We start from the raw sequence: 144,179 nt of genomic DNA, 5'->3' as shown, positions 1-144,179 counted from the left end.
CTTTTGAATAATTATTACTGTATAAATCATCTTCATATCAGTGCACTCGCTGCATTATTTAACCGGAAACCATCCAGTAAAAGAACCATGACCCCGTGGCAACCTCTCCTACCTGACACCTGCGCGTCCTAAATCTTTATCATTTTTTCCGGTTCCTCGTTACATGCTTGCTGCACGGTTGTTTTTTTTTGGAGAAGGAACAAGTTTTCTGGGAAACCAACTTCTTTATTTTAATATATAGATATTCAAATTCATATTTTTGTTTAATTAAAATTGTATTTACTAATTATATTTGGATAAACTTATTCATTTTATATGACTATGGATAAAATTCAAGCTTTGGTGACGCAAGGACAAGAGGGAAGTGACAGTCATACACACATAATTTCCATTAGTAGTTTGTTGCCCCCTTGGCGTTTGGCCACTCATTCCAATGAAGTTTGAGGTCGGAATTTGGATTTTATCCCAAGTTTTTCGGGTGTTGTTCTGGAACAGGACCCATGACTAGGTGGCCCACGAATGTTACTTACCCTCCACTGCCTACTGGTATGCCAAACTTGACGCCTTATCCCGAGCCATTTGATCCTTATTCGGCTCAATCAGTTTGATCTGGTCAGTGTTTTGGTGGTAGAACCTCTTTGGAGTCACCCCTTTCAAGGATGAGACGAGGAGTCGTGCCACCTTCAAACATGAGGTTCAAGCTACAGTTAATGTTAAAAGTTCTAAGAGTTTGATAACAGGCTTGACCTTATTGAGTGTAGGTGTCTGTCTCATGATCCTTCACATGACCCTCCCAGACCCCCTAAACAGTTGGTGTGAGATGACTCTGTTTCTTTGGCTTCTAGAAGCCAAGATGGTAACTTCTTGGATGATCAAGGTGTTTCTTCAGATGTTCGCAATGAATTAAGCGCAGAGGAAGATAATTTCATTCATGAGGAGCCTAATTCAGGCATGAACTCTTCTGATTGCCTGAGGAGTCTGGTCTACTCTATTCGCAGGGATATGTCAGATATTCCCATGTCGTCTCCACCTAGGATTTCTGCTACTTCTTAGGATTTTAGGGCTTGCTCAGGTTTAGTTAAGCCAGATTCCAAGTGGTATCATTCTTTACCAGAGTAGGGTCATTTAAGAACCGCGTTGTCTTTTGTAAATTCTTCTTTGGCTGAGAATCTTGCTAACAATAGCAAAACTGCTGGTAGTAAGTTCTCTGGTTTCAGACCTGCCTCTCACCAAGGGAAATGCACATCAAAGGACTTTGAGATCCATGGATCTTCCTTTGGTATGTCGGCTCCTGCCTGTGACAAGGCCTACTCTGGTTTACTTGGTTCGAAACCCTTGGATGGCATCAGACTTTCTCAGTCGTTATATATAAAGTCAGGGAATAGTCTGAGATGTCTGACTTTTGTCCTGAAAGCGGCTGAAAACTTTTTGTCGACAGCTTGGTCTCTTTTAAAGGATAAATGGTAGAATTTTTTAAACTTGCTGTCTATGCTGCTTCCGGTAGACAAGAGTCTTGAAATGTCTCACTTCCTCCTTCTTTGTACTGTTACCAACTTTACTCTTGCTAAGAGACAGAAGATTCTTGATAAATCAACTGTCTCTGAAGCTCTTCGGCAGAGACTTGTCAGTTCTCCTTTGTCTATGGACAAGTTGTTTCTCTATTTCCTTAGATCAGTTACAGGAGGAGGTGAATAAGGCCCTTCCTGTGGTCAAGGTGAAAGGTCACTGATGGGAAAATATTTGTCAAGACTTCGCAGGTTAACAATCCTTCATCCTCTCATCAACCAAAGGCTTTTTCCTCTTCTTCTCCGTCACAGCCTTTACGAGATCAGCTTTTTCTCGTCCCAACTATTCATGTGGGAAGAAAAATAAAATTGTTAAAGGAAAGAAGCAGGGTAAGTGATGTGTTGTTCCCTCTGTTGAATCGTTCCCCATTGGAAGATTTTACGTAAAGGATTGGAGCTTCAGTTTCTGAATATCACTGTTCCTAATCAGTATCTGGTGGTCCCATATTTCATAATGGAGACCAACAGGTCTATCTGGTCGACTTTTCATCTAGGAATTCAGGAATTTGGACAACCTCTCTAGATTTGATGGACGCCTATTTTCACATCCAAATTTCTCACAAGTTTCATCATTCTCTGAGACTGGTTTGGGCAGACCGGGTTTACAGTTTCAAGGCTTTGCCTTTCAGCCGGGCTATTGCACCGCTAGTTTTGACCAGGATTTTCCTTTTCAGACGGTGGTGTCTTATCTTCATACTCAGACAGTACTCATTCACTCCTACCTAGACATTCTTTTATCAAGAATCATTGCCCATTTCTTTTGGAGGAACACACCAATTCGGCTATCCTTTTACTCCTGAAACTGGGTTTTTGTTTTATTTCATGAGAAAAATCAAAGATAATTCCCAGTCAAAGTTTCAATTTCCTGGGAGAACATTTTCGGGCATAGTTGGGTCTTGTGCTTCCTCCAGAAGAGAAGGTAATCAAGGTATGTCAGTAAGTCAGTGCTCTGATTCAGTTTTCATCTGTCCCATCTCGTCCATTGCTTTAGCTGGTAGGCTCCTTGATTTTGATTATGGACGTCATTCCACTAGGACGTCTACACGCTCGTCCAATCCAGTGGTGTCTGTCGGAGTTGGCACCCCATCTCTCAGTTGTGGGAGGCACATGTTCCAATTCTTCCTCATTTATGATCTTATCTTCAGTGATGGCTTCAGGAAAACATCTTCTGAAGGGAGTTTTGTTGGATCCCTCAGACTCCAGCCTAACTTTGTTTACAGATGCGAGTCTGATTGGTTGGGTAGAGCTTATCTGGAGGACAAGCCAGCATTATGTGTTTGGTTAGGTGCAGAGTTGGAGGAACAAATCAATCTTCTAGAGATGAGAGCTGTGGTTTTTTTTCTCTCCTTCAGTTTCAGACTGCGATTCAGGGGCAGTCACCACTGGTTGCCACGGACAACTCCACATTTGTGCCTTATCTCAGAATCAAGGAAAACTCGTTCCGTTTCTCTGTAATATCTGAGTACGGAAATTCTTCTTCTGTGTCACAGTCTCGATTTGATTCTGTCAGTGATACATGGTCCAGGCAGTCAAAATTTATGCCGGATGCTCTCTCCCGTTCGCGTGTTCCAGTAAACGCAGAATGGTAAATTCATCCATCAGTGTTTCAGGAGATCGTTCTTCGTTGCGATCGTCCTCATAAAGATTTTTTTTGTCACCAGTCTGAATCACGAGAATGCTTGGGCAGTAGATGCTGTGACCCTATCTCGGAAGGAAATGTTCAGTTGTGTGTCCCTCCTTTTCGTGTTCTTCCAATGATCTTGCACAAAATTCAGATGGATTTTTTCAAGACCATGTTTATTGCTCCGGCTTAGCTAAGACAGTCTTGGCTCCCGGAACTACTTCTTCTGTGTTGTGCGAAGTCTCTTCATCTTCCTTTAAGAGACAACCTACTGTCTCAATTCAAAGGAAGAAAACTTCATAAGAGTCTAGATTGCACGCTTGGTTACTGTCAGGAATTTACTCAGAAAGGGAGGCTTTTCTGATGGAGCAACCAAGCGATCTCAGGATTAGTAAAAAAAATCAACAGGAGCAGTTTAATGTAATAGAATAAAAATTTTAAAATCAAAATTTAGTTTGTAAATTAAATACTCACCTTCATAAATCAGATGTCCCTCTCCCCTTCCTTTCATCCCCCTTAGTGTCTGGCAGTTGAAAACGCGCATGTGTCAGGTGGGAGAGGTTGTCACAGGGTCATGGTTCTTTTTCTGGCTGGTTTCTGGTTGAATAATTCAGCGCGTTGAATGATATCTCAATTTATGAAGGTCAGTATTAAATGTAAAAAACTAAATTTTAATTCTAAAAAAATGATTTTAAAGGATTTCAATAAATTAATTATAAACATAACTAGTTTAGCATAGTTTAAGCTTGATACCTGTGGTTATTTTTCTTGTTTATTGATATAGATAAATAAAAAATATTAAATTCACTGTGATTGTTGATGGTTAATGTCTGTCATATATTCCTATTTCATTTATTGTTATTTCTTATAAATAATTAGGTCGTTTGTTTTCTTGTTTAAATTGTATTATATTTTATCATGTGGGAGCTTTTTATATCCATATACTATGCATTGTTATTTTTGAAGGCATTACGTTGACCCACAGATGTGTTTCATTTGATCTCAAATTAGAAATTGCCTCATTTGCAATGACACGATAATATTTTCAATTTAAAGCACTTCTTTTTCGTAAATGTTATAGGGTAATAACCTACTACGACAAAATTGAAGATTCTATTCTTTCCAACTATTCCATTTGCAGCAGAAGACCTCGGGATGTATAAATACCCGGTCACGTCCACTTGTATTTTTTGTCTATCTGATGAGTTAAGTCTTTTTTAACAGATTTTTATAGTTCGTTCTTTTGTTGTACTGTTATACCACTGTCCCAGGTTAAGGGATGGGATCCCGCTAACATGTTTGACCCCGCCACATTATTTATGTATGTGCCTGTCCCAAGCCAGGAGCCTGTTATTCAGTGGTTGTCGTTTGCTTATGTGTTACATATTTGTTCTTCGTTCATTTTTTTTTACAGAAATAAGGCCGTTAGCTTTCTCGTTTGAATTGTTTTACATTGTCTCATAGGGGCCTTTTATAGCTGACTAGGCAGTATGGGATTTGCTCATTGTTGAAATCCGTACGGTGACCTATAGTTGTTGATGTTTGTGTCATTTTGGTCTTTTGTGGATAGTTGCCTCATTGGCAATCATACCACATGTTCTTTTTTATATCGTGTAAGTAAACTTTGTGCTGGGTTTCAATGGAAATAACGATATACTAGTACGTGAATTTTAAAGTTTAAACTTTAAGAATTGGCTCAGAATTTAAACTGATTTAAAAAATCAGAACTTTGTTATTTGTTGTACTGTTACGTACTGTTACAAAACTGTCATTGCTGAAAGCCTTTCGGTTGCCGAGAATTGTTGATGGATAGATCTCTCAATTACTCATATCACATCTCCTTATTCACTAATAAAAAAGATTGTAAATTATTTACCTGTCCACGGGCTTGAGACTTCGGATAACGACACGCTGCATCTTTCTCTTTCAAAAAGGTTATGGTAGGTAAAGTGTCCGGCTAGGATCGTAGTTTTTTAAGTGAATCTGTCCATTTATTTTCGAGTGTAGATCGGGCTTTTTTCAAGCGATAAAACATGCGATCAGGTCAATTAACTGTTAATTCGTTTTTGAAATAGTTATTTACATGACTACCTATCTTATTGTGAACACAATACATGTTTTGAGCAACAAAGAGGCATACTTACTTTGTACTTAACTATAGTTCAGTGTTTGTTATGGCCCTGTTTTTTTTATAGAAGAACTGTGAAATCGTACAAAAGTATTCTTGACTTTAAAAAAAATACTTTTATAGTTTATTAATGTACCTTAATGAATGAACAAATCATATATTCTCAATAAATCCCAACAACATATTACTTAGTTGATAAATATTAACCATTTTCAATTTAGTGCATTTTTTTGTACGGAAAACGATCTACCACAACTTTCCAGTATTACATTAGATTCTCTAAGGGGGACTCAGAATCTGTTTAACTTCATTGTATGGTACTTTTTGTTGTCAAAGTTAATACTATTTTCGAGATGAAAACCGTTGTTTCTATACGTGACGTATTATGGTATACCGTTGTTCGTCCGTCCGTTCGTCCGACCGTCGTCAGCATGTCAGACAATAGCTCAAGATCGCGGTAACTAATGTACTTGTATTTTGGTGAAATGTTTATATCTATTAAGGTATCCTCCCTTTCGATCACAGTTGTAAAGTGTACGTTTCCGAGTTATGGGATTTTATCAAACAAACTAAAAGCTCTAAAGAGCCCGTGTCACTCAACTTGGTCTATGTGCTGCAGTAAATATTCAACAAAGAACGCTCTTCTACATTAAATATAAAAATAGAATTCATGACAAAATTCTGTGAGTTTTTTATATGACATTGAGTAATTATTTATTACAAGTGAGAATGGATATCGATTGATAACAACTCAGTTATTTAACTCAATATAATGATAAATTGGCCTCCTTCGAGATTATTATTACTATTTGAAGTCTCGGTTATGTATAGAAGTCTCGGTTATTGAATAGAAAGGTATGTACTATGAAAATTAGAGCGCGGGGCTATGCCCTCAGCTCTTATTTTTCATAGTATATACCTTTCTATACAATATCCAATTTAGCACATATTTACAAATTGAGTAATACTGTAATTAGCCTATTGATATGTTTTGGCTGACTGGAAGTAGCTCATTTACATAGTTTTGTAAATCTACTCACTATGATATCATTGTGAAACTGGGATCTCAAAAGTTTCATGACTTTAGAATGTAAAGAAGGTAGCTGCTGGTGTAAGTATATTTATTGATATAAAGCGTTGTTTTACTATACATGTACTTATTTACATGAAAAGATGACAAAATGAATTGACCAAGCGCAAACAATTCTTAAATTGCAATGAAAGCTTTACATTCTTGAAAACATTTTTTTAATTTCACATACACCCTAAAACTATCTTGAAAATGCGTTTGAATAAGTACAAACAGTTGTACCCCCTCCCACATCTTTGAATGAAACACCTTTAAAAAATGGCTGGATCTGCCCCTGGTATGTACCCATATGTAATCTAGTGAATAGTGTATATGCATGAAATATTTGTCACTGGACATTAGGCAACCAATTATCGACCAATTTATGACTAAATATATCAAATTGCTTCATTAATAATTTCCCTTCAAAAGATTCATGGTTGACTTTTTATGTGTACAAAGTACTTGCATGGAGGATCAAGATTACAAATTTTAGATTGAGTTGTACTTTAATCAAGGTATAAAACACCATATAGTTATTACTCTTTATTTAAATGAAAGGAACTTTTTTAATTGTCAAAACAAAATTTATATGAAAAGATTGGTTAGTAGGATGTTAAAAATCTGTTTAAAAAACTAATTACAAACTATTTAGTTAAATTTGGAACACAGAATTTATTTCAAAATAGCCAGTAGCAATTTTGTTCTTTTATCTTGATTTCAATACAATGAAATCTTACCCTTGTGGTCATTCATGCGTAGTTACATAGTACACTAAAAAGTATGTACTATGAAAATTAGAAGACAAATTAAAGCAATTTCATTGGACGAAAAGTTGTAAGTATGTGCTTATAAAATAAAATGAGAAAATTACTTACTTACGTACTTGAATTGAATAACAAGAGTTGATATAAAGTGTTAAACCATTGTGGTGACGTCAGCCTATTTATTTACCGTGGATTCTTTTTCTAGAATCAACGCTTCCTTAATTCGTTGCTGAAATGGACTCACCATTTTATATTCTTTTGTTTCCTTTGTGTGCCTAATTGCATTAAGGTTGAATTGGCCAATTTACTGATTTCTGTTCAGTAATGGAATTAATTTTAAAACTTACCATTATTTTATATATGCCTGCACTGGGAGTCGAACCAGTCCGTGAATTCTTTAAGTGTCAGTAACATCAACATATCGACGAAACCTCTCGGCTACCAATTGGTTACGATTAACTTGTCTAATTCATATATATAAATGAATACTTGATATACATCGGTACAACGGACACATAAGGGTTGTATCTTTATATATACTATAATAGGCAGTCATTTAGTATGAGTTGGTAGCCTCGAGGTTTCATGCACATACTCAATGAGTCTGAACTTGTCGGCTTGGGTTCGAATCCTGGTATTTTTTTGTTGTTGTCCCTATTCTCTAGTTTTCATGTTTTGTTTCTTGTTTTTAAGGTATTTTGGATATTTTGTTTTAATAAAAGCGAGTTTGTGCGTGTATTATCAGATCATTGTTAGCTATTCTAAATGTTTGAAACGAAAATGTTAGCATTATTTGTGTTTGTTTTATAAATCAATATAGTATGATTTCATCTGTTTATTCGCAAATTCCTATGCAAGAAAATCGTGATGTGCCAAGAATAAGACTTCTTGTTAGAAATTATGGACACATGCTTTATATATAGATGCTATTATATATATGTTGTTTGACAAGTTGTTGTCCCCGGCTTTGACACATTTCCCATTTTCATTCTCAATTTCATTGGAAATAAGATCAAATATGTCTCATTTTGTCAAAACATATAATGTTCAGATGCCTGATAAATGAAAATCTTTAAGGGCAGATGTGTTGTGTAAAACATGCATTTGTATTGTTTTAACCATTTTAATGTAATGTATTATTTTTATTGTAATGCATCGTTTGTCACGATAACATGGTTATTTAAACTCACTTACAATACCTTATAAATAAGAATATGCGTTAATTTTGAAAAGACATTAACACAATAGTTTAAGTTATAGATACAATGGATAAACGTTGATTCATGAAAAACAAACCATTCGCCCTGCGGGCTCATGGTTTCTTTTTCAAAAATCAACGCTTATCCATTGTATCCATATCACTTATCTCATTCCCAAAACCCTATTTGTCTCAAGGTTTATCGTTAACACTCTGTTTGTGTTAAACATTTCGCGAATTGTTTGTCTAATATTTTGCATATAAAATGTAAATCGAAGTATCCTATGATGTCATTAATAACCTAATGAATAGCCAATGGAAATGTAGTATCCTCTCAAGATGTTGGATAAGCAAATCACAATGACACAGATATCACTTTTTCATATGACACTCCGTGCGGTGATTTAAGTATAAGTATTTCAACATTTTTGAAAAAAAATATCATTTTCCTGTAATTGACACATTTTCATTAGTAGCAAAATTTTACAAATGAAAACCAAACTCTTTTAAAGAATTTACAGACTTTGATACGAAGAGATTTTTGTCATAAAATTTTAAATCTATTACTCACTTGATTGTTTATGATGTGTTAGGGTTTATTGTTTACAAAACGTCCTGCATAACTTTGCATTCCAAAAAACCTCATGCCGATTCACTAATTAAAAGGCGATTGCATCCTAGTATTTTCTTAATTTATAAACTTGCTCTACCACAATTATTGCCAACCCTGCATGCAATAATCCTCTATTTATCAAGCACCGCATTGTCAAGTATTAGAGTATGAGTACAAAGGATATTTTTATATCAAATTATCATACTTTTAGCATTAAAACAAACGACAAGAGTAAACGATCCTTAAAAACCAAAATAGGGCATATCGAGTCTATGTTAGGATCTTAAATGATGCTTAAGACATAAACATCCCATGGTGTTAACGATAACAAAAATATACAATGCTCTTGCCATAAAACATACACCAGGCGGCACGGTTCAGCAGTTATTTCAAAGCTGAATCGGCAATAGGTTTGTCCGAGAATACCACTGAGGTATTAAACATATATTTGACAAGCATGTATGTTCAATTTATCTGCCATATTCAAATTGTAATGTTAGGATTTTGTCTCTATACTTTTAAACATCGGACATAGAAATAACCTCAATTGTCCTAATCAGAATCGAAATAATTGATTTTTTTTCTTTTAAATATTTTCATTCTGTCAAAGTTCAAAGTAATTTACATTGCCTATGTAAAATTTAAAATTGTTTATAATCCAGGTACTTTTGATAACTATTGTATGCACATTGAACGACAAATTTATGTGACGTATATAATTTTTCTGACGTCAGACACTCAAATCAATCCATGTGTTCGTAGATAGTAGATGTTGTTGTGTCCTGTTAAATTGTTATACGATGATGACTGATGTTCCCATATTTTGACTATTTTATTGATTGTGACTGTTTATTTAACGCATCATGTAAATGTAACGGAATTTGATGAGACTGTTATTAAAGTGAGAGGGTTAGCGCTATAGAACCAGGTTTAATCCACCATTTTCTACATTTGAAAATGCCTGTACCAAGTCAGGAATATGACAGTTCTTGTCCATTCGTTTTTGATGCGTTTTGTTTTTTGATTTTGCCATGTGATTATGGACTTTCCAAATTGATTTTCCTCTGAGTTCAGTATTTTTGTGATTTTACTTTTCACATTAAGTTCTAACCAGGCTTAATTATTGATTTCAAAACCCTGCGCCTTTCCCCCTTCGTTAACAAACTGCCGTCACCCTACTACACACTAATAAAAGAACGTCATCAATAGTCTGAGAAATTATGATCATAAACAACACCACTACCGTGAATTAATATATATATATATAACTCGTCTAAACATCAACCCAACAATGTTAGATCTGTAAATTTGCTTTCGCAAATTGTTGGTTCTTCCCTCGCCCGGAATCGAACGTATGCTACTGTGATATCGTGACACCAAATCGCCTGCACTGCAGCCGTCCCGCTAGACCACACGACCACCCGGGCTCTCAAAAAAGAGTTTTCGCTGGCCATGTGTGACCTTTCCACGTCAGTTTTAATCTAGAGGCGTACTACAGTACATTATATATAAGGCATGAAGATGTTATTGTTACAGATCAGCTAAATTAGCTATAGTAAAGGATCCTACAAATTAATGTAAGATGCAGTCACAGAAAATAATTATATTTATAAGTACGTCTGAGTCAGTGACAACTCTTCAACAGATGTATCCATCGGATCGCCATCAATGATGGTGATACAAGGCTGTGTACATAATGTATATACAACTCGTCTAAACATCAACCCAACAATGTAAGATCTGTAAATTTGCTTTCGCAAATTTTTGGTTTTTCCCTCGCCGGGATTCGAACATATGCTTCTGTGATATCGTGACATCAAATTGCCTGCACTGCAGCCGTCCCGCTAGACCATACGACCACCTGGGCTCTCAAAAAAGAGCTTTCGCTGGCCATTTGTTACCTTTCCGCGTCAGTTTTAATCTAGCGGCGTACTTCAGTACATGATATATAAGGCATGAAGATGTTATTGTTACAGATCAGCTAAATTATCCTTAGTAAAGGATCCTACAAGTTAATGTAAGATACAGTCACAGAAAATAATTATATTCATAAGTACGTCTTAGTCAGTGACAACACTTCAACAGATGTATCCATCGGATCGCCATCAATGATGGTGATACATGGCTGTGTACATAACGTATATACAACTCGTCTAAACATCAACCCAACAATGTTAGATCTGTAAATTTGCTTTCGCAAATTTTTGGTTCTTCCCTCGCCGGGATTCGAACCCATGCTTCTGTGATATCGTGACACCAAATCGCCTGCACTGCAGCCGTCCCGCTAGACCACACGACCACCTGGGCTCTCAAAAAAGAGCTTTTGCTGGCCATGTGTTACCTTTCCGCGTCAGTTTTAATCTAGCGGCGTACTTCAGTACATGATATATAAGGCATGAAGATATATATATATATATAAAAGTCTATAAAAAGGACCATCCAGCAAATTTACTATATACTGGATCGTCTAGAATAGGCGATATTATAATAGTGGTACCTTTGATAACTATTATTAAACGAAAATGTTGTTATTAAATTGTGTTGACAAATATTTCGGCTCAACAAATGGCCTTCTCCTTGTGTCACAAGTTTTAACAATACTGATACATAATGTATAAGGAGTGAAAATAGATCAGTAATAATACAGGTCAGTTTTGGTCGATTGATTTTGATCCTGAATATCATAATTTAAACAAAACACTATAATTCAATATACGTGACTGTGTATATTAACAATAAAAATGAGTGAAAAACAAAACTGTTAGTATTTCTTTTTGATTCCGTTTGGGTGATGAACATTAAGTTCCTTTATCCAAAAGCTTTCCTTAACCTGTCGCTGTGCATCACTCCAGTATATGTTCTGTTCAATTATTAGAATTTTCATGCGGTTAAAGTCATCAAGTTTGTGATCCGACTGTCTGAAGTGCTGAGAGACTGGAAAAAGTGGCTTCTTAGAGATATCACTCCTATGGCCATTGAGGCGTTTGTGGAAAGGCTGCTTTGACTCACCAACATATTGGAGGCAACAAACTGAACATTCTAGTATGTAAATAACATTCATACTTTTGCAGGTAACATTGCAAAATATCTTATAGTTATTTTCGGTTGCCTTACTGTGAAATTTTGATGAATGCTGCATCTGTAGGCAGCAGTTCAGCGTTTTTCTCCACACGAACGACATTCTCCAGAAGTACTTCTATTATCAGACACTTCAGCCCGCACTAGTAGGTTCCGCAGACTACTAGGTTGCCTAAAAGCTATCATTGGAGGCTCAGGAAAAATCTTGGACAGTTTGGAATTCTTTTCAACTGGTTTCCAATGCTCACGAATGACACCAAAGCTGTTTTTGAGAGATGGGTGATAAGTAAGAACACATGGAGTCCTTTTATTTTTATCTTTTAACTTTGTATTCCAATAGTTCACTCCTCGGAATTGACTCCGCTTTCTGAAAGCTTTTTTTGATATTTCTGTGTTTGTAGCCCCTTTTCTTCAAGCGAGTTTCAAGTTTACGCAGTTGTCTTTTAGTTGTTTCTGTGTTGGAGCATATTCGCTTAACTCTAAGTGCCTGACTGTATGGAATGCTCTTGGTAAGGTGAGCAGGATGGCAAATTTTAGGGGACAAATATTGATGAGTGTCAGTAGGTTTAGAATATAAATCTGTAGATATGATGCCCTCTGTGAGCGAACTTGAAGTATCGAGGAAGACAATTTTAGATTTAGACTTCTCATGAGTAAATTTGATCCTTGGATGTATGTTGTTGACATGAGTGATAAAAGTATATAAATCCTCGTCGCTTTTATTCCATTTCATATCCACATCATCTATAAATCTAAACCAGGAAAGCTGTTTTTCGTTGGAAGTTTCAAGGAGTTTTTTCTCTAATTTGCCCATAAATATGTTGGCATATGACGGAGCCATTTTGGTGCCCATGGCAGTTCCATTTACTTGCAAATAATGATCTCCATCAAAAGTGAAGTTGTTTTTCTTAAGAGCCAGCGTGAGCAGTGAAATATCCATCTACTGAATGCCTGGTCAAAATGCTCACGCTGGTTCCTAAGAAAAACAACTTCACTTTTGATGGAGTATCATATTTACTCATGAGAAGTCTAAATCTGACCATAAAGCTTATATATGTATGGTTCAGGATATTTGAATGGTCATGCCATAGTTTAAGGTGAACCTGGCTCTCCATGGTCATTAATCGGTTAATTTCTGAAGTGCTGTCTGTTTCAGTGGACTTTGTTGATGATGAAATTTGTTTTACCTATTATTGACGGCCTCCTTTGATAATGATTTGTAGTGCTCGTCACTCTTGGATATTAAGACGCCAGATTGTGTAAGCCTTTGAATTTCTTTCAGTATTATATCTAAGGGGAATTTTCCGGCCATATACTTGAATTGATGTTTCTTGAATATTACCTGAAGAATCAATGGTGTTCTTTCGGATTTCCTTAGGGTCAATTTTTAGGCCAATGTCGTAAATTTTTGATTCCAATTTGTGCTGAATGATAGATTTGAAATTTTTAGCTGTTCTTTTATTTGGAATAGCAAGTTTTCCCCCTGAAGACTCGCTTTTTTTTCCCTCTAATTCGTTGAAGATGGTCCTTTCCACTAATCCTTAAATGTGGATTAAATTGGTTGACGTCAATATTGTTGTCCTGTGCAAATTGCTTAAGGATTTGCCCCCCCCCCCCAATTGCCAGCAAGCTTTCCGTCTAACATGACGTTGTATTTGATAGCCATTCTGGTCCAATTCATGATGGTAGATTTACAATTTTTTACTTCCTCAAGAAATTTTTGTCCATTACAATTATAATTGGTGTATTTGCCTATGTGTGTCTTTGGCTTTTTACCTGAGGCAAGTTTGGTCTGTAGGTCATCAGCTTGTCTTTCAGCTTGGTCGGTTGTAACATAACAGGTTTGAAGTCGCTCCCTTTCATACTGTAGAAAAGACTTCCCACTGGCAAGCAAATTTTGAATGTCACCATCATTTTCAGTCATTGATTCCGCTATTTGTTGTGTTGTCTCTCGAATTGATGTCAAAATTTTGTTGGTTTTTTTCAACAGCCGATTCTCTAGGTGACATGTTCATAACATCTGCCAACGTTTTTTTTTAAATTAATGTTATATTGGGTTTCAATAATTGGTTCTAAAACTTTAATAACATTTTGAACTGTTTTTTTTTTCAATTGATGAAGAAGGTGACACAATAATCTCATTGATGTTGTTTACAAGGTCTTTACATGGCTTTACTAATGATGAAGCATGAGAATATGACTTGTGCAGAGATGATATGCTGCCATGGGTGGTCAAACAGGTGGAACAATCTTGCAATTTGTGGCTTTGCTTTTTATTTTCTGGAAGTTTACGCCAATAAAATAGAGAGAAGTTATCAGTGAACCTCATTTTTTCACCATCTTTGCCATTATGCACAAAATATTTGCTGTTTGTTACATAATTTTGAAGTTAAGGGAGCTGGTTTTTGAATATGTCATATGATGGCATCTGTAGATTTCTGTATTTTGTCATAAAAATGTTGTAGTTTTCATGTCTCTGCTGAATTGATATACTATTTATATACTTTGCTTTTACAAAATTTGATGTAGTTTTGGAATTATCATAATTATTAAAAAATCAATTGCTGCACTGTCTTTTGTTGATCTGGCCAAAATAACCTTTGAAAAGTTGCAGTAGGTTTGTGATTGATGGAAATAAAATGTAGAAGAGTGAAATACACCTTAACTGTTATTGTGGTACATTAGGACATAATTTATCCAAATTTGACTCCTGTAATCAGTATGTCCTTGAATGATCCCTAATTAGTGCAAAGGCCCCTTCCTACACAGAAATATATATATATCCCCAAAAATGGCAAAAGATGCAGGGAAAACGGGTGAAAAAAATATACTAAATCAATATAAAATACAAGTGAAATTTACATCATTTTATTGCAATGATAAATGGAGAGGATATGTTTTCCTCAACTGTATATGGGACATTATACATGTACATGTATGCCAATTTGTTAATTCATACACATTAACACCCTTCAGAAGAGCAAAATAGTATTTCAACAATATTTCACTCATAAGCACCCAAAAAAAAAATGTTGTCTCTTGTATGCGAGGGTTTATGTTAGTGTTTTTCAGATGATTATAGGGACATCAGATTGGCTTATTTTCAGTTAGGTTTACTCTAGATAGATCTATATTTATAGTAAAGTTATATCATTAATGGTTTATATATGCATACATAATTTTATTCTTAACACCTATGAAGTTTAAATATAGACGTTTTAGAATCTTTTCAAATTAATGGTCAACTTTTTTAGATTTCTCATTCCTTGAAAATTGTTGTCAGAATGTTGACAATTCCAACTCTTCTCCAAGAACAAACTAGAGCTAATTATTTGTATTATTACTAGCTTATAGCCTGTAAAAGGGAAGATAACGGATATTCTCCTCAGGTTGGTCTTTTCCTCAGTTGTCCGAGATAAAACATTTAGATTGTATATTCTTTCCAGATATCATGAGTACTAAACGTAAAATACGTCTGTAAAAACTGTTCCAATCACTTGAAGGAATTGCCAGGGAATACTTAAAAGTATATAAATCAACATAAAGGTTATTTATTTTAATGAATGCAAGCAATAATGCAAGAAATGGTGAATACAATCGCGAGTCATATCGATTTGAGGTTTCGTTTTTACATTTCCCGCATCTTTACAGAGTAGCGTCCCTTTGTGTTTTGTTGACGTCTCTTGAACGTTTGACGGCAAGCGATGAAATGTTTACCTTTGTTGACAAACATAAAGAATCCCAAAGTACAAGTTGTTCTATATGTTATTATAACGGGATGTCTATATCATTTTATTCAGAATTTCTTTCTGCTTTTAAAAATTGCTACTTGCATTTTAAGAGATTACGATTAATGTACAAAATTGATCTTTTTTCACGCATTTTAACAACAACGGACCTACAGAAAACATTTTTTATTTCAAATAATACTTGAGGTAGCGGGGTCTGCGAGTATCATTTTTTTCTAAAGTGTGTTAATTTCTGAAGTGATGTGTAAAAAAAAATCCCAATTTAATGGTGAGGAACAACTTGTGCTTTTCCGATTTGTAAATGTCACTAGACATACCACAAAAATCACGTGATATGAAATTACAGGTGTGCGTAAACATGAACCGGTGTTCTCATTTGTTTTATTACATCAGTATGAACATTTTTCATTATAATTGAGGTAACAAAATATGGCAAGATAAAATACAAAAATCTGATTAAAAGATTATGGCCGATTTAATGGAAAACAACACCCATAAGTGCCTTAACCTACCTGCGTAGATTTTTAATATATAACATTAATAGGCTGTCTTCCCAATTCATTCCTTGTAGCCTCGGTCACACGAACGGACGTCTAACGGATGAAAACAAAAGTTGTCCGCTGACAAAACTGTTATCCGTTGGATGTCCGTTGATGTACTGACCGAATGAAACGGACGTGTAAAGGATGCATAACGGACACACAACGGATATGCAACGTACGAGAAAGGGGAAACGTACCGGACAGAACGGGTGTCGAACGTACATCCAACGGACGAGTACCGCATAAAACGGACAGCTAACGGAAGCGTACCGGATAAAACGGATGAACAAGATATACGGAAAAGGCGACAACAATAATACATGTAAATCGCATAAATATTCAAAATGTTTCTGTGTAAATGTTTTGTTTTAGTCTTCAAAATTCCTCCAATGGGCAGTGTCTGGCCTGAATAAGAGCTGTTTGATTGTGAAGACGTGCCTATACTCTAATATCGATAATGAATAATAAGAATTCATGAACATTAAGAAATCTGACATACTGGCATTTCTGACGCGAAATTTTCAATTGGAATTTCTCCGTTTCAGATCCGTTCATCGTCCGTTTTATCCGTTATACGTCCGGTATGAGTCCGTTTCTCATCCGTTCAACATCCGTTTTATCTGTTAAACGTCCGGTAGAAGTCCGTTGGTGAATTTATCTTCCAGACCTTCGGCGGATGTATAACGGACACGTTACGGATACAAAACGGAATATAAACGGACGAGTAAAAGCGTTGACCGTGCGTACATTTTTAGATGTATTTCGGTCAACGTTTTTACACCCCTATAAATTTACAAAAAACTATTTCTGTACTTAAAATATGTAGTACTGGAAATTTACTTGTAATATTTAGTGCTTTTTCTTTACTTTGTAATATTCAGGTACTTGTATTTTCCAGTACTTGATTTGTACTTAAAATATTGGTACAAAAATAATACCATATTAGAACATAATAACTTTATAAGATTTGAAAAAAGACAATCCTTTAAAATGCTAAAAACGTAACCGTGCAACCCAAAATCTGTGGTACTTAAATTTCAAGTACAAATCAAACTGTGTAAAGCATAGGTATCTAAATATTACAATAATTATTAAGTAACAAAATAGTACTAAATATTAAAAGTAGATTTTCAGTACTACATATTTTTGGTACAGAAATAGACTTCATGCAAAAGTAGCAGTGTAAAAGGGCTGTCTTCAATACATAGTCAAATGGTTTTGTGATAAACTGATTTTGTTTCAAGTGGTGTACGCTTTTTTTCGGTCAAGTCTTTTAGTATGACATACGTGATAAAGTTTATTATCTATATCTTCTCGTCCTTTACAGGTTTCATCTTGTATGCCAAACCTATAAGCTGCAATATTTTCAATATTTCAGACCCTTTTGTTGTAATGGTTTCCTAACCCCAAGGGTGACTGGGGTATAGAAATGTGGTCACTTGGTCTTCTCCCGACCGGCAGTAAAACGCTTGCCGAAGAGGGGCGTCCGTTTGGCTGTGCGGGATGTATCAAGTTCGCAGTCACGTCCGGTCAGAAGGGGGACGCCAAATCCGGTGTCTCGTGTACAGAGAGTGCCACGTTAAGAACCCTTGCAACAACTCTTTGAGGGGTCCGTAGGTGGCCTGTTGCAAGGCTAAATTTCTATCCTCATTTAATATACCCTCATTTTCCAGTGGCAGTCCAAATTTCCCCGACCATCATCCCAGATGGCCTCTATTGTATCAACCTACCTATTGTATTTATTGTGAACTTGTTCTCGTCCTGAATATGCATGAAATATTTGCCACTGGACGTTAAGCAACCAACAATCAATCAATGTAATGGTTTCCTTAGTACTATGAAAAGCTACAGTAACTCTCGGTATTTGCATTGAATACCTTCAATTTGTAAGTGACTTAAAACACCCTAGAAATGAGTTCTCGCTAAAAACACAACGTATACGAAAAAACACTAGTCTTTAAAAACGATGATCAACGATCAAGTATAACACGAAATCAATATTTTCAAAATATCGTATTTGCTTCGCGTCACGGTGTGGAGATATTAGTTTCAGTTAAAATACACGCCCTCTTGAATAAACTTATCACGTATAGATACTGATTGGCTGCATTATAATGAGGCTGAGATACAGCAATAGCTATTGGCTTAAATGAGATAAAGAATTACAGACTTTTCTCTTCCAGGATAAGACATCAAATGCCGGATAATTAACTATGTGTATTTCCGATCAACTGTCAATGTCGTTTTTTATGCATACATTTCACAGATAAATTCAATATTCAAATATCAATACTAATATGATGTCCTTATTACGCTTTGTAAACAAAGCCGTGTTCTAATGAGCACAAAATATGTTTGACACATGCGCTGCCGCGCGAACTTACTGTGTATATTAACGTTATTTCTATCGTTCTCCTTTAAAATATATACATTTAAGCAGCTTACATAAAATTGTATTATATATTTTTATAAAACAACATATATTTACCCTGCTCGTAGTTTTTAAACTTATCAAATATGAAATGTATAGCACAGACTCCTCGGGAAGGAGACGGGAAAAGCCAAACATTTTTACAGTAATTTCGTACGCTTCGACCTATAAAAATACTCTATTTGTCCTCTTAGAATCGAAATAATTACTTCATATCATGCTCTATGCTCATTTTAAATTGGGTAGGCATTATATTTGACTACATTTAAACCTCGCTAACGCTCAGTGTAAAATATCGACAAATCTAATGCCCACCCATGTTAAAATGAGCATAGAGCATCACATGAAGGAATTATTTCTTAATTATTAATACGTATTCAATTGCTTTGTTACTCTGCAATTTGCACGATTTGTTTCATACAATGTTTACAAAAATGCATAAACCGTTTTTTACAACTTCTGACAATATAGGCACACCTCCAGAAAGGCACACATCAAGAGTCGTGTTTAAATTTATTTAATTGTTTTAATTTCAAACAAGAAATTTGAAGTATGGGTGAATAACGCACATTCTTTAAATAGGTCCATTTTATATCAATCAATATCTAAAAATGCCACATTTCCAATACTAAGTTAACAATCACATGCACACATATGACCTTAGATTAGTAAAGTCAGCGAAGCAGTCCATTGCTTTTTAGAAAGCTAAAACTTATAAAGGATTATTTTAATATATTCTCAACTTTTCCCTGGGAAAGGCATTTCGGATTTATTGGTAAGTGATATAGTTGTTCGTTTATTTCACTCTGCTACCGATGCCTTTTTAAAATAAGAAGATGTGGTATGATTACCAATTACATGTAACAAACGCTATGTCTTGATTATTTAACCAAAAATGCCCATCTATCAGGACTTGACTCACGCAAAATTGAAAAAAACATATTTTTAGACATACATTTATTGATTTAAAAAAATAAATATATTATGTTACGACTCCTATCACAATAATAGATCACCATACGAACTTCAAAAATAAGGAAATATTAACACCTCATAGTCAGCATAGGATTCAAAAGATTTCTATGATAAGTTAAATCACAAAACAATTAAGGTGTACTGTAGACTAATTATTGTCGAAAACTAGACAATTCTTCATAAAGAACAAACAATAAAAATATAAACAAATTTATAAAAAAATCACATAACGACTTTCCACAATGACCAACACCTATTATTACAGAAACTGTGCGTGGCTTAAAAGCCCTGGTGTAATAAAATGTTAAAAATTTGAAGAAAAAAACTTGGTCATAACTTGAAATAAGTAACCTATAATAATCAATACCTAAGAGTGTTCCCATTTCAACAAGAGAAGTACAAAAGGTTGATTTTTAGGCTTTATTCTTGACCGTATTATAACAATCAAGAACAATTGATACTCTAAAAGATAAAGGATATGTGAGGGTCTCGGTAGGGTAAGATTAATGATTTAGATAATAATGAATAAATGTAAACAAAATTATTCTATTATAATAAATAGATTTTTATGAGATGCTTTATTCAAGAATTATTTGCAAAACAACAAACAAACAAAAAAATGCAGAAAATGGAATTGAAGTAAATGGTCTGAAACAGTTTGTATACAGAAATGAGTACATCAATTATCGAGATCCTCAAGTGTCATCAGACATAACTAGCTTACTGTGTAAATACAAATTACCAACTGATATGAGGACCAAAGTACGGCTTTCATGATACAACATGATATATGTTGATTTTGAAAACCTAGCAACCATTGATAATTTGATACGGTAAAATGTAATTATACCCATGTTACTTTACCCTTTCAAGAATGACGTCAGCTTATACTATTCACCGGTTTTCAATTGTATAACTATGATTCAAATGACATCATTTTAAAAGCATTCCTTCATTCAAAACATATATTAATTCACATTTTACCACTATAATGATTATACAAAGAAATAATTTGATACATTGAACACTCACTCAATATAGTGAACAGGCAAATAAAGTCGCCTACTAAAAGCTGAAATTAATTACTTTTCGCTAGACATGAAAGAAATAATCGAATACCCGATACTTATTATGTTTAAATCACTTGCCGTATTGAATGATAGGTTGTTCGATCTGTTAGTCAAATGTGTTATGTTGAAATATACTTTTTAACTTTTTGGTGTTTTGAAATATGTGGTTTGTGCTTCGTTGATACACTACTACAACAGAATTCTTTTTACATGCACACGTGTTAAAATTGCGGTTTTTATCCAACGCAATCATAGGTTTGAACGTAGTTTTCAATTTAGACTTGTTCATTTTTTTTCGTTTGGGCTTGTATCTTATTTGCGCTGCGGTTTATATGATCCGTCCATCCTATTTTATTTCTTTCAATTCAAGAGTTTATCATAAATTGCTGTAAATTATATGGCCTTCCAAATACCGTTTCGATTCCTAACATCACTAAAGAAACATTTATTGTCGAAATCCGGGTCTGGTGTACAAACTTGTTTGCACCTCATATTTGTGGTATAACATCATTGCCGCAAGTTTATTGTTTTCCATTTTGTATCAAATTTATATTATGATCCATTTTGTTACATCTTGTGATCAATTTATTTGGCAATCACCAATGGAAGTCAGCAGGGTTTAAGAAGGTTTTGCATGCCACGAAACCAAGTTCAACCCACCATTTCTATCTTAAAATGTCTTGTTCCAAGTCAGGGAAATGGCCATTGTTATATTATAGTTCGTTTTTGTGTGTGTTGCATTTTAATGTTATGTTTCTGTTGTGTCGTAGTTTCCCTCTTATATTTTAATGCATTTCCTTCAGTTTTCTGTATCCTCATTGTACTATAAAAGTTCAGGTACTGTTCAACTTTCAGATATTTTAGATTTCAATGACAACCACTAATATTGCTCTATTACCTAATGTCACCGTATAAAATGTAAAACCTGTACATGTGATATACTAATACCCACTTTCACAGTAATTTAACCACCAAAAGTTACAATACATGAGGATTTGAATTGCACTGCTTCCAATATTGTGTACGGTATCGAATGTACTCTTTGAGAATTGGTCTACATTGTGGAAACTCGACAAAGACTCAATTTCAGAATGAATGATCATCAGTCTAATGTAAATGATCCTAGTAACAACAAATTTCTCTATAAACATTTCAAATAGCACGACCATTCTTGTGTTTCAATAAAAGTCCAGATTAAAGAAAAAATATATTATTCAACAAATAATCCCATATTGAATACACCATATCGTTTACAAAGAGACGAATTTTGGATAAGAGAGTTGGGAACATCCATTTTCTATGGATGCAATGACAAAGTTTATGGTGGATGTATTTTGTCTAGTCCCAGGTGAAGTACAGTCATTACATTACAATTGTTTAATATTTCTGCTCGACGAAATTGAAGTCGTGTTCAAAGAAAATATATACCGCCTACTGCGCACATCGTGACAATGGATAGTCTGTTACCGTCTGTTCAAAAACCTTAAGACATTCATCATATCAGACCTAAATTATATTCCATTCTATTGTCAAAACTTTTTTTATTAATTCAAGAGGCCTAAAATACTTCCGTTACTGATTTTCGTTCTGTTTTCAGATTGATAGATTAATCATAAACATTGCTAACCATAGACTATTCAAATCTGTATCGGCTGCATAAAAAATTTATTTAAAACGTATTTTTAAGGTAGAATTCGCCAATAAAGTTTTAGATGCGATAACTATTAGCAATATTTTCCATCAAAAAATTGTTCAAAAAACTATACCTGATTATTTCCAAATTAAAGCTACACCTGTTATTTCTCAAACTTACACAAAGTCTTTTGAAACTGAGATTATCAACCACAAGAAGGTTTTAGAGGCCCTCAAAAATGTGCAATCCAAGCCCTGGATTGCTCATGTACATCGTCACAATACAATTATAGTCCAGCTGGTCATACTACCACTGGTGACCTTGGCATTGTTACCAATGAACAGCTACGAGAGTTGTTAGCCAAGGGAACAAAATATAGAATTCCCCAGCCCATCAACTGGAAAAAGAACTTCAAGCTACCGATGGATGCAGTTGAGGACTATGCAAGAAAATGGGTAAAGCGCGAACCAGACGCACCAGATAATGCATTAAGAAGCGCATTCAAAAACTGTGCTGTACTATTACCAGAAGAGTAACTGACCCTTTCCAGAATCCGGATGTTGTTGCTTTGTCCTCTTTGCATGACAAGTATGTTTATTCGCAAATTCCTATGCAAGAAAATCGTGATGTGCCAAGAATAAGACTTCTTGTTAGAAATTATGGACACATGCTTTATATATATGCTATTATCTATATGTTGTTTGTCAAGTTGTTGTCCCCGGCTTTGACACATTTCCCATTTTCATTCTCAATTTCATTGGAAATAAGATCAAATATGTCTCATTTTGTCAAAACATATAATGTTCAGATGCCTGATAAATGAAAATCTTTAAGGGCAGATGTGTTGTGTAAAACATGCATTTGTATTGTTTTAACTATTTTAATGTAATTTATTATTTTTATTGTAATGCATCGTTTGTCACGATAACATGGTTATTTAAACTCACTTACATCAATTTGACCTACCGAATTAGACTATTTACCAGATTTGTAATCACATAAGCAATGTGGAGCAGGATCTGCTTACCCTTTCGGAGCACCTGAGATCGTGTTGTTTATTCTTTAGTTTTCTATGTTGTGTCATGTGTACTATTTTTTTCTGTTTGTCTTTTTCAATTTTAGCCATGGCGTTGTCAGTTTGTTTTAGATTTACGAGGTTGACTGTCCCTTTGGTATCTTTCGTCCCTCTTTTACAATACCTTATAATTAAGAATATGCGTTAATTTTGAAAAGACATTAACATAATAGTTTAAGTTATAGATACAATGAATAAACGTTGATTCATGAAAAACAAACCATTCGCCCTGCGGGCTCATGGTTTCTTTTTCAAGAATCAACGCTTATCCATTGTATCTATATCACTGATCTCATTCCCAAAACCCTATTTGTCTTAAGGTTTATCGTTAACACTCTGTTTGTATTAAAAATTTCGCGATTTTTTTGTCTAATATTTTGCATATGAAATGTAAATCGTAGTATTCTATGATGGTCATTAATAACCTTATGAATAGCCAATGAAAATGTCGTAGTATCCTCTCATTATGTTGGATAAGCAAATCAAAATGACACAGATATCACTTTTTCAAATGACACTCCGTGCAGTGATTTTAGTATAAGTATTTTAACATTTTTGAAAAAAATATCATTTTCCCGTAATTGACAAATTTTCATTAGAAGCAAAACTTTTACAAATGAAATCTAACTCATTTAAAGAATTCACAGACTTTTATAAGAAGAGATTTTTGTCATAAAATTTTAAATCTATTACTCACTTGGTTGTTTATGATGTGTTAGGGTTTATTGTTTACAAAACGTCCTGCACAACTTTGCATTCCAAAAAACCTCATGCCGATTCACTAAAGGCGATTGCATCCTAGGATTATCTTAATTTATAAACTTGCTTTACCACAATTATTTCCAGCACTGCATGCAATAATCCTCTATTTATCAATCACCGCATTGTCATGTATTAGAGTATGAGTACAAAGGATTTTTTTATATCAAATTATCATACTTTTAGCATTAAAACAAACGACAAGAGTAAACGATCCTTAAAAACCAAAATAGGGCATATCTAGTCTATGTTAGGGTCTAAAATTATGCTTAAGACATAAATATCCCATGGTGTTAACGATAACAAAAATATACAATGCTCTTGCCATAAAGCATACACCAGGCGACACGGTTCAGCAGTTTTTTCAAAGCTGAATCGGCAATAGGTTTGTCCGAGAATACCACTGAGGCATTAAACATATATTTGACAAGCATGTATGTTCAATCTTTCTGCCATATTCAAATTGTAATGTTAGGATTTTTTCTCTATACTTTTAAACATCGAACATAGAAATTACCTCAATTGTCCTTATCAGAATCGAAATACTTGATTTTTTTTAACATTTTTTTTTTCATTCTGTCAAAGTTTAAAGTAATTTATATTAAGTTCTAACCAGGCTTAGTTATTGATTTCAAAACCCTGCGCCTTTCCACCTTTGTTAACAAACTGCCGTCACCTTACTTCACACTAATAAAAGAACGTCATCAATAGTCTGAGAAATTATGATCATAAACACCGCCATTACCGTGAATTAATATATATATAATATATATAATAATGAGGCGGCGAAGGAAATTGATTCTATAACATACGGTTACTTCGTAAAAGAATTGATCAGTATACAAAGTATTAATCATCCAATCCTTATACCTTCTGAAACATAATGATGCGTGCACACGAAATTCGAATTCGATGAATTAGTTAAATTCGCGTTCGAAACCTTTGATGGCCAAACCTATATTCCAATTCGAAATGCAATGCGCGTTAAATTCACTTTACTGTCCGAGCGACGATAACTTTCAATTCGTATTAACAAAAACGCATTTTTAATTCGAATTGGATAATGCGATTTAGCTAATTCGAATCAAATCGTAATAAAAAAGAAGAGAGTGTGAACGCAATTAGCGAATTCGATTCGCATACGATTCGAATTCAATTCGAATTAAATGTACGAGTGAACGAGGCATAAAGCTATACAATGAAACATAATAGCTACTTCCAGCTTCGTCAATATTTCATTTATTTCCATTCGATTTAAATTTCAATCTATATATATTAACTCGCAAGCTCGTATAATAAATAAGCACCTGTTACGTAATAAAATGTCTACATTTTAATTAAACTAACATTGTTTAAAGGTGTTTGCAGACTACATCAATACTGTGCATAAGCTTTTTTGGTAGATAATCTTTATCTTCATGTCAAATGTAGGCCAATATATACTCAACAAGCCATAAAACTATGTAAGATGGAGTGATTGTCATTTTTTCATCACTTTAACATACAACCCTCCCCATTTTCTCCGTTTGTAGTATTTCTTATCGTGATAAAGCAAAGCTATACTGAGACTTGCTAATTCAATATGCTGCATTCTTATAGTTATCAAAGGTTCCAGGATTATAATTTAATACGCCAGACGCGCGTTTCGTCTACATAAGACTCATCAGTGACATATTATTCCAGTTTTTGAAACTAGAAACCTTTTGATGCGCTTCCACAAATACCAAAGGAAAACGCATATTTACCCGTAATATCTTTACGAACACCTACTATCAAGAGATGGATAAATCAAAAGTTTGGTAGGCAACTAACAAATCTTTATATCTTATAAACATCTCTAGAGATCATGTGTATATAATCTTACGCATGTTATGTAAAAGTTCCAAATTTAAGATAATCGTGAACACTGCAGATACATGTAACGACGACACCAATATTTCGATAAGGCTTGTTCTCCTCTTAAAAAGATATGAATATACAGCCGTATGTTATTCCGATAACCAGAATGAACAAAATTTACTGACTTGGTGACCTACTACATGTCTTCTTTTTTATATTCTTCACAATTTACACATTTGATAGCAAAGATGATTTTTAGCTGACCTACTGTACTGTCTTCCTTAAAGCTTTTTTTCATTGTAATGGATATGATATGTTTCATTGCTTCAATTATCAACCAATTCAGAGCCATAACTGCATATTTGAGTCTTTCAGCAAAGCGACTTTCCTTTGAGAGAAGTTCAGCATAAGAACATTTTTATTTGTTTTCATTGAGTTACAATGTATGTATTATGGGAAAAGCTTTCTTTATGAAAATTGTTATATTTTGGCTACAACTCATTTTGGATTGTAAGTGGCGGCCAAGGTGTTTCTAAAGCTTTTAGGCCTGAAAATTGCACAAAATCATCATATTTTTACAAAATGTCCGAAATGAATAGACCCATTTACGAACCAAATTGTGACTCTTTTGGTGTTTAATGATAAATTTGATATTTAAGGCCATTTTTTCACATAATCCACAGGAAAATTTCATTCACATCAATTTCACATGAATTTAAATTCATGTCAATTTAACCTCAAACGAGCTTCTACATAAAACTCACATGAAATCAGTTTATGTGAGTTTCACATGAAAATCACATAAATTTTTATTCACATGAAATTTACATGAAATTTTAAAATACAGTAATTCAAACAACATCTGAATTTTCAAATTGAGGTACAGGCATGAAAAATCCCCTTTTTTCTTTTGGAAAATGAAACATTCATGTGAAATTCATATGAAATTTTTCACATGAGTATCATGTGAATCTCAATTCACGTCAAATTCACATGCAAGTTTTCAGGTGAATTTCATATAAAAATTCGTTTGAGGTGAATCTCACGTGAAATTTTTCACCCGAATTTCAGGTGAAATTCACAATAGCAAATTTGCCTGTGTACATCACCCTGTTCTCATGCACGCACACTATTGATATGCGTTCACAAATTTCCGGATTACATGTCAATGAATCCGGAGTCAAAACAATTGAGGTAGGTAGTTTGACTTCAGAATTCAACTATTGATTAATACATGTGATGATGCAAATGCGTATTCTTATCGAGAGTATCGGTGCGTAGGCTTTTATTTGCAATTTCTTGTACAAAAATACCACGTTCATGTATAAATATTAATTGCTCACTAGAACGCGAATTTTTGCTTTTCTTATTTTAATTCAGGACACTGCAGTAAGATATTAAGCAGGATCGTTAATGCTTACGGTACATTGACCTCTAGCGGTTTCACTTTTTTAAAGACACTGTCCTTTTACATTTTTTGACCTTTTCGAAATGCCAAGGATTTTTTTCTTAGAAATAGATTACTGAATTTTGTAATGATTTTTGATTTTTTTAACTATATTTATTTGAGCGTTACTGATGATTATTTGTAGACTTTTAAAACTCGCGTTTGGCTTACAACATGTTCATCCCGGTATCTTTTTATGAGACCAAAATAATTCTCTATAAAAGAGGTCCTAAAGAAGCTGGTGTATTACTCTCAAGAAATATATACGAAACCTTCTTATAAGTTGCATGCCCCAGGGTTTCATTTCTAAATATATCTTAAGGATGTATTCTTCTGACTTTTCAGTCTCGTTCAGTCTCGTTGAAATCTCGTTCTTAAATTATTTCCAAAACATATGATAGAAGTGGAAAATATCAATGAATTTTAAAAATATTATAATCAAACATAACTCTGTGAAAAAATTGTGTATTTACCATGAACGGTTTTTGAATAATCCAGTTTTCAAATTTAACGACCATTCAAGTCAGTATTTTTAGTCCAAATTTTGAGAAAATGGGTGAGGGATACAAAAAATGAGTTTACAAGATTAATATACATCCCATCTCATTTTGGTCTTTTCAAATTTCTTAGATATGTATTTTTTCAATCATTTATAACAAAAAAGTTGAATTAATATGCATTTTGTTCTTTAAAATGAGAAAAATCATAAAAATACAAAATTGGCAGTATGGTAAATTTTACACAAAAAAGCATCAAAATATGATAAAACTTTCTTATATTAACACCTACCTATAGTTTTTGTAAGTTAAATTTATTCAGATTGGTCCACTTCATCTTTATGGAAAGTATGAAAAAAAGTTTAATTGTGGAACTGTGATTTTTTTCGCGATAATAGCCCAAAAATAGGTAAAAATCGATTAAAAGTGAGAAAATCATCAAAATTGGGCATTTTCAAAGGGCTGTAGCAAAAAAAGAAGCACACCACCATATGATTTTTTCTTCACCAATTGTTTTGTTACAGTCTTATAAACCTAAAAATCAGGTTAAGAAAAAAAGTTTAATTCTAGAAATTTTTGGCTCCTCAGAGGTGTACATCCTTAACACCTTCTACAAATAATATATACAACTTCAATAAATAGCTAAGAATATAAAGGCATCTAGATGATAAAGCAAACTGAGTGCTTTAATTTATTTCGCAATTGATTTGTGCAATTTGCTTTGGTTATCAGTCAGCAGTGTCAGGTTCACGTATTGCTTTTCTTTTTCTGAAGAAAGCAGCTTGTTTTTTTGTTGTCTTCTATGTTAATGCAATTAAAATATGTGAGAACAATTTATCAAGAAATGATTCTCATCATCTAGTAATTTTATAAAGTCTCTCTATGCGAGGAATTTTAAAATGCCTTCCTTTTTCGATTAATAATGAATGATCGCTGATTCTGTGTTTTGTAATTAATTTTCTAATTCAAAGTTTGAGTTAAAGAGGTAAGGTTTTACCAATATATTTGGATTAAGTCCTTTATAAAAAAAGAATTACTTGTATCATCAATAGATCTCAACTTATCTATCAACAGGTTGTTGTAGTATGAGTTTATTTGGGGTTTAATATAGCTTTTAATATTTTTTAACTGTTTTAAATTATCACAGGTTTTTAGTCTAAGACTATCTATATCAATGTTGGATTCATGACAAGGACCCACTAAAATCCAAAGTTTAGGTTGATTGAAAAAAAACATGTAATAAGGGATTCAAATTTTAGGTGAAAAGCCTTGCTAAATACTAATAGTTACGGTTTTTAATATATAACATTAAATATGCTGTCTTCCCATTTCATTCCATGTAGCCTCGGTCACACGAACGGACGTCTAACGGATGAAAATAAAAGTTGTCCGTTGACAAAACTGTTATCCGTTGGGAGTCCGTTGATGTACTGACCAAATGAATCGACGTGTAACGGATGCATAACGTACACACAACGGATATGCAACGTACGAAAAACGGAAACGTACTAGACAGAACGGATGTCGAACGTACATCAAACGGACACCTAACGGAAGCGTACCGGATAAAACGGATGAACAAGATATACGGAAAAATCAATGGCGACAATAATAATACATGTAAATCGTATAAATATTCAAAATGTTTCTGTGTAAATGTTTTGGTTTAGTCTTCAAAATTCCACCAATGGGCAGTGTCTGGCCTGAATAAGAGCTGTTTGAGTGTGAAGACGTGCCTATACTCTAATATCGATTATGAATAATAAGAATTCATGAACCTTAAGAAATCTGACATACCTATAATTGGCATTTCTGACGCGAAATTTTCAATTGGAATTTCTCCGTTTCAGATCCGTTCATCGTCCGTTTTATCCGTTATACGTCCGGTATGAGTCAGTTTCTCATTCGTTCAACATCCGTTTTATCTGTTAAACGTCCGGTAGAAGTCCGTTGGTGAATTTATCTTCTAGACCTTCAACGGATGTATAACGGACACGTTACGGATACAAAACGGAAACGAAACGGACGAGTAAAAGCGTTGACCGTGCGTACATTTTTAGATGTATTTCGGTCAACGTTTTTACACCCCAATAAATTTACAAAAAGAAGCATTCAATTCATAAGTAAAAAGACTTTTCTACTTTCATTTTGCATAATTTATATACACAGCTACTTTTGCATAGGTACTATTTCTGTACTTAAAATGTGTAGTACTGGAAATTTACTTGTAATATTTAGTACAATTTCTTTACTTTGTAATATTTAGGTACTTGTATTTTCCATTACTTGATTTGTACTTAAAATATTGGTACAAAAAAATTGCCATATTAGAACATAATAACTTTATAAGATTTGAAAAAAGACAATCCTTTAAAATGCTAAAAACGTAACCGTGCAACTCAAAATCTGTGGTACTTAAATTTCAAGTACAAATCAAGTACTGTAAAGCATAGGTACCTAAATATTACAATAATTATGAAGTTACAAAATAGTACTAAATATTAAAAGTAGATTTTCAGTACTACATTTTTTTGATACAGAAATAGACCTCATGCAAATGTAGCTGTGTAAAAGGGCGGTCTTCAATACAGAGTCAAATGGTTTTGTAATAAACTGATTTTGTTACAAGTGGTGTACGCTTTGTTTCGGTCAAGTCTTTTAGTATGACATACGTGATAAAGTTGATTATCTGTATCTTCTCGTCCTTTAAAGGTTTCATCTTGTATGCCAAATCTATAAGCTGCAATATTTTCAATATTTCAGACCCTTTTGTTGTAATGGTTTCCTTAGTACTATGAAAAGCTACAGTAACTCTCGGTATTTAAATACCTTCAATATGTAAATGACTTAAAATCTCGCTTAAAACACACTAGAAGTGAGTTCTCGCTAATAACACACAGTATACGAAAAAACACTAGTCTTTAAAAACGATGATCAACGATCAAGTATAACACGAAATCGATATTTTCAAAATATCGTATTTGCTTCGCATCGATCACAGTGGGGAGCTATTAGCTTCAGTTGAAATACACGCCCTATACTTATCACGTATAGATTCTGATTGGTTGCATTATAGTGAGGCTGAGATACAGCAATAGCTATTGGCTTAAATGAGATAAAGAATTACAGACGTTTCTCTTCCAGGATAAGACATCAAATGCCGGAAAATTAACTATGTGTATTTCAGTTCCGATCAACTGTCAATGTCGTTTTTATGCATACATTTCACAGATAAATTCAATATTCACATATCAATTCTAATATGACGTCCTTATTACGCTTTGTAAACAAAGCCGTGTTCTAATGAGCACAAAATATGTTTGACACATGCGCTGCCGCGCGAACTTACTGTGTATATTAACGTTATTTCTATCGTTCCCCTTTAAATATATACATTTAAGCAGCTTACATAAAATTGTATTATATATTTTTATAAAACAACATTTATTTACCCTGCTCGTAGTTTACAACAAAATTGGTACCGTTGATTTTTATTACTACCACTGGGTCGATGCCTCTGCTGGTGGACTATTAGTCCCCGAGGGTATCACCAGCCCAGTAGTACTGGCATGAAAATACGGATTTTTTGTGTTATTTAAATTTGCTGTTACAAAATATTAGAAATTATTATAAATTAAGGAATGTATCTCCCTCACGCAAAGCTCTGATTCCTTTCACGAATTTGACTATACTTTTTGGACCTTTAGGATTATAGCTCTTCCATCTTTTATATAAGCTTTGGATTTCAAATATTTTGGACACGAGCATCACTGAAGAGACATGTTTTGTCGAAATGCGCATCTGGTGCAACAAAATTGGTACCGTTGATTTTTATTTTAAACTTATCAAATATGAAATGTAAAGCACAGACCCCTCGGGGAGGAAACGGGAAAAGCCAAACATTTTTACAGTATTTTCGTACGCTTCGACCTATAAAAATACTGTATTTGTCCTATTAGAATCGAAATAATTCCTTCATGTCATGCTCTATGCTCATTTTAACATGGGTAGGCATTATATTTGACTACATTTTACACCTCGCTAACGCTCAGTGTAAAATTATTGACAAATCTAATACCCACCCATGTTAAATTGAGCATAGAGCATGACATGAAGGAATTATTTCTTAATTATTAATACGTATTTAATTGCTTTGTTACTCTGCAATTTGCACGATTTGTTTCATACAATGTTTATAAAAATGCATAAACCGTTTTTTACAACTTCTGACAATATAGGCACACCTCCAGAAAGGCACACATCGAGAGTCGTGTTTAAATTTATCTAATTGTTTTAATTTTCAACTAGAAATTTAGAAGTATGGGTGAATAACGCACACTCTTAAGTAGGTCCATTTTATATCAATCAATATCTAAAAATGCCACATTTCCAATACTAATTTAACAATCACATGCACACATATGACCTTAGATTATTGTAGTCAGCGTAGCAGTCCATAGCTTTTTAGAAAGCTAAAACTTATAAAGAATTATTTTAATGTATTCTCAACTTTTCCCTGGGAAAGGCATTTCGGATTTATTGGTAAGTGATATAGTTGTTCGTTTATTTCACTCTGCTATCGATGCCTTTTGAAAATAAGAAGATGTGGTATGATTATTAATTAGATGTAACAAACACTATGTCTTGATTATTTGACCTAAAAATGCCAATTTACCAGGACTTGACTCAAGCAAAATTTAAAAAAAACACATATTTTTAGACATATATTTATTGATTTCAAAAATAAATATATTATGTTATGACCCCTATCACAATAATAGATCACCATAAAAACTTCAGAAATAAGGAAATATTAACACCTCATAGTCAGCATAGGATTCCAAGAATTTCTATGATTAGTTAAATCACAAAACAATTAAGGTGTACTGTAGACTAATTATTGTCGAAAACTAAACAATTCTTCATGAAGAACAAACAATAAAAATGTAAACAAATTTATAACAAAATCACATAACGACTTTCCACAATGACCATACCTATTATTACAGAAACTGTGCGTGGCTTATAAGCCCTGGTGTAATAAAATGTTAAAAATTTGAAAAAAACTTGGTCATAACTTGAAATAAGTAACCTATATTAATAATAATCAATACCTAAGAATGTTCCCATTTCAACGAGAGAAGTACAAAAGGTTGATTTTTTAGGCTTTATTCTTGACCGTATTATCAGTCAAGAACAATTGATACTCAAAAAGATAAAGGATATGTGAGGGTCTCGGTAGGGTAAGATTAATGAATTAGATAATAATGAATAAATGTAAACAAAATTATTCTATTATAATAACATTTTTATGAGATGCTTTATTCAAGAATTATTTGCAAAACAACAAAAAATATATGCAGAAAATGGAATTGAAGTAAATGGTCTGAAACAATTATCTAGATCATCATGTGTCATCAGACATAACTAGCTAACTGATATGAGGACCAAAGTACGGCTATCATGATACAACATGATATATGTTGATTTTGAAAACCTAGCAACCATTGATAATTTAATACGGTAAGGGGTAATTATACGCAGGTTACTTTACCCTTTCAAGAATGACGTCAGCTTATACTATTCACCGATTTTCAATGGTATAACTTTGATTCAAATGAAATCATTTTAAAAGCATTCCGTCATTCAAAACATATATTAATTCACATTTTACCACTATAATGATTATACAAAGAAATAATTTGATACATTGAACACTCACTCAATATAGTGAACAGACAAATAAAGTCGCCTACTAAAAGCTGAAATTAATAACTATTCGCTAGACATCCAAGTTTATCCAACGCAATCATAGGTTTGAACGTAGTTGTCAATTTAGACTTGTTTATATTTTTTCGTTTGGGCTTGTATCTTATTTGCGCTGCGGTTTATATGATCCGTTCATCCTACTTTATTTCTGCCAATTCAAGAGTATATCCTAAATTATGGTAAATTATATGGCCTTCCAAATACCGTTTCGATTCCTAACATCACGAAATAACCATTTATTGTCGAAATCCGGGTCTGGTGTACAAATTTGTTTGCACTTCATATTTGTGGTTTAACATCATTGCCGCAAGTTTATTGTTTTCCATTTTGTATCAAATTTATATTATGATCCATTTTGTTACATCTTGTGATCAATTTATTTGGCAATCGCCAATGGAAGTTAGCAGGGTTTAAGAAGGTTTTGCATGTCACGAAACCAAGCTCAACCCACCATTTCTATCTTAAAGTGTCTTGTTCCAAGTCAGGGAAATTGCCATTGTTATATTATAGTTCGTTTTTGTGTGTGTTGCATTTTAATGTTATGTTTCTGTTGTGTCGTAGTTTCCCTCTTATATTTGATGCATTTCCTTCAGTTTTCTGTATCCTCATTGTACTATAAAAGTTCAGGTACTGTTCAACTTTCAGATATTTTAGATTGCAATGACAACCACTAATATTGCTCTATTACTTAATGTCACCGTATAAAATTTAAAACCTGTATGTGATATACTAATACCCACTTTCACAGTAATTTAACCACCAAAAGTTACAATACATGAGGATTTGAATTGCACTGCTTCCAATAGTGTGTACGGTATTGAATATACTCTTTGAGAATTGGTCTACGTTGTGGAAACTCGACAAAGACTCAATTTCAGAATGAATGATCATCAGTCTAATTTTAATTATCCTAGTAACAACAAATTTCTCTGTAAACATTTCAAATAGCACGACCATTCTATTGTTTCAATGAAAGTCCAGATTAAAGAAAAAATATCTTATTCAACAAATAATCCATCATATCGTTTACAAAGAGACGAATTTTGGATAAGAGAGTTGGGAACATCCATTTTCTATGGATGCAATGACAAAGTTTATGGTGGATGTATTTGGTCTAGTCCCAGGTGAAGTACACTCATTACATTACAATTGTTAAATATTTCTGCTCGACGAAATTGAAGTCGTGTTCAAAGAAAATATATACCGCCTACTGCGCACATCGTGACAATGGGTAGTCTGTTACCGTCTGTTCAAAAACCTTAAGACATTCATCATATCAGACCTAAATTATATTCCATTCTATTGTCAAAACTTTTTTTTATTAATTCAAGAGGCCTAAAATACTTCCGTTACTGATTTTCGTTCTGTTTTCAGATTGATAGATTAATCATAAACATTGCTAACCATAGACTATTCAAATCTGTATCGGCTGCATAAAAAATGATTTAAAGCGTATTTTTAAGGTAGAATTCGCCAATAAAGTTTTAGATGCGATAACTATTAGCAATATTTTCCATAAAAAAAATTGTACAAAAAAACTATACCTGATTATTTCCAAATTAAAGCTACACCTGTTATTTCTCATACTTACACAAAGTTTTTTGAAACCAAGATTTTCAACCACAAGAAGGTTTTAGAGGCCTTTAAACTCAAAAATGTGCAATCCAAGCCTCTGGATTGCTCATGTACATCGTCACAATACAATTATAGTCCAGTTGGTCATACTACCACTGGTGACCTTGGCATTGTTACCAATGAACAGCTACGAGAGTTGTTAGCCAAGGGACCAAAATATAGAATTCCCCAGCCCATCAACTGGAAAAGAACTTCAAGCTACCGATGGATGCAGTTGAGGACTATGCAAGAAAATGTGTAAAGCGCGAACCAGACGCACTAGAACTGAACACTTTGTATGAATGGATCAAAGCTATTCGAAAATGCATTAAGAAGCGCATTCAAAAACTGTGCTGTACTATTAGCAGAAGAGTTACTGACCCTTTCGAGAATCCGGATGTTGTTGATGCTTTGTCCTCTTTGTCGTTGTTCAAGCAGATAAAGCCTCTAAAAACCATTATTTGCAATGGCTCACACACTCAGAGCTTGGAATAAATAGCGTGAAGAAAATTGACCATCGTTACTACACAAAACTCCATATAAAGAACGATATGTAGCTGGATCATAAAATGTTCGACTAAACAAATTTCAAAAATACTGACTATAATTCTTTCTAAAGTTAAAGATGGGCTTCAAAAATATTTTGATGAGATATATTCTACCAGTGGTATTTACCGGATGTGGATTCTCAAAAATTCGAAAGATATACTGCACAATCTTTGCAATTTGCACTAACATATAGACTTCTGATTTTTCTACGCTTTACACTACTATTCCCCAATGCTCACTTGAAAGCGCGACGTCATCATCTCATCAAACAGAGCTTTTTCTATAAAAAAAAAATTGTACTCGTAGATACAAATTTCTTGTTTTGAGTTACAATAATTCATAAGTTGTGAAAAAACACATGAATGTTTGATGTTATCAAAATGACGAACTGTTTGATCGATAATATGTTTGTTCAGCTTGGAGGATTCTTATTTCAACAGACAGTCTGTATTCATATGGATACTAATATGTACTAAAGTGCATCCTTACTGGCCGATTTGTTATTGTCCTCGTATAAAGTAGAGTTCATTCAAAACCTTCTAAAAGACAAAGAGGGAATTTCAAAGCACCTTACGCAATTCTTTAAACATTGAACAAGCCATATATCAGCCAATACTTTCATCTCATATATATCCCAGTGAACTTGAAATTAAAGATACTACAGATACCAGAAGGACTGTTTCATACCTTTATATTTTCCTTAATATTGACACAGATGGACGACTTCACATGACAATTTATGATAAACAGGACAATTTCAACTTCCTAATTATCAATTTCCTACTTATTAGTTTTAACATACCCTCTGTCCTTTCGTGTGGTGTTTACATATCTTAATTGATACGTTATTCTTAAGCATGTTCACACTCTATGCTCCTAACGCAGAAACTGCTCCTACAAAGTTATGAAGAGCACAGTTAAAAATGACACTCCTGAATTTTACGGACACCATCACGAATTGGTTGATCCATATTATGTGTCCTTGTCCAAACTTACTATGGACATTTTTTCCACGTATTAGATTATGGTTTGTCATTACGTCGTCTGATCTTTTAATTACCGAACGTAAATAATTCCTGATTGTGACTGTTTTGCTGAGTGTGAAATCGCATTGCTATAAGACGTGCGACAGTACTTTTTCCATCCCAAATTCATGTATTCAGTTTTGATGTTATATTATTTATTCTCATCGGATTTTGTCAAATGTCTTAACGTTTGTAGTTATAAATCTTATTTTTTTCTGTTGTATTTGTGTGTTATGGTAAATATAATAACTAGTAATCATTTAGTTCATTTATCAATATTAGATGATATATTTAATTATCTAATAACTACCACAATTTGATATAAATAAGTATTGTAATTTTAGTTATTGATAAATAGTTATTCAGTCTTAAAAATCTAATCTTGAATTCTATCCTTATTCTATCTTATTTTTGGGAAATCTTTTTAGAAATTCAAATGTGACGTCACCAAGTTCGTTGATGACCTTGGCTAACTTTATGTGCTAGTTTAAGTTGTTTCATGTAATGTATTCGTTTTTATTCTGCAGTTAGTCACCACTTCGGTTTTATCAAGTGCATCTATCATATAGTCATTTTAAAAAAAATGTTTTAAAAAAAGATGAATTATTTCAGGCAAAAAGTCTTAGCCGTATTGGTCACACAATTTTTGGAAACTTTCGATCTTCAGTGCTCTTCAACTTTGAAGTTGTTTTGGCTTTCGAATCTTTTTATCTGAGCGTAACTGGTAAGTCTTGTGTGCACGAAACGCACATCTGGTGTATTAAATTATAACCAGGTTACCTTTTGTTAGCTGTTATTCCTATGTTATTCTGTCCTATATATTTTTCCTATGTATTTGTATTGTAATCCTGTCATGTAATGTTGTCATGTTATTGTTATATATAACATTGCCATTAAAGCGGGAGGTTTGGCATGTCACAAAACCAGGTCCAACCCAGCATTGGTTTTTTTTCAAATGTCTTGTACAAGTCAGGAAAATGGCCATTGTTATATTATAGTTCGTTTCTGTTTGTGTTACATTTTAATGTTTTGTTTCTGTTGTGTAGTTATTTTCCTCTTATATTTGATGCATTTCCCTCAGTTTCATTTCGTAATCCTGATTTGTTTTATTTTTCCTCAATCGATTTATGAATTTTGAAACCGAGGTATAGTACTGTTGCCTTTATATTTCGACCTAATAGTCAAATACGTTTTGTTAAATTATACTTTTACCCTTTTTCAATGTGCTGTATTAAGACCCATCTACAAATGAATTTGTTTTACATGCGCACGTATAAAAATCGCGGTTTTTATCCAACTTAATCATAGGTTTGAACGTAGTCTCAATTTAGACTTGTTTACATTTTTTCGTTTGGACTTGTATTATATTCTCCCTGCGGTTTATATGATTCGGTCATCCTATTTTGACTCTTTGAATTCAAGAGTCTATCCTAAATTGAGGTAAATTATATGGCCATCTAAATATCGTTTCGATTCTGAACATCACTGAAGAGACATTTATTGTCGAAATCCGGATCTTGTGTGCAAAAATTTTTGCACCTCATGTTTGTTGTAAAACATTTTTGCCGCAAGTTTATTATTTTCTGTTTAGTATTAAATTTATATTAAGATCCATTTTGTTGCATCTTGTGATCAATTTATTTGAAGACCCAGATGTAACCTTTTGTCTGCTCTATGGTCGGGTTGTTGTCGCTTTGACACATTCCCCATTTCCTTTCTCAATTTTAGCTGGCAATCGCCAATGGCAGTCAGCAAGGTTTAATAACATCAGTTGTTCGACCGGTTAGTCAAATGCGTTTTGTTAAAAATATACTTTTTCACTTTTACTAATCGTTTAAAAAATGTTATTTGTGCTGTTTTTAGACCCGTCTACAACGAAATTGTTTTACATGCAAACGTACAAAAATTGCAGTTTTTATCCAACGCAGTCATAGGTTGGAATGTAGTTTTCAATTTAGAAAATATGGTATGCTTGCAAATGATGACAACTATCTACCAAATTTACAAACAAGTGGATTTAAGTTATTATAGGCAACCTTATGACTTTCAACAATCAGGAACACACATATCATATAGTCGGCTATTAAAAATTTCTCCAGTTATATGATTGTGAAAACTAACAGCCTAATTATATAGCATAACAATTTACGAAAAACAAATAGCATGACAGATCTAAACAAACGAACACCACTGAACCACAGGCTCCTAACTTGTGACAGACACTAAAATAATGTGGAATTAACATGTTTGTAAGTGGGACAAAAATAAACTCACCCGTTCTTGGGCAGTGGTGTAACAGCACAACATAAGAACAAACTCTAAAAATCATTTGAAAAATGCCTTACTCATCAGACTGATTCAAGAAGAAAAACACCAATCAAACAAAAAACACACCGGATGTGGCGGGTGTTTATCCATTCTTCATACTTTCCTGCAATAACAAAAACAACAGTTACAGAAAGTATAAATATGAAATACTCGCTATTACTGATAACTAGTTAAAATTCATAACAACTGATCAACCAAAAAATGTAACTAAAAATGTCTTAATAATGCATTGAGAATGGTCCTTATACGCTAAAGTATTATTATTATATTAGCCTATTTATTTATCATTTACTTCATTATTTTTACAATTCAAGATGTAACTTTAACTTATAAAGTATTTATTTATTTTCAGGTTTGAATCAGTAAACCATGACGTGCGTTATATGTAACTTGGAAAAATTGTCTGAGGAGTTTTGTCCAGAGAATGCATCTACAAAATGTGATCACCCCTGCTTAGTATGTCTCAGGGTGAGTTTGTCCAAATTTCTAGATACTTGTGTATTTTTCATTTTTCTTTATCAACAGTTGTTTTCTTACAGGTTTTTTTTATCTGTATTCCTTTGGTTAAAAGAATATGTGCACACTCCATAACCGAATAGGACGGCAAACAAATGACAACATATTTATTTCTGACGTCAGACACTCAAATCAATCCATGTGTTTGTAGATAGTAGATGTTTTTGTGTCCTGTTAAATTGTTCCTTTTAAAAGTTTTGGATTCTCATAAATTTTATGGATAACTTTTGGACTAGTTTGAATCTCGGTCTATTGCTGTAAATTATTCTTACATACTTTTGATTTTTTAACCCTGTATGCGTACATTGCCTATGTAAATTTTAAAATTGTTTGTATGCACATTGAACGACAATTAAATTGTTCCTTTTAAAATTGTTATACGATGATGACTGATGTACCCATATTTTGACTATTTTGTTAATTGTGACTGTTTATTTAACACATCATTTAAATGTAGCGGAATTTGATAGGGTAAGCGCTATAGAACCAGGTTTAATCCACCATTTTCTACATTTGAAAATGCCTGTACCAAGTCTGGAATATGACAGTTCTTGTCCATTCGTTTTTGATGCGTTTTGTTTTTTGATTTTGCCATGTGACTATGGACTTTCCAAATTGATTTTCCTCTGAGTTCAGTATTTTTGTGATTTTACTTTTTGTAACATTCGGAGGACGTGTTTTTCAACAGATTGTCGGCATTCCAATGGGAACAAACTGTGCCTCCCTTCTTGCCGACTTGTTTCTGTATTATTATGAGGCAGACTTCATGCAGGAACTTCTTCGGAAGAAAGACAAGAAGTTAGCAATATCCTTTAACTCTACTTTCCGCTATTTAATGATATTCTTTCACTAAATAATTCAAAATTTGGTGACTATGTGGAACACATCTATCCCATCAAACTAGAGATAAAGGATACTACAGATACAGTTAAGTCGGCAAATTGACAATGAGGGTCGGTTGAAAACAAAACTTTACGACCATAGAGACGATTTCAGCTTTCCAATTGTAAACTTTCCATTTCTAAGTAGCAACATTCCAGGAGCACCTGCATACGGGGTATATATCTCCCAATTGATACGATATTCCCGTGCTTGTATTTCCTATCATGATTTTCTTGATAAAGGGTTGCTGCTCACAAGGAAGCTATTAAACCAAGCGTTCCAAGTGGTGAAGTTGATATCATCCTTTCGTAAATTTTACGGACGCCATCACGAGTTGGTTGACCGTTATGGAATAACCGTTTCTCAAATGATATCGGATATGTCTCTTACGTCGTAACTACATTCCCTTCCCTTTCAAGAATTTGACCTACTGAATTAGACTATTTACCGGAGTTTTTTGTCACATAAACAACACGACGGGTGCCACATGTGGAGCCAGGATCTGCTTACCCTTCCGGAGCACCTGAGATCCCCCCCTAATTTTGGTGGGGTTCGTGTTGTTTTCTATAGTTTTCTATATTGTGTCATGTGAACTATTGTTTGTATGCTTGTCTTTTTTTATTTTTAGCCTTGGCGTTGTCAGTTTCTTTTAGATTTATAAGTTTGACTGTCCCTTTGGTGTCTTTCGTCCATCTTTTTTCGTCCCTCTTTTAGTTTTCTTTTTCCAATTTGATATAACAAATTGTTGATTTTATATAACACATTGTCAATTAGATATAACAGATTATCAATTTGATATAACAATTATCAATTTGATATTACGGATTTTATATTTGATATTACAGATTATCAATTTGATACTACCATGGATGTATAATGTGATACTTCCATGATACTACAAACTATTTATTTGATATTTATAGATTATCGTTGATCATCTCAACGGCGATTGCGAGAAAAGCAATCGATTGAGAAGACCATAAGTAATCTGTTTATCGCTATTTTACCAATAGTGGAAGATATAAGCAAGCAAAATCGAGGGAATTGTGCAAATAATGATACAAACATGAGCATAAGCACAAAGCATCATTATCATATACTTAGACTAAATAACATATTATTTTTACTGTATGATAATAGCATTAGATTAACGTGAATTCCATATTTTTCGAACTGGTGCTTAGCGGGCTGATATGAAAAGTTTATCACATGCTTCAAGTGTTTTCACATGCCTTTCTGTAATGTTATCGCATGGCATTCCGGTAAAACTCGGCAAATTCCGGAAAATACAACTCAATGCTACGTTTTCACTGAAAAACATTACAAAGTAGTGTACAAAACAACTATTTGCATACTTAAAAGTATTTTTTGTAAAATAATTTAAAAAAAACAAAAGCAAAAAAAAAATCAAATTATAAAATAATGCGTTTAAAAGTTTCCAACATAATTTAGAAAGTTACTTTACAAAAAAGTTGACTTTTCCAAACAGTGTTTATTATGTATATTTCTGAATATATTTTTTTTGTCGTTTCGTCAAAATTTTAATGTTTTTCTTCTCTGTTGAGGCATATGATAAAAAGATATCATATTGAATGAACATGAACTTTTCACCCTTTGAACATCTATTTGGGAACCACGTAAAAGGATCAATATATGAATCTGTGATTTTTCTCCATCGTTGAAGCATATGATAAAAAGATCATAACATGTCATTTTTCATATCGCATGTATTATCAGCCTCAGTCAATATCAGCCCTCGAGCCATGCGGCTCTTGGGCTGATATTGAACCTCGGGCTGATAATACATGCGATATGAATAATGCCATGTAATAATCTGATATTATCATATTCCTTTTAGAAACTGCTAGCCATTAAAATAAAAAAATCAAGAGGGCCACGGCCTTTTTCTAAAATGGTTGTTTTAGGCTTGAAAATACTGTTTTTTTCTAGAAGACTTTCTTTGTTCTTCTTTTGGTGGCTACCTTCCTTACATGTGACGTATTTACTAGAAATGAATATTTGACATATCAAGGGTATGCGCATTCGTAAAAATGTAACAAAATTCATTCAAAAACATTTAAACTATTTACTATATTTGTTTGTGCTTTTCTATTTTTAATGATATAATTATGAATTGGTATGATAAAATTGTTCATGGTAAAGATACACATGGATGATGCGAACAATTTTGCGCGTATGCAAACTATATTTAGATATCAAAAGCGATGTGCATGTACTACCAGAGTATACTGGTAAACATCGTAGTTCTTTTCATTACTCTTAAAAAATCGAGGCTCTTCTAGAGCTGTTTAAGTAAGTGTAACTTCAGTGATGTAACTTCTATGATGCCACTAAAACACGTCTATTCAGTTGCAATGATCATGTATTCGATGGATAAGGCGACAGTTTGGTTAATACCGAAGAAACATCAATTGTAACTGCAGATCAGCTGGCTTATAAAAATTCAGAGGGAATGGTCTGTTTTGTACGTAGAAAATACAAGAGATGAATGACATCATGACAAATCTACGAAAACACAAAGGATTTCTTTAAAAATTTCCAAAGGCTTTGAAAAGTGATGAACTAGTTTGGAAATCCATTTCTAGAAGAGTCGTCAGATTTGTAAAAAAAAATCTCAATGCTTTTCAACTTTTTATTTGTTTGGCTTAATAAATATTTTGATATGAGCGTCACTGATGAGTCTTATGTAGACGAAACGCGCGTCAAGCGTACTAAATTATAATCCTGGTACTTTTGATAACTATTAAGGAAACTGTTGATTCGGAAGCAGGTAAGATATTTATATCAACTCTAAAATACGAAGATCTTTTGCAGCAAATTCGAAACGAAGGAGAACCTGTTTTTATAACCAGGTGAAAAACAACAGATTCCTATCATGGTCGTAAAATAAAACTGGAAGCGTCTTGTCAAAACCAAAAGAACCTTTACAATGATTGCGATATCTTTTCAAAACTATTCATTTCTTGTCACAGTAGACAGTTGTATTTGGAATATTTCTGTATCCATAAAAACCAAATTGACATAAAACAGTGGTATTAAAAGTCGATGCAAATGGATATACTTAAAACATTCTGCGATTTGCTGATTCAATTTTTGACGCATTTATCGTTGGTTGAGCTAATACCATGCCAACAAGTTGGGGAACTATGTTTTATGATCATGCAAATGGTGTAATAAACTCTTGCATCGATAAGTAATCAATAGTAGATATTGTATTTGGTTTTTACCAAATTAATAATTTAAAGGCTGTGACAAGACAAAGGCACATTTCTTGTGCTAGACGGAAATAATTTGGTTCTGATAGAACACCAAGGATTTGGAGTAGTTTTTTCTGTGACGATAAAAACGAAACGAAATTTCTTACCGACAGAAGTGCTTCTTTAGAGACTAATAAAAATGTGAATGTAACTCATGATGAAATATTATTTTAAATCTTATTAAGGATATATCCCAACCACTCCTTGTAATTATGGAGAAGCAGATACACGAATGTTTTTCAATGTTTGGCCTAATTATGAAAATTGCTGTAAAAAGTAATTTTTTGTAGTACTGACATAGATGTATTCATTTATATACATTTTTTGTTTTTTTTTCGTTCTTTAGGAACTGTAATTTTGACTTGACTAGATTAAACCCATTTATACTGTACCGGTTTGCGGCAAAGTTAATGTCAGGCGACCATGGGAATGCCGAATTATTGAATTTTTGCTTGTGATAATTCGTAACAGCATCCTGTTACAATAGATAACTTTCGAGTTCGATGCATTTCCGTAAAAAACTTTGGTTTAAGTGAACGTCACTCGTGCATTTAGGTGCGTCGTCACTTCCGCTTCCATGTTGAGCGATCGCGAGTGGTTGAAAAACTATAAAAGCTGTATTGCGAATTGACAAGATTCTACAATCGAATAATTCAATAGCTTCCTATCATTTGCATAGTAAATCATTCCGTTTAACCCCGATACGAATGAATTCGGACGTTGACGCGTTCGAATCATTAATCAGGACAACATTAGGGATGACAATAATTTATAATTCAACTTATTTTAGTACATGTCAATATGTCAATGTGCATGTTTATTTATTCAATTGTTGCAAGTCTTAGATATTGTATAAAACATTTGATACAACTGCTAGATGCGCCAAAAACGCAGGCATGATGTGATTTCCTACGTTTTGTTAGGTAAACAATGCTGAATATGTTTTCATACATAAACGTTTTTTGCGTATCAATACCTAGATAACTATACGTTGAATAACTGCATGACTTCAAATCCTGTCTAGAACTCAGAATAAACGAAATAGCTGTGACTAAATAAATAAGTTTTCTCGTACTGCACCGTTCGTTTCGACAAATGTTTTGAGTTCGTTGCTCGTTTTAAATTTATCCCTGTACAATTCGTTGACAAAAACCCTCACAATCCCTTTTTTTTTTTTTTTTTTTAATGTTTTCTAGATGGCATCGGCGACAATTTTTCTGTATTCTTTTGTAATCATTTCTCTGTACATTTAGTGTGAAAGTAGTTGACCATAAATTATCAGTCATTCAAATCAGAAATTGCACTGTTTTAATCACAGTACACTTGACACGAGTTGTGCCAAATACGGCTAAGGTAAGCTATTCCTGGGATAAGAAAATCCTTAGTTTTTTTTCGAAAAATTCAAAATTTTGTAACAGGAAAAAATGACCATATAATTGATATTCATATCAACACAAAAGTGCTAACTACTGGGCTGGTGGTACCCTCGGGGATGAAACGTCCACCAGCAGTGGCATCAACCCAGTGGTGGAAATATTTATCAAAGGTACTAGTACCAGGATTATGATTTAGTACGCCAGAAGTGCGTTTCGTCTTCATGCGACTCATTAGTGACGCTCAGATAGTTATAAAGCCAAACAAGTAAAAAGTTGAAGAGCATTGAGAACCCAAAATTGAAAAATGCAGAATTAGTGAAATATTGAATTTTGAAGCTTGCAGATAGTCAATTATTACAGATGATTTTTTTTTTGGGGGGGGGGGGGACAGGGTGCTTAGTGAACATAGTCCTTTGTTTGCCGAATGCATTAGATGGCATTCCAACTGTGTTTTTGTTGTATTTTCTCACATATAGAAATTTGTAGATGTTATATGGTGACCAATGAGACAACTACCCACTAAAATTTAAATGAAGTGGATGTCAGCAATCATCAAAATCAAATGTACGGCATTCAAAAATGAGGAAAATCTATACCGTATAGTCGGTTATAAAGGAAGTTCTCCTGAAAAAATAATGGCACCTTATGTTTGTGGCATAACATCTTGACCACAAGTTTTTTGGTTTATGTTTAGTATTTAATTTGTATTAAGATTTATTTTGTTACATCTTGCGACATTTTATTTGGCAATCGGCAATGGCAGTCAGCAGGGTTAAAGAACATCAGTTGTTCGACCTGTTAGTCAAATGCGTTTTGTTTGAATATACTTTTTTGGTCTTTTGGAAAATGTTGTTTGTGCTGTATTTAGACTCTTCTACATTTAGACTCTTCTACGAAATTTGTTTTACATGCACACGTATAAAAATTGAGGTTTTTATCCAACGCAATCATAGGAATGAACGTAGTTTTCAATTTAGACTCGTTTATATATATATATATATATATAACCCCTCTAAACATCAACCCAACAATGTTAGATCTGTAAATTTGCTTTCGCAAATTTTTGGTTCTACCCACGCCGGGATTCGAACCCATGCTAATGTGATATCGTGACACCAAATCGCCTGCACTGCAGCCGTCCCGCTAGACCACACGACCACCTGGGCTCTCAAAAAAAGAGCTTTCGCTGGCCATGTGTTACCTTTCCACGTCAGTTTTAATCTAGCGGCGTACTACAGTACATGATATATAAGGCATGAAGATGTTATTGTTACAGATCAACTAAATTATCTATATAAATATATATTTAGGACTCTAAAGTTTGATGGTACTCTTAAGTGTGATGGTACTCTAAAGTGTGATGGTACTCTAAAGTGCGATGGTCACGCTAAAATGCGATGGTCTATGCTTAAGTACAATGGTGTATCACGCTAAAGTGCGATGGCTGTTTGTTCGCTAAAGTACGATGGTTTATCACGCTAAAGTGCGATGGACTAAAAGGGTAATGTTAACGCGCTTAAGGTATTTAAGATCACAGATTTTAAAAAAAGAGTCTTTTTGCGAAAGCTAGTACAAGGTTTTATGACATATTTGATAGGCTTTATAATTACCGGTAGACTTAAGTGATCATTGTTCTAAATTAAGAAGAACGACCACGTAATAATTGCTAATTAAACTTTATTTAACCAACTTGATTTTTCATTAAAATTGACAATATTTGAACGGGAACGGCAAAGCAAACTGCAACATAAACAATGATTTCAATGTAACCGTTAGCTTCAAATAGAAACAGAATAAAGGATACTTATGCGTATACTTTTGTATATGTATAGTAAGATAGTCGACTGCAGGACAAAAGTCCTTCTTCAAGCACCGAAAAAAATCCACATTTGCTTTAGCCGACAAAACACGGTTATCATGTTTAAATTGAGTAAGTCATGGACATTTGCTGTAAAGTTGTTAATCAAATATTCTACATTTATCTTTCGGCATTTCATTTGTTGTCTGTATAAAAGACTGTTCACGTCATTATTTATAGTGACGTTACGCACGGTAAAACGTTATTATATGATTTTAGAACAGCAATCATTTGCCTATACAAATTAAAATCACCAACACCCATATTATATATCTATAGAAAAGCCGGACATATTTTTTGTATTTTAAGTTAATTCTATAAATTTTTGCACCATACATCTATTTTATTAAACACACAAATCTTACTTTTGCGTTAAAAATTGCATGTCCAGCGTAACATTTCAGATTAAATAAAATGCATTTGTCTATGTTCCGTTGTAATTTTGCACATTAAATCGAAATTTAGTATATATCAGCTTCCTACTAGATTTGAATTTTAACATCATACCCGTTTTTTTGGTATTGGCTTAAATTTGAAGCAAGCCTTCAGCTAAATAAATATTCAGGAGAGGAACCTGTCTCAATGTGTTAATATGAGGAAAGTTTATCAAAATTTCAGTTTTATTATCATCCCTATAAAATAATCGAATCATATCTAATCAATACTCAGTAGAAAGTTCTAAAAAAGATCAACATTTTCAAAGTTTCAATGTAAAAAAAAAAAATCTTCAAGAAGTGTCTTAAAAAAACGAATGTTCAAACGTAATTTTTGTCCATTCCTTAGGTGAAACATGTTGTATAAATACTAAATGAGCATTTATAATACAAAACTAACATATTTATAAGATACAAACTATAAGTTCATACAAATGAGTCGGTTGTTTTCACAAACATTATGACCTTTCAAATTTTTTTCGGAAAGCATTCCCTTTGTCTATCCATTATGTCCAAGGAAGTCATTTGGACGTTTCTGCGCAGTGGCGTCTTTTGTACAAATACACACTATTTACGAACTGTTTAGGCAGTTAAAATGATGCCGGGAAATATTCATTCCAAAATGGTCTACTGAATCAAAATAACACACAGATGAGAAACACACACACACATAAAGAATAAACCCTTTAAAGACACAGGGAAAAGAGGGGTTGGGCCGAGGGATAATTTCTTTTGGACAGAAGTTTTCACGCAAATCTAAAACACCTTTATAGATTAGAAATCGATTAGAACCAGAGGTACAATGGTCTTATAATTTTTTAACAATTATATAAGTACGTATTTGTAAAAAAACTCGCACAGACACATACAGATATTGGACAAAAGTGATTTCAATCTAATAAAAAAATCATTTCAACTAAAATCATTATCAAAAGAAATATTGCTGAATGACCGATTTTTATGTGAAATTTGTCAAAAAATTGTCAAGGCTAGATCTAATTTCTCATGTGTCCCTCCGGGAGCAAGATTTTTTTTTATAGATTGCAATGTATTCTATCTCAATTAAATTTGGAAACAGTTGCATTTGTTTTCATCTCATCACAGATCAGAAAATAATCAAAGTGATGGAAATCACTCATGAAAAGATTAGAAGTCCAGTAGTTTTAAAAAATTCATATTGATATATGTTGGAGGAAAATGAACATTAATAGAGCACTATTGCTGAAATTAGCATTAACCACAGGTCTTAAGAAGGAAAAGTGCTTTTCTGAGAATAAATGAGCTCATTTAATTAAATAATATGAGTCTCTTAATTTGCACAATTATATTTAAATTGCAGTTTATATCTTATCCAAATAATGTTGCCTATTCTAAACATGTTTAAAAAGACAAAACAATTGCAAACCAAACATTCTCCTTGTAAATGCTTACATCTGTCATTGTAAGACAATAAAATCTAGACCAACAGCTAAGAACTGTAAAGTGTCAACAAACATAATCTAGATATGTTGTTTTGGAGCATTTTGTAAGTTGAAACATAGGTTATACGACATTGAAGATTAACAGTTGCAGAGTGTCTTTTGGTCAATTTTCAAAGTATTTTAAAAAAAAAAAGGTCATTGAAAATGTACTTTTTCAACGTTAACAAATTTGAAAAAAACTTATTTTATTAAAATTTGGATTCTTTCTTGATTGCAAAAATATATTTTCACTTTTCATAAAAATTCAAGTAACTAAAATATACATAATGATTAATGGGGGGATAAATTAATAAACAATCATTATGGTTTATTTTAATTAAAAGTTTTAAAATTTTATAACTGTTTCAAGCCAATTCCTGATGATAAAAAAATAAGTGAACTAATCTTAATTGTTGATTAATTACAGATAATTATTGTTTTGGGTTAAACCTTGTTTTATTTATTAGATATAACTCAGATATTCAGGTTTTAGAATGATGTGTATGTCCACTTTATAAAGATATTTGTCAAGAGAAATTATTAAGTTGAGGATGGTGCATGAGTTTATTTTCTAAAAATAACCATAACGTCACTGTGAAAGGAAATAATTAAGATTACAGTTATCTGCCTTTGTCTAAAAATCAAAAAAAGTTGAGTAACATGGAAATTTATCAAGTAAATTATAGGCCTTACTTGAATAGCTTTTATAAATTCATATTTATATTCATATTTCATTTTTTTTTAAAGATCTTGTTAATCAAATTGATCATTTATCTTTAAATTTTACAGAATCACTTTATGTATTGTCGATCAAAAGTAATAGGCAATAATTAAATCTATCATCCTTATTTATATCAAACATGTAATATATACATTTGTGTATTCAATTATGAGGTCAAATGTGTGTATATTGAAGTTGTAATTTGAAGGTTCTAATTATGTAAGACTGAGGTTGATAAGTAATGTGGTCAATTTGATTAACAGTTTATGAGGTGGGGCCGAGGGTGGGGCATTGTAAGTAAAGGTCCACCTTGTCTCTGATTGTTTGGCGATAATGACAGTTGCCAATCATTATAGTATTGTATCAATACCCAATTACCTAATCAAAATGTTATCGAAAAAAGCCTACACATCAACACATCTTAGTTACATACATTCTTGGATGAACTACTCCAAAAATATACCATTTTTTTCAGTTTATATGTGTATTATGTGCACATACATGAGAAATATAGGGAACTACATTTCAGTGTGAATACATTTAGTAACAGTAGCTACCCTATCATGTTGTTAGGGAGGCCAGTGCCTTAGTAAAGATTTAGAACAAGTTCTAATCTTTCAAAAATCGATCCTTACGTAATCAATTGCCTTATAAGTGATAAATTTTGAAACATTTCTCCAGCTTATGGTATTTACTTGATAAAAGTTGATCGAGTATAGGTACTCCGCTCTTGATAACAAAATGTCAAAGTTAGTATATGGCGTCAAATTTGTCAATTATATATTTTACGTCTTGCGACGCACCATCGTGCGTAACGTCAGTACGCTTTTTGCGTCGATAGTTTTCGCGAACCATCGCACTTTAGCGTGTGTTGGCATCGCACTTTAGCGTGTGTTGGCATCGCACTTTAGCGTGTGTTGGCATCGCACTTTAGCGTAGACCATCGCACTTTAGCGTGACCATCGTACTTTAGCGTCCCCATCGCATTTTAGAGTCCTACATATATATACATAAACAAGTTTTATTGTCTGCTATATGGTCGGGTTGTTGTCTCTTTGTCACATTCCCATTTCCATTCTCAATTTTATTTGAATTTATCGGACTGCAGAAAACATTTCCTTGCATTTACAGTGTTACAGAGCGAGGGAAAGACGTCAACTTTTTCATGATACATGATTTTGTTTTTGTCCAACTCCCAGTGGCAATAAATATTTCGTACATTGTGATTGCAGTGTATCCATCTCTTTTCTGTTTTAAGACATGGTGAATATTATTCTATTTATGTTGAATAAGGACAAGCGACTTTAACTGCCTAGTTCGGTGCCTTTCTATTGCATTTACTGTATTAACTATTTCCGTAATTTATTGTTATCTGGACAAATACATGAGTTTTCTTACTATCAAACTAAGAGACATTTCTTTCTTTCAGTGTTTGGTTGACAATGCAACAAAAAATGGAAAATGCCCTTACCCTAAATGTGCTGTAGACATTGAAACAGAATCTGATAGTGTTGCATTGTTTGAGAAGATTCTTTCCCAAATGTTTACAGTATACGAGGCTTCCTATCAACAAAAAGACCACAGCGCATCTGGTGAGGATGAGCATGTTATTATCACAGACCTGACTGGGGAATCCATCAGAATTCCATTATCCCAGTCCATGACCATTAATCAGTTGAAAGATATAATAAAAGAACGTCTGGGTCACGAACAAAATAAACAGAAACTTGTGTTTGAGGGAAAAGACATGCAGGTAAATAAATAAAATTAATAATTAATTCTTTATTTTAGGTGTAATTTGTACAGAAAACTCGGCAAATTTAAAAGATTTTTTTCAAATTAATAACTTTCTTCAAAATATATGTGTTGTCTTATATTGCTATTTGCTTTGTCGATCACAGTTTAGAACAGCATAGAGTTCAATATGAACATTTAAAACAATAATCAGTGTTAATTTAATTATTCTCGTTATTGTACCTACGTTGCTACATTATTATTAGAAGTATTCTATATTACTCATTTTAGGCAATTTGTCATCATTAACCGTTCGAATGTTTGACTTTCCGTCCACCATCGTCCGTCCTTGATTTCCTGACTTCCCCTATTTGTTTTAGTTTGTTACAACGTTAGGTGACACTTAGTGAATATATGAAATAACAGCTTGTCACTTGCAAAAAATTAATAACGGTCCCAACTATACGAAGAAATTTAAGGAGTCTCGAGGGTACAAAAATTTCAGCAAATTTAAAAAAAAAATTCATTCCAAATTTTATTTATTACACTATTTGTTTTTATCAACCAAACCAAAGCACTGTAAGCGCTGTAGGCAGTTAACCAAAAACCAATGCAAACGTAATAATAAAAACTGTGGCAATATTGCTTCAATTTTGTTTAATGATTTAAAAGAACAAACATTGAACATTCATATATTGTACATTTATGTTTATTTAATGAATTAATTCTTAAGGCAAATAGTTTATATTTTATCAAGGTTTTCAAAAGCAGCGCATATATCAATATATATTGTTAATGGTGAGTCTGCATTGGTATAGGTTCGCATGATTGCAGTTGTTCTAGTTGGTAGTTATAACGTTGGTTTTATTTGACTGTTAGTAGTACAAGTTGACATAGTACGAGCTTGTAATAGTATGAATGGACTGCCTTCTCTGGAAAGAAAACTGCGTGTGTGTTCTACAGTACAAAAGTAATGAGACACAAATTAGACAAATGTTTACTACTATAGGGATCAAAGGTGAGGTCTGACTTACCTGCCCATAGTAAATGTAAATTACCCTCACATTCACCCTAAGTCCTAAATTTGGAATGAAATGACAGGTGATTATAAAACAGTTGGTCAAACATTCTTGGGCTTGGAAGGTTTATATATTTTCTTTAAAATGAGCCATGAACCTACTCATTTTTTGCATCAATAAAATTGTATAATAAACATGAAATAATTGTTACAAGATGCTGTTACATAGTCTCCCAAACAAAGCTCCCATAATTATTCATTCCCATGGTCGCCTGATATCGGACAAAGTCTAGTACATATTGTGACATGTATATGCGAGGCCTAGGAGAATGAACTTGTAGGTCATTAAAATCTTTTTGAAATGACGAACAGGAAATTCAATAAATATGGTTTAGTTCTCGAACACACACAGGAGGGGGGTGTAACCCTAGGACAACCCCTATATTTTTTTTTATTGTCCCATACATGCAGATATATATGGTTTAGGGGTGGGGATCTCGACTGTTTTTAAGTTCTCAAACAGGAGGGACGGGATGACACCAGGGTCTCCCCCTATATTTCATTTAATTTGTCATATTGTCCAATCATCATTGGAATACCGTATAGCGGGTTATTTTCGCGGGGTGTAAATTTTCGCTTATTTTCGCGGATAGAACAAAATCGCCAAAATAAATTCCGCCAATATTAAAGTGTACATGCAAAGGTAATGTTAAAAATGTTGAGTCCGCCAAAATAATAACCGCCAAAATTTTTCGTATACCTTATTCAATGAAAAACGCGAAATTTTACACCCGCGAAAATAACCCGCTATACGGTATCTAGTTTTAAAAAATGTGTGGCGTGACCCGGCCAACGAACCAAGATGGCCGCCATGGCTAAAAATAGAACATAGGGGTAAAATGTAGATTTTGGCCTTTAACTCTGAAACCAAAGCATTAAGAGAAAATCTGACATGGGGAAAATTTGTTACTTAGGTCAAGATCTAGCTGCCCTGAAATTTTCAGACAAATCTGAGAACCCGTTGGTGGGTTGCTGCCCCCAAATTAGTAATTTTAAGGAAATATTGCAGATTTTGGTTATTATCTTGAATGTTATTAAGATAGAGATAAACTGTAAACAGTAATAATGTTCACATTACTAAAATTGACAGTTGACCCCTGAAGGAGTTTTTGCCATTTATAGTCAAGTTTTAACCATTTTTTTAAAATTTTAGTATTCTTTTAAAAAAAATCTCCTCTGAAACTACTAGGCTATATTAACCCAAACTTGGCCACAATCATCATTGGGGTATCTAGTTTAAAAAATGTGTGGAGTGACCCGGCCAATCAACCAAGATGGCCCCCATTGCTAAAAATAGTACATGGGATGAAATGTAGATTTTGGCTTATATCTTTGAAACAAAAGCATTACGAGCAAATCTGACGAGGGGTAAAATTGTTTATTACTATCTGACCTGACATTTTCAGACAAATCTGACAACTAGTTGTTGGGTTGCTGCCCCCCAAATTAGAAATTTTAAGGAAATTTTGGTTATTATCTTGAATGTTATTATAGATAAAGATAAACTGTAAACAGCAATAATGTTCAACAAAATAAGATCTACAAATAAGTCAACATGACCAAAATTGTCAATTGACTCTTTAAAGAGTGTTTGCCCTTTTAGGTCAATTTTTAAGTTTTCATCAATTTTTGTATATCTTTGTAAATTTTTTAAGAAATATTTTCAACTTTTATTACTGGGCAAAGTTCGTTATAGATAGAGATAATTGTAGCAACAAGAATGTTCAGTATAGAAAGATCTAAAACACATCACCATCACAAAACACAATTTTGTCATGAATTTATCTGTGTCCATTGTTTAATATGCAAATAGACCAAGGTGGGCGAAACAGGATCTTGAGAGCCTCTAATTCTAAAGCAAAGTATGGTTAATCAAGTTTGTCTTATCTACACGTTTTATTTTATTTTTCAGAATGAGGAAGCTCAACTGTCAAGTTTTGGAGTGACATCGAATTCGAAGATTTGCCTGGTTGTATGCCTCTATGCCATTCCAGAATATTTCGATCATGTCGTTTTCGATCTGTATTGGGGATTTCCAATGAAGGAAACCAGCAGTTTGTTGTCGTTTTTTGGTTTAGGAAACAAGGAATATCAGCTTGATTTTCTTGATGCTTCCTGCTTGATGTTCTGTGGTCCTGACCATTACCAAACAATTGATTACAGAAAAAAAATCTCTGAAGCTGGTGTTGAACATTCAGGTGACCGAAATGATTATGCAAACAAAACTGGCCATCATACTATTGACGTTCATATCAGTAAAATTCCACATGATGTAACACATTTGTTTTTTACATTAAGTGCATGGAACTCTCCAAGCATTTCAAAGTATCCAAATCCAAGTTTAAAGTTTTTTAAAGCATCGAATCGTCAAAATAATCTATGTAAAACTTCTTTTTCCGATGCTGGTAATTCACAAGCTGTTATCATGTGTTCGGTTTCTAAATCTTATGGAAGGTGGAAAATATTTGAATCGGGACAACTATCAGCAGGAAATGCAAAAGATTATAACCCTTTAGTGGCAACAATCACCGAGCTCATTGCAAAAGGATATTAACAAAAAAAAATTGTTTTATTGCATTTGTGAAAGAATTTATTTTTTATTTATAAATAAGTTTTTGGTGAAACTCAGTTTTACAGTTCAAATATCTATGTATACATATAATGTCAATTAGAAATGTTACTGAAAATCTTTTAAATGAACGTACAAATATATATGCATATGTTTCTTGACAAAAAGAGAGTTAGAATATTTCTAAAACAACACAACGATTATATGACTTCATATCATTATCATTACACTGGTGATTCAATGTAACAATGATGTAAGAAATTAAATAACATTCTTAAGGTGATGTGTTCTTCAATTATTCCATGTCAAATGATACTGTATCATCCAATATAATTGCTTATCAAATAATATGCAAGGTATAATATTAAGTATTATAATTACCTTTTGCTTATAGTGTTAGTTAAATGGACAAAAACACAAACTTAGTATTGACCAATGAACCATGCATATAAATTAAGTGCAAGGTCAGATGAAACCTTCTGGACTGACATGTACATCTTGCAATCATTCCATACACCAAATATAGAAGACACACAGCTTACAGTATCTGAGAAATATACATAATCATGAAACTTCAACCTTGATCACTTATCCTTGAAATGAGGTGGATATCAAGTAAAATTTAAACCTGTCTGCCCTCATGGTAATAAAACTTTCTAGCATGATTTTTGTACTCAGAATCGAAATCAACCAATCAAATTGCTGGATTTCATGTTTCCAAGATGATTTTTATGCTTAGAGTAGAGGACTGAGCAAAGTGTTATGCCTTCAAGGCCTGGTGAACATCTGTTTTTGTGTTTACTTGTAACACTACTGTGTTGGTTTTTTTCTGACCAATCATTTTTGACAGACTCTTCGGTGTTTTCTGTCTCTTTTATTGTTTTTATCCTCAATTCATTTTAAATTCTGATTATCTTGATAATAGTTTAAAAAAGAATACATTTTCATATAAAAAGACTCAACAACTATATATAAATTGATTTTGTATTAAATACATCATTTGACATTTTGTATTAAATACATCATTTGACATTTTATATCATATATCATATAAACTGCACAAAATTATAAATATACATAATCAACACAACCATAAAAAATATTCATATATATTGGTACAAGGTAAGAAAAGAGCTTAAGTATCACAATGCAAGCATCATAAGCATTTAAGCATTTTAAAATTTGTCAGGTTAAAAAAGATAATATTATAAAAAATATTGGAATGTTTTGCTTACAATATTGCAATCAGAAACAGATCACACACTAAGAAAAACATACATACATTTAATGTATACATATAACTGCACATATATTTTGTAAAATGAAACAACCCTATACATTTTCTACAACAATTAAGGCCTGGATTCCATTAATCAATTTGAATTTGATGTTTTTTGTCAGTGTTTGGATATAATGTCAGATGGCAATGGCTTGGGTGTTTAAGGATCTTCTACCCTTAAGGATCTGGCGTAAGGTTGGTCTATACTATTACATGTATATAACAAACATTATCGCTATTTTGTGCATTTTTCCTTTGATCTTTTTTTGTGATAATTTTCATATCATGCTTCTCGCTAGAAACTAAGGAAGCCATGTGGCGTTACTAACGAAATTGACATTGAAATTGACAACGTCGTCATAGGTAAAATAGCGATAAACAGATTATCATTGGTCATCTCAACTCGATTGCTTTTCTCACTTTGGCTGTACCAGCTCAAGCGAGAAAATCAATCTCGTTGAGATGATCAACGATAATCTATAATTACTACTTATGAAGGAATCCAGAAATATTCAAAACTGTCAGTCTCAGTCAAGAAATTATATTTTGCAGGCAAATAAAATGGTTTATTCTTTACTGCAAAATTCTAATTTACTTTTTACCTTAGTAGAAGACTTAAGGCAATATACACAACATTCATTGTAATGGGTGGATGGATAAGAGAGTTATCTTTCCAACATGTGATATGAGTTTGACCCCTGTTTTGTAAAAAAATGATATGCTGGGTTGAATATTTTTCACATTAAAGCTCAGAAAGTGACGAGAAGATTTGTAAACCAAACTCTACTCATTCTTTACTGTTAATCCTAGAACACAAAAAGCTTAGCAGATAAGCAGCAAATAAAAGTTTTTGGAAAACCCCTGCTGGAAATTGAACCAAAGATCTCCAAAACTTGAGGTGAGCATCCAACTAAAAGATAAATACAAAATAAGACTAGAATATACTGTCTTATAAAAGACGATAAATATTTCTATGTAAACAGTATAAATATGCATGCTTACATTCAACTATCAGCTGCAGTACTGCATAGAGGATTTCATACAGCAACATCACAAATAGTACATATATAAGGAAAAATAATCTTTTACTATTCCAAAAAAATGCCCTGTGTAACAATCTCTTTTTATAAAAATATCTAATATAAGGGTTGCAGACATATTGAAACTAGAATACAATATAATCAAAACAAGAATACAATATTTGAAACTAGAATACAATGTCAGAAGCTAGAATACAATATTTGAAACTATAATATATGATTGTCCTGTACTTGTACCATGTGTACTAAGAGATCAGATATTAAAATAGAAAATATTAAAATAATATCTTAGATATTTTTCATTTCATTGTATAAATATTTTTTACATTTTCGTTTTATATTATAAAAGTGTTTTTTAGTTGTAAATTCAGAATCACACCATTAGTAATGGTGTGATTCTTCCACAAGCTCACATATCTTTTTTACCATTCTGCGATTTAGGTCTTAGAGACAACTTTCATATTCAAGTATGTTCTTAACACATTTCGTATGTCAAATTATTCATCTCTTATTATTTCACAGCTAGAGATAAATGTTCAATTATGCCAACTGACCTATTGTCAATCAGAAAAACTAATTCACAAAAAAAGAACTCAAAATTGGTCTATGGCTAGGAATCATTGGTAAAAAAATGTCATGTGCAAGCAATAAAATAGTGTTGCTAAATATATAATTTAAATGTATATATTAAAATGTATTTAAGTTGGTACCTAAAACTACAGGGAGATAACTCTGTAAAATCAGGTAAACATTTGAATCATGTTGTATTGTTAAGGAAATATTGAGCTTCTCAATGTCAGATCAAAATTAGAGTTTGTCAAACTGCTATATATTCAATGAAAAAATTTCTTGAGTGATTGGTTCAAGTTTGTTGAAATTTTTATATTGTTGTCAAAGGGTCAAAATTTATGAAGATGAAACGAGCCAAAATAATTTTAATCCAGATGTTTGGTACCACCTTAACATATACAATCCTTAATATTTACAATATAAGTGCATTTGAATTGGAGCTAATAACAAAAAGCATACAATTGTCAACTATTAATAGGAATGACTAAAATTTAAATTAAATGCATGGTTGAAACAGTCAAACAGTTTTAACTACTAAGGCAGCATTTCAAAATTGCACATTTTTATCAAAACAAACAAACAAACATTTTATACTAAAATATATAATTTTTAAATCTAGCCTAAACTTCTTGCTAAAAAATAATTTTCATGTAAATTCTGTATAAATATTTAGTAAGCATTTGATCCAAACTCTTAATACCTTTCATCTGTAGATGGTAATATCAATGTTTAACTAAGGGAATCATGTCACTGTTTAAGGACAAGTTTATATATATATAGAATAATCATATATTGTCTTAAATATCAATGTAATTTGTACGAGGCTTAGAAACAGGTAGAAAGCGAGGCTGTGCAGAGCATTTCTACCAGTTTCAAGCCGAGTTCAAATAACTGATTGATATTTCGAGACAATGTATGGTTATTCTTTATAAACTGCAACTCTTATAAGTTTTCTAAATGAAATGTTTTGGGTAAAAACAATCATTTTTTAATTTTCTGCGAAAACTTGTATGTTTTATTGATGTCATAAATAAAACTCTACAGAAACGCATTGTCAAAGTCTTAAACAAGATGATATACGGTCAGTAACTGTATATCACATATAATATAGTCAATCCAATTTGACTGATCAAATAGGACAGTTGCAGTATATAACTAGAGGCTCTAAAGAGCCTGTGTCGCTCACCTTGGTCTATGTGAATATTAAACAAAGGAAGCAGATGGATTCATGACAAAATTGTGTTTTGGTGATGGTGATGTGTTTGTAAATCTTACTTTACTAAACAGTCTTGCTGCTTACATTTATCTCTATCTATTATGAACTTGGCCCAGTAGTTTCAGTGGAAAATGTTAATAAAAATTTACAAATTTGATGAAAATTGTTAAAAATTGACTATAAAGGACAATAACTCCTTAGGGGGTCAATTGACCATTTCAGTCATGTTGACTTATTTGTAAATCTTACTTTGCTGAACATAATTGCTGTTTACAGTTTATCTCTATCTATAATAATATTTGAGATAATAACCAAAAACAGCAAAATTTCCTTTAAATTACCGATTCAGGGGCAGTAACCCAACAATGGGTTGTCAGATTCATCTGAAAATTAGAGGGCAGATAGATCTTGATCAGATAAACAATTTCACACCATGTCAGAATTGCTCTAAATGTTTTGGTTTTTGAATTATAAGCCAAAAGCTGCATTTTACCCCTATGTTCTATTTTCGGCCGTGGCGGCCATCTTGGTTGGTGGACTGGGTCACCGGACACACTTTTTAAACTAAATACCCCAATAATAATTGTGGCCAAGTTTGATTGAATTTAACCCAGTAGTTTCAGAGGAGAAGATTTTTGTAAAAGATAGCTAAGATTTACGAAAAAATGGTTAAAAATTGACTATAAAGGGCAATAACTCCTAAAGGGGTCAACTGACCATTTCAGTCATGCTGACTTATTTGTAAATCTTACTTTGCTGAACATAATTGCTGTTTACAGTTTATCTCTAACTATAACAATATTCAAGATAATAACCAAAAACAGCAAAATTTTACCAATTCAGGGGCAGCAACCCAACAACTGGTTGGCCAATTCATCTGAAAATTTCAGGACAGATAGATCTTGACCTGATAAACATTTTTACCCCATGTCAGATTTCCTCTAAATGCTTTGGTTTTTGAGTTATAAGCCAAAAACTGCATTTTACCGCTATGTTCTATTTTTAACTGTGGCGGCCATCTTGGTTGGTTGACCAGGTCACGCCACACATTTTTTAAACTAGATACCCTAATAATGATTATGGCCAAGTTTGGTTCAATTTGGCCCAGTAGTTTCAGAGGAGAAGATTTTTGCAAAAATTAACAATGACGACGGACGACGGTCGAGGACGGACAACGGACGCAAAGTGATGGGAAAAGCTCACTTGGCCCTTTGGGCCAGGTGAGCTAAAAATGGTATTTATAACAAAGCAATCAATTAGGAGAACAAAAACCATTTCCATACTGCATTGAAATATATTGGATATGCATGTTCTATACAAAAAAATAATATCTAAGCTCTTGTCTTTAAATTGAGAATGGACTTGTCATGTATATTTTGTATGAGCAATTTTGGTCCTTTAAAATGTCATTATTTTTGTAAAAATTCTAAACCATAGCAAAAATATACTACCAGTCTAAAGATACCAGCTTATATTCCAATTTAAAAAAAAATTTCATGTCAATAATAAACATTTTATACCAAGCAGCTGTTTTGGTACAATATTAATGTACTGTATATTCAAATAATATTTTAATAATATGATCAAAGGTACAAAATATAAATATAAAGCCAGCAGAAATCTTGGCTAGGATGTAAAAATATATAATATTGTCATATTTTCCAAAAAATTGGGAAAATGTTCATATACATGTATCATAATACTGGTTCAATTTTAACAAATTTGATATTAGATTGGTTTTGTCATTGTAGTATATAATGCTGGCTGAAATCACCCATACTTTTAGAGTTTCTTCTGATGTCATCTCTTTCTAAACAACCTGGAGGTCAGACAGACTAGTAAACACACACATATTGCCACCAGATATCCATATAACATTTTGTATCTCGCTGGTGTCCATAAAATTGTATATGACAATTCACCATTCTTTCCTGAAAAATTTCAAATAAAAATGTATCTTTGGCAAATTTTGAGGACAAAAACACATCACTGTAAATAGTTCATCTTATACATTAAACAAAAAACATTTTGCTAATAAAATGGGACAAAGAGAAGGACAGTTGGAAAGACAGATGTTCAGTCAAGAGTGACACTTATTGTCCCCTTTGATTAGCAGTGGGAAAAAAAATAATTTCAACATAAATTTTTCATGAAAAAATTTAGAAAAACAGATTCGTTGGTTTGTAAATCAACAACTTTAATCCCTCAATTAAACAGTGACCACTGGCAGGTATGTCTTAAGACACTAGATTCTTTTAAAACTTGTACTTTACATTTCATTAATTTATCACCATGATAACATAAATTGAGTAATTTGGGCTGTGATCTAATTTGGTTTAATAAGAGCTTAAGATGAATCTACCAAAACAAAATTCAGTTCAAGGAAATGAAAAAATTCAATTCAATCAAATGCAATTCAATTTGAAGAAAAAAACAATAGCACTAATTATATGTAGTTATTAAGGTCAACACATTAAAAGAAGTAACAGTTTCCAATCCTATTATTTAAATGCAAGTTTAAACATGTAACTCTAATTGGTCTACCATCTGTTTTAATGCCAGGTGTCAAAACTATATTTATTTTTCATATTGAAATTATTCAATTAAAGAGATATTTAGTATATAGTGCATCAGTCATCCTTCTATTTAGTAGTGCCTAGCTATGAAACAGTGATTTAAAACTGTCGAAAGAACCATTGATAAATTAAATCACTATTATTGGAGTGAATCCCACGGAAAAAAAAATATCCCACAAGTTCTTGATTTACACTATTCAGTGTAATGTCATGAATGTCATTAATTCCTTATATGCTAAGGAACATTCAGTGGCAGATGGAGTTCTGAGGGGTTTGAACCCCCCCCCCCCCTCCCTTATTTTCTATTTAAAAAATCAACACTTTTGAATGGGGACATGTGGTTTTTCCTGATAATTACCTACTAATTAGAGTGTCTCTTTTCCTGTCTACTTACTAATTATAGCCTCACCATATCCCATACTTGGCACTCCCATTCTATAACTACAGACAAGACAAGACAAGACAAATACTTTATTAAAGTCTCACCACTTGTTACATATAAAATATACAGCTTTTTAAAACACAAATTAACAACAAGAGCCACTCTATAAAGAGTTATGAGAGACTATAAAACAATTTTTTTAAATTATAATACAAATACAACTTAAGTCAACTATCACGAATATAAAATACATTTTCGCTTTATTAAAATTTCATAGCAGATTTTGGCAGTATAAAATACCATATTTTCATTTGTAAAAAGAAATATAAATTTCTCATTATCAGACATATGTAAAAAATTCTCATCAACAATACTAGCATGGTTAAAAATAACATTACGAATCTCTGAATATACAGGACAGTTTAACAAAACATGTTTTTCATCTTCAACGTCATCAGTACAGTTAAAACATAATCTATTTTCAATATCAATATTCTCATAACGACCAGTTTCAATTCTGATGGGTGCTACACCGCATCTAAATTTTGCTAAAGCACTCCTGTATCTACCTGGTATATTAAAAATTAAATAATTTTCTACGCCATATACATTTTTAAACATTCTATATGTACGTAATTTATTTTTATCATCTGACATAATCTTGTCATACCATTCTCCCTTAAATTTTTCAAAACATACATTTTCAATATTCTTAATTAAATCCTTGTTCAAAATAGCACCATTACACAAATATTCCATATCAAGTTCTTTAAACTTATTTTTGACTCTAAAATGCCAATTTTTTACTTTTTTACATGTGTTACCCCATATAAACACTTTTTTATTTACTCTATCATCATTCATTTTATTAAAACGTGTCCAGTTTCTAAAAACACTAGTCCACTGTTTGATTTTACATGGCATCCAGCCCATGTCACCATACAAAGACATATTAGGCGTGTATTTTCCTACACCCATGACAAAACGCATGGCTCTATTTTTAATACTATTTATACATGAAAAATCACGTGTTCCCCATATAGAGGCACCATAATCTATTACAGACCATACAAGTGTATCAAATAATTTTGTAAATGTACAATATTGAAATCCACCATTAGCTTTACATTTGGATATTAACAGACCCAACGATCTACTGGCGGCTTTAGCAACTGCTTTTGCCATATTATCATAGCTTAAATGCTCAGTAAACAATAAACCTAAATATGTGTATTGGGAAACAATATCTACATTGTTACCATTAAACAAAAATGAAAAATTTGATTTAGATACAGACTGTGTTCTAAAATGTACTATTTTAGATTTTTCTAAGTTAACAGTTAGGTCATTAGTACAACACCATATATTCAAAACATCTAATATTTTTTGTAAATCACTCTCATTCTCAGTGATAAAAACAAGATCATCTGCATATAACAACATGCTAACTTTATCATTTTCAATGTCTATACCTATGTTCAATTTCTTGACCTCATCAACAAGATCATTAATATAAATATTAAATAATAAAGGCGAAAGGATACACCCTTGTTTTAGACCACAATTTACGTCAAACCAATCGGTTAAGTTACCATTTACTTTAACACAAGCCTGTACATTGTTATAAAGAGAATAAAGTGATTTTAACATTTTTGAACTAATACCAAGTGTTTTTAATTTACAAAATAATAAATTTCTATTTATCCAATCGTAAGCTTTTTTGAAATCAATGAATGCCACATCTGTTGATTGTTTACGAAGTTTTCTAGTTTCTATAATAGTAGCCAATGTACTTAAATGGTCAACAGTACTACGTCCTTTTCTAAAACCATTTTGCTCGTCACATAAGAAGTCAATATCATCAAGCTTATATGTTAGTCGAGAGTTCAATACTCCACAATACAATTTGTAGGAAACTGGTGCCAAAGTTATACCACGGTACGACAAGGGATCTCTCGGATCTGATGTTGAGCTTTTTGGAATAGGCATTATAATCCCTTTTGACCACATTGCTGGAACTTTACCAGAGTCAAAACAAATATTGAATACTCTAGTTAGTGCATTTAACATAGTTTGGTTCTTATACAATTCAACTGGTATTTCGTCATATCCTGGTGATTTACCATTTTTGGAACTTTTTAAAACATTAAATACTTCTTCCACAAATATTTCACAATCTAACATATCATCATATATAACATCTACATCATTTTCACATATATTTACATCACTATCATCATTTCTATTAAACATATTAGAGAAATCACACTTCCATTTATTTAAAACTTCATCTTTATCACTAGAAATTTGACCATTATCTAATTTTACTTCCATAGGAATATAATTTTGGCGCTCACTACCTACACCAATTTTTCCAATTTTTCGCCAAAACTCTTTTGGGTTTCCACACGAATTACTCAATTCTTCCTGCATGGAGTACCAATATTGGCATTTTGCCTTTTGAACCGCTTTATCAAATAGTTTCCTTTTATTCACAAATACTTGTTGAAAAAACTTTTTCTGATTTTGAATTTTACACTTTATCCATATTTTTTCGGATGCACAAACGTCGTTCCATAATTCAGTTAACTCCTCACTCCACCAAGGTTTCTTACATCTCCTTCTTTTGTTATTTACGCCGTCGGATAAGACAATCACTTTAGATGATAATTTTGTAGACATTTCCGTTTTAATAACATTCACAAATGCATCATACATATTGTTAATCTTGTCTTGCGTTACATTTGAAAATTCCAAATTTTGAATAATAATATCAATATCATTCAGAGCAGATTCGGAACTGAGCCAGTCTTCTGGTATATTTTGATGTCATATTTGGTTTTAGTTTTACGATTGTTTTTTGGTTGCGCAGCATTTTTATTACTTTGACTAAATTTCAACGTTATTTCCCAAGTCAGTAGAGAATGATCTGGAATAATTTTCTGAAGATCAAATTTACCATTAGCACATATTTGCTCTATAATTAAACTAGTTCTTGTAACTTTAAATTTGTTGAAAATATCCAGCATTTCGTACGGTACTACGCAGTAATCCACAACGCTCAGACCGCGGGTAGATACATAGGTGTAGTCATTTAGTAGGGTATTTCTTCCATTTAAAATACAACAGCTAATATCTGTAAGAAATTCACAAAAGACCTTCCCATAACTGTTACACTGAAAGTCTACAACATGTCTGTCAGGAAGATTATCAATACCAGTGATTGAATCAACGAAGTCCGAACATCGGCTATTCCAGTCACCACACATATAGAAGGGGTTTCCTTGAGGAACAGTGTATACTTTAGTCATTAAGTTGTCAAAGAATTCATGAACGTTAACTGCACGTGTGGAATTTTCGGGAGGAAGATAAACAACACAGACATAAAGAACGTTATTGGCATTGGTTTTGTTCTCAAGTTTAATCCATAAAATTCCCTCAGTGTCATTATCTGCAATTGTAACATCAAATTCATTGCATATGCTATTTCGTATTAAAATTCCAACACCACCCGATCCGGATTTTGCTCTGACATGAATATGTTTACGATTAAGACCAAACCACTGATAACCTTCAACGCTAATAACGTTATCCCCAGTAAGATGCGTCTTCGCTAGTCCAAGTATATCTAAATCATAATGTTTTACACATGAGATTAAAAACATATATTTATCGCTATTTACATCAGACTTCCAACCATTAATATTCCAAAATCCGCAGTTTACCTATTTATGCCCATCACGGCTATTCTGATTATGACCTCCGTTCTGACCTCTGTAATTTCCTCGTCCCCGACCGTTCAAATTCCTTTCTGACTGATTATGGTTATCATTGGTAGATTGTCCATTTCTATAGGTTGACCTTTGATCCGTGTTATGGCTATTTCCACCTCTAGTGTTTCCACGCCCACGATCATTTCGTCTGTAATAGCCACGATTACCACTCACATTATTGACTATCGTATCGTCTCGGTCTCCACGTCTTTGTGTATTGGTGTAGGTGTCACGTGTACTTTTATCGTGTCTAGCCCTTACCACTGATCCTCTGATCTCAAGCTTGTCGTTACCAATTGCGTTGACAATACTTCTCAAATTAGAGTTCAATAGGCGTTGTGCGCTTGGAATGGCATTGTTAATACAGACATCTTTATAGATACGAGCGTAGGTACCATGATTTCTGTGTCTACTTACTAATTATAGCCACACCATATCCCATACTTGGCACTCCCATTCTATAACTACACGTAGGTACCATGATTTCTGTGTCTACTTACTAATTATAGCCTCACCATATCCCATACTTGGCACTCCCATTCTATAACTACACGTAGGTACCATGATTTCTGTGTCTACTTACTAATTATAGCCACACCATATCCCATACTTGGCACTCCCATTCTATAACTACATGTAGGTACCATGATTTCTGTGTCTACTAACTAATTATAGCCACACCATATCCCATACTTGGCACTCCCATTCTATAACTACATGTAGGTACCATGATTTCTGTGTCTACTTACTAATTATAGCCACACCATATCCCATACTTGACACTCCCATTCTATAACTACATGTAGGTACCATGATTTCTGTGTCTACTTACTAATTATAGCCACACCATATCCCATACTTGGCACTCCCATTCTATAACTACATGTAGGTATCATGATTTCTGTGTCTACTTACTAATTATAGCCACACCATATCCCATACTTGGCACTCCCGTTCTATAACTACACGTAGGTACCATGAAATCTGTGTCTACTTACTAATTATAGCCACACCATATCCCATACTTGGCACTCCCATTCTATAACTACACGTAGGTACCATGATTTCTGTGTCTACTTACTAATTATAGCCTCACCATATCCCATACTTGGCACTCCCATTCTATAACTACACGTAGGTACCATGATTTCTGTGTCTACTTACTAATTATAGCCTCACCATATCCCATACTTGGCACTCCCATTCTATAACTACATGTAGGTACCATGATTTCTGTGTCTACTTACTAATTATAGCCACACCATATCCCATACTTGGCACTCCCATTCTATAACTACACGTAGGTACCATGATTTCTGTGTCTACTTACTAATTATAGCCTCACCATTTCCCATACTTGGCACTCCCATTCTATAACTACATGTAGGTACCATGATTTCTGTGTCTACTTACTAATTATAGCCTCACCATATCCCATACTTGGCACTCCCATTCTATAACTACATGTAGGTACCATGATTTCTGTGTCTACTTACTAATTATAGCCACACCATATCCCATACTTGGCACTCCCATTCTATAACTACATGTAGGTACCATGATTTCTGTGTCTACTTACTAATTATAGCCACACCATATCCCATACTTGGCACTCCCATTCTATAACTACATGTAGGTACCATGATTTCTGTATCTACTTACTAATTATAGCCACACCATATCCCATACTTGGCACTCCCATTCTATAACTACATGTAGGTACCATGATTTCTGTGTCTACTTACTAATTATAGCCTCACCATATCCCATACTTGGCACTCCCATTCTATAACTACATGTAGGTACCATGATTTCTGTGTCTACTTACTAATTATAGCCACACCATATCCCATACTTGGCACTCCCATTCTATAACTACACGTAGGTACCATGATTTCTGTGTCTTCTTACTAATTATAGCCTCACCATATCCCATACTTGGCACTCCCATTCTATAACTACATGTAGGTACCATGATTTCTGTGTCTACTTACTAATTATAGCCACACCATATCCCATACTTGGCACTCCCATTCTATAACTACACGTAGGTACCATGATTTCTGTGTCTACTTACTAATTATAGCCTCACCATTTCCCATACTTGGCACTCCCATTCTATAACTACATGTAGGTACCATAATTTCTGTGTCTACTTACTAATTATAGCCTCACCATATCCCATACTTGGCACTCCCATTCTATAACTACATGTAGGTACCATGATTTCTGTGTCTACTTCTTATTATAGCCACACCATATCCCATACTTGGCACTCCCATTCTATAACTACATGTAGGTACCATGATTTCTGTATCTACTTATTAATTATAGCCACACCATATCCCATACTTGGCACTCCCATTCTATAACTACATGTAGGTACCATGATTTCTGTGTCTACTTACTAATTATAGCCTCACCATATCCCATACTTGGCACTCCCATTCTATAACTACATGTAGGTACCATGATTTCTGTGTCTACTTACTAATTATAGCCACACCATATCCCATACTTGGCACTCCCATTCTATAACTACATGTAGGTACCATCATTTCTGTGTCTACTTCTTATTATAGCCACACCATATCCCATACTTGGCACTCCCATTCTATAACTACATGTAGGTACCATGATTTCTGTGTCTACTTACTAATTATAGCCACACCATATCCCATACTTGGCACTCCCATTCTATAACTACATGTAGGTACCATGATTTCTGTATCTACTTACTAATTATAGCCACACCATATCCCATACTTGGCACTCCCATTCTATAACTACACGTAGGTACCATGATTTCTGTGTCTACTTACTAATTATAGCCACACCATATCCCATACTTGGCACTCCCATTCTATAACTACATGTAGGTACCATGATTTCTGTATCTACTTACTAATTATAGCCACACCATATCCCATACTTGGCACTCCCATTCTATAACTACATGTAGGTACCATGATTTCTGTATCTACTTACTAATTATAGCCACACCATATCCCATACTTGGCACTCCCATTCTATAACTACACGTAGGTACCATGATTTCTGTGTCTACTTACTAATTATAGCCTCACCATATCCCATACTTGGCACTCCCATTCTATAACTACACGTAGGTACCATGATTTCTGTGTCTACTTACTAATTATAGCCTCACCATATCCCATACTTGGCACTCCCATTCTATAACTACATGTAGGTACCATGATTTCTGTGTCTACTTACTAATTATAGCCACACCATATCCCATACTTGGCACTCCCATTCTATAACTACATGTAGGTAGGTACCTTGATTTCTGTGTCTACTTACTAATTATAGCCACACCATATCCCATACTTGGCACTCCCATTCTATAACTACACGTAGGTACCATGATTTCTGTGTCTACTTACTAATTATAGCCACACCATATCCCATACTTGGCAATCCCATTCTATAACTACACATAGGTACCATGATTTCTGTATCTACTTACTAATTATAGCCTCACCATATCCCATACTTGGCACTCCCATTCTATAACTACATGTAGGTACCATGATTTCTGTGTCTACTTACTAATTATAGCCACACCATATCCCATACTTGGCACTCCCATTCTATAACTACACGTAGGTACCATGATTTCTGTGTCTACTTACTAATTATAGCCACACCATATCCCATACTTGGCACTCCCATTCTATAACTACATGTAGGTACCATGATTTCTGTGTCTACTTACTAATTATAGCCACACCATATCCCATACTTGGCACTCCCATTCTATAACTACACGTAGGTACCATGATTTCTGTGTCTACTTACTAATTATAGCCTCACCATTTCCCATACTTGGCACTCCCATTCTATAACTACATGTAGGTACCATGATTTCTGTGTCTACTTACTAATTATAGCCTCACCATATCCCATACTTGGCACTCCCATTCTATAACTACATGTAGGTACCATGATTTCTGTGTCTACTTCTTATTATAGCCACACCATATCCCATACTTGGCACTCCCATTCTATAACTACATGTAGGTACCATGATTTCTGTATCTACTTACTAATTATAGCCACACCATATCCCATACTTGGCACTCCCATTCTATAACTACATGTAGGTACCATGATTTCTGTGTCTACTTACTAATTATAGCCTCACCATATCCCATACTTGGCACTCCCATTCTATAACTACATGTAGGTACCATGATTTCTGTGTCTACTTACTAATTATAGCCACACCATATCCCATACTTGGCACTCCCATTCTATAACTACATGTAGGTACCATCATTTCTGTGTCTACTTCTTATTATAGCCACACCATATCCCATACTTGGCACTCCCATTCTATAACTACATGTAGGTACCATGATTTCTGTGTCTACTTACTAATTATAGCCACACCATATCCATACTTGGCACTCCCATTCTATAACTACATGTAGGTACCATGATTTCTGTGTCTACTTCTTATTATAGCCTCACCATATCCCATACTTGGCACTCCCATTCTATAACTACACGTAGGTACCATGATTTCTGTATCTACTTACTAATTATAGCCACACCATATCCCATACTTGGCACTCCCATTCTATAACTACACGTAGGTACCATGATTTCTGTGTCTACTTACTAATTAAAGCCACACCATATCCCATACTTGGCACTCCCATTCTATAACTACATGTAGGTACCATGATTTCTGTGTCTACTTACTAATTATAGCCTCACCATATCCCATACTTGGCACTCCCATTCTATAACTACATGTAGGTACCATGATTTCTGTGTCTACTTACTAATTATAGCCACACCATATCCCATACTTGGCACTCCCATTCTATAACTACATGTAGGTACCATGATTTCTGTGTCTACTTACTAATTATAGCCACACCATATCCCATACTTGGCACTCCCATTCTATAACTACATGTAGGTACCATGATTTCTGTATCTACTTACTAATTATAGCCTCACCATATCCCATACTTGGCACTCCCATTCTATAACTACACGTAGGTACCATGATTTCTGTGTCTACTTACTAATTATAGCCTCACCATATCCCATACTTGGCACTCCCATTCTATAACTACACGTAGGTACCATGATTTCTGTGTCTACTTACTAATTATAGCCACACCATATCCCATACTTGGCACTCCCATTCTATAACTACATGTAGGTAGGTACCATGATTTCTGTGTCTACTTACTAATTATAGCCACACCATATCCCATACTTGACACTCCCATTCTATAACTACATGTAGGTACCATGATTTCTGTGTCTACTTACTAATTATAGCCACACCATATCCCATACTTGGCACTCCCATTCTATAACTACACGTAGGTACCATGATTTCTGTATCTACTTACTAATTATAGCCTCACCATATCCCATACTTGGCACTCCCATTCTATAACTACATGTAGGTACCATGATTTCTGTGTCTACTTACTAATTATAGCCTCACCATATCCCATACTTGGCACTCCCATTCTATAACTACATGTAGGTACCATGATTTCTGTGTCTACTTACTAATTATAGCCACACCATATCCCATACTTGGCACTCCCATTCTATAACTACACGTAGGTACCATGATTTCTGTATCAACTTACTAATTATAGCCTCACCATATCCCATACTTGGCACTCCCATTCTATAACTACATGTAGGTACCATGATTTCTGTGTCTACTTACTAATTAAAGCCACACCATATCCCATACTTGGCACTCCCATTCTATAACTACATGTAGGTACCATGATTTCTGTGTCTACTTACTAATTATAGCCACACCATATCCCATACTTGGCACTCCCATTCTATAACTACACGTAGGTACCATGATTTCTGTGTCTACTTACTAATTATAGCCTCACCATATCCCATACTTGGCACTCCCATTCTATAACTACACGTAGGTACCATGATTTCTGTGTCTACTTACTAATTATAGCCTCACCATATCCCATACTTGGCACTCCCATTCTATAACTACACGTAGGTACCATGATTTCTGTGTCTACTTACTAATTATAGCCACACCATATCCCATACTTGGCACTCCCATTCTATAACTACACGTAGGTACCATGATTTCTGTATCTACTTACTAATTATAGCCTCACCATATCCCATACTTGGCACTCCCATTCTATAACTACATGTAGGTACCATGATTTCTGTGTCTACTTACTAATTATAGCCTCACCATATCCCATACTTGGCACTCCCATTCTATAACTACATGTAGGTACCATGATTTCTGTGTCTACTAACTAATTATAGCCACACCATATCCCATACTTGGCACTCCCATTCTATAACTACACGTAGGTACCATGATTTCTGTATCAACTTACTAATTATAGCCTCACCATATCCCATACTTGGCACTCCCATTCTATAACTACATGTAGGTACCATGATTTCTGTGTCTACTTACTAATTAAAGCCACACCATATCCCATACTTGGCACTCCCATTCTATAACTACATGTAGGTACCATGATTTCTGTGTCTACTTACTAATTATAGCCACACCATATCCCATACTTGGCACTCCCATTCTATAACTACATGTAGGTATCATGATTTCTGTGATGGAGAATGGTTTCTCTGTCAGATTTGTAACCATCCATCCTGTCATGTCTTCTATGTTTCTCTGTTTTACACTCCATGATGAGTCATCATCTTTCATACAATCATTGCACAGAAATACAGTGGCCTGCAATTTTAGTTTAAATGAGTAGGTTTTTAAATGAAAAATCTAAGTGAAAACTCATATTCCCCTTGTCGAATACAATTAATGTGGAATACTGTGGATTAACCATTATTCATTGAATACTAATTTTCCTGGGTTTTAGCGGGTACAGGTGAATCATAAATGTAAAAGTTCAAGGAATAACTAATGCCCTATAGGCTTGTATTGCTAAAACGATGTAATCAAGTATCTATGAAAATGCAAGTTTATCTGAATCCATAAAAATTTAAAGCAATAAAAATAAAGGAAATCCACAGTATTAATTTTTTGGCATTTCAGTCATTATGATGTTTTTTATAAACTTTCTTCAAAATCAAAGGTATTTGACCAAAATATTGAAAGCTCCAGCATGGCATTCATAAAGTTATGACAGTAGGACTGACAGACAGGATGAAAACAGGATCATTATGTTTTAAACAATAATAGGAGTGCAATTGAGTGCTTTTCCTTAGATACTTAAAAGATATAGTATAGGCTAAATTGTTTATCATAGTCTTTTTCTGTCAGTCTTGATCATTAGAAGAAGTTTAATGTTGAAAACTTTATTTCTGTACCAACCAAACATTTCCTAATCTCAAGTTGGAATGAAAGAAAATCACTATTGAACTAGACAATAAACAATAAAAAAATTAATTCCTTTCCTCATGATTTTAGCAGTGTATTAAAGCTGAGCTATAATAGCTGTCTATTATTGGAGTAAATACCTTTTCAAAACTTGCGCTTCATTCTAAAATCAACCTTCATATCCCAATGAGTGTAACATTCATGATCACACGTGCCATCACAATAAAGTGCACAGTTTAATTAAAGATGTAAATGATAGAAATCTATTTTTCACTACCCTGTCATAAAATATAATTATATGAAGCACACTTTGCTTGAAGTGCTTCCACGCTTCATACTAGAAATGTGTGCACCCTCAACACTTTACAACCCTATAAAATTACAAAAAGGAAGCATTCACTTCTTAAATAAAACCTAGCAGGAAATTCCAAATTATATGCAAAAGGAGATGTGAGGTTTATGTCAACTATACAATGACCAATAATACCAGAAAACAGAAATAGATGCCAATAGGTCTTTCTAAAATAGCATGCTTTTCTACCATATGAATTTTATAAACCTTTTTTTTTATCTTAGAGACTGCAGCTGTGGCAAGAGTTTGCCTTTAAGTATGACACCTATTTGATCATGTTAAGTTTATGTTTGTAAAGCAGTATTGGAATTGAAAATACTTTTCAACAACTTACCTTATGCCAGTGTCCTGAGAATATCAGGTGAGGACGGACTTGTTGCAGGATCTTCAAAATTAAGTAAAGAATTAATAATATACATGTATTACAAAAAGAATCTATCTACTAACATAATTAATTTGAATCAGGTATGTTTTAGAAACTATAATAAAAATTCTCCATCTATTAAATTTTATTTGTAAAATATTTGATATTCAATTCTTTTTCAACTATTTAAATAATTAAACTTAAAATTTGTTAAATATGTAATATAAGGTTAATAGAGGCTGCGCTTTAGCGCATGATACGCCCGTTGCTCTTTTAACTTGTCTTTTATGCTTTAAATGAATTTATATGATCAACTAGAAACAGTGTGAGCCCTGTCAAATACCCCCCCCCCCCCCCACCCATATAATAAATAAAAATGCACAAAAAAATTGGCACTATTAAGGTCAATAGATATAAACAATTTATCAAAGTTGCATAAAATTTTGTGAAAGTGTTAGTTATTGTCCCAAAATTGGAAAATCCCCCCTTTTTTAAGCATAAAAATTCATAACACGGAAATGTAAAATCTGAAATTTATAAAAATTGAAAGGGAGCTTACATCAATAGATATAAACAATTCACCAAAGTTTCATGGACATTGGTGAAAGCCTTTTTGAGTTATTGTCCAGTGTTAAAAATCCCCCTTTTTTTATGAATAAAGCCCCATAAATTCAAAACTTTAAATCTGAAATTAAAAAAAAATAAAGAATAACAAAAGGGAGCTTAGGTCAATAGATATAAACAATTCACCAAAGTTTCAAGGACATTGGTGAAATCCTTTTTGAGTTATTGTCCGAAGTGTTGAAAATCCCCCCTTTTTTATGAATAAAGCCCCATAAATCCAAAACTTAAAATCTGAAATTTAAAAAAAAATGAAAGGGAGCTTACGTCAATAGATATAAACAATTCACTTAAGTTGCATGGGAATTGGTGAAAGTGTTTTTGAGTTATTGTCCGAAGTTAGGACGACGGACGGACGGACAACGGTATACCATAATACGTCCCGTCCCGGGCGTATAAAAATAAAAGAAACAAAATAATTAAATATTTTAAAACACAAATAGGTAAAACATATCAGACTATATTAACAAAGTTAAAATCTAATATTGACAGAAAAAGTCAGAGTTCTGTTCTAGCAATAAAGTATTGAAAATAGGAAGAAATCATTTTTTTATCTGTCACAAATTTGGATCAGTTCACATATTGAATAAAAAAGTGAAAAACGTTTGGTTATCAACAAAAACTAGGTACTCCTAGAAACACAGGTATATTGTTATGTTAGAAATTAGATAAATAACAAATAATTTCCATTGCAAAGTAAAGTAAAAAGAATTGCAGCAGTTAGAAAGCATAAATAATTTCAATATATTTATCCATAAAAAATTAGAAACACATGTATATTTCTATGTCAAACATTAGAAAAATTACAGATTGCAATAATTATCATTGAAGCATAAATAATTTCAACTTGAGTGACATGTGATATGCTAAAATAACATAAAGCAGCAAAAATGTAAATAATAAATAAAGTAAGGTAATTAATGGAAGATATGTAGATACCAGAAAGTGTATTTTCAGTTGCAAAACTTAGTTTTTCCATTTTCATGTTGTACTACAAATGCAAGTTATATTCAGAGAATCCAAATACTGTTTCAATACCTCAACTTTTTAAAGCAGGGTAAAAAAATCTGCACATTAACAGTAAACTTGCACTTCATATCATTTTTTTTTCCTTTTTAAAATTATTCCTGCAAGGGATGATTTCCTGCAGATTAATCAAAGATAACCTCTAAAGTAAATGTCTATATTGACAGTAAGACTTTATATTTACAGTCTACTAATGGGTTCCTCCTAAAAAATTAAAGTAAATAAATAAAATAGATCTGACCAAAATCAACAATGTGTTATGATGTAGCAACACTCTATCATGCTTTTTATTGTTGAGAAAAACCTACAGGATTAACTCTCATTTTGTCTCTGAGTAGAACAGATAAATGGCTGACTAAAACATGGACAGGGGAGGCTTTTCTTGGCCGTACAACCCACACCATATCTTCTGGATTCTGTAATTATATTGGTTCATGTTAAAACAATTAATAAGAGGCCTTTTATGAACATGGTTGTAGATATACTTCTTATGCAACAGGTTCAGTCATAAAACTATTTTTATGTAAAATTGATGTGGTATACTGCAAATTAAGATGATTTCTTTCTTCTAACTTTTAGGCAGTATTATTTAATTGTTTATAAAAGTCAAACATATTCATGAATGTATTCTTATAAAATAATATTAAATAAAAAGCTAAATCAACCTGAAATATCACTGTTGCATTAGAAATATGTCACTGAACAATTGTATTACCTCTGCATGTATTTTACACGATTTTTAAATATCTAATCAACTGACATATAAAGAACCAAATGATTTTTGTATATTGACACAATATAAATGCATAAACTATATACAAATTGTGATAGTCAAATTAATCTTTTTGATTTTTTATATTTTTATATTAATTAATGTAAAATACAAGCAGAATTCTCCTTGCTGCTTTATGCTACAAAAAGCATGAATATATTAGACAAGTTTAGAATATAATATAAGTAAGATAATTAGATTTGTTTTTAAAGCCACCAGTTAATTATAATTGTTTACATTAACAATTTTCACACATCTGAACATTGTTTTTTGCATTATATTCAATTACCAATGAACATTTTGGAGAAAGTGAAAGTCACAAAGATTTTCTTTCAATATGGTCAAAACTATTTTCACTGTGGATTCATTATTATTCATTGCAAACTTTTTTTTTTTAGGATTCCATAGGTTAAGATTTACCAAAATTTTATTGGTGAAATAATGAAAAATTTTCCTTTTTGCTTTTTTGCAGAGTATTTCAAAATCATGAAAATAAACATCTGAGAAAATACAATTTTCCCTCAATCTATGAAAATATGTCCTATACACAGTATTCAAAGGTGTGAAAATTGGTCTCTGTACACATAACATATAGATTTAAAAAGTACACAAAGACATGAAACCTACAGAAATAACAAAAGGTTTGTCTCTTGGTAAAATAGTGTAGTGTGTGAGGAAAATATGAATACCAGGACCAAGTTTGTTTCCAAATGATGTAGCAAGCATTCTTTTCTCAAGAAATCTTGGCTCAGGAAACTGCATATCTAACTGCAAAGTACAAATATGTATTTAAAGAGTATTTGCTACGAATTATGTGAACTTAATTTCATCAAAGAGTTTGTAAGATTTTTCAAAATGGTATGAACTATGTACTTGCTCAGAAGAAAAAGGTAATATTAGACCTAGGAATCAGGGGATAACAAATCATTGAAAGGGGTAAATTTCATTTTCTCAGAATCATATCAATATCATTAATATTTTGAGTCCTTATATTTTACAAACTATTAAAAACAAAATTCATGAATTAAAAGAATTTCATGCCCAATGAAATGATTATTTTCAATTTACTTAATAGGTGCTTATTTTGACATGACAAATTAATATATAACAAAACATTAAAAAACTTAAATACACTGAAATAATGTACATGTATTTACACAGTACTTTCTTGAAGGGGAGATAATTTAAAAGGAAGAATGAGTATTCCCCCTTTAATCATGTTGTAAAGGTCTTATATATCTTATTTGTTATTCTGAGCATGACAACACAATAACAACCAGTTTAAATGATAATGACCAAAGAAAAACAGTTATCATACAACCATACCTTTATGTAATCTATGAACCCAAATGTAGACACACCAGTCATATTTTCAAAATTTTTAACAAATCTTTCCTCTTTTTTCTGTGTTCTGAAGTCTCTGCCTTCGCCACCTATATCATTGTCACCGGGAATATATATCTTCTAATTACAAAAGAAAAATACACAATGTTCAGATTTATCTATATCAATCATGTCAACTATGTTGATCATTTGTAAAGTGTAATAAAAAATATAAAAAAGACTACATGTACTACCATTACACATGTTACATACTGAAATTTATTTATATTTTTTTTCCTTTACATAGTCAAACAAGAATGTGTCCCCCGTACATGGATGCCCCACTTGCACTATCATTTCTATGTTCAGTGGACCATGAAATTGGAGTCAGAACTCTAATTTGGCATTAAAAATAGTAACATGTATACGAAGTTTCAGGTTGATTGATCTTCAACTTCCTCAAAAACTACCTTGACCACAAACTTTAACCTGAAGCGGGACAGACGGACGGACATAGGGACAAACAGACAAACGAAACGCACAGGCCACAAAAACATAATGCCCCTCTACTATCGTAGATGGAGCATAAAAATATTTCCAGGCAAATACATTTCATTTCTGTCTTTAAACACCATTTATCAAATTAAATAACAGCTTAAGGACAAACCACAATGTGTCCCAAGTACACAGATGCCCCATCTGCACTATCATTTTCTATGTTCAGTGGACCATGAAAATGAAATAAAATCACAAATTTGTCTTTAAAATTAGACAGATCATATCATAGGGAACATTACTAAGTTTCAAATTGATTGGACTTCAAATTCATCAAAACTTCCTCCACCAAAAACTTTAAATTGAAGCGGGACGGAAGGGGGCACAGACCAGAAAACATAATGCCCATAAAAAGGGGCATAAAAAGATATGAGCACTAGCCAATTAGTTGTATTTTATATTTACTTTAGTATACTGAGCTGGTGAGAACACATCATTAAATCTTTGGTAAGCATAATAAAACTCGTCATCTGAAGCTGTACTGCCCTCATCAATCAAATCACCAAGGAATAATATAATATCAGGTTTTACATGATGATAGGCTAAGCCAAAAGTTCTGGTTAAATATCTACAAAAAATACTAACATACAAATTTCATAATATTCTGGTTAAATTGATCCGTAGAAAAAATTGATGATGCATTATTTATATAACAGTAGTCATTGGTTTTCTTCATAATCATAAATTTTTACAAACTTTGAATTGGTTTTTGGAATGATTGAAGATGCAAGTACAATTTTTTCATTTTCATCTTTTTTTTTTGTCTTTAATACATGTGTTTATTTTTTATGTTTTTAATTACAAATGTTTGTGCTAGAAAAGTAAGTTGCATGTTAATCTTAACTTTTCTGCAGTTGATTATTGTTAGGATTTTATCATATTACTACTTCAGAATCATTGTGGTGTATATTTTTTTTACAAATCTAATAATGTCTCTCTGATTGAAGCTGCATGAAGATCTGTTAATGTATCTAAATATCTAGCATTATTGTACTGTGTAAAAGGATCTGAATAGTTTACTGAATGATTTATGTTTACTATGAATGGATCTTTAGCAATACCTGTCAGTTTTTTCAAAATATCCAAGGGGCTTTGGAATGATAATCAGGTCAATACCGAATGGCCATATTTTAATCTGTTTATCATAAACATGTACTATGAGCTAACCAAAGGTTGAAACACACCTAGACTTATCAACTCTTTGCAACCTGACCACTTGATGTATAACTTTATTACAAGTACTCTACATACAAATATATGTTAAGTACCTATCTATGTCCCATCTAGAAAATGCTCCTACAGGAAACCGTGGTTCCATCTGGTACCCTTGTAACTGTGGATCAGATACCAGTAATATAACTTGCTCTTCTTCATAATTTCTGGAGAGAATAATTTCATAACATTTTCAAATTCTAAAATTCTGAGAGATATGGTGTAAAAATTAAACATGTTAAAACAAGGAGTTGCAAAGGGAGGGATGGACCAAGTGATTGCGGTATATTACCAACTCTGTTAGGTGGGATAAAATGTTTTTTCAAAACTGAAAGTTTATAAGGCTTCATGGAACTTCAGTAAAAAATGTGTATGTTTTCTTGCAGTCAGATCACCTCATTTATCAATCTGAAATTTCAGAAGTCTGACAACTTGGGAGATTCAATCTGGGTGACTAGATTGTGCAGCAAGTAATATTTCCTTACTTGACTATTATATAAATGACATAACTGTGAATTTACTTTTTTTGACTTATACAAAATTCCTTGAAATGACTGACGACTAAGCATGCTAATAGATATAGGAAGATGTGGTGTGAGTGCCAATGAGACAACTCTACATCCAAATAACAATTTAAAAAGTAAACCATTATAGGTTAAAGTACGGCCTTCAACACGGAGCCTTGGCTCACACCGAACAACAAGCTATAAAGGGCCCCAAAATTACTAGTGTAAAACCATTCAAATGGGAAAACCAACAGTCTAATCTATATAAACAAAACTAGAAACGAGAAAAACGTATATATTACATAAACAAACGACAACTACTGTATAACTACATGTATAATGCTAAGTATACATAACATGTATAACCTATGATAGGTTAACATGAAGTACAAAAGAATTTCCAGTTAAACAAGGACATTTGTAACAGTGAAATCCTTGCTAAACATGCGTACAGGTAAATAAGAGACATTAATTCTAATGGTCAACTCTGTAGTTGTGAGTTAAACCCTAGGGCAGGTGTATGCAACCTCTGATTGTAATCAACTAGGATTGCCAATTTCCTGCTGAAGTTTGTCGGTCTCTCTGTCTTCCTAAACAAATAAAAAGTGGCCACCTTGATATTTAACCAAAAGTGATTAAAGTGGTGTAAATCAACATCAATCAATCATAAATGTACATGATGTATCAGTTTATCAGCGATTAGTTGATAGTATTATTCATATATACCTGTAATCATCTAAGCCTATGTCTGGCCATCTAAAACTCTGTATGATGTATATAAAACATTCATTGAACAAGACAGTACCAATTATTATCGTCAATATGATAGATTTGGGTGTCCATTCACAGGCAAAATTCTTCCTTGCCATTTAAACCAACTGGACATTCTGTCAAACCATTGTGTGTGTAAAACCTTCAAAGAGAAGAAGTAAATTCTTAAATCATAAAATTTAACCAGGTGCTCCGCAGGGCTCAGCTTTATACCACCATAGTGGTCAAAACCTGAATGTTTATAGGTAGTTAGTGTTTTCGAATGAACTAAAAAATGAATCAGCACATGGACAGGAAATGACTATAAAATCTGGTAATGAGTATTTCCTAAAGTGATGGTTTTGTAATTGATTGAATCATAAAAAAAAATATTTAATTCTTTTCAGTACTGAAACATACTAGTAAATATTTTTTGATTGATGTTTGAACTGCTGAAATTTTAACATTGTGATTTTTTTTCAGATTGGCACTGAATTTTTACAAAAGACAATACTTTCATGACTTTTTTAAATTTTAAAATGCAGTTTTCAAAATTTGTGATGAAATGGTAGAAGAATAAGACTGTATATATGTAAAGATGTATAAACAAATTGACAATAGAATATTGAAGGAATGGAGTTTTAACCACCATTATATAAAAGAACCCTGTTAATTTTAACTTGATGGTTTGTAATAAAATCAACCAAAAATACACATTACAGTCACATGTCTTGAAGATTTAGTGCCAAACAGGCAAACAACATATCTATACTTCATGTAACCCTTGACAGAATTTTTTCTGAACAACTATTCTAGTGATGCATATTTTGGACGTTAAATACAAATGACTTAAGCAGCAACCATTTGATTTTCTAAGGGGGGGGATTGTGTTTTTTTGGAAAAAAAAGTTTGTTTGCGGGTTTTGGTGAAAAAAATAATTTGTTTTGGACCCTGAGAAAAAAAAAAATTGTTTCACCCTCAGCTGCCACTATATCCATGATATCATGTATATGTAATGCTAAAATTGAAAGAAAAAAATAGATTTTTCTGCGCCGAGCCGAAAAAAAACCCATAGCCCCCAAGAAAATCAAATGGTTGCTGCCTAATTTGCTCAGTTTTATCAATTTTTTTCTAGAGTCTTTCAACATTGTTCAAAGTGACTTTGAATATGTTATAAATAGGTCCAGTTGTGGGGTTGTTGTTGTTCCAAATATAGAAACTGAAAAACATGCCAATATATGCGCATGTGCAATCGAAGCCAATATCAATGAAATATGGATAATGTATGTATGTACTGGTAGATTCCCCCGTTATTCGGAGCACCCTTCGAGAGCCGCAAGCTTGGGTACAACGGAATCTATGTACACTCCATTTCAGGATTTATGGAGATGTGTCACTAACATATTAACAATGTGCAATATTTACCAGAACAATCCCAACCCCAAGGCCTAAAAAAAATAATGTTGCGTTTCCGATCACCCCCTTGAAATTTTTAAGGGACGGTAGGTAGGGATTTTTTTTTTATATAAGATTATGCTTCATTGCTGTCTCGGTTTTGTTTTAAAAGCATGGGCACTTTGTTCATTACTTAAGACCATTTGACAATTTTCAAGATTATTGTGTGAGTTTTTATCAGCCTTATCCATTCATTTTCTTTTGTATTTTATATATGATAACTTGTATAGTAGTTTACCCCTTTTAAAATACCCCTGAAAAAAAAACGAAGTCCAAACCTAAAAAAAAATTTTAAACCTGATTCCCCTATTTCAGGACCAAAAGTTTGGGAATGTCAGATTTGTAACATTTGGGGTTAATTTTAAAAACAATAACTCCTGCTCATTATCGATCATGACATAACCAATGTGAACTCTAGAAATTGGGCTTGGGGTGATCTGTATTAATGTTAAATATTGTAGGGCATTTATATGGACCATAAATTGGGCTCCGTTTCCTATAACTATAGACAATGATAGAAAAGTGATAAAATGTGAATAACTGTAAGAAAAGTTGTAACTACATCTAAAGATGCCATTATTTTTATCAACATACAAGTGTACATGTATGCTACTCTTCCCTAGAAAAAAAAATGAAATATACGAATTTCAAAGATTCTACAACCGTATTTTTGTGTCGTTTCTCGCGTTACTTTTTGCTTCCGAAGAGCATAACGCTGACTGATTTATAGATAATCGTCACCGGCAAATTCGTAACTTTTGCTTTCAAATAACAAAGAACATCGACCAATAAGAATAGTGAGAAGAAAATGCTGAGAACTATAAATATTTATGTAGCAGATGTAAGAACAGTGGCGTGACTTTTGTGTCCGATTTCGTAACGCAAATTTTAGATGATGTAATCTGCTTTGTTGTAATAGAATTCTTAAAAACAATATGCAAATATGAACTCTCGCGAGATGTTCAAACAGGTAAATCAGAGATGATTTACATTCTTGTTTTGATCTTCGTAATAATTAAGTTAGAAAATGACGTTATCATTATGCGTTACATTTCACACGAAACAGAAGTCCAGTTATTTCCTTTTTTTTAATAAAAATTGTTTGTCTATTCATTTCCGATCATACGTGAAACATGTGACTAACATGTGATCACACCATTATGGCCGGATGTACGAAATACTAGGTCTAAACATTGTTTTTGTTTCCAACGGGATGTTAGCAAACATAATCTGTAGACTTGTTTCGTCTTGTTTAAAAGAGGAAAATACAATTGTCAAAGAGATTGCGCCGGTGGTCTGTTATTTTTCCGGTTACACGCCATTATTCCGACAGCCCATTAGTCCGACAGCCCATTGGTCCGACAACCCATTAGTCCGACAACCCAATAGTCCGACAACCCATTGATCCGACAGCCCAATACTCGGACAACCCATAAGTCCGAAATTTAACAAGTCAGTACCAGGGTATCAGGTGAAAATAAAATGTGTCTGTCTGTATTATATTACGTCTAGATATGTAGTAACATATTTTAAGAAATAATTCCGTATAAGGCTCTTTAAAGAACATATAAATCAAAAACAACCATTGAGGGTACGAGCTGCTGATGATACCCCCGCCCAAACATTTCGGTAAACGGGAAATGTATGAGTTGTGAATCATTGAATTGTAGTTTCTGAGAAAAATGTGACGACAATTTTCAACTTGGCTGTCATGTAATGAGTAATGAATTTGAAAACGCATCACACGACATAGCCAACTTCAATAAACCTTTCAGAAATCCTTGTTATGTAGTTCCTGAAAAAGATGCAACGAAAATATTTATGGGACGGGCGGACGAACTGACGGATGGACAGACAGAGATAAAACAGTATACCCCCACTTTTTCAAAGCGGCGGACAATGATTGGGTCAATATTCCTGACATTTAGACATTACAATACTTGATATAATTATCTTTAAAGCACTATAAGCCTCAGTTACCAAGACAAAATACAAAAAAGCAACTAACACATTGATATCAAATAATAGTCGGTATCAAGACATGTACTATATAATTCAAAAGATCTAACAGTGTAATCATCATCCCCCTCCCCCCCCCCCCCCCCCCCCCCCCATAATAGTAAAGTTTTCTTGTGTTAACATCGAAAATTTATCATATTTATCTTACTTTTTAAAGTTCTTACATGTGCTAGAAATATGGTGAAAGAGTTCCTCCCTCAAATTATTATGAAGTGAGCATTCGATTAAAAAATGACTCTCATCCTCAACTTTATCAGCTGTACAAGTATCTAGCATTTTCAATTCTTTTAAAATGTAATGGAAGAGCACCGATTGTGAATTAACATATGAACTACCTTTCTTAAAATCAATAATATCTAAATATTTTTCTTCTTCTTGAAAACAATCTTTAAATGAAAAATAAGTGACAAATTTCCAACAAAACACATAATGTACCAAGTTTCTTTAAATGAAAAATAAGTGTCAAATTTCCAACAAAACACCTAATGTACCAAGTTTCTTTAAATGAAAAAAAAGTGTCAAATTTCCAACAAAACACATAATGTACCAAGTTTTTTAAAATTAGACAATTTGACAATAACATAAGCAGGACAAGAATGTCACACATTGTCTTAGGTTTTTTACTAGTTTGCTATTGGCTTTCATACTGCAGTCATTCTATTTGAGCAGTCAAAATGCGTTTACTGTATATTTCTGCGACAAAACTAATTTAAATAAAACTCAGATGATTGATACAAGGAGAGAAAGTGTTGCGACCAAAGAGGGTGGGTAGTGTTATTCAACTCCGATATATTTATTTATGTAGTTAATAGTAGGGGAAACCTCACTCCCCTGATACGCGAAAGGGGGGACCGAAGATCTAGTTAAGTCTTAGATGCATGACTTTTTTTATTAGTTGTTAGTGGCTTTGAAATAGCTATAACGGCGAGAACTCTCAGATCTGTTCCTAGTGTCTTTTTTTTGTCGGGATGTACAAGTACCCGGCCACGTCCACTTGTATTTTTGTCCATCTGATGAGTTATACCTTTTTCAACAGATTTTTATAGTTCGTTCTTATGTTGTACTGTTATACCACTGTCGCAGGTTAGGGGAAGGGTTGAGATCCGGCTAACATGTTAAACCCCGCCACATTATTTATGTATGTGCCGGTCACAAGTCAGGAGCCTGTAATTCAGTGGTTGTTGTTTGTTTATGTGTTACATTTTTGTTTTTCGTTCATATTTTAATACAAATAAGGTACTTTTTACATTTTCATATCGGGGCCTTTTATAATTGACTATGCGGTATGGGCTTTGCTCATTGTTTGAGGCCGTACGGTGACCCATAGTTGTTAATTTCTGTGTTTTTTGGCAATCATACCACATCTTCTTTTTTATATTTTAAAGTTAAGAAGTATTAGGCACAATAGTTTCAGAGCAGAAGATTTTTAAAACGAATATTGGATGAGGATAAGGACTGAGCAGTTCCTATAAGCATGTGTATCAACTCAATATACTGAGACACATATCCCGCATGGAAAGAATATTTCTAATCAAGACGGACAACCACACATACCATAGAGGACGGAGTTGGTCTTTTTAGAGAAAATTTACCAATACCATAAGAAAAACGCATTGTCGGAATAATGGGCTGTCGGAGTAATGGGTTGTCGGAATAATGGGCTGTCGGAATAGTTGGCTGTCGGAGTAATGGGCTGTCGGAATAATGGTTGTCGGACTAATGGGATGTCACCATTTTTCCTACATTGTGTATGTGCATAATGCTACATACGATCCTGTGTGAAAATAAATGCCCAATGACTTGACAAAATCGATTTCAGATTTGACAGACGTTAGAACACACTTCGTCTCCCGATAATGACGTGTCGAGTCCTTGGAAAAATCAATCGAAATTACGTCTCTTATCATTGTACCAATGCTCGTTGGATTGATTTAACTTCAGCAGTAAATATTACTGGATATTTTAGGTGAATAAATATAATTTAATAAAAAATACATGTTAATATGCCGTTACACTTGGAATGTACAAAGTTGGAATCTTTGTCACAATTTTTAATTCTTATTTTTTATTCATTGTCTGCAAACACTTATCAGAAACGCAATAAACTTGTCAAAGGAGAAGTAAACTTTTACCATGCATGACCTGAAAGGAAGTACTTTATTGATTTTAGCCCACTAAAGTAGGTTAAAATGTAGAATCCATGTAGATGGTGTACAGGTCACAAGTATCACATTGTGCCTATTTTAAAGATTTTAATTCCAAGTTAAAAGTTTTTTTCTTTATTGGATTTAAAGAATGTTACATTGCCAATGATTTGGAATAAATTGTATATAACGGGAATTTCAAAACCAAATATAAATACATTTTTTTGGCTTAAACATCAAGATACAACGATTATGGTATCCTGTATCAATGAAGAAAAAATGGAAATTTCTGAATAAATTGTACTAATTGTTTTCAAAACAAGCACATATTTAGGAGTTTTATAATACTGTTACATTAAAGATGGATTTTAAGAAAAAGTATACTGTTCAGATTATTTTAAGCAGATTTTGCAATAAAATAAAACTTAAAAAATGCTTTCAGTTTCTTATGGTTTCCTGTCGCGTTTAAAAAAAACTTTAATTTAACATTGAAAATAGATTTTAAATATTAACATGAAGCAAGTAACACTAGTAATTGTGTTCATTTATGTCTTATGCAATATATTGTGCAAAATAAAGAAAATAAAGATTGGTTTTCTGTTTGGTTTCCTGTCATGTAAACATGGTAAACGGTGAATCAAAATGTATTATTTTTTTCTGAATTGTTCCATCAATACTATTCTAACACCAACACAACCCACAGAATAAAAGTTAAAGTTTTAGAACTTATAAAAAAGGAAACCAAAAGAAACCAAGGCTGAATACCAAATTATGGTCCATATATGGTTAAAGAATTTTATACATGAATCATTTTGTTTTGATAATTTATGAAAAGAGTATTTACTCTTAATTATTATATTTTCTCACTTTCAACACTTGTGTCCAGCAAATAACCCGTACAGGGCCCCATAAATTGTGAAGTATTGTTTAAAAGCTTATTTTAAGCAAAGCATAGCAATGTACAGTGTACATATTATGTCATAGAAACAAATCTATTTTTAGAACAGTTTATTTTCGTATCCCAGGTAAAGGAAAGGTCGGAATTCAAATAAACTAAAACAAAATGTGTTTATCATCTTTATTAAAAGAAACAAAATAAAATAACACATATGACACTAGACAAATAATTTTTATTAGAATAAATCAAAATTCAGTATGTTGTATGTGGATTACAGACGTTCATCTTTCTTCAGGGATTTCCTGATCTGTTCTATCGATGTTATTTGACTCTGTCATTTGGCATTTCGGATATAAGAATACTCTATTTTATTGCATAATTTTGTCTGACAAATAGGCAATGCAAATAACCGTAATCTACTGTACATTCTAAAAACAAGCCTCAAGTTTAAAATTAGCGGTTGTTTTCTTTTGGGGCGATAAAAAGATCGAGGGACTTAGAATTTTTAATTTTCTTTCAGAAAAAACGGTCGGTAGGTATAAAAATTAATTTTTCCCACATCAGCTTTAAAAACTTTTGAGTCGGGGGTCTGAAGGACGGTCGGTCGGGTGACCGGAAACACAACATTTTTTTTTTAGGCCCAACACAAAGGGAGTGCTAGGACACTGGGATATCTGTTATTATGGTGCAGGAAGCCAAAGTACTCAGAGAGAACCACTGAGAAACTCTGCAGAAACAGACAAACCAAAGAGATATCATTAGCTGATTAATCTCCAGGTCAAAGCAGGGGACAACTTTGACCAACCTAGGCCCCTAAAGTATGATACGAATATGACGTAGGAAAACATATGACATACAATAATGAATTTTCCCCTTTTAAATTCAAAAAGCTAAATTGTTTTTCTTTTTTCTTTTATAATAGCAAATAGCCTCTTTGTCTGGGGACAATCCGTCATTTAAGAGATATCCCTCATTTGGATGTTGTTCCTAACCTGTTAATGTTATTAAAGTGTTACTGACATACTGTGGTTGTGAGTGTGAGTATCATAAATATTCTACATTTGAAAATGCCTGTACCAAGTCAGGAGTATGACAGTTCTGGTCCATTCGTTTTTGATGAGTTTTGTTATTTGATTTTGCCATGTGATTCTGATGGACTTTCCTAATTGATTTTCCTCTGAGTTCAGTATTTTTGGGTATCAGGTGCGTTCGCACCCGAGGTCCGTTCACACTCTACACGTTCGCGCCCAATTTTAATTCAAATTGCAGTAGAATAATTGGAAAATCATGATTGTTGTTTTAAATTGCTTTAACTGCATGTATTTGGCTTGGTACGATGAGTAAAACATTGAAGATTTTAAATGAAAAACACAAATTAGATAATTGTTTTTAACAGCTTGGTCCAGTTGATCTGAAACAATGAAACAATAAAATATAGCAATACACTATAATAATCCAAACATGATTAAAAAAATATCAACACAGAAAAAAAAACGTAGTCAGAAATTCACTTTATTTTGAAACAAGTCAATTTAACAAAGTTTTAGCAATACACTAACCAAAATATGATAAAAGAGTTATTCAACACAAAATAAAATGTTGAAAGAATCTCACTTTATTTGAAAAAGGATTATTTTTTTTAACAATACACTATCCAAAACATGACAAAGATTTATTCAACACACACAAAATGCTGTCTCATTTCATTTTGAGACTATGACAACAAATATACTTATAAGAATACACTTGCCAAAACTTGATTACAAAGTTATTAAACACAAAACCGATTAAAATTGGGCGCGAACATGTAGGGTGCGAAAGTGAAAGGGGGCGAACATGAGTGGGTGCGAACGTGAATGGGCGCGAACGGACCCGGATTCGTACAAACTCCGAAACAGTGGTGACATCTGGCTACGCTTCTTTACACCACTGCCATCAGCCCTTTTCAAAATCACAAGATTCTTGTGGTTGCGCTTGATTATCAACGAAATGATTCCAGATATTCATAGAATTTTCATTTTTATTAATCGATCAAAAATGCATAATAATTTTTATAACAATGCGGTATATAGCAATGAATTAAAGCGAATTGTTTGGAACTTTTTTTTAGGGGTGTAGTGACTCAAATCGCACTACTTCATTATTCCCGGTTACAAATGGATGATAAAATTAAGAAGGTGTGTCATGAAATCTATCCAGATTTTTCATTAAAAGGAGAACAGATGGCTGGAATTGCAGCGATATTAAATGAGAAAGATGTTGTGGTTAATCTTCCTGTTGGTTTCGGGAAGAGTGTTATTTTCCATGCTCTTCCAGGTAAATGTCAAAGTGAAAAACGGAGACGAAGAAAATTATTTTATCTAAACTATCTCGGGATATAAACTTATACTAGAAGTTCTGTGATACTTTGTGTCATTCTATCCACCTTGTAACATTTACATTGCAGTACAAGTAGAATTATATCTTTCCGAGAAAATATAGCCGTCTTTCCACTGATAATAGTGGAAAGTGTTCTCGCTGCATAGATAATTCATTCAGAAATTAGCCTTGCATACTCTAAAATTTTATCACACACTTAAATAAGCCCTTTAATATGTTTAATGTTGTGTGTCAAATAAGGTCCTTATCGATGATACTGATCCTTCAAACATGGTTGTAAAGCTTTGTTTGTCAAAACACAGGCAGTAGACGTTCTGTCAATAGCATGAAAATATTGGCAATAGGAAGAAAATCTAGTGTCTGTACATGTGGTCAAAACAATTCTTTTTCTCATCATAAAAGTTTTTTTGTGGTTTTTAATTGTGACTATAGAGTTCAAATCTGATTCAAAGACATTTTAATTATTCATGCCTCAGTAATGCCTTCCTTTTGGGCAGTAAGAAGCATTCAGCCTGCAGATTCGTTCAATTCTAAATAATCTCTCAGATGAGACGTTAATGATGCTATGTATCACTTAGTCTTAGGTATCCTAGCAAAACAGTGACTTTGTTATTTGATTTTTCACTGATAATCCATTTTCTATATTCTTTTCGTAAATACGCTGTTCCATTTCATAACAAATGTAGTTTAAAGATGAAAAATTTGCAATTCCACTTTTTATACTTCACAATAATTGACAACTGATGTCATCGGAATATTTAAACAACTAGAAAAAGGCACTTCTGTCACCTTCATACTTAAATTCCGATCTAAACTAATAAATACCTATTATCTGAGTCAACAATTTCAACTACATAGGTCGACAATGCATTAGGATTGTGCAATGTTGTAGCAGCTGATTCCAATTGCCTTGGATCTTCATTCTATACATGTACATTCAGTTAAATGCTTATATGATGTCAGTTCAATCCTCTATTTGTCATGAAGTCTTAAAGTCTGTACATTGACCTATAATGGTTTTACTTTTAAAAATTGTATCTTGGATGGAGAGTTGTCTCATTGGCACTCATACCACATCTTCCTGTATCTATGAAATGAACTATAGTTTTGACATTGCTTAAAGCCTTCAATGTAACAGTTAGAATTATCTTGGCAAAAAATTGAAGTGAGAACCCTGTAATAAATGCCACCAAGACAGCTATCAACCAGATTTCAAATTTGACATACATGTATATGTTACCAACAATAGGTAACCATACAATCTTCAACTATGAGCAAAATACAAACTGTACGACCTTTTTCAATTGACACCATGACCAAAATTACACTATGAAAACTTCTTTTAATATGATAAGAACACAATTATTGAAAAACAAGTATGTCAGACACATGAACCAATGACAACCACTGCATTAATTTTAATAACAATTTTCAATTTGAAACATCTTTATATTGCATTATTCTCATCTTGAATGTCAAGAATGAAATAAAACGAATAAATAATCAAAGCAAAAAAATACAATACAACATATACTTCTGTCAGATTAATAGTTTTCAAAAATATTAACTTATCTTATTCCTAAAATATTAAAGGCAAGTAAGTTTAATCAAAGAATCTCGAAATATAAATAACATGTTGTGAAAATCTAGTTAAAAAAGTGAGTTCAATCTTATAACTTGACCACCATATGATCATGATGATACAATTTTCAAGTATGCCATTAATTTCAATATAATTGAGAAAAAAAAACACATGAAGGGGTACTCAAAGTTATTATTTTTTGTTGGCAGTTAAAATAGATTCATCATTATTGAAATGGATTTTTTTTACTTATAATCATTCAGTTTTCAAGTGTTGTATATTTTTGATGAAATGTTCCCAATATTTACAAATGAATCACTTGATTATATACTTTGTCAGTTTCAGTTCATAAAAATATATTACCACAATTTCACAACAAAATTCACATGAGTAGCATGAGTATATACATGATATACCAAAATGTTAGTGTTTTGTAATTTAATACAACTAAAGAAATTAAAAGAAAAAATACATTACTAAAATAATATACATTTTTAAAAACATTATTTTACAAAACCATCCTGATGACCATTTTGATTACTTTCAAATGTCACAACATACAAATTTACAAAATGTATTTGAATTTTGATGTGCTTATTTTGTTCTCAATTTATTAAATTGTCATTTGACATACACTTCTGCACCATAATATGGACTTTGTATACCATGTACATGTATATCAAATATCTCTGAATTAAAAAAATGAATTTGTATTGTGTTCATAAATTGATGGTTGCAGATTCATGTTTTATAGGTGTACTGAATCTGTATAAAAGACCTAACAAAGTTCTGGTCATATTGCCCTTAACATCCATCATCAAAGAGCAAAAGGAAAAACTTGACAAAATAGGAGTTAAAGCAGTGGCATTGAGTCAAAAATGTACTCTATTAACAGAAGAGGAAGCTGATGGTGAGTATATTGTTCTCATTACATAGGTTTAAGTCATTTGAATGCTTTTAGTTAATAACTAAAATTCTACTAATTAAAATTCGTTTAAAAAAGTGGTGTAAACAACATACATTTCTACATTCATTTACATGATAACATTTGGTTCAGAAAATGTATTATTCAGTTATAAAAGTCAGTTTTTCGAGATTCTCTTTATACTTCATTATGCTCATAATCTGATTCAAGTTTTAATTAAAATAGAGTGAATCTTTTCATTAATCATACTTAATATTAAAGTTTTGTGTTGAATCAGATATTGAGAAATTTGAAGGGTGGCGAGATGCCTGGGATCGAATCCCTTTAAGAGGATAAGCCCTTCCTCCTAAAACTGATTTTTATTAATGAAATTGTATTTTTTAATATGTTTAGTATCAGAAGCAGTGTTGAAAAGCAGTGTTATATTAGCCCATCCTGAGGCGGTTTTAAATGCAGAAAAAGGTGTTGAGATTCTAACATCTTTAGATGGGAAAATTGGGGCCATAGTTGTAGATGAATGCCATAAAATAGATGATTGGTAATTCAAAAAGTTTTGCTTCTGAATTTCTTATTTTTTTTTCAAACAGATGTGTTTTTGTTCTATGACTAAATGTTTATTTGTTGCATTTGTTTTATGTTTATTCGGAATTCATATAATTTGTTGATGATGCATGCAGGGAGGGTGTTTGCCGGACAGTTTCAGGGTTTGAATTTTTATTTATTTTTCAAATTTTGATGTCCTGTTTTCTTGCACATCAATTTCACTTTTTATGATGTTATAATGTTCTCTCATTTTTTGATTTTTCAAATATATAGAATTCTCATATGATTGAGTTATTTCCCTTTGGACCAAAACTCTTAAGATGTACATGTATGAATTAAATATTTGTTTTTTTTATAGAATGATTTACCACACCAGAACCAGGTTGGCAATTCATATGAGCAGAAAATTCTAAATCCTTATTTATAGTATTGTCCATTATTATGATAATGTACATAGAATCAGTTGATGGATAATATTTCAGGCTATTTGGACAAGTGTTGGAGTCTCTTTGTATTACTATGAATAAAAATTCTATTTAGAATATTATTCAAACTAAATATTTCAGCTTTCATATACATGTAAAAGGATTTTTTTTGTTTTATTTCCTAGAAATGCTATTAAGACATTTCATATCTAACAGATTGTGAACAAATCATTTTTAAAGCAAACAGTTTAAATTTGATGAACATATTCAGATATTACTACATTTACTACATGTGTACATGTATGTGTAAATTCAAAATAATTAACATGTGATGCTGAAGCTTACATTTTGCCTATTTCTTTTCAGGGGAAAGGACTTCAGAAAAAGCTTTTCAGAATTATATATACTGAGATCTTTTTTCCCCAAGGCACCTTTTGCATGTCTGAGTGGGACACTGACCAAACACCATATAAAGAGTTTGTCAAAATGTTTACATCTTGCAGATGTGGAATACATATCAGTCAACCCTGACAAACCAAATTTATTGTTACATTGTTTGAAAAAAGACAAAGGGGACTCTTTAACTGTTATAGAAAATATATTCAAAGAACAGGTAGATAATCTCTATAAATGCAGAGAAGAATTTTCTGTTACTCTTATGTTTATGCCATTGCAATATATTTCCCATGCAATGTCATATGCATATTTTGTTTTTGGTGGAAGAGAAATTGTCAACCTTAATAATGCTTTATTTGGTTGCTTATATTCAAACCAAGATGAAGAGGTCATGTCTTGTATACTATCTGATTTGCAGACTATCTGCCCCAGATTTAGATTAATTTTTACAACTAGTGTAGTTGGCATGGGATTCGACCCTCCTTCAGTCACCCATGTCATTCATTGTAAACCACCTAGAAATTTAACTAATTATTTGCAAGAAATTGGTCGTGCAGGTAGGAGGGGACAGTCTGCAAAAGCAACTCTGCATTTTAGCAATTCTGATATTTCAAGAAATCTTCCTGGAATTCAGGATGATATCATTAACTACTGTCAATCCAATTTATGTTTAAGGGAATGTTTGCTGAACATCTTTTCGTTTAGTAAATCTATGAACAGCCCACATGGTTGTTCGTGTTGTAATATTTGTGAAAAAGATTGTAAGTGTGATGACTGCTTACTTGTAAATACAGTTGTTGAATTACATGTTTAACTGAACAAATATTATACATGTTATAAGGCAAACTTTATAGTGATTTCTGATAAAAAATATTATATCAAGTCAAATTATAAATTATTAAACTGATACATAATTAACCTACTCACTCAAGATTATCACTTCCATCTAATGGACGACAAATGTTGTTTTTTTTCCCCAGCGTTTTCTGGTAAAAACATTTTGAATATATCTGCTTAACATAAGTTACCTCTAGCTTTGTGATAAGAGTCATCCATTAAAGTATTTTATGAAGTTTACATATATTATATACATTAAAAGATTTATATAAATCAAATAAATTATTGTAGTTCCACCTCTATACATGTACAATACAAACATGAATACAATATATACAACAAATTTTAAATTAAAAGTACAAAACAATCTTGAAAACATTCCAGAGCCACTCTCAAAAGAGTTGTGAGAGACATAAAAATAGACAAATCGATAAAAATACAAAACATTTTTTATCATCTATATGAAACATGTTTCCTTTGAATTAAAATATCATGGCAGATTTTGGCACAATGAAAGCACAAATTTTAATTTGTAAATAAGAATATGAGTTTTTAATTATCATTTAAGTCTAAAAATCACTATTAATAGAAACTGCTCCGTTAAAAACTTTTTTCTTTCATGTGAATATATAAAGGGGCACTTGAGTAAAACATGTTTCTCATCTTCAATGAGTTTCTGTTTCTTAGAGGAATCATTAAAACAAAGTCTACTTTCACATAAAACCCCTTCATATCTGCCTGTTTCAATTCTAATCGGCAGCACACCACATCGAAATTTAGCAAAGGCACTTTTATATCAGGGCATAATAACACTTAGATAATGGTCTTTATTATATTCTTGTTTGAATCATCTATAGGTACACGGTTTACAGTGACCATTTTCTCTTGTACAATTCAAATACACTACTCTCAATATTCTTAATATAATTTTTACTAAAAGTACAGTTTATATTACAAACATTTTCAATATCAAGTTCTCTGTTTTTGATTTCACTATTACAAATTGTATTTGCCCATAAAAACACTTTTTTAGTAAGTCAGGTATAATTCATTTTCAAAAATCTTGTTCAATTCCTAAAAATACATGACCATTGTTTAATTATATATGGCATCCAGCCCGTATCTCCATATAAAGTTATATTTTGGGTATAATTTTCGACACCCATAAAAAAATGCATGGCTCTATTTTTAATTGCATTTATACCTGTTAATTCCCTAGCTCACCATATTGAGGCACCATAATCGATAACTGACATAACCAGTGTATCAAAAAGTTTTGTGTATCCATATAATTCAAATATTCATTCAACACTAGTCCCAGATATATATAATTTCCTACAATATCTATGCTATAATCATTTAACATAAATGGAAACCTAGATCTCTGTACTGACTGGGGTCTAAAATGAACAATTTTTGACATGCTTTACTTAAATATACAACAAGATCATTAGTGTTATACCACTGACCTAAAATGGCTAATATTTTTTGTAAATCTTTTTCATTATCACAGATAAATACAATGTCATCTGCATATACAATTACATAAACAATATCATCATCAAGTTTTATGCCAACATTTAACCTCTAGACCTCATCAATAAGATCATTGATAAAAATAATGAACAAAAGAGGTGATAAAATGCATCCTTTCTTTAATTCTGAATTGTCATTGAACCATTCTCTCTTAGGCAATTTATTTTAATATTTTAAAAATAACCTCAATGACTATCAATATTTTAGCTTATTTTATCTTTAACCTAATATGTTCTTCCAACTTATAGTATCAATATTAAATTCCTGCTTCATTTAATTTCTCCTAATTACATCCTTAATGTACTGAATATTACAAATAATAAAATTACATTAATTATAAGATACAAAAAGAATCTTGAACCTTTATAACCTGCATGCTGAATCAGCTAATTTCTTATAACAACGTTGATACTGAAAATCTCCACATTCTGTCCTCACAACTGACTTCAAAAAGGCAAATCTGTAAAGAAATATAGGAAAGTTGTGTAAAATTATATTTATACTGCAATCAGCTATTTTACTATACAGATAAAGTTATACGTATAAACGTTATTTTTATACGTCAATGACCCCAACTTATCTATAAGCCCTGCCTCCTTTTTGTATTTCATCAGCAACGTCACGTCACAACCATGACAACGTAAAGTAACAATGGTCAAACTTTTATGAATTTAAACTTTTATGTCTTCAAATTGGTTATTTATATACCATGATTATCAAATGTTATTAATTAAGTTCATTTTCCCTTTTTAATTCCTTGATATGTCAATGTCTTAACGCCTGGACTACGCTCATAGGGAAATACCCCAAAATGGTACCCCAAGAGGGAAATTCCAAAGACTTTTTTTAACAATTTTTGATATATGTTTTTTTCATTTTTAAATTATTTTTTTTCTATTTCAGTATAAAGACAATAAAACATGGTTATTATTTATTCTTAAATTTATGTCTTTTTCAGTGACAATAACTTATTAATATCAACACTAATTTGATTTCAATGTGATAGTTTTCTGGAAGGAAAAGTCAGCTTGTTCAATTGTACCAAAGAAACATCCAAACTCAGAAATTGAAAAGAAAACAATGCAACAGCTAAATAAGAAATGAAATGGTAGTCATATTTAAATCTTACTCAGGGAATATCTGGTAAATCAGAATCAGTGTCTTCATCATCATCATCATCATCATCATCATCCTCCTCACTATCATCATTCTGGGCCAACCCTCTACCTAATCTCTCTACTATTCTATTGATATCTATTTCCATCTTGTTGACATCAACTCTCCCAGCTGGACTGTTTGTAATGTTATTAAAACTCCTGCACTTCCGACCTGCAGTTACTTTGAATGGCCTTAACTTTCTCAACGATTTTTTCAAGATATTGACGTCTTCTTCTGATATGTGTTTGGTATGCCTATTACCTTTTTTGATGATATCATGCTGGTTATCAAAATTTCTGCATATGGAGGTTATGATAGGAGCAGCTGCTGTTACTGTTGATATGGCATTTTCAGTTTTGTTAGCACCTAGCCCCCTTATCAGATCCTTCTGATTCCTCACAGAGTGTTCCTGTACCAAGTCAGCTTCTACATTGTTCCCAACACCACCTCTTAAATTAACAAAACTTCCCTCCAGAATCCTTAGGCTGTCTAAAGGAGACATGTAATGATTCACCTTCATTAGGTAGTCAATACACTCCACCATGTATTTAGATAGACAGGAATGCTGATAAAATATAGGTATGCAAACCTTCAAATTGGGTGAGACCATGGTCAAATTGCCTTCCTTGGCAGTATCCTCCAATTGCAAATAATGCAATCCTCGCAGACAAAGATTACTACAGTAGTTGAACTTCTCATCGTCTGTATTCATTCCCGCTTGTAGGAAACCCAGCATGTCGAGTAGCGAGTTGCCAATATTACGCATGGCAACCTCTTTTGTGGCTCGGCATGCCTTGTCTATACCAGCGGGAAATGTATCATCTGATGTCTCCCTCATGTTGAACAGTTCAAGAGCCTGTTCTCTGATAAGGGACTCTGTAAGTATCTTGAAGAACTCACTATGAGTCTTGAAATGGCCTTTGACCTTCCCATTGACATCGTTTTTTTTCAATACATTTCTAAAGTATGACATTGTGCCTTCTTCCATCATACTCTCTTTTCTATACAAAGCTTTGTAACATTTCTATTTATAAAAAGAGAAAAATAAGAATGTTATTATGTATCATATTTTCTATTTTCAATGGAAAAATTAACTACACAAATAATGATGATGATGATGCTGATTAAGACAATGATAATTATGAATAAAATTGATGAGTGGAGAATTTGTTGATTATCTTGATAACGTCTTTGAGTGTGAATAATATAACATGTGCAAATATGTTCAGAATGTTGAGATCCTTTCAATGTTAATGCATTGATTGGTTAAAAACAGTAACAACAAAGGAAATATTTATTTTTGATCTATATATAGTTTCATTTTAAAAAATTGTTTTTGGTGCATTGCCTCATGCATCAATGGTAAATAAAATATCAGGTGAGAAAGATTGCTCCTTGCAATTGGACCCTGTAATTTAATTATATTTTGTTTTCAATTAAAGCATAAAATAAGATTACCTTCCCATTGTGAGATCGTCATGTGTATTATTGCATCAAGATCATCTTTTTTTAATTCAGGAGAGCATAGTTTTTGATTGTCATGAAACTTCAAATGAGCTACACTCAAGTGAAGCATATTGTTGTACATTTCTTTAAAAAATGTCTGAATTTTGGTTAATATAACATCCACTATTTAAACTTGAAGACATGACTTACCTCAAGATAATCCTGTTTTAAATGCCACAGTTCACATACAACTGGTTGGACATGCTCTAATCTTCCTGTTGAAGTAGGAGACATCAGTCTAAGATTGATAGCTCCTGCAAACCTCACTTTGGTCAATTGATCTCCTCCTGTTATTACCCTATATTTCTCCAACATTTGGATATCTCCTACAGATATATTATGCTAAATGTACTAGTTTATAAACTTTTTAGAACAGTTATATTGTTCAAAAAATATATAATGCAATTCTTTCTTTTATGAATATTTATGACATCATTTTCTTTGGATAACTGAAAATGACAAGCACATACATAAACAATCTCAAACTAAAGCGTAAAAAAGTTAGATAAATGCATATATTAATGAAATTGAATTTCTTAATAGCAACCCAATTGTAATTAGTAATAAATATAAAGTAATAGGCAATTTCATTATCATTAAGATCCTAATTAGTTTCTTTTTTGGATGACAATGCTTTCAAGCAATCTGTAGACTATGGCTTTTGCTCATTGCTGAAGGTTTTAAGATGACATTCAATTTTAATGTTTATGTCCTTTAATCTCTTGTGGAGAATTGTCTCATTGGCATTCATTCATCTGCTTATAATTAGGTATGGCCTAATTTACACTCATAATTTAAATTTGAATATTGGCCAAAGAAGGGACGCAATGGTTTAATTCAAAATAGAATTAAACAAATCATTTACAATACATTGTACCCTGCAATATTTATATCACTTAAAAAAATCATCAGTATCTTTATATTTAAACAAACCATGAGCCTCTCTAAATGCCTTTTGCAAATGTTTCTCATAGTCATCCATAATTGACAGCACATCTTCATATTTTGCTTCATTTTTATGCTGAAGGGGGAGCTGAAAAACTTGACTTTTCTCTGCCATTGCTGCTTTGTGAGGGTGGTGAATATGTTTTGGAATAATGGACTCCATCCATTTGAATGGTCCCATTGAGCTAAGAATCCTTGATATCTGTTAATACATGTATATATTGATTTGTCATGAAATAATAAAGTTGTGAATTCTAATGTGGAATATGTCATAGAGACAATAACAGAACAAAAGAGCAGTTAACATAAGAAGGCTGCTATTTCATTTTACACTGTACACACATGTTTGTATATGTTGAAATTTTGATTCCAGAATGTTGTGAAATTTGACACACTCATGTTGTTTCTTGCTTGAACACAGGTCTATATTGTATTTTAACATTATTTTTCATGCAGGTTGGATTTTGAAGTGCTGCTGATGATTTGGAACATTAATACATCAGTTTAAGATTAATTAATTATACAATACTGCAAATTGATGAAACACTGTTTTACACAATTATAGTGAAATTTTAAACTTTTGCATATATGTACAGATAGTTTTTTTCAATTCAAATCAAAACATACTTCCAACCATTTCCATTTTATATTTTGTTCTTGCATTGTTACTCTACACCACTGTTCAAGATAAGGAGAGGGTGCCTTAAAAAACATGTTCTTAATGTGCCTACCCCAAGTCAGGACCCTGTAATTTGTTGTTGTTGTTTCATTTCTTGTGTATGTGCTTATTAAAGTTTACAATGTGTTTTTTTCTCAATATTGAAGGATGTAAATTTGTCTTGTTTTTTCATAAATTCTCTTAATTTGCACTCTGATGGATAGATATATCATAGAAAATTATTCCACATCTCCATCTTTATTTTCAATTAGTTTCTGCTACTTTCAATTAAATGTTATTGAATTGGAAAGTTTTGATTTTACCAAGTTCAACCAATGAAGCTGTATTTCATTGGAACCTACCAGAACAATATACGAATTTCTAATGTGATCCTTCTCTGTATCTGTTAATCTCACTATATCACTGTTAAGTGGCCCTACATCTTTTGGTGCTGACATATTCAGGTCTGGGGTAGCGGCTCTACATGATATTGCATTGGAAGCAAATAAGTGGAGATCATAATTGCTTTTTTCTGTAGATTGACAACTTGGCTTTATAAATATGTCCAAGTTGTCTCCAGTTATTTTTAGCAATGGACTTCCCTCTAAATAATCTATCAATTTTTTGTTGGAGTTTTTTCCACACTCTGCTATCAACCTCTGCTTACTTGCAGTTGACAATGTAAGCCCGATCTTGTTCAGTCGACTTAAAAGCTAAATAAATGAAGATAATGTTATTCAATGTAAATAATTTTCAGAATTAACAAATTACAGTTAAGGGATTTTTTTTTCTACCATGTCCAGTCTGTATCTGCCTAATTAGTCATATTTATAAAATAGCAATACAATTATCAAATATACTGTTATTTATAAGTGTATTTATGCAAATGAAATTTGAACTAAAAAGGATGTAAATTTAAGGTCTGATAAATTATCGACCTTACATTTGTATCTATTTATTCAAATTATTGGAGTACCAGAAACAATTGTATTCTACACTTGTTGAACAAAATTATAAACCTTTCTTGATAGCAGAGTTTAAGCAATTAATTTTCAGTTTGGTATATAAACATATAGTTGTTGAAATTAATTATCTCTCTTGACATCGTATCTCACGCAGTATTCTCTACATCAGCCAATATTAAAGCTGCAATTGAAATTTCGTAAAATATGATGATGCTTGTAGTCAAGTAGTTTCACTGAGGTCAAATAATTGGAAAGTATTTACTGGTCCAATATTTCAGGGCTTGCAACTTAAGAAAATATTAAATATATTGTGTAATTATTCTATACAGAAAATATTGACGAAGGTATAAAAAACTGTTATACAGTATATTACCATATCCTCAGCACGTCCCCTAATACATAAGGCTGTTATCAATCTCTGATAAGCACTTAATTCTGGATTTCTGGTAAACATAATCACTCCATAAACTAATGCTATTGCCTCCTTTATTTTCTCATCAGCAGTGTCATTGTGCTCTTTTACAAAAGTTGCTTCCAACATTTCCAACAGTGATGGGGTTCTATGTTAAAAAAAGTTTTAATACATGTTATACATGGCCTCTGGCCTTTGTTAGTCTAGTATTATTTAAATTTTAGTTTCTTGTGTACTCTTTGGAAATTAGTATGGCGTTCATTATCACTGAACTAGTATATATTTGTTCAGGGGGCAGCTGAAGGATGCCTCTCGGTGTGGTAATTTCTCGCTACATTGAAGACCTGATGGTGACCTTCTTCTGTTTTTTTCTACGGTTGGGTTGTTGTCTCTTTGACACATTCCCCATTTCCATTCATAATTTTATACATTTGATAAGTAATTTAATATCATGTTTTTTGTTTACTGTAGATTCAGAAATATTGACATCTTCTGACCACAGGAAAATGGATTACCGTGTTGAATCCTCTGAGCATAGATTATATGATTATTAAGAATTAATATTGCCAAACACATTAAAAACAGTAAAAATGATTCACTTGTGGAAGCCATAATTTCCTGATTCAATAACCCACAACTTGAGTTAACCTTTTTTTTTTGTGATTTTGTATTGCTTCACCTTTGGTTTTCTATGTTATTTGGTTTATCCATGTTTTTTTTTTCAATTTATGGTACTGTCAATTTTCTGTGTCTTGAGATTCTTCATCAAAACTAAATGAAGGACAAAAAAATAAAATAATTAAAATATCAAAACAATAATTAACTGATTATAATGATTATAAATAAAGGGAAAGATAATAATCTGAGAATGTGTAAATAAAACTTTTTTTCTTCATCTGAAATAAAAGAAAAACTGAAATAAAACTAAACCAAACGACTTCTCTAAATGTTGTAAGTAGGCAAGTCAAAAGTCAGTTATCATATTATCAGTGGCATGTTTAATCAAACTGCTCACTGAAAACATAACACCATCTTTCGAAAACCTCAATCTTACTAGGAGAGCATTATTTCTTTACTTTGAAATCCTGATAGAAAGATAAATAATGTTAATGCCTTGTACTGTATCAAGGTAATAGATGAGAGGGCTATATTAAATAGCCCTTTCTCCTATCACTGTAACTTCAAAAATTTTGTGTGCATTCATTTTACTAAATTTCAACAAAAGATTTAGGTTTCAGTGAATGCTGCATACAGGTAAGTTAAAAAAATATTTATATTTGAAAAAGTTATACCATGTAGGTATTAGATCAATCATAAAAACATACAGAAATTTCTGAATTTACAGTATTTATCAGCAAGGTATCTGACTCCTGCGCAGACCTAAAAAGTTAGCTATTTAAATATCACTCAAACTACCAGAAAATTCAATTGATTTCAATTATAACTTTTTTCATGGTAAACGATTAATATTCAAATAGATAACAAAAAAATAATTAAAATAAAATAAAATAGTTAAATGAATGTAAATGAAATTAATTAATTGTGTATGTCTGTGCTGTAAATTATATATGTGTGTAATTATGAATATTTAAAAATTTTCACCTGTCTTTCATTTCTTTCAAAATTTCTCTTGTCATATCAGTATTTTCATCTGCAAGGGATTCCATGGATTTTTTCCTCATTAAAACACTCTGTTCACCTTGACGCTTGGTGGAAACATGCATGCATTCATTACTGATTACCTTTAAAAAGTTCTTATTACTGTTTATAGGTTTTATACTCAGGTCTGGTGCATCTGAAAAGTTTATCAATTTATGTTTAATCTGACAGAATCAGGAATAGAAATTATTTGTTTAATCTATCATGGATCTTTTGGGGTTTAAAATTTCATATTTCAAATATAATGAAATTTTCATTACCCTCAAACAATTATTACAAAAAAAATTGCATGCTTGTGAAATAGAAAAATGATAAAGGGGAGACAATTAAATATTTTTTTAAGGATTATTTCCCCTTGAATAGTGCTGATATTTTAGTGTTCAGATGGAAGAAAATCCTTTATCTATATCTAAAATTACAAAATATCAAAGTTACACTTTTAATTGATTTATATGAATATAAATCCCATAACTTACTACTAGTGTTTTCACCTCTGTTAATTGGTACAGGAAACAATTCTTTGCACACAGCTTTTCCATTTGTTCTTGGTCTAGTATATCCATGTTCATTGTTAATATTTTTGGTAGGTTTTCTAAAGAATACATGTAAATTCAATGCATACAATTTATTTCATAAGTATACATAAATATTCAATTCCACATGGTTATATCTTAAGTACAAATAAGTGATTCTTTCCTATTGTTTAGTGAAATGTCATATGTATATAAGGCCATAATAAATAATAGGAATGTTTGCCCAAACGCTACCTACCCAGAAAAAAGCTGCCTACTCAAATTCTTTTATTGTCCTGATTTGAAGAATTTTTTTTTTAATCAAATAGGCATGAAAGACTAATAAACATCTGATACTTCAATTTGGTGTTTGTAAGAAAAAAAAAAGAAAATGCCTACCTACCTACCCACTGTCTCAACCTTTGGGTAGGGTTTGGGCAAACCAAAATATTTTTATGTGTGGCCTAAACAATATTATGTCAATTCACATTTAACCTACCAAATCTTTAACCTTTTACCTTGATAGCCCAATATCCTTAACTAACAAAGTTAATGTAATTTTACATTTCATATGAAATCTGAATAAAATAATTTAAAGTTTACTATTTATCCAAAATAAACCAGAGAATAAATAATCCTGAAATGCAATTACTTGCATATCTCAGAAATATTCATCTTCACATGTATCTTCAAGTATAAATTGGATTTTATAGAGTTCAACACATTGAAAGTATCAAGCTAATCCAAGTCCACTTTCATGAAGGTAAAGTAACCAATATATTGAAATAAGACATTACTCACTGTAATTCAATAGGTATATTGAAATGACCTGAAGATATTTGTCTGCTGTAATCATGTTCTCTGAAATTTTATAAAAGTATATATATACTTCAGGTAATTTCCATTACCATGCCTATTTCTTTTTTTTTTAATGTAAACATTTTTTACATAAAAGTAATCTTAAAAATTTCAGCTTTTGGATGATAATAATTCTCATTTTTTATCACTTGGACAATATATAAATATTACTGATGGTGTAATTACTGACTCCAAAGAGTGATAACTCTTTTATTTAATAAATTTTTCTTTATTCAAACTTATATATTCCTTACACCTTTCTTACAGTGTCCTAGTACAAGAATTTATCTTGGGAATCAAAATCATATCGGGAGATGGAAAAATACATTAAGTCTATAAAGAAACTAAAAAGAAGTCAATGGTATAAGGGAGATAATTCTAATTAAGGTATATAATTTGAAATTTATAAAGACAATACCCTTTCAAATTGCTATAAATTACCATAAATCAGGTTGACAAGGTTTATTTTACTAATAACTGTATTCAAAGAATGTGTTGTATGAGAATTTATTGTGACACTCATATTATATTTATGAGGCTTCTGGTATTGAGTTGAAACTGTTCTTAATGTGCATTAATACCCACGAGTATAGCTGTGAGAAATCTTCATCTTTACTCTTAGCTCTGTCTTCTTTAACTGATGGACGTGGGATAATACTGAAATCAATAAAAATATAGCATATTTCAAGATATCCATGTTATTATTAAAAACATTTCAAGCATCAAAAAATAAAATTCAAACTGTTTCGTCCCTGCCAAGGGTACTCATCAGGTGGCTTCAAGGCTGCCACTACAGTTTTGCATTTTGCTATTATTTCACTATTTGCAACTTGTATCAAATACACCAGGATATGAATTCAGTCATTAAGTTTAGTTTTTAAGAGTTTATTTTTGTTCTTCTGAAAAATAATGAAGCGGCTGTAGTCTTTTTAAACACGTACTCCATTTCCTCTCTATATATTTTACACTGTTACTGATATAAGTAAAATTTAAACTGCCTCTTCCATTCGTATACCAGAGGGTACATATCAGGTGTTGTTTTTTTTATCAATAATTGGCTAATACATTCAGTTTCTTATTTACATTTGGTTTAAAATTATACAATCAGTAGCTGATGATAGACTTTTAATAACAAAAAAGAGAATCACCATCACATTTTTATAAATAGAAGCATCATAAAAAAAATATTTCAACTGGTTAATCTTTGTATAATTTGAATACAGTTGAATAGTTAAATGTACACATATCAAGACAAACCCACCATAATTGCGATGAATCTTCTACACTTGTATCTGCCTGGACTGCTACACTTAACATGCTTAAACTGAAATAAATTTGATAAAAACAGAGCATAAATGTTACTTTTCAATTAAATTGATATAAGATGTTTCTACTTACAAAAGTTGTATAAATCTAACAAAAATCAATATTTTGTTAGTTCAAAGCATAAACTATCTCACTGTAGTATATCTTTTGTATTTGTATTGTACTCAATATTTAAAGTGTAATATTATTTGTGACTTCATCAGTTGTTTGTATATTTTTTTTGTTTCCTTTTTGCAATTCATTGGATTGTTTGGCACCTACAACTTATATATTGTACACAACATATGTTAAGGTAAATCAGCTGTTAATGATTTATGATAACTATTTATGTAGGTAAAGACTTCATATCAGACAAGACTCTCCAGACTATGTGTGTGGTCTTTTTTTTTAATTCATACATGTATGCTCTTGATAAGACAAAGTAAAAAAAATGTCTGTAATTGTAATGTATTTGTGCTAAATATAATATAGTAATAAATCATATCTATTTCTGTCTAGTCTTCTTATGCCTATCATTGTCTATACAAACAATACATGTACTTGATCCTGTTAACTTTGCTTGACTTGGGACAGACACAAAATTATCAAGATAATTTAATGTAATCATGTACCAAAACCAAGTTCATGTAGGTATCCTTTATATGTAGGATATGGTTTTAGTGATGTGGGTGGTTCAAAAGTTATTTGCCTGATATTAAAATTATATTCATATATAACTTCATAACTATATTATATTATACTCTAGTAATTCAAGCCCGACATTGGGAAATTTGTTACTCAATTATCAGACTAGTTTGGTTTTTGTAATGCAATGCAAGGCCATTAACTTGCACAAGTTTAAGAATTGTCAATGTGTCACTCTGAGTGTCAAATCAATCTCAATGTTATTGACTTGGTTCTTACTCTAAATCTGGAGAGAAGTTAGCCATTCTCTTTTTGGGTTGTTGGTACCCATCTCTAAACTTAATCAAATTACTAACTGCCTCTTGTCTAAAGGAAATAAAATTTTGTATCTTTTGAAAGCAACCACGGCATAACCGAGTGGATGGTATGATGGTAATTTCCTGTAATAATTGATTTGAACTTAAAAAAGAAGAAAATAGATTATTGAATTTCGAAAACTTAGGACCAGAAAGTGAATAACAATTTGAAAGGTTTGTTCTAAAACAGAAACAACAGCTGATGTCAGTTATCTTTTCCGGCGTCTGCTGCCAGGCAGCCATTTTGACGCTTTTGCTGCTAAGGAAAGTAGTTCCAGTTCAATCCGCAGCAAATAACCGAAAGCATCCGAAGGGCCGATGGCAGTGTTTGTAGAGAAAGGGAAGTATGACCCGAACGATAACGCTGTATGGAGTTTGGGATTCGTATTTTTGTGATTTTACTTTTTATATAAATTATTCCCAACTCGTGTACCATATTGATTGGTAAGTATATTTATATACTATATTCTGATGAAATTCTGTCATCAAGAAGATGTGAAAATATTTTTCAAGTGTCTAATACCTGAAATTGTTGAGGAATGACTTTTTCTTTCTTTTTTTCAAAGAAATTATTTCCCCTAGGTGAACTAATTTTAAAACCAATAGCGGATCGGACATGTTTAATAAATATGTATTTTTGCCGGAACATTCGATTTTGATCCTTGTGCTGTATGATATTGTAGAACACGGTTCTAGTCCAGTCAAACTAAGATTTAACCTCAAATTAATTGCAACAGATTTTTTTTAGTTCTAATCTATAGCAGTATGCCTTTTATATACACAGAAAAAAAGTCCCATAAAATCTAACTTGAGGCAAGGATTTGTATAGTGAGACTATACAAATCCTTGCTTGAGGAAAACTCAAAATCAACATTTTTAATTTCCTATGGAACTTAACATTGGAAGGGGAGATAAATCTTTCAAAAATGAGTCTTCTTTGGTAAGTTTTTGTTTATTTTTCTTGAAATTTAGGTATAGTATGATACTTTGATGGGATTGTAAGTTTGTATTTGACTAAATTATATAATCTTCTACTCATGATATGTTCAAACCCGAAATGTTATGGGTAGTTTTATTTTTTTTGTGCATTTTTCATTAAAGAAATTGCAAATTTGAAGCTTTGTGACCATTTTGAAAAAATAATGTGAAAATTGGGTATTGTGTATACCTGCATATTATATTTTTTCAGCAACTTACCTATCTTAAGAAACTTTAAACCACAAAAAGAAGAATACATGCTTAATTATTTTGATTAAATTTGCGATTCTTTACGTTGACAGGTTGAAAAATTCAATAAATGGTGAACTAATGAATTACGAAATCGAGATTATAGCTTGATAAAAGATATGAAAACACCTTTAGAGTTGTTTGTAATACTCTAAAGACCGCTAAAAAAATCAAGAATAAATACATTCTGATGAAAAGAAGCGGTAAAAATATAATTTTGTATCAATTTTCATTGATATTTCTGCCTTTTATTGCAAGAGTTATCTCCCTTTTCAATGCAAATCTCCATAGGAATTTTAAATGGTGATTTTTTTTTAGTGTTCCTCAAGTTAGATTTTATCATATGGGACTATTTTCTGTGTATATTTGGTGTATAATGCTAAAGATTACAACTTTAAAATCTTCTGTTGCAATTACTTTCGGGTTAGGGTCAAATTTATGCTAGATTGACTGGACTATTCGTCTCTATTACATCATACTTGGTGAATCATAATGGGCACCCATTTTTTTTAAATTTTCTCTCTATTTTTTTTAATAAATATTCCAACAGACTTTATCTAGATGTTTTAATTATTTTTGTGGTAAATACTCACTTACAGAGACTGTCAGACATATACTGCACTGCATCTGGAAGTTTTCATCTAGCTAAAACTGAACTTTATAATAAGGCTCTTAAGGCCTACTATAAACTTAGAAAGGATTTTATCAATTTGTCTCCTGGAATAAAATCTTGTGCTCATATTTTTGATCATACCCTTAAACCCATTCTGTTATATAATTCAGAGGTATAGGGAGGTTATAATGTTTCTTGTAATAAATTACAGTCTTCTTTATTTAATCTTGAAAATATTTTTTAAAATCTTAAGTGTGAGAATCTCCATCTTAAATTTTCTAAGTTTATACTTGGTGTACACAAAAGGAGTGTCAATTTTGCTGTATTATCAGAACTGGGGCGTTTCCCCTTACATTATGATATTGTAAAGTCAATTATAAAATACTGGTATAGATTTGAAAATCTTACAACTGAATTCAGTCTATTGAAAGATGCGTATAAATGCAGCCAAGAGCTTCACAAATCTAACATAACTTCTTGGTACTCATTTGCTAAGAAAGTATTAGAAGTTTTTGAAATTAAACAAGAAGTAAAACATTTCGGACAATATAAATTTTTGAACATATCTAGCAAATTAATTCACACTAAATATATTAGCAATTGGTATGCTAGCCAAAATAAAGGTTCTGATGGAAAACTGTTTAATTATGTGAAATTTAAGCAGAATTTTGGTTATGAAAATTATCTTTCTTTAATTAAGGACTTTGATTTAAGAAGATCTATATGCAAATTACGTATTTCTGCTCATAAGCTTCAAATTGAAGTTGGACGTTTTTCAAATATTCCACGAAATGAAAGAATTTGCAAAAAATGCTCCTCCGGCTGTGTTGAAGATGAAATCCATTTTTTAACTAATTGTGAAAATTTTAAATCAGATAGAGATGCTCTCTTTGACTTTGTTTGCCAAAGAATTCCAAATTTTTCTATACTGGATAATCAGCATAAATTTATTTATTTATTAAACTGTGAAGACAATCAGGTCCTTAATGCTGTTGGTAAATTTATTAAAGTGAATATGAGTTAGTAATTGTATTGTTACTGTATGTAAAATAATGTTTGTATCTATGTATCTATCAAATGAATATTCTTTTTCCTTATTCATGTATGCTCTGTATGCCCCTTGTGGGCCCTTAATTGGAAATAAAATATGTTATGTTATGTTATGTTATACTCTGAGCTATTATATGTTTCTGCAAGGATTTGTATACAATGGTCTCTGTCAGACTCACTTATTTAATGAGCCTTCTCATGGGATCAAGATTTGATAATGTGATTGCTTGGCCGTTTTTATAGTGATTACTTGATTACCAGCCCAAAGTATTTCATGAATTATTTGATAAATTTTTGTTTACTGAATTTCATTAACTTGTTTAAAAAAAAATTATGACAAAACTTGTTTTAAAAAAATAATGACTATGTGATTATATATAATTTATGATTACTTGGACATCTGTATACCATTGTAATCAGTTGTCAAAATTGACAGAATAAAGATATATACCATCAGACAACATTCGAAGGGCCGGCCTTTTTAATGTGTTCCGCAGTGTTCTTTTACACATGATATATGACAATTTTAAAAAGTATAAAATTTCAAAAATACCGAACTCCGAGGAAAATTCTAAACGGAAAGATCCTAAGCTTAGCAAATGACAAAATCTCAGTAAAGCTCAAACACATCAAACAAATGAATAAGTGACAACTGTCATCATCGAGCTGTCATATTCCTGACTTGTTACACTGATTTTCTTATGCAGTAAATTATAGATTTGACGGCTGTTTGTTTTTTTTTGTTTTTTTTTTTATCTTTTATAGCTAGCTAAACATCTCACTTGTTGTATGACTGTCACCGTTAAATTATAGTCGCATCAAATTCCATTATATTGACAACGATGTGTGAACAAAACAAACTGGCATAATATATAACTAAACATTAAAAATAATAATTAACAAAAGACAATTGAAAAATGTTAACACGTTATTAAGATAATTAACAACAAGGTTTTGCTGATTTCCGATGATTTTTTTTCAGTTTAGAAAAAGGAATCATGGTGTTCTTTGATATACACCTGACTCATCAACTTAGTTCTGCTCAAACAGTTTCAGTAGCAGCTACAAGCTCTTGAATACCGAATGAGTTTTGAAATGCATATCCGATAAGCAGGTTCAGCTGTTATATTGCTACTAAGGTGGGGTGGAAGCCCGGAAGATTGATAATTTCCAATTTAATTCAAATACTGATCTCTGATTACGTATACTACATATTCTGGACAGGTCTGCTTCTTCAGATTTTCTCTATTTATTTTCCTGAAAATACAAAATGTGTTCTATTAATTTATAACCATGTCGAACATATTGGATGACAGGCACACAATGATGATTGTGGATAAGTTTGGTTACATTTAGCCTAGCAGTTTCAGAACTTTCTTTTTTAAACAAATTAACAACAACGGACACCAAGGGATAACGATGTATCCTAGCTACTTTGTTCTACCAGGAGTGATCAGAGCTGGGTTATCCCTACCAGATGATGATCACCCCAGCTTGAGTAGTTTTTGTTTTTTAACATTTTGGCGGGAATGCCTGATCCACAATAAAACTTAACAACTATAGGTCATCGTACGGTCTTCAACAATGAGCAAAGCCCAAACCGCATAGTCCGCGTTAAAGGGCCTCGTAATTTAAAAAAATGTAAAACAGTTCTGTGTTGGATGAATGCACATTTGACACAGTTGTCAGTGTATGTAAAGTGCGGATCCTAAAATATCATTTTTACTGTATATGCCATAATATATAAATGTCTAATGTAGAATGATAAATAAACAGACGAACTTTTTATAATTTTTGAAGAAAATGAAGAAAATTAGTTAAAATGTATATGTTCAGAAATACATAATACCCAAAAAACAAAGTAAGAGATGCGAGCTGGGTTTTATCGCGCCTAAAGCCATCCAGCTGTGAAATATATACCAAAATAGGTGAATATTTAGGACATTTTACGAACAGATCGTGCAGGTGCTTTATAACTAACAAGTAACATGTTGTTGCAGTAAAAAAATAAAGTTGTATAACGTAGAATATGTTTTGTCATTCAGTTTCTTCATATTTAACTAAATTCCACTATAATGATTTCTTAATGCTAGTCATGTTTACTGTCGAATAATGATACTATTCTTTCATTTTCACTGTGGAGCGGATCATTAATATTGTATATAATATGCGGTGCATTTTCACTGTATAATTTATTTATTTTTTATCTATTACAGCTCATTTCTTTAAGCATGTAGAGCAAGACTTTAGTTGATTTGCTTGCTTTTTTTATTGGATAATCATTATGATAACACCCAATTTAATTCAAATATTAAAAATACAGGTTAAACTATGCCTATTCATATTGTTTAAAAATGTCAATCTTATTTACAAAGTTTGTATAAACAATTATACAAACAAAGCAAGCAAGCCAACCAAAGTTTTGCTTTACATGCATTAGGAAATTAGCTGTAAAGCCTTAATTTAGCCGACTTGCTCAAACAATAGATAAAGTAAGAGAAAGATTTGATAAAATTTAACTTACGGAGGAAAGTTTGGTTTTAAAACACTCTAATAAATTCAATAGAAATAACATTTATTTCAAATGTATTCCATTTAGTTTCTTATAAAGCGTATAGGGATCTTTATCCTTATTTTTTTTATCCATTTCCATGGCACTTCACCACTAATTGCGTACATCTTGATATATGTTGCACCTTTGTTTTCCCGTTTAAAAGGTTTTACACTGGAGCCCTTTATAACTTGCTGTTCGGTGTGAACCAAGACTCCATTTTAAAGACCGTATTTTGACGTATAATGATCTACTTTTATAAATTGTGACTCGGATGGAGAGTTGTCTCATTGTCACATACGACATCTATAAATGGCTCAAAAACGAAACGAGACGGGATAAAAAGGGATAACAAAATCCACGCTACTTTTTTAATATATTTATAATGGGCTTAATATGAGTCAAAATAGAGTAAAATAGTGGGTCGCATTTGGGTATAAGCGTCACGCCGGATTGCCGATTTTTTGCAAGCGTGACAGGTGAAAGTCAAATGATTGTGTAGTGAAAAACGGGAAATGAAGTCTAGCGGGACACGGATAATTACAAAAAATTAGAACTGCATAGTATAAGCGGGATATGGGAATCTGACAAAACAATAAGCGGAATACGGGAATCTGCCAAAACAGTAAGCAGGATCCGGGATCAGAACCCCCCAATGAGACCCAAGAATAAGATATTTTTGTATATTCATCCTATTGTTACAGTCATGCCTTCAATAACAAATGTATCCGATGCATGCATTTTTTCTATATTTTTGGTCCCTTTTTCAATTTTGTGGGGTCCAAATTTATAGACAAAAGTCCTTTAATATAGATATTTGGAATTCGTTGACATGCTGAATCTAACCGTGTATCTAGTTTGGGGATTTTTTGCCTAGTTGCTTAAATAGCCCACATAGAGTTCCAAAGGGTCTAAAATCAACAAAAATGAATTGTAGCATGCACTTCGTGTACAATAACCCAAATGTGCATGGTTTTACCTCTGCGGTAGTATCGATTCGCGGATCTAGAATTTTTCATAAGTAGGGGCCCACTGACTGCCTAAGAGGGCCGCTGCTGTCACGCTCCAGTGATTCCCTATATAAGTTAAAATCAAGGAGAAACGTAATCTGAAGAATACAATATGACATTTTGAGAATCGCTTTTGTTACAAGTTTGAAAAGCTATATATAATACATTACTAACATGCAAAACGCAGCATAACCACGAACATCTTTCATTAACAACAGTACAGAACTCAACAGACAGTGGCGTATTTTTGTGGCGTATATATAATTTTGAAATTCATGTGGCTTAATGAAACGAGATCGAAAAGTTAACAATTACTTTCACAATACTAGTCCAACCAATTAGATATCTGATAACGACCGTATTGAAAGGCCATGTTGAATTAATGCTGAGTGTGACGACGTCATAATATTTGGACTAACACAATACTTTATATTTGATGAAGAATGAATTTGAAAATACATGTATCATAAATCCTAAAGTCATCAACTAAGTTTTTTTTCATTTGTTGCAAGTGCATTTATCACATAATTCTACAATAAAAATTCCTCGCATCTTTGAAAATTCTACATTAACCAGTGGCGGATTCAGAGGGGGGCGTAGAGGGCGTACGCCCCCCCCCCCCTTTGCTCGGATATTTTTTTTGATTTTTTTTTGTAAAATGATTAATCAGACTATAATTAGTGAACTTTGCCATTTCCCGAGTATTTAATTTGTATATGACAATTCTTTTCTTATAAAAATATTTTTCGCTGGTATTTACTGACTGTCAAAGTCATGTGAGTTGCTATGGTGGAGTTGATCAGTGCGTTGAAAAATTTTTGAAATTCAAATTACAGTAATACACATTGCTTAGGCTGAGGATGTCAGGACAATCAGGAAACCTTCAAAGCGACACAGGATAGAGCAAGAATGTATTGACTTCTGTTTCACTATTCCACCAAAAAGAAAGTAAAAGTAAATACTCAATAGGCTATTATACTTTCATGAAAAAAAAGTTCCACAATATTATTTACCTACGAAAACATGTTTAACCCCAAACACCCCAGCCCTTTTAAAATAACATAGCTGAATAATGATCCCCAGTCAGTATTAGCTCTAGAAAGATTTCAAGTCTCAGGTACGAAGCATTAGATTTGAGGAGGCAGTCTGAGACATTCATAACTTTGTTGTCATTTCAGACACTTTCGTAGTCTTTGGTGGATTTGGAACCCCTCACTTCGGTTCCCTTAGTTACATTTGTATGTTGGGTGAAACATAATTAATCAGACATTTTGATAAAAACTGCTTGTTTGTCTTTTTTAACTCGTGTCGGTCGTATTGTAAATTTCATCGAATTTCCATGTCTATTTTTTACCGACAAGTCCTACATCAAATATATCAGTACATAGCTTTAGATCAATACTATCATTTTATGATAGATGATAGACAATTTTAAAATAGGGAGAATACAGCATAAAAAATGTCCAACCCTTACACTTTACAGCAACTATAAAATATACAAAAAAAAATTTGGGACCTTTTTGGGGCCAAAAAACATAAAATAAGTGTAATATGCACTATTAAACGGTTCCTGGAGTGGGGCATGTATATTATATAGTTGCTGAACCGTTTAAATAGTGCATATTACACTTATCTTTATGTTTTTTGGCCCAAAAAAGGTCCCAAAATTTTTTCGCCTCGCTCCGCTCGGCAAATTTTTAAATCTTCGCCCCCCCTTTCCAAAATCCTGGATCCGCCCCTGTTAACAATGACTGCACTTACAGTGATATTTCATTATAGGTTGAAAAATATAGGCAAAGTTTAGATGTTTATGAAGTGTCCTATATTTTGACTTTAGTGGAACCTTAATGTGGTTCAATGCAGTTAAATAAATAATGGCATTGTAAACAATTTTTCCATAGATTTGCATGATAAAAGGAAAGGAAATAAAAACTTAAAAAGGGTAATAAATTTGTCTATATCTAATCCAACTTCTCATCCAAAGGATCATATAAAGAAACTTGTATCATAAAAATAAATCCGTAAAACGTTCACATCTTAAGCAGAGTGTACTAGTAATGACACTATGAATTTATCGTAGTAGACAGGTAGAACATTTTAAAACAGGTATAGCTAAGAGCAGAGAAAATAATCAGCCATAAGAAGAGTTCGGTATTCACAGGCAATGCACTGAACACGAGTCGACTACACCAGTTACTTAAATATTAGAATTTTTCCTGATATTTTAATTAGATTGAAAGAGATCTGAACTGTACGACTAATTATTTGATAAAAGCAAATCTTTCCAACATTTTGATTCGTGACTTTCCGCTTTATGACAATCAAGATTTTCAAGGCACTTATGTTCATGCAAAATAAAAATGTATATTTGTTTTTTGTTTGTTTGTTCTGAAATAAACTAATCATAGATACCAGGATTAAAATTTTATATTTACGCCAAAATAACGCAATAAAATACAGCAGGGATTCGCAGGCAGGAGGACAGGGTTTTGTAGATGAATTGATTATGATTACAAAGGATAGGAAGGAGAAAAGAACGGTTAAAGTCCAGGGCAGTTTTGAGCAGTGCAGATAGAGTTTACAAAAATATTTTAAACTACGTCAAACCGCAATGATGAACATGGTTTGCAGATGAGCTAACGAGTGGTCTGAAGTATGCCTTAAAACCTTTTCACAACAAATAAAATAAAGTATTGGGTTTGAACTCAACAGGAATTAAAAGTAACTTTGGAAAAATCTTAGTGATGTTATTTTATTTAAACAGCTCACGTACAATTTGCTTTTTAGTCATTGTCACAGTTAGACCATCGCACTTCAGCGTAACCACCATCGAACTTCAGGGTAACTATCATCGCACTTTAGCGAAGCTAACGCCACTTCAGCATGGCCATCGCGGTTCCGAATCCTACATATACATGAAAAGCCGAGAGGCGAATCGATACCATAGGGATATTCCAACTTACGAGTCGAACATAGAACCTGACACTGCCATGGCTTGAAAATAAGAACGACCAAAAGACAAACAACAATACAAAAAACAACATGGAAAACTTGATTTTAAGACTTGGGGATACGAACCCCACCATAAAACCAGGGGCGTAATAGTAAAAGTCAAATGAAAATCTTCCATAAATAGTTCGTAATAATTATTCAGTTAGTTTTTTGAAAGAACCGTGACTGTAATTACTAATAGTTTGATTTGAAAGTCTCTCAAACGAATATTGGCTACTTTTTTTATGTTCAGTATATTATGATGTCATATCAATGAGCTTTACTCAATAGAGAGAAAAGCGACTTAATTAACACCACAGTTATCATATCATAACATGGAAGAATATAGAGGAAAGTCGAGATTAATTCCGGTGCCGGTTGTTTATCAACATGTTTACAGAAGAAATGGTGTAAGTTCTGAAAATGGAAAAAGATTTTATGCAAAAGAACTTAGACCTGGTGACAATTTTACAAATCGAATTAGATATATCCCAAAGACACAAGTTGGTTATCAAGTAGGATATAAAAAGTATGTTTATAGGTATGTTCTGTATATATCGTTTAAGATAGTGTGTTTGAAATTTGCATCCTGAACACACAAAATAATGTCATTCGCCGAGAATTGCATGTGATTTTCATTGACTTTGATTTGCTTGTGCAACTATATTTCAGAAAAAAAACTATAACTTGGTGCGACTGTCATACAATTGAACAAGATAGAGGTTTAGCTAGCTATAAAACCCAGGTTTAATCTACCATTTTCAACATATGGAATGTCAGTATTAAGCCTTGAAAGTTGTTTTTTATTCGTTAGATGTGTTTGAGCTTGTGATTTTCGCGTTTTGGATTTCCCTTCGAGTTCGTTGTTATTCCACCCTCTGATGAAATAGGTCACCATGACTCACATAACATTAAGATACATGTACAGCCTTGTGTTTAGGTTTTCTTTTAGACAAAATAACTGGTTAAACCGATACAATTTTATGAAAATTTCACGATTAAAAGATGATAGTATGGCAATTCGAATTTCAAGATATCTCCTATAATATATAAGATATCTCCTTTAATATATAATATATCTTATCTAATTTAATTTTTATAAGATATCTCTTATATTATTTAAGATATCTCATATATTATATAAGATATCTTTAATGTTATATAAGATATATCATATACGTTATAAGATATCTTATAAACTTAATAAGATATCTTCTGAAGTTTATAAGATATCTTATGAAGTATATGAGATATCTTTAAAACAATTTTTATATAAGATATCTTATATAATTTATAAGATATCTTATAAAGTTTATAATATATCTCATTTAGTTTATAAGATATCTCATTTAGTTTATAAGATATCTTATAAAGTTTATGAGATATCTTGAAGTAAGAATAAACAGCAAAACGGCTTGCCATATGATAGCTGTATTCTGAAAAATTGGTTTAATAAAAAATTGTATCTCTGGAACTTTAAATGCAACTTGTGTCAATTTCGATCTTCAGATGGAGTTCAATAGATTCGTAATGCATACTAAAATGAGCCATCAAAATCCCGGTGAAAGATTGCCCAATGAAGGGTCTGCTTGTCTTGATTTGATATCGCATGTATATGTTGTGTACAAGTTGTAATGTTGTACAAATTGTAATTTGTACAGAATTTTTGTACAAGTTATCAGTGTTTTATGACCTGCTGAACAAAAATGGATGATGCAAGCACACATTCTTTTGCTTCGCATATTTCTGTCAATTTTTCACAGTTTCATAATACAGTCTTATATATTGAGCATTGATACAAACACATTAAATGACCTCACAAAGATTTTGTATGGATATGAATATGGTATAAGGAAAAAAATAAGAATAGAATTTAAACCATTCAGGTATCCTCATTTCCAGTTTGAAGGCAAGGAGAATAGCACTAAATGTTAGGTTGAAGTATATATTTTTTTTAATTTAAAACATTACACTGGTACATTTTATAAGTTAAACCTGTATCACCTGTTGCACGAAGGTAGGTGTCAAAAAACTTATAACTTGTACAAAATTTAAAACCCTGTACAAATTATAATTTGTACAAACTTACATCTTATACACAACATATATATATGTTAGAGTAGAAATTGAAATTCGGTGGGATCTAAACATGGTCCTCCTTTTATCAATTAGAATTCCAATACCTATACTAGTAGGAAATTATAATTCAGATTATCAGTAAAACTCAGAATTCCAATTTCTATTGGGATGTTCACATTTGTACAAGGAGGATTTTGGTCAAGTTGTGCTCAATTTTTAGTAGGATTCAGGATTAGTCCCGTGACCGAAATAAAACCTCGAAAGTTGATATCATTTGCGCTCGAACGTTTTTTATCGGATTTTTTTCACTACGGGTTGAATTTTGACGTCTCATAATTAAAAGTCAGTGTGATTCTGAATTTTAGTGGATTATTATTTCATTGTTCATTATTTTTTATGATACACTTGATAACGGTAGGAAAGGAAATGATAATATGATATATACAAACTTATTTGATATTTTATTTGACAAACAATGTATAGTAAGTAAGCACAGAAACATTTATGAAATCTTTGTATTTAAAGAAATAATTGCTCATATTTTGTTTATGGTATTTTGATAAGCAAACACAAGTTTCTAACTCCAATTCTGACATAAACCAAGCTCGAGATAAGGCTTTACAGTTTAATTTACAAAATTGTCTTCTGAAAATTTGGAATTTTTATAATTATAATTTTGTTCTAAACTCCAAATTTTCTAAAATTAATGTTTAGCCATATTTAAAACTTATGTGAACTTGTTGAATAACTGTACTACCTTCAAGCAATTTTTACCATCAACATCCCCCAGAAATAGTTTAAAAAACCGTTTATATTACTTCTTCTTCTTCTATGTGGTTAATCTGCAGTCGGAAATTCCATAACGCATGCATGCGCAAATATACTGTGCGCGTGTGTCAACCAGTACACGCCAAGTTAAAAATAACAAACTTTGTTGTTTATTTACATGCAGGAACAAAACACATAAAAGTATGTGATGTTTGCAACAACTGTACAGGGTTAAAATCAGGTATCAATAGTTACGCCAGGAACTGCCACACACAGACCCGAAAGGCGACTGTTGTGGGAGCTTGAATGGCACATTCAGGTATAGTTGGTTCCAGTCAACAATTGTTCTTGGGATGAAACTGTATTTATATGCATCCGTTGAAGTGCTGACTCTTGAAAACCTGTCTCTGTGGTATTGTCGGGTTGTTACAGTTGGTCTCCAGATGTAATCTGGAATAATGACTGATGCTTCTCCATGTAAGATCTTAGAAAGGAGTATGAGCCTGGCTCCTTGTCTGCGTACGTGTTGCTAGTGTTGGCCAGCCAAGTGTCTGTAGGATGTTGGTAACAGTTTCTGGTTCCCGAGAATAGGTTGATGTTACATTAAATCGAGCAGCTCTTCGTTGTACCATCTCGATTTGGTTAATATGGCACTTTTTATATGGGTCCCACACTGCAGATGCATACTCAAGGTGAGGTCGGACTAATGTTTTGTATGCACTCTCTTTTATGTCTTGTGGGCACTTATTTAAGTTCCTTCTTAAAAATCCAAGTGTTCTGTTGGCTTTTGATGTTGCTTTTGTTATATGGTGGTCCCAATGCATGTCCTCTGATAGTTCTAAGCAGAGGTATGGATAGTGCTGAACAGTTTCCAGGTAATGTCCCATCATATGGTAGCTATATATAGTTGTGAACGACAGGGTTGCGTTTTCTGGTTACCCTAAGGATGAAACATTTTGCTGGATGGAATGTTATCTGCCAGCGTCTTGCCCATTCTACCAGTTGCCGCGGTAAGGTCTTGTTGTAGCTGCTGGCATGTATCCGAGTTGTGGACGCTTCTGTACAGAAGGGAGTCGTAAGCAGAACAGTCGTAGACTGGTACATGGCGATATAGAATCGCCTTTGTCGTTGATGTACAGCAGGAAACATAAGGCCGTCCAAGGACCGTCCCCTGGGGTCACAGGCACTTGTCTCAAAAATTTCCTATATACCTTAATATAATAAGGTATATAGGAATTTTTTTTTGAGACAAGTGCCTGTGCCTGGGGTACACCGGAACGTACTGCTTTCATATCACTCATTTCACCATATACACAAACTCGTTGATTTCGTTTGGTAAGCCATGCGCTTATCCAACCAAGAACAACTCCACGGATACCGTAGTAGCTCATTTTCTGCAATAGCCGCTGGTGTGGGACTGTGTCAATTAAATGCCTTGGAAAAGTCTAAGACAAGCATATCTATTTAGATATATATTAGAACTTGTCGGCTCAAAGAGCAATTGTTTTTTTGTGACACGAAGATTTTAAATATTGCAGGCTCTGCGCGTACCGGCATGCGGGTACGAATAGTCAAATTTCCATTCATAGGTTTAACTGAAAAATGTTTCTCAAAGTGCGAACGTCGTCGAAAGCACCCTTAGATTTTGCAAGGTTAATCTTAACCGACTGTATTTCTGTTACTTCCGGTGCACCTTAAATTTTGCGCATGGCCACATTGTTATTTCCTGCTTATCAACCGTAAACACAAGTTTGTTGTTTATATTTAGATCTTTATGATAGTTCATAAACCTAAATAGAAGTAAGTGTAAAAAAGAATTTAACATGATTAGTGTCATAACAGGTAGAAAAGCGTTTTTTTAATTATTGGCAAAGGCGTTACATGTAGCTTTCACAGCTGTCGGCGAAACCTTGTTCACTTGCTCCACCATAAAATTATTTTACACTGGAACATCTCTGCCACACACATGTGTATTCCCCAGACCATACATCCATAGGAGCAAGATATGTGGTTCTTCACCCTTTGAAATTATAAAAAAATCATGCTCCACACTTGATGTAGCATCATTTTGGTCAGTCAAATAATTATGAAATACATGTATCTCAAAGCTATTATATTTTTGCTGCTTTCATGTCTTAGACATCAAAGCAAAAAATTAAAATAGCCTTCTAAGATGTCATTATTATTTGGTCTACATTCTGGTTGCAGTGAACTGAAAAAGTATCTCCTATATATGTGAAGTGATTTTCTTTCTATTATGATAGCATTATTCATGATTGCCATTGAAAAAGCATGCAAAGTACGAAAACATATGACATTGGAAAAACATATGATTTGACCATACACCATAGAGGGGATAGAACCTTTATCAGGACTCCAGGATCGGCTGTTTTTAAGCTCGGGATTTCCGGATTGACACTTTCGCTATCCTGGAATCCTATTTTTAATTTCGGGATGTCGGGAGTTGCTTTATTGAAATTTGGGACCTCTGGATTTAGTGTTTTTAAGTCCTGGATTTCGGGATCAAGACCCCTCCTACCTCCCCCCACCATAGTAGTACTGTCTGTACACCATTACATAAAAAAAAGCAGTAAAAGTAATCACATGTTTCCCTTAATTCCATTTTTGATTCTGTGTGCAGAGAGATTTTGAAGCCAGAAAATTGCTTCGGACAACATGGATAATGTAAACAAGCATGTTTTACATAAATCCATAGAATAGACCGAATGCCAGACAAATTGCCCATAAATATCAATTCACCGATTATAAGAATAGAAAATATTTTAAAGTCGTACACATACTTTAATTAAAACCTCTATCATGTCTATTCAGCCTATGACACTAAAAGTTTCATAGAATGACTGCAGAACAATTCAACCACTGTCAAATGAAATCAGTACCAGCGCAAATTTTTAATAATTAATTTCTTCAAATTATTAAATACACAACATTACATTTTTAAATTGTATTTTCCATTGTACTTGTATATAATGTGATTAACTACATTTTTTGTACATTTCAAAATTAATGTAAATGTAATTTGATTGAAAAAAAATAGTATGGGATTGAAATGTACTACTTTCTCATGTACAAATGTAACTTACCTCAGGTCGGACTCAGTATTCAACTAGTATATATATAGTTTTAGGATACTTTTCTTTAATAACATTCCATTTTCAAAAGCATAGTGATAGCAAAATAAAGTAAAATTTAAAAATTGACGTGGATTGAAACTTTTGTTTATTTTAGGACACAATATAACACCAGTAATAAGATGGACAGACAGTTTTCCAGGATGACCACAGCTAGTGCCCCTGGAACCCGTACCTCAAGTACAACTGGAGAGGGGAAATTCAATAAAGCTTCAAGGTACAATGTAATTGATTGTAAATAAACATAGGCACATGTACATTGTAGATATAAGAAAATGTGATATGAGTGCCAATGAGACAACTCTCCATCCAAGTCACAATTTATAAAACGTAAACCTTTATAGGTAAAAGTACAGTCTTAAACATGGAGTGTTGGCTCACACCGTACAGCAGGTACATTGTAGTTAATATATATCCATGCCTCTGACTTTGGTACAAAATAGATATAAAATCTGTATTAAAACCCATTCAAATATTTAAATTTCCCCCCTTTGAGTATTTAAAAAAAATTATAGATTTAAATGTATCTCCCTTGAATTAAAAACAAAACAATACAGATATCAAACAAATGTTAGTCCAAAATTAAGTGTTTTTATACAAGTTATAAGGTTTGATATAGTTGTTGACCTGTGACTGGCTATACAGTGGTGCATGGTAAATGATCATACATGACCTATACATGTATATATGTTGTCATTGACGTTGTCATACATAAACTGACTTACAACACTTTGAATTGTTCAAAATTCTACAGATTTTCTACACCAGGAATAGATTACCTGAAGATGTATTTGGCAAAATCTTTCATAAGTTTTGGTCTTCAATGCTCTTTAATTTTGTACTTTATTTGATGATTTGACATTTTTGATATGAGTGTCATATATGAGTCACTTGTGTATGATGTGCAAAATTATAAGCCTGGTATCTACAATGATCTATGATGAAATAATTTTCATAAAGAATATGACCATACACTTGCACCTTTTGTATTTTTCTTTTGAATATCTGAAATATAATTTATACACCTTTTAATGGTGCAAAGCAGTATTATATAATTTGATTGACCAGATTTACATAAGTGTAGCATTTAGAAAAAGAAGTACTGGAAAGAAAATCTTGAATCATTTCTGTTTAATTGAATTTTAAAAGGAACAATGGAACTGATTTCTCCAGTTACACAGTCAATAGAATATATTTATGTTTGATAATAACATAATACATTTTTGCTTAGGTTTCCTGATTTAAAAGGAATATTTGACAAGACTCACAAGCACATATTCTGAAATTTTATTTTTATGCCCCACCTATGATAGAAGAGGGCATTATGTTTTCTGGTCTATGCCTCCATTCATTTGTCACTCTGTTCATTCTGCTTCAGGTTAAAGTTTTAGATCCAGGTAGTTTTTGATGAAGTTGAAGTCCAATCAACTTGAAACTTAGTACACATGTTCCCTATGATATGATCTTTCTAATTTTAATGCCAAATTACAGTTTTTATCCCAATTTCACAGTCCACTGAACATAGAAAATGATAGAGTGAGTGGGGCATCCATAACTTGGGACACATATTTGTTTATTAATATCATAGAAATATATAAAACAAGAATATGTGTCCATAGGACACCATGCCCTACTTATGCTATCATTCTTTTTTTAGTGAATAACAAAATCTAGGTTTTGGCTGAAAAAAGTTGCAATGGATTATGGAGAAAAAAAGGTATTAAACTGCTTTTGCCAGTGTACAAATATTGTACTTCAAGTTTTAAAATGCGTAAGATACATAAAGACAAAAACTTCAAATAAGATTTGTTTATTTCAATCATTAATTAAAGCAGAATATTGAAATTTAAAATCAACCTTGTTGAAATCCTTATTTATATTCACGAAACCTTTAATTTGAAAGTTGTCAGCAGAGGTCATCTTGGGTTAAACATTTTTGGACCTTATCAATCAAATATGAGATTAAATGTCAAATCAGTTAGGAATTTGACAGCTAATCATGTTAATGCCCCTTTAATATGTCAGCTTAGTTTGGTAAAAAAAATATGATGAAAGTGAAGACACTCAAACCTGTTGAGAAATTTGAATATCACAAAATATTAAATAAATATTTACAGAGAATATATGTTAATAATATTTATTGCAGTAATGATCTATCCCATAACTTGTCTGAAATAATAATTTGAAAAGGCTAATTCCTTACATGTAAGCATTGAACAGAACAATTCAGAATTTTGTAGGGAAACAAGCTGTATCAATTTGTATATATATATTTTTTGGAGGGAAGGCAAATTTGATTTTTGATTTTTTTTTACCATATTTGAAGTAAATCTTTAACATAATTAACGTAATGAAATTAAATAGCCTGAAATGAAATTGATTTATTTGTGAATTGTAAGAAATCACAACTGGGGGATGATAATCTAGGAATTTATTTATTTTGGCCTAACTGGACTATGTTCAAAATTCAACCTCCCATAATAAATCTTTAATGTCCAATCCCTTTAGCCAAATGAACAGAATCAATCTATATTTTATCTTTTTTTCATAAAGATATTTAACACTTATATTTTTGTATTTTACTTCATAGGTAAATAGAATGATAGAACAGTATTTTTGGTGCAAATTTCTTTAAAACTTCTTTATTTATAATAACAAATGTACTAAATTTTAACTATGTGAAGAAAAAACATCAGGTACAAAGTGAGCAAATTGTTATACAACATGTAAGATAAGTCAGGTAAGCAATTGAAGCAGACACTAAACATGATCCAAACTTCACACATGAAGTGCCAACTATAACAGAATCAAAACAGTTACTAGCTGTGAAAGTTCTGTTTAAATAAAGAAAATTCAAGGTTTCTATGCGGGAGCATGTCAGGTGGAAATTGTTTACTTTTCTTTATAGATCTTTACTTTTACAGTATAAAATTACGTAACATTGATAATAGAATTTAAATCCATTGGCATTTAATCTGATTAAAAAAGAAAATGTATAATTATTTATAATTTTGCATACACATCATATAACTGAACATGATATATATACTTAAAACACATTTACCTGGAAAAATTTACAACACTCCAAAATAGAGTTTTGAACAAAAAATATACATGTATATGATAATTGTTTCAACTGTTATAACTGTGTTTTGTACTTGAAGCCAATAAGAAATTAAAAACAAACTGTTCTTTAACATAAAATAATGAGATGTGGTATCATTGCCAATGAGACAAGTTTACTATCCAACAAAGCCCATATACAATTGATTTAAGCAATTACAGGTCTTTCAGTCTTTAACTATAAGAAAAACTCATTCCATATATATGTAATAAATAGATATAGAAAGATGTGGTACCATTAGTGCCAATGAGACAACTTGCCATCTGAATAACAATTTATAAATGACTTTATTTCGTGTTTTAAAAAAATAATTAGTTCTCATAAGTGATCCTCAATTCTTTTTTAATGCTTACAGGAAATTAAAGAAAAGTTTGACAGGATTTTTCGGCTTGGACTTAGATGACGAGCATGAAGATAAAAAACAAAGATGGAATAACAGACGAATGAGATTATATAAAGGAAAAGTTAAAGATGATTATCTTCTCAAAGCAGAATCTGATGATTTGTTTTTGGAGAATTCACACCAATTCAAATATATCCATGATCCACTCCGTAGAGTACATCGTGATCGTCCAAGTGAAATGTCATCTAGACGTACCACCCCCTTATCCAGTTCAAGTACTTATGCCAGGAGTAGACCTGGCGGTCCTAAAAGGTTACGTAAAGATTCTGTAATGCAGATGACATGGAAAGGTCTTCGTACAATTGCAGTAAGTTTCAGTTTATACCATTTGATGATTTCCATAGCTTAGATTAAACATAAGGGAGTGAAAAAGTTTCAGACCTAATTACAAAAAATGAAATTATGTTTGCATCTACATTTATAAGGAAAGAATAATAAATAAAGACAATTATATGGTGTTTTTAATATCACACCCCTATTTATTTGGAACAAAAAAGAAATTTCAAAAGCTCTGCTCTACAGATTATATTGGTTGAGGGTTGATACAATGTATGGTATTGAAAAAGCCATATCCATACCTGCAAACTTTTCAAAATCTTCATTGGGGATTTTAAACTTTTTTGTAACTGTTACAAAATATCTAAGGAAACTCCTGTAATTTCAAATCTTGTTTGGTCATTTGCGGTATTTTCATGGGAAAACCCTTTTCAATCATCACACAGAAGTTGAAACTGCTTGTAAATAATTCTATTACTTTTATATAAAGTATGTAATAAAATTGAATACAGGCAAACATTTTCTAGCTTCTAATTTGTTTATTTCTCTTACAGGCCTCAAGAAAGAAACTTAGAGGAAAATCGTACAAACATAGTGCCAGTTTCGATCCTGCTAGAATGGGTGAGGAATTTGGAGATGACCTCTCAGCAAGTTACGGATATGCGGTAAACAAATATTTGATAATTTTATATTGTGGATCCTTTATTTTTCATGGATAGAGTAAAAATGTATTTGTGTGTGTATTGATGGATTTTGTCACCGACTGCATACCAGCCTATAGAAAATTTACACTCCATTGAATATTAAATTTTTTTTAATTCTTTTTTTCACCTTTACTCGTGAAATCAATAAAAATTGGTATCCCATAAATAACACAGTATGCTTAGTATTACTGATCATCATACAGATTGGCTAAGAAATTTGTTTGAAAATAGTCACAGGATATATACCATTAGTGTTGACTATTCTGTAAGAGGTATTCAAAAGAGAGGTAAAAGATACGAAAAGGATATTCAAACAGAAACTTTTAACACCAGAAATTAAAAATGATGAAGAGACACATAAAATCTACAAAACACCAGAAAGCTTGAGACTGAGCATCATGAATCACACTAAAAACTAAGAGTAACCTCAAATGCTACAGGAGGGTTAACAGATGCTGCTCCACAGTCTGTTAAAACAAAATTAGAAAAAATAAAACTGAAATTATTCAGACCTTGTGGTTAAAAAAATATTTCAAATATCAGTATTGATACCTAGCAATGATAATGTATATAAGTGAATGTTCAAATAATTGAATAAAAGTAAAAGCTATTTGCCTAATATTTGTAATCAACAATGAATATATATATTTCAGCCACAACATGAAGATGCTATAAGTCTTGTAGATGATGTATTTTATGATGAACCAATTGCTCCACCAACACACAAGATGTCCAGAGAATACGAGAACTTGTAAGATATCACATAAATAATTAGATCACAGCTGTATTATTATGCCCTTGTCATACATAGCTGTAGATATTTTCAAGTGCATAATTGTGATTTTCATCAAATTAAATTACCTTATTACAATGGCCATTATTTATTTAAAAGTTGGTATCAGGCATGTGTATTCAGGCCATTGCAACCATTGAACCCATTGGATAAAAGTTCAGAAAAATGTTAAATCATAGGTCACTTAACAACGCTTAATGTTTCAAATTTGTATCTAAAATTATTTATGATGTGCTAAAGTTGAAATGACAAGTGCAATTTTCAGCCAGGCATATAAAAATGATAGAGTTTGTCATGGTTTAAATAGTCCTATTATACATAATTCAAGCCATAAGTAGATTCTAAATTAAATGTTCTCCATAATTTCTGAATTTAGTATCACTTTCTCAAAGTAATGATTTATCTTCCAGACCAGCAGGAGGATGGAGGAGGCAGCCACCTCAGGGTTTACCTTCTACTCCATATGACGAGCTTGACATGCCTGAGTTTTGCATGAGAAGAATCAACCCCCAAATCATGAATAATGAAGTTGGTCCAGAAACGAGACAAGTTGGAATGGGATTTGTTGGTAGACTATTTAACAGAAGTTTTAGAAGTGACAGAATGAACTCCAATATTAAAAGTCAGATAGCTAATGTGGATGATCATAGGTAAAAACTGTCTTAATGTCTAAATAAAGATTTAATTATCTCCCCCATTTATTTGATATTTAGTATGTTGTTTCATTTTCAAAAATATTTGTTCCTGTTTAATGTGTGTCAAGCCAAAGGTCTATAAATGTGAACCTTTTTGAAGATGATTTGATTATTGAACTGGTATTAAAAAATGCAACACATATGTTTACATGTATCTTGTACAAAGCATGATTTATTTCAATATCCAAAATTCTTATATCTTGATATAATTTTCTTTACTAGTATGTAAGATGTTTTTTTCATACATTTTTGTACCCAAGTAAATTTTCAATTTTCAACTCACCTTGAGTAACAATTTTCTATGCAACAGAGTTTCATGAAGGTTAATTAAAGTACATCAGACAATTAATATTGCCATCTTGATTTATTAAAGATGACATTTCTAAAGAGTTTTTATTTTCCTTTTTCAGACCATACTTTACATTCTGGGTGACATTTGTTCAGCTGTTGGTGTTCATTGTTTCTATAGCTGTATATGGTATTGCTCCTATTGGTGTGTCAGAGAGAGTGTATGAAGAATCTGTAAGCATAATATATTCAAAGAAAACAAGCTTATAAGACTTATCAGTTTGAATTTGGAATAAAAACATTTTGAGGGCATTTAAAAAATTCAAGGCTGAAAATCAATAAAATACAACAGTTCAGAAAGTTATGTGGCTTATAAAATCTAACTTTGTGGTTGAAATAAGATAAGTGCTTTGATTCAACATTTTATGGGCATAGAAATATGAATTTAATCAAATTTAATTATCACAAAATCTAATATAAAGTATATACATAGATTTCAAAGTTTTTTTCACTGATTCTGGTATCATATTGACATTTTCTCAAAATATCTGGAATGTTCTTTTTGTGTCCATTTCCTATTGTTATCAGGCAGTTGGAATTCGTCATCACTTACTTTTATAAGACTTTGAAAGATCTAAGTGTAAAAATAGTGATATAATCTAACTATGGAACATTTTGTCAGACGGAAATTATATATCCCATTTTGGGGTGTTAGAACAGTTGACAGTACAGAACTATTGCTTTATATTCCTTTCCCATCTTACAGCAAACCATTCTAAACCTACAGCAATTTACTATTCAAAAACTGTAAATACAGTCAGATCTTTGCAACACAGTCTCTGCACAGTATAGAAAAAATAGAAAGCCTAGGCCACATACTTAGTAATCAGATGTAATTCTTACATACTTTTACATATTAAAACATGTTTTTTGATGATAATATCTGCATAAACAAAACACAGTAGGGGTAATGGACAGAACAGTTCAATATCCAATGTATATATATATACATGATATATGTTGTCTTTCAAGGTGATGATGCCAAACCTCGCATTTGAGAAAGTTCGATTTTCAGAGGCTGAAAACTTATGGATTGGACCCAAACAGGTAGGATGAACTTAAAAGGCTTACAACTGTTTAAATAATTATTTATGTGAATATATCACTGCACAGGTCACTGTTGTAGGTCTTTTTATAATAATTATTTAGTTATCTCCCATGTTGGTATTTCATTTGATATAAAGTAACTTGTGTAGCTTCTTGAATAGTTGAAAGCATGCTAATACAAACAAAGTAAATTCTGTTGAAAAAATGTTGTTGATTAAATGTCAATACTAATCAGAAATATGTAAAGAAATGGGCTATGAAATAGTTTTCACATCTTAAACAGAAATATGGGAGCTATTCCATATAAAGTGGAAGGGTAAGAAGGAACTCCAAATATTCCCCATAAAGAATATACTTTCTTTTAGTTATTGTTAATAAAAAAAACAAATTATCATTTATAGAAGTCAAGGTAAAAAATTAATCCTCCATTCCTACCCTCTCCGGTACATTATAATGGAATTATTTATCCTAACCATTAATTTTGATAAATAGTTTATATGCCATATTTCCTTATTGCAGGCTGACTTGATTCATCTCGGTGCTAAATATTCCCCCTGTATGAGAAAAGATGAGAATATATACAATGGTATAGCTAAAGACCTAGTAGAAGAGAAGACATCAGGATGTTGTATAAGGAACGATGGATCAGGATGTGTACAAAGTGTCAGGTCGAAATGTAGTGTAAGTAAAAAATACCAGTTTTGTAGACTTTGTAGGTAAAGATAAAACCACAAATTTAAAAGTTCAACAAAGTACATAATTTCTATTGTCTTGAATATATGCAGACTTGTGTAAAAACCATGAAATCAATTACATGTATAAACAATTTTTTTTTTAAAGAAATGCAAAACACTGCTAAAAATTAAAAAAAATATCTCACTTTATCTAAAAAAAAATCCAATTACTACTATCAGTTATTGAAACAAAACACCTACAAACATTTATAAGTAAGTCTATATTATGCCTAGCAAACTTGAATATTCATTCAAACTAGAAAAAACTAAAAACAGGATGTACTACACAACAACATTGGTTAATTTAGATACATTTTTGATAGAGAAAAATATTTACATTATCAACTAGACTATATTATTTTTTACTGTTTGAATTGTTTTACATTTTCATATCAGGGCCTTTTATAGCTGGCCATGCAGTATTGGCTTTGCTCAATGTTGAAGGCCGTACGGTGACCTATAGTTGTTAATGTCTGTGTCATTTTGGTCTCTTGTGGACAGTTGTCTCTTTGGTAATCATACCACATCTTCTTTTTTATATATAGTTAATTGAATCTATTTTTTTCATTGCAGACAACAATATCAGAATTTAAAAAGTATAATAGTACAAATCCAAGTAGCTTGGGCTTCCTGACCGGTGCTGTGTGTGGTCAAGATCCAAAGTATGTACTATAGAACTAATGTTGAAAACAATGTGTGTTCAAAACAAACTCATTTTATTTTAACATTTCTTTATTCTGCATCTGAATAGTCCCAGAAGGTATTCTAGAATAAATTACAGTTCTCTCCCTTACAGCGTAATTAAGACAGCTCATATCAAAGTTTTGTTATTAACAGTAGTTTTACAACCTGAATGTTCTGAAAAAAAAATGATATTTGCTGGGTTTTTTTTGTATTAAACAAATTGGAAATGAATATAATGAAATAAGGTATTAAATATTATCTATGTTTATTACAAATTTTATTTACAGATATTGCAAAAATCCAGCTTCAGTTGCACCATTTGAATGGAACAAAAATGACATAACAAACTGGCCTGTAAGTTTGGTTTTTTTTTTATCTCAATGAGAATGTATAGATGTATTTTATATTAAATGAGAAGGGTCCTTGCCATCACTGTAACTGTTGGCTGAGTTATATCATGAGTGACAAATGTCAATAATGATAAATAAGTGTTTTATGCAGTAGTTAGTTGTTTTTAAATCTGACAGTTGAAATGGACCATGTTTTAGCAAAATAGTAAAAAAAAACTTAGTTCATTTCTTTCATATTTGTTTTTGTCTCGCCTTGACGTAGTCAAAAAGTGAGACATAAGTATGCTGTTTTGGGTGTCGTCGTCGGCGGTGTCAACAATGTATTAGTTTGTTATTAGGTCTAGTTAATGGTGAACCACAAGTGGTAGGTCAATCATATTTGGTGTGCAGTTGTATAAGCATTGGCACATCTCATTTCCATTGAGATTATTTGGCCCTGCTTCTTCAGTCATGGTCTATTGACTTTGAAACCTTTGCTTATTTTACATGTATTAGTTTGTGATTTATAGGTAAGTTTATGGGAAATCACAAGTGGTAGGTCAATGATATTTGGTATGCAGTTGTATAAGCATTGGCATTTTTCATTTCCATGGAGAATATTTGACCTCGCCCCTCAGTCATGAGTGACTTTGAAACTTATCTTAGTATACTGTGGATTCATTTATTTTTGTTGTTACCAAGTTTCGTGGTTTGAGGAAAACTTTTATATTCATGGTTCCCCTTAACCCACGAAATTCACAAAAATTGGTATCCAAAGAATATTAATAAATTCACAGTACATGTATTAGTTTGTGATTAGATCAGTTTATGATGAACTGCATGCTTATGTTAAGTCAACGATATTTGGTTTGAAAATTTATTGGCATTTGCAAGTATCCTTTCCATAAAGATTATATAGAGCCCCACCCCCTCTTCATGGTTCATTGACTTTGAAACTTTTACATAGTTTTCAAGTTAATGGTTGTATTTAGGTTTGGGAATGACCATCATTTTTCTCAATTGAACTGTTTCATATTTTTATGTAAGGATCTTTTATAGTGGACTATACAGTATGGAATTTTCTCTTTGATGAAGGCCCTAGGATTGCCTATAATTGACTTCATCCACTTCATTTAAAATTTGATGGATAGTAGTCTGATTGTCATTCAATATTTATTGATATATTAGTAAGCTTTTTAATGAAAAATGTTTCAAATAAAAATAATCAATTTATTTAAATGATAGTTTCCAGTGTTAACCTTTTTGAAACTTTACTTAGCATTTATCTAAATGTCTTATTTTTTTTTAAAGTTTTGTGAGGACACCAATGCACCATTAACTAATACCAGTTTTGTATCTGGAGAAGATCGTCATATGACCTGTGAACTTTCTGGCAGACCTTGTTGCCATGGGATACAAGGGGAATGCATGATTACCACAAGAGAACATTGTAATTTCATGCAAGGATATTATCATGAAGACAAATTCCTGTGTTCACAAGTATGTTACAAGCTTACATTTACACAAAGCAGAGTACACAATAAAATATATATGATAGAATTGTTCAAGAAGAAAACGTTGAGTATTTTTATTGTTTGCTAGCCAGGAAGCATTGCCGTGGTTGACAATGTTTTCTCGGGGTAACAATCTGCTCTATCACCCTCTCAGCTATGTGTTATTAAAATAATGCTGAAAGTGGCTTTAAAATCCAGAAACAAGTAGCTGTTCTAGAATCTAAAGGACTATGGGTAATTTCATTGAAAAAAAACGTCACTTCTTTGGTTGAATTCTCATTGTTAAGGACATTTTGAACAAATCACGATGTTTTTGTATACACTTTTGAAAATATTACCCATAATGCATTAGATTCTGATATGGTGAATAAATCAATATTTTTTTTATGAACAACTGTACGTTTAAAAAAAAGTACTGTGGATAAGGATTTGAGTTTTCAGATATAAATTGCACACAGTCATGATTTAAAGAATTTAGCAATAGAAAAGCTCTAGTCACTAACACATGTACCATTTTAACATATTAACTTATTTAATACTTCTTTGAATAGGTAAAGTGTTTGAAGCAGATTTGTGGAATGATACCATTCACTGATGATGATATTCCTGATCAATTTTACAGATTATGGACATCAATATTCTTGCATGGAGGGTATGCTATCTGTTTTATAATGTCAGAGGGAAAAAATGGAAAAATAGACAGGAAAATGCAAAAAATATTTGATTTTGTGGTTTTGCTAAATAGTCTGCATATAAGCCAATAGACATTTTGTAGTGATGAACATTTGAAATTGTGGTTACCATTTATTTTGCCCAAATAATTCATTAGAATTGGTACCCCAGAATAATAATTATATATATATATATATATATATAATGAATCCATCAAAATTATTGAAAGGAAAAATTAACAAAGAGAAAGACTTAAGGTGGTACCTAACACTACAGGGAGATAACTCTGTAAAATCAGCAGAACGTTTTAATGGCGTTGTGTTCATAAGGGAATATTAAGCTTCTCAATGATCAAAATAAGTGTTTGTCAAACTGCTATATAACCAGTGTAGTTTTTCTGATCAAACGGTTCGTTCAATTTTTTTTGAAATTTTCATATTTTTGTCAAAGGGTCAAAGTAAATACTTTAATTATTTTTTTTAAAATTAATTTTAGTTAAAGTGTTAGGTACCACATTAATAAAATGAGTTCATGATTTTTAATCAAAAGTTTCTTGGATACATGGGTAATCTATAACTTTACAAAAAAATAACTGTACACTTAGATGTTTGTTTGTTGAAAAATCAATGCCTTGTACATATTTTTAAAGAGCCACTATGCACAGATGTATGTTTATAAGCATATTTTCAAAACGTTAAAGCTCAAATTAGTGTTTTTATGATATCTTTTTTCTTGATGTACTATATAACTGATTTATTAATATAATACATATTTATTTTGATACAGATTATTCCATTTGCTGATAACAATTGGCTTCCAGATGTTGATAATGAGAGATGTAGAAAAGTTAACGGGATGTATACGTATGACCATTATCTATGTCGGGTCTGGTATAGCTGGCAATCTAGCTAGTTCTACCTTCCTTCCATATCATGTTGAGGTAGGTCAAAGGTTCATGTTGATAATAACAAATATAGATACTGGAAACTCAAAATTTTTGGTGAATACCGGTAAATAATATTGCAAAAAATGCAATGGGATAGGTCTTCAAAAATTAAAAAAAATGTGAATTTCTTATTTCTTTTAATTTGAAATTGATTGCGTATATAATAAGAAATACTGATAAAAGTTAATAAGTGATAACAAAACTTGATGAATTTATGTAATCAAGGCGCTTTTGTTGGTTTACCTTCATCAGAAAGGCTAGAATCTATCACTTTCAAAATAGGGACGTACAAATACTTTGAAACAATAGGAGCTGTATGCATATTTCTAAAAGGCACCTTAAAACAAAGCCAAGTAAATAATGAAGATCCAGGGATATATATCATGTATATGTAAATAATAAGAAACGGTAGAAATGATGAAAAGGGACTCAAAAGAAAATAATAAAGGAAGCAGGAAAACAAGTTGTATGTTTTTTATGCCCCACCTACGATAGTAGAGGGGCATTATGTTTTCTGGTCTGTACATCCAATAATCACCCTTCAGGTTAAAGTTTTTGGTCAAGGTAGTTTTTGATGAAGTTGAAGTCCAATCAACTTGAAACTGAGTGCACATTCCTTATGATCTTTCTAATGTTAATGCCAAATAAGAGTTTTGACCCCAATTTCATGGTCCACTGAACATAGAAAATGATAGTGTGAGTGGGGCATTCATGTACTGGGGACACATTCTTGTTGACATTATATTTACACCTGACCTTATAGTTAGACTTGATCTTAAATTTATATTTGTCCTTGATTTCTTACTTGGCCTTAGATTTAGACTTGATCTTAGATTTAGACTTGAGAGCTTAAAATTAAGACTTGAACTTAGATTAAGACTTGACCTTAGATTATACTTGACCTTAGATTTAGACTTGATCTTAGATTTATAATTGACCTTAGTTTAAGCCTTGACCTAGATTTATATTGAATCCATTTTATGTTTTAGGTTGGACCAGCAGGAGCACAGTTTGGTATTCTAGCCTGTTTATTGGTAGAAGCCATACAGAGTATACAGATGTTAAAACGACCATGTTTAGAAGTAACCAAGGTTCTCCTTTTCATTGGTTTCCTGTTCTTACTAGGACTATTACCATGGATTGACAACTGGGCACATTTGACAGGTTTCGTCTTTGGATTTTTGTTGGCATTTGCAATTCTGCCATACATCCATTTTGGCAGTTTTGATAAGACAAGAAAATGTGTAATGATTCTTTTTGGATTAGGAGGAGCTACCATTTTGTTTGTTATGTTAATTATATTGTTTTATATCTCTCCTATTTATAACTGTCCAGGGTGTCAATACTTCAATTGTATTCCAATTACAGAAAATTTCTGTAAGAATATGGAAGTTCAGATCGACAGAGAATCTACGTACACAGCTTATTTGTAGACATACACTTCAACTCGCATGGATTTTGCAATTTTTACCTGACCAAGGTGAGATGGGGGAAACCTTTTGACAGACACCTCCAAGTCAGAGTTCAAGTTTACTAATTTTTAAAAACCTTAAAACATACACTCACCTGTGCCCACCATTTACAGTGGATATACAAATGGATAAAGAATACCTTGCAAACAACAAAAAAAGCTTTTTGATAAAAAAAATTGACCAAAGTTTTCATGAATTTAGTAGGCTTTTCATGGGTAATAGGTGGAAAATGCAAGATCCAACTGAACTGAAGTGTATTTTTCTATTTTAGAATATTTTCTTTTTGATAGATGCATTTATTAATTATTTAGGTTTATTTTGTGTAAAAAATTAGTGCTGTTTATAATTTTAGCCAAAACAAAAAGATTTAGATAGGATTTTTACAAAGAACTATTTTTTTTTGTAAAGTCCGTGCATGTTTTGATATTGTTACATTTGATATTAGATAACTCATTTAGTTCCTTCTTGATATTTCAATTCATAAAACATAGAATACATATATTTTCATCTTCATTTTAAAATATGCAAGTTTTAAAATTTCCAATATATTTTGTTAAGCATTTGTTGAAATGGGAAGTACCTTTCAATACAGGAGTTTGGGTAAGATAATTTGATAAGAAAATTTGTGTTTTCATTGACAGTTATATAATCCAATGTTTATTGCAAGTAATAATTTGATGAAAGTATTGCACAGAAAATATGACATTTTTATATCTTTGTTTGTTCTACTGCCTTGTTGATCATGACAAATTTTACTATATGCTGTAGGTTTTGAAATGAAATTCTACAAAATTAAAATAATGTAATAAATCATGATTTCTGGAGGTGATTTCATTTTAAATTGTGCATAATAACAAAATATTTACATGTGTTTAAGTGAAATTAGTTTCTCCAACTGCAATAAATATGTTAAACATTGAAATTAAAAATTTGTGTTGAAATATTACTGCAGTTGATAAATATTATGTATACATAAGACTTTAATATTTAGTGTAAAATCATTTAATCAATTTGCATTAGAGTAAAAAAAAAATCAACTATTCTGAACTGTTTATGGTTCATTTTTGCCTAAATATTTTATGTATTTTTCTTGTTATTCTTGACTGGAGGGTACATTCTTCAGATATGTTGCTCAACTGTTTGTATAAATTGTGTCTTGGGATAATGATCTAGCCTTTTCGATAGTATTCAGACACTTATTAGTGAATGTTGATTCTCTGTGACCCAGTTTAGGACAAATAGTTGTCCCAATTCAACTGTTCTCAGTAAGTTTTATCTAGGACAGAAATAAGAATCAGTTGGTCTCTCTGCATTATTGACTCTCACTAGGGATTGCCTGCACTTTTTATTACATAAAAATTGGTCAATATATAGCGAGATGATAGCCATAAAATGTTATGTAAATCCAGAGATTATTCTGAATGATTTATTTATAATTCATTGACTAGGTTTACAGGGGTTAATGTAGCCATTGTAGAGCAGTGGAAAAGAACAACTGAATTATTTAGGTAACTAGGACACACATTTTTATGAAGTTTTTCAAATGGTGACTAATTTATAGATGTTATTTTGAGTGTGTCTTGAAAAGAACTTTGTCTTGTTTTATCTGTGATATCTGTCTCATTGAATGTGATTTCTCTATTTATTGTAATTGTATATATATGTGTAGATACAAAATACAAGTAGAAAATATTATAAATATCTGTGTATGATATTGACCTTGTGATGCTTTTTTTTCATGTCTGTATAATAGGTCTGAAAAAAATATGGTTTATTTTTGATACAACTACCATTTATCGCTTTGATCATTATCATTCTATACATTTGTTGATTTTCAACTGAATTTGTGTTATACAAGGATATTTTTTGTAACCAACTGTTCAGATTTTTAACTAAATGTATTTATATGTACCCGGTATGATATCTTTGTAACATATTCTTTATTATTTTTTTGTCTCCTAGCGGCAGCTGTTTCTAAATTTGGATATTTAAACAATAAGAAAATATATATGTATACAATGTTTCATTTCACTAAATGATATATTATACATAATTTTATTCAATATTTGAATAATGAACCAATTGTCAGAAAAGTTAACCTAATAAAAAAAATATGACAGCAGTAAAAACTTGATGACAATGGCAACAAATTATGACGCATGTATTTTGCATTAAACCTATGTTTTCTATAGCGATACATATCAATTAAAATTTTCTAACTAGTCATCATTTAGCGATGTGTCTTTCTTATTCTAGATATATTGGGCACATAATTTTTACTTAACTTATATTAAATAAATTTATCTTCCACAAAATATCTTAATTCTGAAAAACCAATATTTTTTTATGTATAATTATAATTACATGCAGGCATAGCAAGGAAAACATAAATGCAATGAAAGGCAAATAAATGGATTTTCCAGAAAATTTCAAAAACAGTTATCCTTTTAAGAAAAGCATTCATTTCGTATTACTTGCAGTTCCCATAATGTTTACATGTAATTGTGAAAAGGTCTTTTTGATCAAACATGACTGACAAACTTTTAGTCTATGAATATTTTAGATATTGTACTGCATAGATAAATAGCTCAAATTTGCATTTAAATGGAATTAATGAATATTTGTTTGTAATATTATAAGCATCATATTTATTTTGTAATTAGTTATTTCTTCATGAGCAATGCATTATATATTTTTTTTTATTGATTATTAAAAAGTAGGGAAAGGTATTTTTACTTTAAACTGAATTTCTTCTGCTGAATTTGGCATTGTAATATATATATTATTTAGATTATGGATAAGTAATGAAAAATGGTTGTGATAAATAGCATATATGTACAAATTTTGTTTTTTCATAATTGTGTGCCTTTTTATTTTTCATAATAAAATGAACTACATGGAAAATTAAGGCAAATAAAAATTTTAACATTCTGTCTCAATTAAAAACTGACTTCCATATTTATAATTTTTATTTTTATATATTTTTAAGGATCTTTAATAACAAATATTGATGTTATGCATTCTACTAGTAGATGATCACTCAAAAATATGAATTAATTTCTATTTTTTTTTTTTAAGATAAAATCAGTTGCAATTTGCTTAGCTTGTTTAAATTTGAAAAAAAACATAGTGCTACCTCAAAAAATAACAGTTTAAAAAAGATTCTGAACTGGTTGTATTTAAATCAAGAGCAGATAATCAAAATAACTTCACAAAATACTGTAAATTCTAAAATTTATGGGATGTAAATTTTTCTTTAATCTGTTTGACTTACATGTACATATAGATATTAAAGGACCATGTATTCACAAATAATTCTTTGTGCTTCTTAACTTTCCATCGATTTGGAAATCATTCCTATTTTTTTTACTGAAATGCATGACTATTTATGTGTTTCTTTAGTATTTTTTTATGATATCATCTTCAAATTGAAATTCTAGGGAATTTCTGCACATAATGTGAGTCTCAAAATTATTACACAACACAAGGCTTCTTAAACTTGTGTGTTGCATAATTTGTTGCTTAGTAAACTGAGTAACAAAGGAGACATCTTAAATAAAATGAAAAATTCCAGCTGAACATTCCTTTCAATTTATTTTTTCTTATAAACCTTTCTACCATCATAAACTATGTGTTGATCAGCATACCCTCTCTCAATCATCTCCTAAGTAAAAGTGAATGTGCAAGATGGCAAATATTTAACAGAATTTTATGTTTTCCCTAAAGTTTTTGTCAGAGATTAATGAGTAAAAAAGCATAATACACAGATGTGGCAATTTTTAATGTGTCTTCAATACTCAGGCTATTTTTATATATTTTGTTTTTCTGATACTATTGTTAATGTGTACTATTTATCTAGTGCCTTCATATCTGTATTTATTTTGGTAAAATATTGTTAGAGGTACATGTACAAAGATATTTTATTATAAATAAGATGAATTAATCAGTGTACTGAAAGTTCAAAGTAAAACTAAAAACGAAGCACTAACGATGCAAAATGTATAAATAAACATTTTAAGAATGTTATAAAAGATTGTATTTGAAGAACTAACAATTTAAATAAACCTACAATATATTTTTGAAAGATTGTTTTTCTGCTTTTTACTGAAAAAAAAATGAATTAAGGTGCTGGTGCATTATTTTATATTTAATAGCAAATTTTGTATTAACTAATAAATCTAAATAATAGGTTGATACACATTTTGCAGGTTACAGTTTATTTGTTTGTTTTTTTGCTTAACAATTGTCATGTATGTTTACATCTAAACTAAGTCTAATCTGTGTGTGTGATCTTGTTATTGTGTTTCTAACAGGATGACTATTTGTTTTGTAACAGTTTTGTTTATAGTCTCTCCTTCGCATAAGGTGCAAAATAACTTTGTTTAATAAAACAGCGTTTTCTATATACATGTATACCCTTAGAAGCATCATGTGATAAGACTTGGTCCAGAAATTTATATTGTAAGTTTATAGTGTTAACATATGTTGTATGTTGAGGAACAATATTGAAATATTGTTTGAAGTAGTTTCATCCATTAAATAATTTATAGAACTTTTCTTTCTGTGTTATTATTTGAGTAATTGCCAAGGTACCAATTGCGACATTAATGTTTATTTATAGAAACCATGCGATTCCCTTTTTTTGGTATTCATTGAATTTTTTCAGTTAACATAGGAAGAAAGACAATTCCTACCCACATTTTAGTTTTTATTTTGCCTTAGAGGAGTCAAAAAGCTAGCCATAGGTATGCTGTTTCTGATTGGCGTCAACTATGTATAACTTTTTTATCAGTTAAGTTTTTATGGGAACCACCATTGGAAGATCAATGGTATTTGGTATTCAGTTGTATAAACATTGGCACATCTATTTTTATGGAGATTATTAGGCACTGCCTCCCTCAGTCATGGTCTATTGACTTTCAATTTTTTGCTTATTTTACATTTATTAGTTGGTGATTAGGTAAGTTTATGGGGAACCACTATTTGTAGGTTAAATATATTTGGTATGCAGTTGTATAATCATGACACATTTCATCTCTATGAGATTGTTAGGCCCTATACATTCAGTCATTTTTCATTGACTTTGAATATTTTGCACATTAAAGTTACATGGTAAAGCATTCAATTTTTGTCGGTGAAATTAACAAAAAAGGTGAGATATATCTCTGTAAATAGTTCATAAGAAGAAACTACTGTACGTAGAGAGAAGCATTTAACAGAGAAAAAAGTCAGCATGGACAAATTCATCAATTTACCCCTTCATTGGCCTTGAAAGACTGCTTTCACTCATGTTGTTTTTAGTTGGTTAGGTAGGAGAGAAAATTATAATCTCTGCAAAAATTATCAGGAGAAATGTCAACATGGGGGAAACCATTAGATATTTGACAAAGTAGTTGACGCCCATTGTTTAAAATTTTTAAATCTTATTTCACAATATTTCATATTAACTGAAAACTGAATTAGATATAGAAAGCTTTTTTTTAAATAAAAACAGCATGAATGATCATTGATGCAATATCTACGTAAAAGGTTCCAGATAAGGGTTTCAGGTACTAGGAACATCTTGTGTAAAAAAACGCTGCACCACATGGTAAATTTGATGGGTTTATTGGTTTAGAAATAATCCAGAATCTAACGTTTTTGCAGCTTACATAATTTTCTTTTATAATATGTGTATTTGATACCCAGTTGAATTTTACGCACGGCATCTTGTGTTGATTGACCGTTATGGAAGAACTGTTTCACAGATGATATCGGATATGATCCTTACGTCGTAACTACAGTCCTCTTCCCTTTCATAAATGTGACCTACCGGATTTGATATCTCATAAGCAACACGACGGGTGCCACATGTGGAGCAGGATCTGCTTACCCTTCCTGAGCACCTGAGATCACCCCTAGGTTATGGTGGGGTTCATGTTTATTCATTACTTTTCTATGTTGTGTTATGTGGACTATATATTGTTTGTCTGTTTTGTCCTTTTCATTTTTAGCCATGGAGTTGTCAGTTTATTGTCGATTTATGAGTTTGACTGTCTCTCTGGTATCTTTTGTCCCTCTTTTTTAATACTCGTATGCTTTATCAATACTATCTTCTTGCAGTTGTCTGTGTCCACTTTGTTTCTCTTCACTCAAAAGACGGTTATGAAGTTGCCATCAGTCATATATATTTTTAAATGTCATTGGTCTTATTATTAGTTACAAAATAAAAACATTTTGGGTGTAAAGTGATTATTTTAGTTACCATATGTAATAGGACTACTACTATATTTGTTAAAAAAAGAATTCATATGGAAAACTTGTCTGCCTGACCAATTGATTTAACATTTCTATATTTCCCTGCAGCAGTCTTAATTACCTGCCGAGTATACCCAATGTAAAATAAACTCCTCAAAGATACTTTTATTAACATTTTGTACGCATTTCATTCATAAACGACTCATCAGTGACGCTTGAATCAAATACAAAATTGTACATCTTTAAAGTAAAATGAGATTTTATTAAATAAATAATTACCATCATAAATTCTGAGTGCATCCATCTGCGCAAGTCTGACAGGCGGAAAACCCCAAATACAAATATCATCCAATGAGAAGAGGGATGACCAGTGCCCGTATAACCATGCCTTTATATCATCCATTTAATTTTCCAACGTAAGCATGAAGCCATAGGAAAAAAACAGGGGATGAAGGGGAGGTTGGGAGGGACCTTTAATTTATGATGGTAAGTATTTATTTAATAAAATCTCATTTTACTTTAAAAATGTACAATTTTATGTCAATAAATTCGTTACCATCATAAATTCTGAGTGAAATATAGAATCTAACACAAAGCTGAATCCCCTGAACCAGAAGATGCAGGAGGGAAAAAAACTCTTTGTGCGTAAACTAAAGGTCCTAAGGAGTACAAACTCTGAGCTTGAGTAGCTAAAGACTGCATATAATGAGAAATGAAAGAATTTTCAGTTCTTCAGAAACCTGCAGATAAGACTTCCTCTAAAGAAGCATTATTAAACAGGGCCCAGGAGGTAGAAATAGCTCTAACATCATGGGCGTTAATATGCATACTATTCAGAAGTTCTTCATTAGAAAAACTGTAAGCTAATTGAATAGTTTTACAGATCCAAGTTGAAATGGTTTTAACAGACAAATCTTGTTTTCCTTTGTTAATAGGAATAAATAACCTGGAATTTGAGGAGGTGCGGAGACTTTGAGTTCTCTGAAGATATAAAAGTAAGACTCGGATAGGACAGAGTACTTCAGAACTTGAATCAACAGGAAGGGCTGGAATCACAATCGGTTCTGAACCTCTACCAGGAATTTGATTTTTGGCTAAAAAAGCTGGATCCGTTTATAGGGTAACAGATAACTTATCCTTATTAAAACGAAGGCAGTAGTCAGCAGTGGAAAAAGCATGAATTTCACTTCTTCTTCAACCAGAAGCCAAGGCAAGAAGGAAACAACACTTATACGACAAAAACTTGATTTCAACCTTTTCCGCAGGTTAAAAAGGATGGTTTTTTAATGCTGATAAAACAAGACTCAAATTCCAAGACGGAATTAAAACTCTCTGTCTAGGGCGTTCAAGAGTGAAATTCTTAACTAAAAGAGAAATGAATTCACCATTACCAAAGTCTTGACCTCCAGACAGTTGAATCGTCCTAGAAATAGCAGATCTATAGCCTTTAATAGTAGAGGGAGATAATCCTTTCTCTTCAAAAAGGTGGATCAGAAAGTCTGCTAGTTGTTGTACAGAAATTTGGAAAGGATCAATTTCCTTCCCACTACACCAACTACTGAAGATAGTCCACTCGGCATCATACACGATGTTAGTGGAATCTCTGACTGCCCTGGAGAGATGTCTGGCTGCGCATTCAGTAAAACCTCTCTCCTTGAAGCTATCCCTGACAGAAGCCACGCGAACAGATGTAGCTTCTCTGGATTGGGATTGTGTCG

The 144,179-nt window shown here is 32.2% G+C and overlaps 4 protein-coding genes across 6 annotated transcripts; 2 read left to right on the top strand and 2 right to left on the bottom strand.

Annotated features, from left to right (window-relative positions):
• Positions 1 to 39,710: 39,710 nt before the first annotated feature.
• Positions 39,711 to 55,232, top strand: LOC134726371 (uncharacterized). Its single transcript, XM_063590771.1, has 3 exons — positions 39,711 to 39,809; positions 51,296 to 51,619; positions 54,591 to 55,232. The coding sequence occupies exons 1-3, from the start codon at positions 39,711 to 39,713 to the stop codon at positions 55,230 to 55,232; spliced, it is 1,065 nt and encodes a 354-aa protein (XP_063446841.1).
• A 10,803-nt stretch (positions 55,233 to 66,035) lies between these two features.
• Positions 66,036 to 107,634, bottom strand: LOC134726370 (uncharacterized). Its single transcript, XM_063590770.1, has 10 exons — positions 107,566 to 107,634; positions 80,901 to 81,087; positions 79,725 to 79,835; positions 78,862 to 79,024; positions 77,905 to 78,042; positions 77,206 to 77,346; positions 76,115 to 76,222; positions 74,130 to 74,180; positions 72,645 to 72,843; positions 66,036 to 66,499 (listed from the first exon to the last, which is right to left on the bottom strand). The coding sequence occupies exons 2-10, from the start codon at positions 81,041 to 81,043 to the stop codon at positions 66,036 to 66,038; spliced, it is 1,518 nt and encodes a 505-aa protein (XP_063446840.1). The 5' UTR covers positions 81,044 to 81,087; positions 107,566 to 107,634.
• LOC134724998 (uncharacterized) lies at positions 94,377 to 106,040 on the bottom strand. The gene is made up of 11 exons (XM_063588441.1): positions 105,998 to 106,040; positions 105,322 to 105,393; positions 104,680 to 104,739; positions 103,858 to 103,958; positions 103,310 to 103,502; positions 101,669 to 101,855; positions 100,693 to 101,043; positions 99,661 to 99,874; positions 98,878 to 99,053; positions 97,193 to 98,245; positions 94,377 to 96,523 (listed from the first exon to the last, which is right to left on the bottom strand). Exons 5-10 carry the CDS (start codon positions 103,429 to 103,431, stop codon positions 97,193 to 97,195), a joined length of 2,103 nt encoding a protein of 700 aa, XP_063444511.1. The 5' UTR covers positions 103,432 to 103,502; positions 103,858 to 103,958; positions 104,680 to 104,739; positions 105,322 to 105,393; positions 105,998 to 106,040; the 3' UTR covers positions 94,377 to 96,523.
• Positions 107,635 to 116,816: 9,182 nt separating the features above from the next.
• Positions 116,817 to 140,781, top strand: LOC134724997 (inactive rhomboid protein 1-like). Of its 3 annotated transcripts, none has more exons than XM_063588439.1 (15): positions 116,817 to 117,013; positions 122,581 to 122,700; positions 125,963 to 126,317; positions 126,841 to 126,951; positions 127,644 to 127,741; positions 128,194 to 128,433; positions 128,889 to 129,000; positions 129,799 to 129,873; positions 130,393 to 130,554; positions 131,181 to 131,269; positions 131,579 to 131,645; positions 132,932 to 133,120; positions 133,686 to 133,786; positions 134,593 to 134,746; positions 135,742 to 140,781. In XM_063588439.1, exons 1-15 carry the CDS (start codon positions 116,820 to 116,822, stop codon positions 136,183 to 136,185), a joined length of 2,511 nt encoding a protein of 836 aa, XP_063444509.1. In that variant the 5' UTR covers positions 116,817 to 116,819; the 3' UTR covers positions 136,186 to 140,781. The 3 variants fall into 3 exon arrangements, with proteins under 3 accessions (XP_063444509.1, XP_063444508.1, XP_063444510.1); XM_063588438.1 differs by having other exon boundaries at positions 116,817 to 117,025; XM_063588440.1 differs by lacking the exon at positions 116,817 to 117,013 and adding an exon at positions 120,988 to 121,131.
• The last annotated feature ends 3,398 nt before the right edge of the window (positions 140,782 to 144,179 follow it).

The sequence above is a fragment of the Mytilus trossulus genome, chromosome 7, assembly GCF_036588685.1.
Source record: "Mytilus trossulus isolate FHL-02 chromosome 7, PNRI_Mtr1.1.1.hap1, whole genome shotgun sequence".
In the NCBI taxonomy this organism is placed as follows: Eukaryota; Metazoa; Mollusca; class Bivalvia; order Mytilida; family Mytilidae; genus Mytilus; species Mytilus trossulus.
This window is presented reverse-complemented; position numbering and strand designations above follow the sequence as displayed.

What these genes read in the sequence shown, in the direction of transcription:
- LOC134726370 (XM_063590770.1), bottom strand. Translation starts at nt 81,043, where the DNA reads ATGGCAAGGAAGAATTTTGCCTGTGAATGGACACCCAAATCTATCATA. An exon ending in GGTTCATAGATTACATAAAG is followed by an intron (nt 77,347 to 77,904) that starts GTATGGTTGTAT and finishes TGTACTTTGCAG; the next exon opens with TTAGATATGCAGTTTCCTGA. An exon ending in ATATGGTGTGGCTATAATTA is followed by an intron (nt 66,500 to 72,644) that starts GTAAGTAGACAC and finishes GGCTATAATTAG; the next exon opens with TAAGTAGACACAGAAATCAT.
- LOC134724997 (XM_063588438.1), top strand. Translation starts at nt 116,820, where the DNA reads ATGGAAGAATATAGAGGAAAGTCGAGATTAATTCCGGTGCCGGTTGTT. An exon ending in GTGTCAGGTCGAAATGTAGT is followed by an intron (nt 130,555 to 131,180) that starts GTAAGTAAAAAA and finishes TTTTCATTGCAG; the next exon opens with ACAACAATATCAGAATTTAA. An exon ending in GTGTGTGGTCAAGATCCAAA is followed by an intron (nt 131,270 to 131,578) that starts GTATGTACTATA and finishes TTTTATTTACAG; the next exon opens with ATATTGCAAAAATCCAGCTT.
- LOC134724998 (XM_063588441.1), bottom strand. Translation starts at nt 103,431, where the DNA reads ATGCATGTTTCCACCAAGCGTCAAGGTGAACAGAGTGTTTTAATGAGG. An exon ending in GGGGACGTGCTGAGGATATG is followed by an intron (nt 101,044 to 101,668) that starts GTAATATACTGT and finishes TCATTTATTTAG; the next exon opens with CTTTTAAGTCGACTGAACAA. An exon ending in TAAAACAGGATTATCTTGAG is followed by an intron (nt 98,246 to 98,877) that starts GTAAGTCATGTC and finishes TTTTATAAATAG; the next exon opens with AAATGTTACAAAGCTTTGTA.
- LOC134726371 (XM_063590771.1), top strand. Translation starts at nt 39,711, where the DNA reads ATGACGTGCGTTATATGTAACTTGGAAAAATTGTCTGAGGAGTTTTGT. An exon ending in CCTGCTTAGTATGTCTCAGG is followed by an intron (nt 39,810 to 51,295) that starts GTGAGTTTGTCC and finishes TCTTTCTTTCAG; the next exon opens with TGTTTGGTTGACAATGCAAC. An exon ending in TTGAGGGAAAAGACATGCAG is followed by an intron (nt 51,620 to 54,590) that starts GTAAATAAATAA and finishes TTTATTTTTCAG; the next exon opens with AATGAGGAAGCTCAACTGTC.